Source organism: Leucoraja erinacea, chromosome 25 (genome assembly GCF_028641065.1).
Source record: "Leucoraja erinacea ecotype New England chromosome 25, Leri_hhj_1, whole genome shotgun sequence".
In the NCBI taxonomy this organism is placed as follows: Eukaryota; Metazoa; Chordata; class Chondrichthyes; order Rajiformes; family Rajidae; genus Leucoraja; species Leucoraja erinaceus.
The window spans coordinates 20,950,247-21,094,425 of record NC_073401.1 but is presented as its reverse complement, the minus strand read 5'-3'; the positions used below and the strand labels follow the sequence as shown (position 1 = coordinate 21,094,425).

Genomic DNA, 144,179 nt, shown 5'->3' with positions numbered 1-144,179 from the left:
TGAGGTGTTAGAGAAGCAGAAAAGTTATACTGAGGAGTCTTTTTTTTAAACCCTAGTTAGTCCATAGGTGGATTGTGTTGTGTCCAGATCTGATCACCATACTCGAGTTGAGGGAAAGGAGATGAGGATTCTAGAGAGAGCAGTTACCTGAATGGTCCCAGTAATGACAGACTTTAGCTGGATTGTTAGTTTGGAGAAGATTGCGAGGTTTAGATAGCATAGACAGAATAGTTTCCCCCCAGTTGGAAGTACAGGAATGAGGTTTACGGTAAGACTTATGGTGGGGGGGGGGGGGGGGGGGGGGGGGGTGCTGGTGTGAGGAATAACTTTGGGAGGTAATGATCTGGAATTAAGAGAAGGTGGCAACAGAATAATCTTAACTACCTGTGCCTCTGTTAAAGCCAGCAATAAAATTAAATACAAATCAGATCCATGGGATGTCTCTTAAGGGGACATGTTGGGAGGGTTTGCGTGGTGGAACGGGGTGAGGGAGTGACTTGTTTATCCCACCCCTCTAGTTCTAGGATCAGGTATGAGATCAATGGCCGAGTGGCGTCTCCCTGTGCTGTACAGGCACCTTGGCTTGTGAAGACGTTTCTGCAGAGGAGATCATATGTGAGGCCTGGACAAGGTGGCTGTATTGGCGACCAACATCTGAAAGACATTCCACACCACCTCAGCCAACTCTATGATTCAGTCTCAGCTGCTACCAAAGTGATGTCAATGTTCCCGGGAGGAGGCTTGTCGATGGTAAACAAACCTTCAGCAACGATCTGACATCATTGAGTAAAGCCCGCAGATTTAGTTTCAGCTCCATACACTACGCAGAACAGATTCTGGCCTTTTGCTCCTGTATTTATACTCTACGCCACCTCTCCCCTTTTACTATCTCTCCCTGTCCTTCCGATTTAGCTTCTGATTAATGACAGCCACGCTATTGGTATCGTGCATCGATTTGATAAACAGAACAAATTTCGAATTACGTTCCAGGGAAAGAATTCCTGAATTCCGCATTGGATCTTTGTGTTGGACTCCTCCATGTGAGGAGTTGTGAGCGGTGTTGTCATTATATCTGCTGAAGGTGTGGTGGGTAAAGGAAAGGATCTAAGATTTCCACTGACAACCCCATCCCCTAAACTGCAGGCTGGCCCTTCCATCAGTGCCCCTGAGGATGTCAACATTTCGAAAGATCGGGGGAGTGAGGACCCTGTGGAACTGACACAAGGGAGGAGTTGGGACCGGGTACAAATCAGCCATGATCAGTTTGTATGGCGGGGCAAGCTTGATGGGCCGAGTGGCCTCCTCCCGCTCCTGTGTTCTCACGTTCACGTGTGTTCCAACCCCATCAACTCACTGCAGCTGATCATAGAAACATAGAAAATAGGTGCAGGAGTAGGCCATTCGGCCCTTCGAGCCTGCACCGCCATTCAATATGATCATGGCTGATCATCCAACTCAGTTTCCTGTACCTGCCTTCTCTCCATACCCCCTGATCCCTTTAGCCACAAGGGCCACATCTAACTCCCTCTTAAATATAGCCAATGAACTGGCCTCAACTACCTTCTGCTCATTCTAGAGTAGATCAATTCTACTCATTTTGTCAGGCTCACTGTATCCCATCATCTCTCTCTCTCTCTCTCAACGGAAACATGTCTAATCATTTCACAGTGAGAACATGGTGTGTTCACAATCCACCAGAGGCTTGGGTAAGTTCCCCAGACAGCACCACTGCTGTGCTGAAGAGCCCATCCTCCAGGTACAAAAACAAGAGTCAGAATGACCACTTCAGGAGGACATTGAGAGTCATAGAGCCGTACAGCATGGAAACAGTTCCTTCAGCCCACTCATCTATGCCAAGCAAGATGCCATCTGCCATTCTTCGAACCTTCTATCCATGCTAGTATCTTCCTTCTAATACCATGGGCTCTCCTCTTCTTTAGCAGCCTCATGTGTGGCACCTTATCGAAGGCATTCTAAAATCCGGATAGACAACATCATTTTATTGTGATGAAATACATTAAAATAATTCCTCCCCTTCTTAGACCCCACTCCTCCAAAGAGGCAATGGTAGTCCAAGGGTTCACGATGTCCCATCTAAGATAATCTTATTTATCCATGTTTGCCCACATCCCTCTAAAACGTTTCTATCAATCTACCTGCCTAAATATATTTAAAATGTTGTTTTTTAACTCTCTGGCAGCGTATTCCATATACCCACCATCCTCTATGTGAAAATGTTGCCCCTCCAGTTTCTTTTAAATCTTTCCTCTCTCCCCGTAAACCTATGCCCTCAACTTCCTGATGCCCCTACTCTGGGGAAAAGACTGTGCGCTTTCGCCCAATCTATTCCGTTGATGAATTTATCCGGATCTCAAATGTCAAGTCAAAGTATCCTTTATTGTCATTTAGACCTTTCGGTCTGAATGACAATTTCGTTGCCTTGCAGTCATACATATAATAAAATAACAAAACACACAATAAACACAAATTTAACATCCACCACAGTGAGTTCACCAGGCACCTCCTCACTGTGATGGAAGGCAAAAGTCTTAGTCTGTGTCTCTTCCCTCCTTATTCTCCCTCTGCGCTGAGGCGATCCAGGCCTCCGATGTTGTGACCCCACCGGGTGATGGTAAGTGAGTCAGTCCCGCGGCTCAACCGTGCTCCGCGAACGGGCCAGCTCAAACTCCGCCGCCCGGGGTGGTCGAAGCTGCTGCCCTCCAGTCCAGCGGACGAAGCTGTTGCCGCGGGAGCTCCGGAAAAACAGGTCACCAACCTGTGACCTGCGAGCTCCCGACGATGTCATCCACTGGGCCCGCGGCCGAACCTCCGAAGTCGGGCCACTGCCGCCGGAACACCGCCTCAGCCCCGAAGTCGGCCAGCCTCGCGTTGGTAAGTCCTGGCTGGCTCTGCCTCTGGAGCCTCGAGGTCGGTCCCAGTTGGAGGCCGCCAGCTCCGCCATTAAGCCTCAGCGCAGACGGAGACGGGGGATACGACAAGAAAACTCGCACCCCCTGAAGGAAGAGACGAAAACAAGTTTCTCCCACCCCACACATACACAACCTAATAACTCAAATTAACAAACTAAAACAGGACAAGAAAACAACAAAAAATGAAAGAACAGACGGACTGCAGGCGAGCCGCAGCTGCCACTACGATCACCCCTCAGCTCCTTGATTGTATGGAGTGTCCAACATAGCTCGTGCCCTACAGCCCTGGCACAAAATCTTCCGTCAGCCTTTACAGTTTCATGGCATCTTTCTTACAGCTGTAAAACCTAAACTACATGCAACACTCCAAGTGTGACCTCACTAACATCTTGTACAACTCTGACATAATGTCCCAACTTCTATACTCAATTCCCTGACTAATGAAGGCCAATGTGCCAATGGACTTTATACTGCCTGGTCCCTCAGACTACCTCTTGCCTCTTTGGAGGAGTGGGGTCTAAGAAGCGGAGGAATTGTATTAATGTATTTCATTGCAGTTGCTTTGGGGAAGTTTGTTCCTGTAATATATCAGCCAGATTTGATAGTACTGAACTCAGGGTGGTGAATCTGTGGAATTCTTTGCCACAGAAGGCTGTGGAGGCAAAGTCAGTGGATATATTTAAGGCAGAGATAAATAGATTCTTGATTAGTGCAGGTGTCAGAGGTTATGGGGAGAAGACAGGGGAATGGGGTTAGGTGGTAGAGACAGATCAGCCGTAATTGAATGGCGGAGTCGACTTAATGTTTAAGAAAGAACTGCAGATGCTGAAAAAATCAAAGGTCGATAAAAAGCTGGAGAAACTCAGCGGGTGAGGCAGCATCTATGGAGCGAAGGAATGGATGACGTTTCGGGTCAAGACCCTACTTCAGACTGAAGAAGGGTCTCGACCCGAAGCATCACCCATTCCTTTGAGGATTGAGGACCTTTGTTCCATGTGTAGTAGTGTACTTCACTGGACGGTCTATAATTCACATATATAATGACATTTATAGCAGTGATTATGGTTTGAATTAGTTATAACTGGTTGAAAAGTCCCAAGGACATGGCCTTCTTTTGAATTTTTTTGTACAGGTTCCTTCTCCTTGCATCCGGCTGGATCCATGGGCTTGAGAGAGTTAAAGGCTGTAAACCAGAATACTTGTGAAATTTTGACAAGTGAAAACAAATTGCCAAATTCCACCCCTTTTAACCTCTCAACACCGTCTGGTTGCAATAAAAGATGATGGATAATTATTTCCATGTGAAGATGGTTAATTTCAAATGCAGTCACAAACAGCTTCACCAAGCGCCGTTCCCCGGGAAGGGGTTGGGCACAGTGTCTCCTCGCTTGGACCCAGGCGTTGGTCGAGGCTGTCACTAGGTTGCTGGTGGCCACATACGGAGCTCTCACTCTTTGCCCTCACTGAGTGTGTTGAGAACTGCTACATACAGGAGGACAGAGGGGTTGAGAGGTGGAGGAAAACACTGATGACTTCCACCATGAGGGGAGGCATAGTTTTCATCTATATCCTGGCTGCAGCTTTGGGTAAGTCAGAGCCCGTGTGTCTGTAATGCTCTGGGAGGGTGAGCATGATTTATAATTTACGTCGAGAGTCATAACAGTGGCGATGTTCGCAAATGCTTGAGCCCCTGGAGACATTTAGGAGGACGAGGTGCTACAGGTGCTGGAGACCATCACCACCCGCAGGTTCCCCTCCAAGTCACATCCTGACACAGACAGTGGGGAGGGGGTTAAAATGGTCAGCAAGTGTTTGGCAAAACAGTCGCCAGGTCTATGCACAGGGACACATCGGGAGCACCGAATGCAGTAGACTAGGTTGGAAGAGGTGAATGTGAACCTTGAAGTGTCTCACCTTGAAAGGCTGCTGGGGTGGCGGGATGGGGAGAAGGCAGGAACGGGGTACTTACTGATTGTGGATGATCAGCCATGATCACATTGAATGGCGGTGCTGGCTCAAAGGGCTGAATGGCCTACTCCTGCACCTATTGTCTATTATCTATCGTCTACTGTCTAATGCCGAGAACTATATTCTACACTCTGTATCTTCCCCTTTGCTCCACCTATTTTACTTGAGTTTGGCTTGATGTATTTATGTACATGTTTCAATAGCACGCAAAACAATGTTTTTCATACTATCTCAGTGCACGTGATAATGATAAACAAAACATATACCTATGAGGACATATTTTTACACATGGTGTATGGTCTCCATAAGGGAATGGTGGGGATCTGGAGGGTTTGGCCCATAGGTTCCCACATAAGCTTTCAGTGGGAGCTACCTCATACTCATTACTGGGTAATGGGGACATGATGCACAGGTTGTAATATGTTTCAAATACATAGCTAGCTCAATGTCTTGGTTAAATAAAGACATCAGAATGATGGTTGTTCAGAGGATATATGCGGAATGGAAGTCGCAGTATTATTTGGAGTCAGCAATGACTCAATGGGTGGAGTGGCCCGGTTATACCGACGAAAATGTGAAAACATGTCAATTTTTGAATCAAATCAGAAGCAAAGCTCTTCTTGTTATGATCCTCTTTCTGAAATTGCAGCAAAGAAGCTCAGATGGTGCAACGTGTCTGACATGGAGAAGAGGAAGTGTGCTGAACTCTCCAAAACTCTGCAGTCTGTGCTGTCACCCAGAGCACAGGTGCAGTTCATCAAGTTGTCCTGCATTAGAGCACACAATGTCGAGGACTGCATCAAGAAGATACGGGTAAGGAAGCGAACCCTTGGGCAACCAGAGGCATTCTTTAAGAGCTCAGTGCAGCTGCCTTCAGGAACACGTTTACATCTGACACCACATTGCACCCCATCCCTATTCAAGGGAAGCGGATCCCTCAGTCACTGTATCAGGGTGAATGCATCAGCCACTGGTGGAGTCCCAACAAAGAGACTTTAGTTTAGATTAGTTTCCACGAGTAGTACACTGCAAGGACCAGGAAGTGAACGGGTAAGATCATCTCTGACCCTGGCCACAAACTCTTTGAATCACTTCCCTCTGGAAGGCGACTCCGGACTGTCAAAGCTGCCACAGCCAGACATAAAAAGCAGCAAGAGAGTCCACAGCTTTTTTCCACGAGTAGTTGCTCTACTCAACAGCCAAAAATCTGTAGCCTCCCTTTGATCTGGTATTTGATTTAATCGACATGTTTAATCAATAATGTTTTATTATTAATGTTTAATGTTTTATGTGTCATTCCTAACTGTCACTGTATGTCATGTTATCACTTGTGGGTGGAGCACCAAGGCAAATTCCTTGTATGTGAATACTTGGCCAATAAACTTGTTCATTCGTTTAGTTTAGTTGAGTTTAGTTTAGCTAGGTTAAGTTTAGTTTATTGTTACGTGTACTGAGGTAAAGCTTTATGTTGTGGGATATCTACCTCAGCAGAAATACTGCACATAATCACAATCAAGCCGTCTAGCGTGTACAGATTACAGGATAAAGCAAATAATGCTTAGTGCAAATTAAAATCCAGTAAAGTCCAATATAGTTCAAAGATCTCCAATGAGGTAGATAGTAGCTCAAGACTGCTCTCTAGTTTGCGATAGGATGGTTCAGTTGCCTGATAACAGTTGGGAAGAAACTGTCCCTGAATCCAGGTGCACTCAGCGGGAAGTGTCATTTTTCATCACAGGATGTTGGTGTCGATGACAATGCCAGGATTTATTGTCCATCCCTAATCGTCCATTGAGGAGTCAGCCGCATTAGTGGGATGGGAGTTACGCATGGTCCTGCATTTCCTTCCCTGAACCAGATGCTCAGATTTAGCACGATTGATCTTAGCGAGCATGATCTTAGCACAATTAGGGAATTGGGAGGGGAGGTTGTAGAGAGGGAGAGAGTGGAGAGAGTTACAGAGATTGTCTGGAGTCATGTCATGGAATTATCATGTTGTACAGCATAGAAATGTGATGTTTGACCCAACTCAACCATGCTACAATGATGTCTATTTATGCAAATCCCATTTACCTGCATTAGTCCCATGTCCCTTTATGCCTTTCCCATCCAAGTAGCTGTTAGTAGGATACTACCTACTAGCCAGCAACATGATGTCCTGACTATTATACTCAATGCCTTGACCTGTGATGCAGGCATATGATATGGCTTCTTCACTACCCTGTCTACTGATGTTGCCATTTTCAAGGAGCTACAGTCTTACACCCCAAGGTCCCTCTGTATACTAATGTTCGTAAGGTCGCTGCTATTTTACTCTATGTGTCCGAATAGAATTTGATCTGCCAAAGTTCAATCCCTGATGCCTGGGGTCATTGGGCCAAGGTTAGGAAGTCAGGCTCCTGTTTTCGTGGCAACAAATGAGGTGCCCATAGTTGGATGGGGCCGGTGAATCAGGCAGTCTGGCTCTCTCCTCGATCCCACAACATCTTGTCACAACACTGAGAGTCCCATCGACTGACAAAGTTTGTTGCTAATAAATAATGCATGAACAGTGGGAGAGTCTCAAATGAGGAGGTCATTTTTACAACATGCAGGGCCAGTTATTTCAAACGAGGACTATCTCCTCTCAGAGGGTGGTCAATCATTGGAGATCTCTGGTGAGACTCCCAGTGAATTGTTGAGGCTGGATCTTTAGAGTCATAGAGTTATGCAGCACAGAAACAGGACTTTTAGCCCAACCCGTCGATGCCAACCAAGATGCCCCATCTAAGCCAGTCCCAATCGCCCACATTTGGACCATATCCCTCTAAACCTATCCTATCCATGTACCTGGATAGTGCACCTTCCTCAACTACTTATTCTGACATCTCGTTCCATACGCACTGTGTGAAAACGTTACTTCTTGTGTTCCTATTTAATCTTTCCCTTCACACCTTAAACATCTCTGGTTCTTGATTCCCCGACCCGGGGAAAAAGACGGGGTGCATTCACCCTGTCTATTCCCCTCATGGTTTTATACACCTCTATAAAATCACCCCTCAGACTCACGCACGACAAGGAATAAAGACCTGGCCTGCCAACCTCTCCTTATAGCCCATGGAATAAAGTACTGGCAACGTCTTCCTGGGTATTTAGAGGTACTTAGAGATATTTAAAATAGGGGTTGATACATTTTTAAATTATTGAGGAATTGAAGACTATGGGGAATGGCAGAACGGAGGAGTTGAAACCAGTGTAGATCAGCCACGATCATACTGATGGTGGGTTTTGTTTGAGGGACAGTTTGAGGGTGGCACAGTGGTGCAGAGGTAGAGCTGCTGCCTTACTGTGCCAGAGACATGGGTTCAATCCTGACTATGGGTGCTGCCTGGATGAAGTTTGTACAATCTCCCCGTGACCAGGTGGGTTTTCTCCGAGTGCTTCGGTTTCCTCCCACACTCCAAAGACGTACAGGATTGTAGGTTAATTGGCTTTGGTAAAATTGTAAATTGTCCCTAGTGTGTGGGGTAATGTTAGTATGTCGGATGATCGCTGGTCGATGGGCTGAAGGACCTGTTTTGCTGCTGTATCTCTAAAGTCTAAAACTCTAAAGACAGAATGGCCCACTGCTGCTGCTATTTCTTTGTGTTCTTTCGACCAAGTATACACACATGACTAAACAAATGTTCCCTCTGCAGGGGAATATGGCGGATGCAATGTCTTTGGATGCTGCCGATATCTACACAGCTGCAACATTTTATGGCCTCACCATCGTGGCAAAGGAGATATATCAGGATGGTGAGTTGTCTTTCACTGAATGCATAATGTGCCGAGCTTCCCATTCTCCACACACCAAGGCTCACTGTTACGGAAACCTCCTCCTCTTGCTCTTACCTTTGAAACAAGTTCTCTGGAACGTTTTTGGATTTTATTTTTGCTGAAAGTTTGCCCACTTGCTCAATCTGTCTTAGTCTTGAAGCCCCTTTGAATCCTCCTCACAATTTATCATCCCACCCAATGGCTAGATCCCAGCATTTTCAGTTTCAGCTCAGATCTCCAGTGACTGAATGCAGCTTTTTCAAATTGTCATTCATCTGATGAACCTTGTTGGAATCTCTCCAGCACAGGATAGGGAGAACAAACGTGGGCACAATATTCCATGTGCCCTATGAAATATTGAGTGCAATATTCAAGTGTGGGCCCTGTCCAACTGAGTAAGACATCTTTATTCTCATTCACAAATCCCATTGCAGTAAAGGCCAACAGACCACCTGTCTTGTTGATAGCTTGCTGTTGCCTCTCAGGGGTTTATGTAAAAGGACACCCTGGTTCATTTGAGAATCAGCCCCTTTCACCTCTCACCAGTTTGGACACACTGTCTTTCCACTCTTTCTGCCGACGTGGGTGACCTCAGATAGTTGACCTCAGCTCCTGTCCACCAGGTGGGTGTCTGTACTCCGTGGCTGTCACTCGAGACGAGAGCCTCGACATTCGGCGGCTGAAGGGGAAGAGGAGCTGTCACGACGGGGGTCGGCGTATGGCAGGGTGGAACGTCCCGCTGGGATTCCTGCTGTCCCATGGACACCTCGAGTGGCAGAAGAATCAAACGGTGGCTGAAGGTAACCCATTGTCCAGTCTTTGAAGACGATCTCACTGGGTCAAAGTCCCAGGGACTTGCTGGGGTAGATGTAAGGGCGACATAGGCGCCAGAAACAAGGGTAACGACCTCACAATGACGGGTTGGCCATTCAGGACTGAGGTGAGGAGAAATGTCTTCACCCAGGGACAAGCAGAGCGACTCCACACTTGGACAAGACCAGCAGTCTGAAGACGTGTCCCTATGAAACATTATCTGTCGACCTTCCCTGACCCACTGAGTTCTTCCAGCGGTTTATCTTTTGCTTGCGGTTCCAGACTTGTCAGTTTCTGTCACATGTGGATAGCAATCTTGGGCTTTATTCCTGGGCTCTTTCAAACCAACGATGAAATCTTTGTGAAATACTCCCAAATGCATTCCTGAGAGACGTTAGTCAGGGTTGTGTATCTTTGTTTAGGAAGGAACTAAAGGAACTCCCACCTAACCCCATTCCCCTTAGAGAAGACAGGGGAATGGGGTTAGGTGGCAGAGACAGATCAGCCGTAATTGAATGGCGGAGTCGACTTAATGTTTAAGAAGGAACTGCAAATGCTCGTATAAACTGAAGAGAGACACAAAAAGCTGGAGTAACTCAGCGGGACAGGCAGCATTACTGGAGAGAAGGAATGGATGACGTTTTGGGTCAAGACGGCTGTGAAGAAAGGTCGCCACCCGAAACATCACACATTCCTCTTCTCCAGAGATGCTGCCTGTCCCGCTGAGTTACTCCAGCCTTCTGTGCCTATCTGTTGTATATCTTTGTTCAAGGGCTGTGGATTGGCCTTCCATTTTTTCTCTCGATTGCCATGATTCTAAGTTTAGCGTTTTGTTGTTATCATTAGATTCTTATCCACAGAGCTGGAACTTCCGTTGCAGGATGGAGAGGCAATCAATCACTTACACTCAATGACAGAGGAATCAGAGTGCATGTTCTGTACTGGAAAGCCACCAGCAATATGGCACAAGTCACACAGCTGCTAGAGCCACTGCATTCGGAGCAATAGTGACCTGGGTTCGATCCTGACCTCGGTTGTTTTCCAGTTTGTTTTCCCTGTGACCACGTTGGTTTCTCCCACATGATCCCGTTTCCTCCCACATCCCAAAGGATCGCTAGTAAATTGGCTGCTGTAAATTGCTCCCAGTGTGTAGGTGAATGTAGAATCTGGGAGAAGTTGATGGGATTATGGTGAAAATCAAATGGGAAAAGTGTGAATGAGTGGTTGATAGTATACTCAGACTAGGTGGGCTGAAGGGCCTGTTACCGCGCTGTATTCTCTATGATTCAATGAATACAGTTGCAACATTTAACTCACCTTGATTTTATTCGTAGTAAAACACCAATAGTCTGGCACGATTGGACTTTGGACATACTGGACTGGCAGAATTTCCAGACTATTAGATATTTCTCCTGCTAACACACCAACACACTTTCAATTCATATTTTTTAGATTTTACACAGCAGTGTAATAAATATTACATAAACCAGGTTTACAAGGATGATTTCAACATGTAGATAATGCCAGCATTGATGACTATCCATCCACTATGCTGATATTTTATTAAGGTAAACACCCTTGACTGCAAATACTCCAAAACCAGCCCAAAGTGAAAGCGCCTTGTCAGGAAGCCACAAGTGCTGTACATATGCAGCCTCACCTTCTTTATGACTCCCTCCAGAAATAATCTGAGTTTCCGTGGAAAGTGTGCAAGGTGCTGTTTTGAATGAGTGGAGAGTGCTCGAAAGGGTGTGATGCCTTTGGAGGGAGTGCAGCAAAGGTTCACCAGACTGATCCCTGCGAACACAGCTTTGTTCCATTAGGCGAGATTAAGGTGACTTGGCACACGCTCGCCGCAGTTTAGAAGAACAAGAGGTGGAATGTACAAAGTTCTTATGAGACTTTAAAAGAGTAGAAACAGGTGATGTTTTCCCTGGCTCGATCCAGGGCTCACAGTCTACAATACACCATCAACCATTCACGGACAGAGACTGGGGGGGGGGGGGGGGGGAGGAGTGCTTCACTCAGGGGAACGTGGGGGCTCAGTGGCGGAGAATATTGAAGAAAGCAACTGATAGGTTTTGTTTATTATCAGAATCAAAGGATATGGGGCTAGTGCAGGAAATTAGTAGATCAGCCACCATCTTATTCAACAGTGGAGAGGCGTGGAAGTCTATTCTTTAGTTTAGTTTAGTTTATTCTCACGTGGACTGAGGCACACTTTTGTTGCATTCTAACCAGTCAGTGGAAAGACTATACGTGATTACAATCGAGGCATCCGTAATGTACAGATACATGATAAGGGAATAACGTTTAGTGCAAGATAAAGTCCAGTAAAGTCCGATTAAAGATAGTCCAACGGTCTCCAATGAGGTAGATAGTAGCTCAGGACTGCCCTCCAGTTGTTGAGAGGATGGTTCAGTTGCCTGATAACAGCCGGCAAGAAATTGTCCCTATTGCCTGCTCTTGCTCCTATTGCTCACATTCTGAAGTTGTCCCTGTGTTCTGGCCAGCCTGACAAAACGTCTCGACCTGAAACATCACCCATTCCTTCTCTCTTGAGGTGCTGCCTGACCCGCTGAGTTACTCCAGCTTTTTGTGTCTATATTCAGTGTAAAACAGCATCTGCAGTTCCTCCCTACACATTTATCTGCTCCACTGTGAAATCTCCTCAATGTATGCCAACTTTGAGGAAGTTCTCCATATAACCATATAACAATTACAGCACGGAAACAGGCCATCTTGGCCCTTCTAGTCCGTGCCAAACACTTATTCTCCCCTAGTCCCATCTACCTACACTCAAGACCATAACCCTCCATTCCTTTCCCGTTCATATACCTATCCAATTTATTTTTAAATGATAAAATCGAACCTGCCTCCACCACTTCCACTGGAAGTTCATTCCACACAGCTACCACTCTCTGAGTAAAGAAGTTCCCGCTCATTTTACCCCTAAACGTCTGTCCCTTCTCCTCCTCTCTCCATTGAGAGTTCTGCAGGGTCTGAAGAAGGGTCTCGACCCAAAATGCCACCTGTTCCTTTTCTTTTCTCCAGAGATGCGGCCTGACCCGCTGAATTACTCCAGATTTCTGTGTCTATGTTCTGACCAACATTTAAACAGCCATAATCAGTTACTATCGCAGCGTTGATTATGGGACTTTGTTAGATGAGACTTAATCAGCTGTGACCTGCTTGTATGAAAGACGCTATGCAGACTCTTTTCTGTAAAGGCCCAGAGGGGAGGGCAGCAAATGGATGTCACGTTGGAAAAGGACAGTCTCAAGCTGGGAAATCATGCCCTGTTGCAATGCCTTTTGATCTCAAATTTTACTCCATTTCCAAGCCTAATTATTTTTTTCCTATTTGTAATTCTGTCCTTTTAGTGATTTTCTTATCCAAAGTTAATGTATTAAGAAGGGTGGAATGACTATGCTGGTTCAGACTCAGCTCACCGTTGCAAGCTGTATAATAACCTGGGACAAAGCTCATAAACGCTTCACTTTTCAACATCTGTTCCATTAGTTATGGATGCCATCCAGGCCACATTTCGTGCTAAGATACTTTCAACTGCATCCAGTCAAAGTACTGTATGTAAGGAAGGGTCTCTGTTTCTCTTCCCACAGATGTTGCCTGACCTGCTCAGAGCTTCCAGCGTTCCCTGTGTTTACTATGGAAGCAGGGCTAGGCAACTTGATCCTGCTCCACCGCTCAGTGAGATCATGGCTAATCCAACCTCAGTTACAATAATGCTCAACAATCCCGCTCCCAGAGGTAGTGGATTCCAAAAATCCGTGTCTCTCTGAAAGAAAACAAAACACTCTTCATTTTTCTCAGAAATGGACAAATGCTTTTTCTGAAATGATGTCTCCTACGTTTGGATATCCCCTGCCTCCTCCCCAGGGGGAATCCTCAATGGGGAAGGCTATTGGGACGGGGTGGAGAGTAAGGAGTGCGGCCTGTGTAAGTAGGGAGGTTTTCTTGCAACCTTACAGGATGTTGGTGAGACCACACCTGCAGATATTTAGCAATGATGCTGTTGCTTTGTAGACAGTGCGGTGCAAAGATACTAGAGGAGCTATAGGATCTTTGGTGCGGAGATGGTTAATTCCTGGGGTTAAGGGTTTCTCATATGAGGAATGCTCAATCCAGTTGGGCTGCCTAACATGGAGTTGGGGCTTTTAGATTTTACACTACAGTATAATAAATCTTCCAATAATTTCTCCATCTAGATAATACCAACATTGGCCTCCATAGACTTGGCTGATATTACTCAGTTATGAGTCACTGCTGAGTTTAGAAGAAAGAAAGATATAAGCATATTGAAAGAGAGCTATTGGAGGAATAACACCTCATATTTTGCTTGGGCAGTTTATAACCCACAGTATGAATATTGATTTCTCTAATTTCAAATAACCCTTGCTTTCTCTCTCTCTCCATCCCTCACCCACCCTGGTTTTCCGACTAGTTTTACTCTGCTCCTGATTAATTTTACTTTGTATGCCTCGTTGTCAACTTCCCCTAAGCCAACAATGAACCATTCCACATTTCCTTGATACTTCCAGTCTGCTTTGATCTGTCATTTCACACCTTATAATCTCTTTGTACACTTGCATATCTCCAGCTTCCCTCTCCCCTGACTCTCTGTTTGAAACATAGAAACATAGAAAATAGGTGCAGGAGTAGGCCATTCGGCCCTTCGAGCCTGCACCGCCATTCAATATGATCATGGCTGATCATCCAACTCAGTATCCTGTACCTGCCTTCTCTCCATACCCCCTGATCCCTTTAGCCACAAGGGCCACATCTAACTCCCTCTTAAATATAGCCAATGAATTGGCCTCAACTACATTCTGTGGCAGAGAATTCCAGAGATTCACCACTGTCTGTGTAAAAAATGTTTTTCTCATCTCAGTCCTAAAAGATTTCCCCTTTATCCTTAAACTGTGATCACTTGTTCTGGACTTCCCCAACATCGGGAACAATCTTCCTGCATCTAGCCTGTCCACCCCCTTAAGAATTTATATAAGATCCCCCCTCAATCTTCTAAATTCTAGGGAGTACAAACTGAGTCTATCCAGTCTTTCTTCATATGAAAGTCCTGACATCCCAGGAATCAGTCTGGTGAACCTTCTCTGTACTCCCTCTATGGCAAGAATGTTCTTCCTCAGATTAGGAGACCAAAACTGTACGCAATACTCCAGGTGTGGTTTCACCAAGACCCTGTACAACTGCAATAGAACCTCCCTGCTCCTATAGTTAAAGGGTCTCGACCTGAAACGTCAACCATTCCTTCACTCTAGAGATGCTGTATGTGTCCAACAGTTACTCCAGCATTTTGTATCTATCTTTAGAGATACAAGACAATTTGCTTCTGCAAGCAGCTGCTAGTTCAGCAGTGGGCTGTTTTAAGTGGGTGGAGGAGGAGAGTGGTTCCCTGACATTGGTGACAGGAGCTCCTGACTCTTGCCATTCCAATGTTTCCAGTTCCCACATGGTGAGCTTGTTTCACCGGACCAGGGCCTGATGGAGTAGATGCTGGAAATCTGAAATAAACCCAACCTGAGGAAAAATACTCACTGCTTTATAGTGATCACCATTGTTTCATAATCCCTCTGTAGTTTCGCCCCTTCCCATTTCTGCCTCCCCCTCCAGTCCTAATAACATGCCAACCTTCGTTGTTGTAGCAAAATCAAAATCAAACGAGAATTGCAGATGCTGAACATCTGAAATAAAATCACAAACTGCGGGAAACACTCGCAGGTCACAAACTACCGTGAATAAAGAAACAGAATTAATGGTTCAAGTTGAAGACCCTTCTTCCGAACACACCAGTACAGCGAGCCATGCGTTGTAAATCAAAGTGATCTTTGTTGAGGTAATACAGAGAACAACACACATGCGACTGGGGAGGGTTTTCAATATATACCAGGGCACACCCCTTAACCACGTGACCGCTCATTCATGCCAAACACAGTCACGTGACCCTGGCAGCCCAAGTGCCGAGGTTTCGCCCAGTAAGTAACCACTAGATGGTGCCACACCACGTGCCATTTTTGCTGGGTCATTAGCTCTGTTTCCCTCTCCACATATGCTGCCTGACCTGCTGAGTGTTTCCAGCATTTCCTATCTTTATTTCAGATGACCAGCATCTGCTAGTTTTGATTCTCTCAACCTCTGAGGATATTGAAAGCAAAGAACGCAATTTCCAATCTCCGTACATCAGACGTTCAGCCTGTTGCTTACAATTGGAATTGAGAGTCCACTTCAACCAGCCAATGAGAATCAAGTTGTTAAAATGCACGTAACAACATTCAAGGGAGCGGCAGTGGGCGTATCAGGTTCTGCAAAAAAATAGGATGTGTTTCAGTTGGTGTAAACGGGAGGTTAATGGTTGGCACAGACTGGGTGGGCCGAAGGGTCTCTTTCCGTGCTCTATGACTTGATGATGCTACTGGAGTCTCATGGCCATTCAATAAGATCTGGGACAGTATAAAGCTGTGAAAACCATCTAATTGCAGCTTGATTCATTGTATGGGGTGGTAAAAAAAGGGAGGCTCTGAGGACATATAACAAGCACGAAATAATAATTCACAACTCCCATGCAGAAGAAAACCCTCTTCATTTCATTCTTAAATAGACACGCACCTAGTCTGAAACGAGACACAAGATGCCGGAGTAACTTTGCAGGTCAGGCCAACATCTCTGGAGAACGTGGATGGGTGATGTTTTGGGTCAGGACCTTCCTTCAGACTGATCGTGGTGGGGGGGGGGATGGAGAAAATGGAAGAGAGGAGGGGCAGGACAAAACCTGGTAAGTGACCTGCCCTCCTCCCTCCGCCTTCTTTCCCCCTCCCCTTCCCCACAATTAATCTGAAGTGGGGTCTTACCCGAAATGCCTGTTGAGTTACTCCATCACTTTGTGTCTTGTTTTTGTAAACCAACCACTGCAGTTCCTTGTTTCTACCTTTATTCTGAAATTATGTCTGTGGTTTGAGATACCTTGACCGGTGTAAATATTCTCCCAGCATCTGAGGTGGGTTTTGTAACCTGATTAAAGAGTGAAGTGGCAGCAAGGGAGGTGAGGGCTGACTCCACCGGCCCCTCACCTGAAAACCAATTCCTCTTTAACAGTTCTCGCTTGGTCCCCACCACAACAGGCGATGCAGTCACTAGGAAATTGCAAACATTCATCAGTTAAGTATGTTGGATGAACGTGGGGCCTTAATGAGAGTATGGCGTGGAGCCTGGGCCAGCACGAGTCCCAGAGCCAGAGCCCGAGCCAGCGAGAGGAAGAATTGGCTGGAGATCCTGGCTCACTGCAGCAGTGTGTCGCCTACATTCTGATTCCCCCCCGTACAGGTCAGACACAAGTCCCTCCCTGCCCCAGCCATCCTCTGCATTCCTGTCTGGGGAGGTGTGGCCAATGTCCCGTGGCAAAAGGCAACTGAACCTGGCACCAGACTTTAGACTTTAGGGATACAGCGTGGAATCAGGCTCCTCGGCACCATAACCCTGTGATTCTATGACCTATCACCCTCTCTTTGGCACTCTGACCCTGTGATTCTGTAAGCCTGGGAGTCTAAGACCTGGTGACTTTCTCACCTCTTCTCCATTACAGCTCTGGGTCTCCAGTCTCCAATTCCCGACAACACCCTCGTAAATCTTCTCTGCAATCTTTCCACCTTCCTTTTTTTTTTTAATCAAAAATATTTATTCAAATATTAAAATAGTATTTACAATACAATAAAACAAAACACCGCCATAATACAAGACGAACAAATATGCTAAGCAACTGCTAAACAATGATCGCAATCCTTGTCCAGGATACATTCAACCCCCCTCGGTGCCCAGCGGTCGCGGAACTCCCTCACATTTCCCGTAGACAGGGCGTATTCCCTTTCTATCCGCACACGGCCACGGACGTATCCCCGGAAAACGGGCAGGACGCCGGCTCGGGTAGAGCCCTCCACCGTCTGGCGCCTTGACTCGCGGATGGCCAGCTTGGCCAGGCCCAGGAGCAACCCAACCAGGACATCTTCAGCCCTACCCTTTCCACCTTCCTTTAGCAGGGTGACCAAAACTGAACATCATGCAACCTCACCAACATCTTGCACAACTGTAACATAACATCCCGACCCCTATGGTCAGTACCGTGGCTGATGATGTCCAATGTACCGCAAGCTGTGCCCATGTACTGCTCACCTCTCGTCAGAACCATTCATCGACTGGAAGTGTAGGTCCTGTTTCTTTTTCCACAGTGACTGCCTGACCCGCTGATGGTTTCCAGCATTTTATTTCAGATTTCCCACATCTGCTGTTTGTTGAATTCCAATAGCCAGTGGTGATGTGTTATTGATTTAATTTGTGGATAATATCCAGTAGCAGTGGCCCGACACAATGATTTATTCTATTAAGTTCCAAAACTATTTTCCAACTCCACATGGCATGCGCCTGTGCCAGCACTTTATAGCAAACAATCACACCACTCCCACACCGCACAAACATATTCATCTTTGTTTCCCGCAAACACACAAAGATATGTTCCTTTGAGAAAGTATTGCTGTTCTTAACAACTATCCGCATTGGAGATTTTACCAAATCTTTCTCCTCGAATCAGAAGATTTAAAAAAAAAATGTTTTTTATTGTTTTATTTATTAGAAGTAAGAACAATACAGTGGTTGGTGCCTTTTTACATGTTCCCAAAATTATGTTAACATAATACATTCTCTGTTAACTTCCTTTTTTATTTAAAGAGAGAGAAAAGAAAGAAAGAGATAGTAAAGAATAGAGGAAAGTCTTGTGTGTGTGAAAAGAAAAAAAAACAACAACAAAAAACAGAGAGAAAAAAAGCTAGTAAAGAAAAGAAATAAGTAGGAAAGTGGAGGGAGATTATCCCCTCGCCACAAGGAGATGCTTTTTTATATTCTTGATCGTCTTTCACCCATACCTGAAAGTTTGAATTTTTACGATACTGTTGCACCACATGAATCCAAAAAATCAATAAATGGAGACCAACTCGTAAATGACTATTTAGTCCCCAAGCAGAAGAAATAGTCGTTGTTCACCCCATTTAACAATGTGATTTAAAAACTCTCTTTGAAATTCCCTCTTTCGCTTCCCTACTCTACGAGAAATAATTACAGTGAATCATTTGCTCATTCTTGCAAAACTAAGTTCCACTGAGGTGATGGACTCAATCAACTGTTTCAAAGCTTCATTTCATTTCAAAGAGTCTTGTCAGGTCAGAGTATCAAGGGTTAGTAGACAAGGTTGTAGGACTGAATGGTCTCACCCTACCCTGTGGCCATTCAGACTAGGGCTGTTTACTGATTACATTGATTGATTAATCATTAATTAATCACTTTGCCCCGATTAAAATGATTAATTTTCAAAAATCAAATGTTTCTGATTATCAAATTAAAACTTACCTTCATTTCACAAACGTAAACCTGCTTTAGACTGTCATTCGGTGAGATCTCAAAAAACATAAGGTATCAACGGTCTCATCACCCAATGATGAGATGCAATGTCGTGACAAAGAGGCCAGCAGCATTAAAACATGTTTCTGATTCAACTGGGTTAGGATGGATTGTCATGAGTCCTCCTGTACACTTTTCCAAGGGCATTTCCACACGCTTTTCAGGACAGCCATTTCTCGTTTCAATATCTTCAAAATGTCTTAATCTAGCCCATCAAGTTTACTCCGCCATTCAATCATGGCTGATCTATCTCTCCCTCCAAACCCCAATCTCCTGCCTACTCCCCATAACCTCTGACACCCGTACTAATCAAGAATCTATCTATCTCTGCCTTAAAAATATCCACTGACTTGCGGGTTTGAATCTGACACGATTGGATTTGGCTGGAGAGAATGGCTTTGAGGTCTTCTGATTGAATTTGCTTCACAGAGGGCTCCGCTTGATCATTATCTTGCTCAACCCTCAAATAATTTGCCGTCCTTGTTTGGGGACGACCGCATGTAAATGTCTCTCGCAACTTTGGCAAGATCGCTTGTTGGTGGGAACACAAGTCCGGGGGTTGCAGGCAGAGTCACAATCCATTGGATCATCCAAGTACCTGAGGAGTCCTGAAATGCCCGGCGAAGAGCCTCGTACAGTTATCTGCCGATGTCACGCTGCTCAAGATTGGTCAGCATGAAATCAAATATTTTGTCAGCTTTAACCAAGTTGCAATTGTGTGGTCCAAGGATGAAGGAATTGTTCCCAGAGTTGTACAGGATAGTTGGCCAACTGACTTGTTTGAAGACATTGAGTCAAATTTGAAGGCATATTTGTGTTCCAGATGATGTTTGAATGAGGATGGGGATGGCTGATATTTCAAAATTGTTTCTCAATGCTTGCACTTCACTAAATTTCTACAGTTTTCGTTCACAAGAAAGTTGACAAATGACTGACCTCCTGCCTTGAAAATTAAACCAGTTATTCGACATTCTGCTGTTTGAAATTTTCTGAAAGCATTTAACCGATTGCTTGCGTTTACATTTTTGCTTAGCTTTACTGGATAAACTGGCCGAAATATTACCAAACATTTAATTACAAGGGATTTATCGTACCATCCTAGTCTAGAACTAGCTTTAGAGAAGAGAGAGTTCATAAATATAATAATTTTAATCGATTAATCATGATTTATCATGGATGATTAATCATTAATCGCTATTTTTGAAAAATCAGCATTAATTCAGAGGCAATTCCTTCTCTCCATAGATGCTGCCTCACCCGCTGAGTTTCTCCAGCATTTTTTGCCGACCAGCATTAATTCAGAGCCTATTTAGATTCAAGTGCAGCCCAAGCACACGTCACTGCTAATAATGTGAAGCAGGTAGTTCAGTCCTGTTCACGTGTACATACACCACTACACTATCGATCACTGTCCCTCCAGTGAATCCACTAAGGGTGTTTGCTTTGCTCCCACAGCTGCCAGTCGGTTCTTTGGTGCCTCCTGTGCCCCTGGTTCCAGTACCATGTTTCCCACCCTGTGTTCGCTCTGCCAGGGCCAGAGGTCCTACAACAAGGACAGGAACTACTTTTGCGAGACCAGCCACAACGAGCCCTTCTACGGCTCTGGAGGAGCCCTGAGGTACCGTACGTTCCCCAATCCCCGGCAGCTCCACGATCGCCCCATCCGTGTGGATTAGCAACTGTGTGCCGGCGCTCGCTACATTGTTCCCGTCACTCCCGGCGGGTGCTCTCACGTAACGTGCCAGACATCGGAGTTACAAAACGCTCTGTGCTCCTTAACACCAGGAAACACCAGAAACACTCAGCAGGTCAGGCAGCATCTGTGGAGGGAGGGACGGCGAATATCTGAAGTTGATGACCCTCCGGCAGAAGGGGGCAATGTAGTCCAGAAAGAGGAATTTTGTTGCACAGAAGGTGGCAGGGGGAATGGATAGGACAGCAGGAACATCCTTGTGTGGAAAGGAACTGCAGATGCTGCTTTATCCTGGAGATAGACACAAAGTGCTGGAGTAACTCAATGGGTGAGGCCCATGTAAATCGGGCACTTGCTCCCTCATGTTCAGGTGAAGTAGTTTCATACGCACAGTGAAGTGTTAGTGAACGCCTTATCCCAGATATGGGACCATCAGTCCATAGGAGCACAATTAGGTCGTTCAGCCCATCGAGTTATCTCCTCTATTCCAACATGGCTAATCTATTTTTCCATCTCAACCTCATTTTCCTGCCTTTGCCCCGTAACCTTTGACGGCCTTACCACCACTTCAGTTTGACTCGACTGGGATGTGATTGAGTACAGTCTCTTCCACCTGAGGAGGCAGACAGACCTGAGGGGCACTCAGCAGTAGTACGGACTCAACCCATTTTGATGGATCATCAGGGAACAGTGCCGAGTTGTCAGGATAGAGCTCTGGGCCCCTGACTGTGGCACAAACTCTCAGATAGTTCATGTTCATAATTGATAGGAGCAGATTTAGGCCATTCGGCCCATCAAGTCTACTCCATCCAATTACGGCTGATCTATCTGTCCATCTTAACCCCATTCTCCTGCCTTCTCCCCACATCTCTTGACACCCTTATTAATCAATAATCTATCTACCTCTGCCTTAGAAATATCCATTGACTTGGCCTCCACAGCCTTCTGTGGCCTTCTGATGACCCAGTAATAAGATCTGGTTCAGACTGCTCCGCTGAGCAGTCCGCAATGTGGCTGTACCTTAAACTACCTCTCAGGCCCTTCTCAGACTACAGCACTGGAAAGGTTCATCACGCCAGAAGCCCCCCAGCCGCAGACCAGGAGCGAGTGATCCCCAAGAGGTACCTTGCCAACCAAGCACCAGGATGTTGGCTCCGAATACGAGCAGAGGTTGGCATTGAGCTTCAGTCTAAAACAGGCTAACGTTTCCTTGCAGGTGTTTGGAGCAAGGAGTTGGCGATGTGGCTTTTGTGGACCACGCAGCTCTTGCCAACATGAGTGGTGAGTTTGTTTCTTCCGCTGTTCCCCATTCAGCAGCCCAGACACCAGCAGCAGAAGTCGACGACACAGGAGCATAGACCTGCCTGGTAATCACATGCCTTTTGCCTGTATTGTCACTGGATGAGTTTGCCTTGGAGAAATATGTTTTTCCTCAGAATTCTTGGAGCAGCACTATAAGGGGATGCTGCAACGCCCAAAGTCACTTGCATTTACTGAGCACCGTTCCCCAACTCTGGGCCTTTGACCCCTGGAGAAGTGCTCTCCCTCTGGTTACACGGTCAACTTGCATGCGGGGAGGCCCTGTGTGTGATAATCACCAAGTGGTTCGGTAGTTTTGGGTGCAGGATAAACACCCACTGTCACGTTCTGGAGTTCCTCAACTCTCCCTTGAATTGTCCCATGTTTTTTGTCTGGGATCAGATCAGATGACGTTCCAGCGTTATCCCGGTTCTGTTATGGATGACATGCTCAATTCTCGAGAGTAGGATGTCAACCCACAGACATCTGACTCTGAGGTGAATGCAGAGACTCAGTGTGTATTTACTATGCAGGAGATAAGGCCCAGCAGCTACAGCCTTGTCTAGGGCATGGTTCAGTTCCTTCCAGGCCCTGACTAGACGTTGTCTCATTGTTGTCCCATCAGTATCCGAAGCAGCCCAGTACAAACTGCTGTGTGCCGATGGGACCCAGGCCAGTATTGCAGACTTTGGAAGATGCCACCTGGGCCGGGGCCCTGGGAACGCCGTTGTGGCCAGATACAACTACAGGAAGTTCACCCGGAAATTCCTTGGCATGGTTCAGGTCTGATAACTTGCTGCTACCTAAAATAAAACAGGAGGTAGAGGAAACACTCAGCTGGTCAGGCTGCATATGTGGGAAGCGAAACAGACTCAGCTTGAATCTTCGACCTGAACTGGTTGCTCCGTTTCTCTTCCCACAGATGCAGCCTGACCTGTTGAGTGTTTCAGCATTTTCTGTTTCTATTTTAGATTTCCAGCATCATTTTTTTTAATTTCTGTTGGCTTGGTGTTACATGACTGTTTAGATAATGTACATGAATCTGCTGAGAAGGGTTGTATAATGGACGGCTTAATCAGCCATCTAAAGGGCCTGTCCCACTTTCACGACCTAATTCACGACCTCTGCCGAGTTTGCCCTTGACTCATACTCGCAGCATGGTCGTCACGAGGTCGTAGCAGGTTGTGATGTTAGTCGTAGGTACTCGTGGCATCAAGTAGGTCGAGGCGTTTTTCTAGCCTGATGAAAAATGTCCACGAGTAAAAAAGGTCGTGAATTAGGTCCTGAGAGTGGGACAGTCCCTTAAACCTGTTGCTAGGCAACATGGTACAGGCTGCTCACAGCCTCACTAATCCGTTCATACGTGACTGGACTTCCTTTCCTTGTCCAGCGATCTGGCAATGGCTAAAGGAGCTGGCTTCCAAAAACAATAGATACCAGGTCCATTTTTGTCAGTAAAAGTGGCATAATATTGGGATGGGATGCATCAGAGAGTGCGGGCTGGTCCCCATCAGCTGAAGTTACACCACAGTGGTCCCATTGAGGCCACAGTCAGATGACCCCCCCCCTCCCTCCAAATATACCTTACACCACATTTTCCCTGCCATTTACTGCTCTGCTGCAAGTGTGTTGCCCAATGGTGCCAAGGTGAAGGACCTTTCCTCTGGGCTGGGAAGGAATGCGGAATGGGAGAGGAGATGTTTGGGTTCATATGGCCACAGAGCCATAGAGTCACAGAGCACGGAAACAGACCCTTCGGCCCACTGCGTCCGTGCCAGCCACCAACCACCCGTTTACACAAATCCAAACACCTATCCCACTTTATTATCCCCACATACTCATCAGCTCCCCCACTTTCTCTCCCCATCTACGGACTTGGGCCAATTGACCGTGATCGATTAATCCACCAACACGCATGTCTTTGGGTTGAGGTAGGGAACCGAAACCCACTCAGCCATAGGGAGAACGTGTAAACTCCACACCGCCAGCACCAGAGGTCGGGATTGAACGGGGTTGCTGGGGCTCTGAGGAAGCAGCACCGACCACTAAGCCTTTTGCCTTGAATCTGTGATGTGCTTTCAGCTGATAATAAACATCTCCTCACATCATCCCCAGCCTTGTTGCCAATTGTCCTAAACTTGCTGCCTCTGATTACAAACCCTCTAATGTGGAAACAGTTTATCGTGCTTACTCTGGCAATGCACCCTTATCACTTCGAAAAAATCCATGAATCTACTACCGTTAACCTTCCCTGCTACAAAGCGGGCAAACACACCATCTTCAGTCAGCGAGGGGTTACTCAGGAAACCGCACTAGAAGGGTCTCGACCCGAAACAACACCCATTCCTTCTCTCCAGAGATGCTGCCTGTCCCGCAGAGTTACTCCAGCATTTTGTGTCCATCTTCGGTGTAAACCAGCATCTGCAGTTCCTTCCTACACACTAGCCCTAGCGTGGGTAGTGCAGGACGATGGCTTGCTGTTTCACCCCCCGCACTATCTGTTGCAGAACCTCTTTGGACGGAACGGATCGTATCGGCGCCGTTTCCAGTTGTTCAGCTCAGCTGCTTTCAACAGGAAGAACCTGATGTTTGGGGATGCCACTGTGAGGCTGCAGATCCTGACTGATAACAGCGACCTCAGCCATGTGCTGGGGTTGGACCACATGGCCCTCCTGAAGGGATTGGGTCACCACGGTAATTCCATCAACAATGGACATTCGATGTTTCCCATTTCATCAACAAAGATAGCAATTCCCTGTCTGATAACTCCACACATTTAAGCACCAAAGTACCAAAGACCCCAAAAAAACTGCACTGCAGGGGAGACTTAGAAACATAGAAAATAGGTGTAGGAGTAGGCCATTCGGCATTTCGAGCCAGCACCGCCATTCAATATGATCATGGCTGATCATCCAACTCAGTATCCTGTACCTGCCTTCTCTCCATACCCCCTGATCTCTTTAACCACAAAGGCCCTAACTCCCTCTTAAATATAGCCAATTAACTGGCCTCAACTACTTTCTTTGGCAGAGAATTCCACAGATTCACCACTCTCTGTGTAAAAAATGATTTTCTCATCTTGGTCCTAAAAGACTTCCCACTTATCCTTAAACTGTGACCCCTTTTTCTGGACTTCCCCAACATCGGGAATAATCTTCCTGCATCTAGCCTGTCCAACCCCTTAAGAATTTTGTAAGTTTCTATAAGATCCCCCCTCAATCTTCTAAATTCTAGCGAGTACAAGCCGAGTCTATCCAGTCTTTCTTCATATGAAAGTCCTGCCATCCCAGGAATCAATCTGGTGAACCTTCTCTGTACTCCCTCTATGGCAAGAATGTTTTTCCTCAGATTAGGAGACCAAAACTGTACGCAATACTCCAGACGACACGTCAGTTGCCAATTTGGAGAGCACCGCGGTGTAACTGGATATTTTCCAGCTCCAAGAGAGTGGGAGATTGATACACTCGCCTTCATCAAATGGTTCCCTCTCGTATTTAATAAAATCCTTCAGCCCTCTTCTTCAGCTGGGAATTGAAGCTTTGGGAAAGAGTTCTAACCTCACCAAGGTGGAATGGTTCATCTCGGAGACACGATTCCTTAAAGGGAATGTTATCCTGTGGCCTGGTACAGGGATTCTAACTCTTGATGAATAGTCCTCAGATTTAAACAGCTTAGATAGACCATCCAGCCCCAGTCATCTATATTGATCAGGGTACCTTCTGAGATGGTCCCATTTGTTTGAGTTTGGCTCATATTCCTCAAAAACTTTTTTACACAATGAACCTATTCAAAGGTTACACAGAAAAGCTGGAGAAACTCAGCGGGTGCAGCAGCATCTATGGAGCGAAGGAAATAGGCACCGTTTCGGGCCGAAACCCTTCTTCAGACTGATCGGGGGTGGGGGTGGGTGGGGACAAGAAAGGGAAAAGGAGGAGTAGCCAGAAGGCTGGAGGGTGGGAGGAGACAGCAGGGGAGCTGAGGAAGGGGAGGAGACAGCAAGGACTAACAGAACAGAAAACAAATGTGTTTACAACTTCCTCTGAAGGCTCATTCCGTATACTCACCACCTTCTAAGTGAAAAACAACTTCCAAACGCATTCAGATCCCCTTTAAATCTTTCCCCTCTCACCATAAAACTATGCCCTCTAGTTTTAGACATCACTAATCTGGGTCATCCACTTCATCGATGAACCCCGTGATTTGATTTGCCTCTGCCAGATCATCCCTCAACCTCCTACACTCCAGGGGAAACAATCCCAGTCTCTCCTTATATCTCAAGCCCACCAGTCCAGGTGACATCCTTCTGAATCTTTCCTGCACCCTCTCTAGTTTAACTAATCCTTCCTACAGTAGAGTAACCAGAACTGCACACACTATTCCAGATGCAGTCTCACCAATGTCCTCTACAGATGTAACATGACGTCACAATTCTTCTACTCAACGCTCCATCTGATGAAGGTAGATGAGCCATACATATTCTTCACCATTTTGTCTACGTCAGCCGCTGCTGTCAGGGACCTTTGTATTTGTACCCCTCGGTCACTCCTCGGGACCCTGTCATTTACTGTGTATGTCCTGCCTTAATTTAACTTCCCAAAATGATTCACATTACATGTATCAAAGTTACATTCCATTTGACAATCCTTGGTCCTATTTCCCAATAGACCTTGATCCTGTTGTAATCTTAGACCACTTTCTCTGTTGTCCACCACACCAATTTTGATGTAATTGACAAATTTACTAATCATGCCACCTACAATCTCATCCAAATGCTCTTATACTCAGTAGGGCAAGTATATTTTTTGCCTTCTCATTATTGTATGTTGCTGCCTTTGGGGGAATTTGGATCTGCACATCAATATCCCTCTGTTCCTATGGCCTTACCAGTTATTGAACATGGGAGAGACTTATTGGGAGCGGTCAAAAGATTCTCACAAGCAGAAGTAGCGAGAGTGACAATTGAGGGGAGGGTGTTTATGTGTGTGGGGATGGGGCTGCATGGCACATCATTGAAGAGAAGACTGCGCAGCGCATGTTCTGAGGGTGATTTTGTGCTGTGGTTTCCATCAGGGAGCTCTCTGGAGAACAGCATTGTGCGCTGGTGCTGCATAAGTGCAGCAGAACAAAACAAATGTGAAGAATGGGCATTGAATACAAAGTCCACGCCACTGGTCTGCATTAGAGCGACGTCGGTGAGCCACTGCATCGAAATGATGAAGGTACCGATTTCAGTCAAAATGTAATATTAAACATTTAATGATTCAGTGATCAGTGATACCTTATCGTCTCATGTAGCAGTGAAATGTTTTGTTTTACAAACACCCCAGTAAAATCATACAGCGGACCTTCCCGAGACAGTACACAAGTGTCGCCATGTTTCGACACCAACAAAGTTACAAACGTTCACCGAACAATCCTATCTACCGCGTGCCGCTGCAGGTGTAGAAGAGATTTTCCAGCGATGCTGCCTGGATTGGAGGGTATTAACTATAGAGAGAGGTTGGACGGCCTTGGATTGTTTTCCCTGGAGCCTCAGGAAATTAAAGGGAGACCTGATAGAAGTTTATAAAATGATGGGAGGCATAGGTAAGGGTAGATAATCAGGACTTTATCCCAGGATAGAAAAGGGCATAGCTTTGAAGCCATGGGAAGGAAAGTTTAAAGGTAATGCATGGGGCAAGTCTTTCACAGAGGAAGTGGTGGGTGCTGGAACTCGCTATCTGGGGTGCTGGTGGAAGCAGATGCGATAGTGGTGTTTCAGAAGCTTTTGGATAGGCACAGGGATAGGCAGGGAATGAAGGGGTGTGGAGTACATGCAGGCAGAAGGAATGTGTTTAAGGGGGCACCATGCGTGGCACAGATAATGTGGGCTGATGGGCCTATTCCTGTGCTGTACTGTTCTATGTTCGAACTATATATTCACCAAGAAGTCCTGTGCCACTCATGAATGCCCAGACTGGATGTCCAGTCCTCAGCAAGGACTCATGACAGAATTACCTTTTCTTTTCCAGAGGGATGAGGCGGATGCTGCCTCTCTGGATGCAACTCATGCCTACATTGCTGGGAAGTGTGGCCTTGTTCCCGTGGTAACAGAACACTACGGTGAGTGAGTGGTCCATTTGACAAGCTCTTGCATTGATAGAGCTGTGAACTATAGAATCATTGAAACAGGGATGACAATAGATGACAATGGCTGTCAGATTCATTATCAAACATCGGAATATTCCCAGCTGTAACTGTTTTTAAGTTCAGAATAATTTGCACCATTCAGTTCCTCTTGACACACACTACCCAGGCATTCCCAATGTTGGCTCCTCCTCGCCCAGCTTTACCGTAACTTAAAGCATACTAATCTCCTTGTTTTTACCGGGTTAATTCACTGAACACATCTGCACAGATGCTGCCTGACATGCTGAGTATTTCTAAGATTTGCCATCTATCTGTCAAAGGCTGTGTGATGGACGAACTTCGGATAATATCTACCTACTTGTTGTACTCGTGCATGGAATGATTTGTCCGGATCGTACGCTTTTTCACTGTATCCTGGTACACATGACAGTAATAAACTAAAACCAAAGCAGTGTCACAGCTACATTCTCACACAGAGCACTGTATGTATCAGAGAGTGTCGCAATGTGGTAAATAACATAGACCCTTCTGACCTTAGGTTGGATGGTTTTGATGTAGAGACAGAAATCTGCAGATGCTGGTTTATACCAAAGATAGACAAAGTGCTGGAGTAACTTGGCGGGTCAGGCAGCATCTTTGGGAAAAAAAGAATAGGTGATGTTTTGGGTCGAAACCCTTCTTCAGACTCAAGAAGTCAGAAGAAGGGTCCAGACCCAGAAATGCTGCTTGACGCGTTGACTTACTCCAGCACTCTGTGTCTATCCTTGGATGGCTTTGAGCCAGGTTTCTCTCTTCCAGTGCTGACTTTATAGAGCGTGTCCTTAGCCCAACACGTCTGCCCCACGCGTTAGCTCTGTGACCTCAATGCTAACACTAGGGCTGTTTGTGTCTTCCAGGGGGCGGCTGTGGAATGGCCAGCGACACTGACAGAGATGGTCACGGAGGGCCAGAAGGTAAAGCACTCAGAGAATAAAAACGACTGCTGGAGCTTTAACCTTTGAATAACATTGGCACAGCCTCTCTCTCCAACTGTTGATAATTTACAATGTCCTACTTGGGGTCAAAAATGGGCAGCATACACCCAGGGGGCTGAAGGGCTGTCTGTATGCTGCATGCCTCTATCCACACTGAGAATTCCCCAGCTTCATGTGGAGTTTCTCCGGCTGGCTTTTGGCCTGTGGTTGCTTGGTGACTATCGAGCTTCATCACTTTCTTCAGCACTTTTCTCCTGAGGTTTCGCAATGAAAATAGAATCAGAATCTCACCTAGGTCCTGAAATATTGAATATTAATATTCAATGACTCAGAAAACACTAAACATTAATAATAATTAAACTTTCATGATCAATGATGTTTTATCATTAATGTTTTATTATTATTAATGTTTATTGTTTTCTGAGTCATTTGTGACTGTCACCCTATGTCATGTTGTTACATGGGCGGAGCACCAAGGCAAATTCCTTGTATGTGAATACTTGGCCAATAAACTTACTTACTTACTTAATAGAAGGTGCCAGTAGTGCTGAGTGCCATAGACACTGCCCGTGCATGAAGGTGCTGTGATCAGAAGTATGATTTCCAATGCCACGCAGTGTTCCTGGCCTCCGCCATTGTAACTCCCAACGTTCCTCATCCTACACTTCCTCACTGTTGATTGATGAGAATGTGAGGAAAATAAAATGGGATCGGCATAAATGTATTTGATGGCCAGCATGGGCTCCGTGGGCCGAAGGGCCTGTTTCCTTGCAATATTATGCGATGACTGAGGTTGACGCTCATGTTGTTGAGGAGCTGGGTGCAGTGACGGCAGGAGGTCACACGACTCCTGGTATCTCCTGTTATTGTTCACACTGAGCCAGGGCAAAGAAAGACCTGTGTTGGCAGGAGGCAGTGTGGTGCGTAGGGGTATAGATAGTCAGTGTGAAGGGGGAGGGATCATTGACTGGGTTGGGACTTGGAGGTCAAGTGATGGGGAGAAGAGCGAGTAGAGGAGTGAGCTGGGGGGGGGGGGGTTGTCAGTGGGGGAAATAGAGGTTCATGGGTGAAATAGACATGGGCAGGTAGGATCGATGGGGGGTTGGGGGTGAGTGGGTCAGGCAGTAGAGGGTGGGTGTCAGTGGGAAATCAGTGAGAGGTGGGAGGGTCAGTGAGGGGGGTCAGGGGGTAGGGGTCAGTGAGGGGGGTCAGGGGGTAGGGGTCAGTCAGTGGGGGGGTCAGGGGGGGTAGGGGTCAGTGAGGGGGGTCAGGGGGTAGGGGTCAGTGAGGGGGGTCAGGGGTAGGGGTCAGTGAGGGGGGTCAGGGGGTAGGGGTCAGGGGTAGGGGTCAGTGGGGGGGGTCAGGGGGTAGGGGTCAGTGGTAGGGGTCAGTCAGGGGGTAGGGGTCAGGGAGGGGGGGGGTCAGGGGTAGGGGTCAGTGAGGGGGGTCAGGGGGTAGGGGTCTGGTGGGGGTCAGGGGGTAGGGGTCAGTGTGGGGGGTCAGGGGGTAGGGGTCAATGAGGGGGGTCAGGGGGTAGGGGTCAGTGAGGGGGGTGGGGGTAGGGTCAGTGGGGATGGGTCAGTGGGGGGGATGGGTGGTTAGTGGGCCATCTGCAGCACTGCTTGCTGCCATTCACGTGGCATCAATTGAGTCACTGGCCGGTGATGACTGGGTTAGTGAGTGACCAGAGGCTCCGTGTGTCTCTCATGTACGTCGGTGCCTCTCACCTACCCTGTGTCCCGTTGCAGCGGCGCCTCCCATCTATGCGCTCTCTGTGGTGAAGAAGACTTCCCGAAGCGAGAACATATTTAACCTTGGCGGCAGGAGAAGCTGCCACGGCCACATCTACAGCCCCGCCGGGTGGCTCCTGTTAACAGAATACACGGTCAATACCAGCAACAACGCCACTGGCAGCTGCAACATCAATAAAGGTACGTATGCTGGGAACCTGTGTGTGTGTGTGTGTGTCTGTATGTATGAATGAGTGAGCAAGGGAGAGTGTCTGTCTGTGTGTGCGTGCGTGAGAGCGTGCGTGCATGTGTGTATTTTCCAGGTGAGAGGGAGAGTAACCCAAAACCTGCAGATGCTGCAAGCTGCTTGTAGTTCTGAAGTTCGGTGACTCTTAATTTTGATTGTGTTTCTTTCCCCGTTGATTTCTGACCTGCTGAAATGCTTCAATTCTGTTGTTTCTGCATTCGTCTCACAGCTTTGCCTCAGGGTGAGTGTGTGCCTGTGTGTGAGATTAGGTGACTGTGTGCCTCTGTGTGTAAAGTGTGTCAGAATAGAGCAGCATGTGCCTCTGCATACAGGTGCGTGTGAGAGTGTGTGTCTCTGTGTGCAGATGTCTGTAAGACTCTGTGATTGTACTCCTCTGCTGCCCGCAGGTGTGTGTGTGTGTGTGTGTGTCTCCGTACAGGTATGTGCTTGCAGGTGTGTATGTCTCTGTGTAGGTGTGTGTGTCTGTGTCTCCCTCCGTGCAAGTGTGTGTGTGCGGCTCTCTGTGTGCATGTGTGGCCGGGTTTTGCCCCTTTAGCTCCACAAGTCCGTTCTGCAAGTGCTAAGGACAGTGAGAATCTGGTGGTCACCACAGACATCCACCACAAAGCAAGGCAGCCCCACTCCTACAGAGTTAACACACTCACTCCTGAACCTTGCATGTTCTGTCAGTGCCTCTCTCTCCCACTGATCTCCAGCCTACGCAGATTACTTCCGCAAGGCCTGCATGCCAGGGGCGAGCGTTAAGGGCAGGCTTTGTAAAGTCTGCATTGGACGGGAGCAAGTTGGCTCGAAGCCATCCAACCTGAGATGTGCCGCAAACCACGATGAGCTCTACTACGGGAACATGGGGGCCCTGCGGTAAGTAGCACACCTGTAAACGCCATGTCAACAGCGTCTGCTGCCCTTTATCCATCTGCTGGGGGATGCTCAGGGTATCTAAGATACGCAAGGCAATTGCAAAAACACAGATCTTCTGCATGGTTTATTTTCCATGTAGTCAGGATAAGTACTAAGATACAAAGGGCAGGAACTTAACTTCCTGGGATCCACCTTGTACTCTGAGGTCCCTCAGGCTAAGGTAGGGTGAAGATGTGAACAGAGTTGTCCATCTGAAACCCATCCCTAGTGTAAGTTGGCCATGGGCGGAGTGCTGTTCCACCCTCCGCTACCCAAGGCCTGTTGAGCCTCAGTGTAGACTCACAACTGAAAGGCCGTTGATCAAACATGCAAGGCCGGAGTTTCACTCCTAATGCGCAATGTCCTTGGGACGACTGTGAGGAGGACGAGTTGATCAATCGTTGTGGAAAATGCTGCCATGGTCCTTGTCAAGGTCCATCCTGGGCAGCTGCGAGGCACTCAGAACCACAGGCTGCTCCCAGGGATACGTACTGATTCTTCATGATCAATAGGCCCTAGTCCTGATCTCTGTACCACAGAGGGGAGAAGAGCAAGACTTTACACATGTGAAAGATCATCTCCTCTCAACTGGATTCCACTCCCAATCAGCACAGGGTGACGAGGAGAAACAGAGAAGCTGTAAGCAGTTTTGACTGAGAAAAAACTGTGGTTATGTGAGGAACTTTGGAGCTTTAAGATCACAATTGGAACAGGTTAGAATGGGATGTTCAAATGCAGTCTTAGGTGCCTGGGAGCTGACTCAAATGTCACAGGTAACTTAGTCCTACTTTATTTGTCCTATTTAATTTCCATGGGCCTTTTAACCCAACCCCCACATTCAATATCTCAGATGCCTGAAGGTCTCAGGAATACAGACCCATGAATAGTCAATGGGAATTAGAAGAATAAATATGCCAGGAGATTGCAGACAGCTGCAAGTCAAATAAGGTTGTTGTAGGAGGGGATTTTAACTTTCCCAATATTGACTGGGAAAAGCATAAATGGGTGCAATTCCTCAAAAGTGTTCAGGAAAGTTTTCTCAAGCAGTATGTAGAGGCCTCCACATGTGAGAGGGCAACACTGGATCTAGTATTGGGAAATTGGGAAGGGCACGTTAATGAAGTGTTTGTGGAGGAGCCTTTTGGGGCGATCTTCTAGAGGTGTATAAGGTCATGAGAGGACAGAATCTCTTGTCCAGAGTAGGGGAGTCGAGGACCAGAGGACATAGGTTCAAGGTGAAGGGGAAAAGATTTAATAGGAATCTGAGGGGTAACTTTTTCACACAAAGGGTGGTGGGTGTATGGAACAAGCTGCCAGAGGAGCTAGTTGAGGCTGGGACTGTCCCAACGTTCATGAAACAGTTAGACAGGTACATGGATAGGTCACGTTTGAAGGGATATAGACCAAACGCAGGCAGGTGGGACTAGTGCAGCTGGCACATGTTGGCCGGTGTGGGCAAGTTGGGCCGAAGGGCCTGTTTCCACACTGTATCACCCTATGACTACAATAAACACAGTGGGTATAATTAGGGATGTTTCTCCAGGTGTTTGGTTGGGAATTCCAACAGGAAAAACTTTGGAGATGTCGCTTTCCTGGAGCATCATAACTTGATGGAAAACATTGAGGGTAAGTCAGAGCCCATTTTTTTGTGATAACTTCAAGTAACCCTTGTTTTCCCTCCCTCTCGGTCCCTCCCCCACCCTAGTACTCCGACTAGTTTCACTGTCCTCCTGTTTAATTTTACTGTTCGTATGCCTCGTTGTTACCTTCCCCTCTCAACAATGGACCATTCTACATTCATTTTCACACCTAACCCTTCCACATCTCTAGTCTCTCTCCCCTGACTCTCAGTCTGAATAAGGGTCTCGACACGAAACGTCACCCATTCCTCTTGTCCAGAGATGCTACCTGTCCCGCTGAGTTACTCCAGCATTTTGTGTCTGCAGTTCAAAATTCTTACTTGCTGCAGCACAAGAGAATATGTAAACATAGTACACTGTACACAATATAATAAACGGGAGAGGGAAAAATGGTCAGTGTGTGTGTGTGTGTGTGTGTGTGTATACATAATCACAAACACACACACACACACATATATATATATATACACACATGCACACATATGTACACTCAAAAAAAACCAATAATAGTGCAATAATAACTGCAGTTCCATCCTGCGCAGGATTATTGAAAGTCCGCTCGGGCTTTGACAGGAATGATCCTGGCAGGCGGTTCATTAACGGAAGTCTCTCTTCCCGTGCAGGGCTGGGCAGAAGTGGCTGGGCCACCGGCTGGACGTCGGATGACTTTGAGTTGCTGTGTGTGGACGGAACCCGAGCCCCAGTCACAGAGTGGCAGAGATGCAACCTGGGACCCGTCCCGCCAAACATTGTCATGACCAGGTCCGTCATTGCCACCAAAACTAAAGACTTCCTGATGGAATCACAGGTTTGTATCCATCCACTAGTGACATATATTTCATCCTCTGGGCTGCAGGAAAAAAGAGGACAAAAAAATTATACCGATCAACTCACATTAACATTATGTTTAAGAAGGAACTGCAGATGCGGGGAAATCGAAGGTACACAAACATGCTGGAGAAACTCAGCGGGTGCAGCAGCATCTATGGAGTTTACACAAAAATGCTGCAGAAACTCCATAGATGCTGCTGCACCCGCTGAGTTTTTCCAGCATGTTTGTGTATCTTCTCATTAACATTATCATGTGCACATTAGGGACAATTTACAATGTTACCAAACCAATTAGCCTACAAACCCGTAGGTCTTTAAAGTGTGGGGGAGAACCCGGAAAAAAAACCCTCCACAAATCACGGGGAGAACGTACACAAACTCCGTACAGACAGCACCCGCGGTCAGGATCGAACCCGGGTCACTGGCGCTGCACTTTCGCTGTAAGGCAGCAACTCTACCGCTCTATCGTTGACTGCTTTCCTTCTCGTTTCAACAGGAACATTTCGGGCCCAGCTCCGACTCCGAATTCCAGCTGTTCCAGTCCCAGAGGTACGGGGAAAGTGACCTGCTTTTCAAAGACGCCGCTAGGTGTTTGAGGCGAGCGGTTCACCGGCAATACACCGACATCCTCGGCCACCGCTACAGCAGCCTGGCCCGCTCCATCTTCAGCTGCACTCATTCAGGTAGCGCTATCCGACACTTTACAACAAGTAAACGCGGCTCACATCTACTTACTCGCCTCCCTCGGAAAGATTTCAAACACTCTTCTGGTATTTTGTTGGTTCACATGCTGGACCAATGGTGTTTTATCATTAATGTTTTATTATTATTAATGTTTAGTGTTTTCTGAGTCATTCGCAATTGTCACCGTGTCATGTTGTTACTTGTGCGCGGAGCACCAAGGTAAATCCCTTGTATGTGAATACTTGGTCAATAAACATACTTACCCCTTATTCCCATCCTGTTGCTCCACAGAAATCCTGGGATTGTGCAGCCGGGACGTCTGCAGCGACCCCTGAGGTCTCCGCTCCTCGCCCAGAGCCAGCGCACCCGCCCACTCGGGCAAAGGCTTTTGACAAAGTGCCTTGAATGTAGAGAATAATTGTTTAAAGTGCTCCCGCCCGGGACTCGGATCGGCCGTCTGCGTGAATCGATGTAACCACTCGCTGTCTGCGTTTACATCCGTTTCTCTGCTCCCACACCGCCGGCGCCCCGGGTCTGGGTGAAACCCGCGTGAAATCGTCCAGGAACTCAACCCCACGCGTGTCAAAGGCCAAGCACCGACTCTCAGCTGTGGCCGAAGGGAGGCAGTCTTCGTGAAAAAGTGGACGAAGACTCCAGCTGTTCGACCGCGCAAGAAGGAACTGCAGATGCTGGTTTACACAGAGGATACACACTCAGCGCCACAGGCAGCATCTCTGGAGAGAAGGAATGGGTGACATTTCAGAAGGGGCTCGACCTGTCTGTTTCTTAAATGTTGGGATAGTCCCTGCCTCAACTACCTCCTCTGGGCAGCTTGTTCCATACACCCACCACCATTTGTGTGAAAAAGTCACCCCTTAAATCTTTTCCCCTTCACCTGAAACCTATGTCCTCTGGTCCACGATTCACCAACTCTGGGCAACAGACCCTGTGCACCAACCCCTTTATTCCTCTCATGATTTTCTGGGGATCTTTCCATGCAGCCCTGTTTTAGTTTCCCCTTTCCCAATAACATAATTGGATGGATACATGGATAGCAAAGTTTTGCACGGATGTGGATGTGGACTGGGTGCAAGAATGTGGGACTAGCTCAGTTAGGCTAGGATGAGTTGGGCCGAAGGGCGTGTTTAGGAACTGTATGACTTCCTTTGGCACCGAGTTCCAAATAAACACTCCCCACGGTGTGAGTGACTTACTCTTCAGATCACCGTTTAAAATTTCCCTTCACCTTAAACCTGTTCCCTCTAGTTCTAGACTCCTGTCCTAGGGGAAAAAATCTCACTTTTCATAATCCCTCATAATCGTATTAATCTCTATAAGGTTACCGCTTGGTCAACTACATTAGAGTGAGAACACAGCTATCCACTCCTTCTCATAGGTAGTCCTTTAATCCAGTCATCATCCTTGTGAAGCTCCTCTGTACTCTCCCTCTTCCCACATCTGCCTGTGCTGTACTGAATAGACCATTGTTCCCACCAACCAGTCTCTGCCTCACCCCTCATCTCTTTTCCAGCCATTTTCTCTCTACCCTATCGTCCTGACGCCTGTCCCTGTCCCAAACCGTCGACCATCCCTTTGTCTCCACAGATGTTGCCCAATCTACTAAGTTCCTACAGCAGTTTGTTTTTTGATCTTTTGTCACAATCATTGCTGCACATGTATAGAGTAAGGTTATGCTAAAAGTAACCAATCTATCCTCTGATGTCAAATCCCACCGCTTGCGACAACCTCAATGTGATGCTGTCTACTGCATTATTTAGTGCAGTCATCTATGAACCAATGTTGTATAACGTTAGCACCTCCACCAATGTAAAGCACTTTGGCCAACGAGAGTTGTTTTTTAAATGTGCTATAAAAATAAAAGTGACTTGACTCGAGTCATGGCTGATGTGTTAAAGGTCAAAGCACGTTATGAAATGCTTCGAAGTTTCCTTGGAGAACCAGCGTAAATATTTGTTAAATCCATTAAAAAATAACGGACCCAGTACATTGAATGCGTTACAAATTATAAAAGGAATTTGAACAAGTGTTTGGGTAGGAAAGGTTAAATGGGATAATCCCATTTGCCTTGGATCGTGGCTCCAAGGATAATTCCTGAGATTTCCCATACAGTCAGTACCATGGCAGAGACTGCATTACATGCATAAGGGAGTAGAGAAGGCTCCATTTAACATTTGAATGCAGCAGTATCTCTCCGTCTGATAGAACCATAAAGGGCCAGATCTGTCTGCAGTAAGGCTCATACCACACTCTAGGAACATTACCATGACTAATTGAAAGATCAATAACCCAATTTATTGATTTATCAAACTACCAGTTTAAAACGTCCAGCTATGTCAGTCTGGATCGAGGACGACTTGCCTGCATGCTAGTTGCGAGTTTAATTGGCCCGTACATGAATGGGTTTGACATTGCACCCACTCACAGAGCAACGTCACCCATTCCTTCTCTCCAGAGATGGTGCCTGTCCCGCTCAGTTACTCCAGCATTTTGTATCCGTCTTCGATTTAAACCAGCATCTGTAGTTCTTCCCTACACATTCATTAAGTCGTTGAGTGTGAATGCACACATCATAATTAACATTATTAATGGAATGTATTTCACAGCCTCAGGTATCTTTATTCACAATACCATCTTAGCAGTGTATCAATACACCACCATGAGACTCAGTCCCAACATTTCATCGAAACATAGAAAATAGGTGCAGGAGTAGGCCATTCGGTCCTTCGAGCCCTTCAATATGATCATCCCAAATTAGTACCCCGTTCCTGCTTTTTCCCCCCACATACCTTAATTCCATTAACACAAAGAGCTCAATCTAACTCTTAAAAACCCAGGTTTTCAGGTAAAGGCCAATAGTGCAAGAAAGCACTGGCACCCTCCCTTCCAAAGCAGAAGCAAATTATGCCTCGATGCAAGAAAAAACATTTTTTGCCCAAGTTCAAATTTTACTCTGTCAGGGTAGTTTTGTGACCACATTAAAATGCTGCTGATCCTTTTTCCTCCTTTCTCACCGTTTGCTTCCCATGGGAACCCAACTTAAGAGCCTTACTTTAAGGCTGCAGTTGGTGGAGATGCTGCTGCACAGCCAGAAACCTGGTTCAATTGCCATGATCACATTGAATGGCGGTGCTGGCTCGAAGGGCCAAATGGCCTACTCCTGCACCTATTGTCTATTGTCTAATCCTGACCTCGGGTGATGTGTGTGTGGAATTTGCACATGCTTCCTGTGACGGTGTGGGTTTCCTCCAGCAACTTTGGTTTCTTCTTGCATCCCAAAGACGTGCGGGCTAATTGGCCTCTAAATTACCCCTAGTTTGTCGGGAATAAGAAAGTTGGATAACATAGAACCTAGATCAACGGTTGGTATGGGCTTGATCTGCCCCATTTCTATCACAATATCACTAAACTAAGGGGCAGGATATGAATGAGAACAATCCCCATACAGAGGGCAGTGAACATCCAGAGCTCCCCACAAACTGGTGAAAGCACTGAGCAGATCCATGACTGGGGTGGAGGTCACATCAGCAGCGGGTTCAATGGGCCAAATAGCCTCACGTGTTCTCCCCAAAAGGTTCATCCATGCACTGTGTAGAACCGAGCGCCAACCTGACTGCCCGCAGAACAAGCCAAAATTAAAAAAAAACATTTTTATTAGTGTCATTGAAAATATACAGGACAACTCTTGAACAGAACACAATTAATAAATCTACACAGAGGGCACACAAATCACACGGGTACTCAAAAGGTACCAGTTAATTACATTTACAATAAAGCAATGTGTAATGGATTAGAAGCTGGTCAAATGCACGACATTCTGATCAACAAGACCAGTCCAACTAAGTAACCAGCACTATCCGCGAGGTATAATATCCCTGGTGTGAAACCAAAGCTTGGAACATCCAATATCAGCAATAAAAGGCAGAGGAGATGGAGTCACAAAAATCTGGCCTCTCCCATTAGCAGAGATATACATGTGTACAAGTGGGGAAAGGCCGGCATTGACTAGAATTAAGCCTTGGTCCCACCCTCTGCGGTGTTAGCTGATCTTCACCAAAGCTGCTCTGGAGATTTCACGCTCGCCCCAATGCTCCCTGGGCTGGGAGTAGAGATTGGTACTGCACAGCAGGTGATCCACATCTCCTCCAGCTGACCAAGCAGAGCAAAAGTCAGCCAGCTCACACACAACCTCACGGACAAAACAGTCGGCAATCAAACGCTTGAACAATTAATTGCATGGCGTTCCACCACTGGTGACGGCACACAAGGTCAGAAGGCAGAGATGAGCTGTTCCTGATGAACAGCACAACAAAGGTGTTACTTACATGCAGTGCTATTCCCAGAGGTGTTGTGTCTGGGGGCCCAGAGTGTTATGTCAAAACCCAGTGCCCACTGCAGACATTACACCCGATTCCCTGCACGGGCACATCAAGAGGCAGAGAAGTGTTAAGGGGTAAACAGAAGCACTTTATACATGGTTAAACGCTAAGGCTGCCTTCACTTTCATTCCATGCACATTAAATAGGAAATGTTTGCTACTGAAACACAAGTTAGGTTCACGCTGTACTTTATGTGTATTCTATGAAAATTATTACAAAGGCAAAAAGGTTCCCGTCGGTGTGCTGAAAATTAATCGGACAATTTGAAAACGTTCAGAAGAGATGTGAACTAGACCACTGCCTTAACTGGACGGCTGAGAACTCGGGGTCTGGGGCTGCATGGAAGAAATAAATAAAACAGAGTGCAGGTAACACTCAGCAAGTGAGGCAGCATCTGTGTGTGTGGGGGGGAATAACATTTCAGTTCAATGACCTCTCGAGATCCAATGGAAAAAAAGAGGAAGTCTTGCCTCTCTGGTGATCACCCCCTGCCTGCCATTAAGCATCAGATGCAACGTGGTAGAGGGAAGTTTCTAGTTAAACTCAAATGGCAATGTCTCTAAAAGGGATTCTCTGGGGATCTGTTCCGCATCTGAGCAGCTACGTACTGGTTCATCACAAAGATTCCCTCTCATCCCACATGCATTCTCACGTCTAAAAAAACCAAGAGGCCATCCAGGAGGATGGTCAGCAGGATGCAGCACCATCTTAGTCAATGCCAACTCCTACCCAATTCATAAAACCAAGTGAGCCAACCCCAAGGGAAAGATAGCAGCTGATGGAGTTTTTATAGTTTGCAGCAGGTGGGGGGGGGGGGGGGGGGGGGGGGGGGAAGAGACTTCCTGATCTGTGAACATGGCGATGGGAGAAGGGAAGATCTGCCAGTCTGAGGAATGAAGCACCCACAGCATAAGTACACCGTCAGCATGAATGGGGGCAACAAAGGCTGGAACACACACGTCAAGCAGGCATTCTGTGCAGTTTGGAAGGGAGTGCCACACTCTCAGATACTGTCCAAACAAGAATGTACTCACAGCTTCAGTTCAAGTATCATTAAAAGACAAAGGCATTTAAAAAAAAAAAAAAAGATTTCTCCTGATGTTCTGGCTAAACATTTATGATTTAACCTACTTGTAACCTTCTACAGCCACTCATCCCGTTACAGCCCATTGTACTTGATGTGGAGTTACTGTCTCAACGTTACTGATCCAGACTATCGGTCATCTCTCATTTACAGTTTGTGGAACCACGCTGTGCCTACACAATCCACATGACAGTGACCACACATCAATAAGCTATAAGGAACTGGGACAGTCCCAGAGGGTACACTAGCAGAAGAATAAATGCACGTTCTTAAGTTGGGAGAAAAATCCAGAGTTGAGACATACATTCTGGTGATACAGTGACTGCTGCTCTCCACTATAATCTCACTGCAGGAAGAGTCTCATGAAACCCTAATGGGTGGATGAGGCCGAGAAAGGAAACTTCTCCTTTTCCAGCTCATTTATTCAGGAGCCTCCAGTCTTATCACGGCATAGTTGTTAATATCCGAGCTGGAAGACTTTCAATCAATTGGATATCGTCATTCTCTAGTCAATTTCCTGGCATAATTCAAGTATCACCCAGGCCAAGCCCTCACGTGTACACCCTGGACTGTAAACGTTGTTTGAGGGACGCTGAATTTGAGTCTTGGGTCCAAATGCCTCTGTGTTGGGGCATATATTTTAAAAAATGACCCAGAGTCCAAGAGTTGGGGGTTAGAGTTTCTCCTCTCTCAAGACTATCTGATTTCATTGTGGCATTATTATGATGATCTCATGACTACCCTGTGAAGAATAACTTGGCATTGAACAGGATGTGCAGATGATGTGTATTAACTATTGAGCCTCTGTCTACGTTTCGGGTAGACGTCTATCCATGAAACAGTCTTGCATTCAGACACAAGATTTTAGACCTTTTATGTGAGAGGGCAGTAAATGGCTGATTGTACTCTATTTAAAGAGCCAAGCACCCTGTATTTAAAAAATAAAGATGTTTCTAAGAGAACCTGGATACCAGGTACCATTTTTTGCGAAATTAAATCTCCAGTGAGTGCAGCTACAGGGACGACTTGGATAGAACAGTAACTCTCACAGTTTCAGCACATACACAGCACACAAATACTCAGCAAATTCAGCAGCTGGATCTCCTGTGGCTGAAGTATTAACACTGGCTAGGGCGCACAGTTTTTCTTCAACTGTGAAATCTTACACATCCACCCAAGGGCCACTATTCGGATGACTGCAACTTCAACGGTTGTACAACTCAGCTGTGCTCGGGCCAAATGCTCCAGAATGAATGAGTTAGAATGCGACGAATCTCCTTCCTTGTCCGTGTATTAAATTGCTAATTCACTCTTTCCGACCACAAGGTAGTACCGCTGACAACGCTGACAACGCATTTAGGCATTTAGGCATTCATTAGGAGTTAAGGTGCAATATTTATACAGTACTTCCTCAATTTCCCATGCACACTAAAGCCTTATTTGTGGTCAACTCAAATCACAGCACTCAAATCACAAAGCCAACTCAAATCTACAGCATCAGGGACATCCACCTAACTGCGGTTACAGTGGAGTTAGGCCAGTCTTTCCATTCAAAACCCGAGTATGGCATACATTACCAAAGTACAGCATTAGGCTAATTAAATCTGCAGTAATTGTAAATTTGATGTGGACCGACTAACATTGTGCCAGTATAAAAAATAAACCATGTATGCAACCCACCGTCAGGGCTCCCGCTGAAGCCGAGCCCTGGGTCACTGTTACACGGGGAAGCCCATTAGTTGTCAGGTTCAAGCAACTCTGCCCTCTGCTGGTCACTTTGCACGTCAGCAGCCCCTGAACTCTCGATGCTGGGAGATGAAGCAGGCAGGCACACAGAAGCACAGTACTTAATTTGGAATATTTACTTTTAGAACTTCAGGCTCAAGTTGGTTAGATATTCAGCTACAAAAATATCAGCATCCCTCCTGATCAAACTGAACTCAACTAGAAAACGTTTAGAAGGTTTGGGCCCTCTGAGAATCAGCAGATCCAGCCTCAACTGGAGACATTCAGATCCATTGTCCTGTAAACATTATAATATGCTCTCTGGGTTATGCTTCAGCTGTTGCCTCCTCAAAAGTGATAAGAAATTAGTTTGCAGCAAATCAAACGTTGGGAGAAGGATGCAGCAGCTTCATTTGATTGCGAGCACAAGATGAACTTCATTTCATCCACCCCCTTCCACTTAGTTCTGAATAATTCTCCTTCTACATATTCTATATATTCTTCCTTCACTGCTCACTCCCAACGAGAGTGGGTCAGTGCCATTTGCACAAGAAGCTGCTTAGGATTTGCCTCCTCCACTGGGTGTCGTCTCTTTAAAAAAAAAACCAAAAAAAAAAACCATGCAGCAGCCTACGAACTCCACACTATCCTTTCCCCAGACAAACAACAGATAGCAGGGTGGACCCACAGCATAACTCCCCGTGAGGTGGGCCAGACGTGCAGAGACTGGCAACGCAGCCCTAGTCACGTATATCAGTGGCCTGTATCCTCTCCGGCCAGGAAGGCTTCCAACTCAGTCAGTTTTTGGACAAGTAGCGAGTCTATGTTCTCCTCCCGTGTACTGGCCTTCCTGCCTCGGGTCCGGCTCTGAACCTTCACGTGGGCATGCGCTCGCCTCTTGCGTGGAAGCGTGTAGTCCTGGAACTCCAACAGGCGCTTGCGTTTCTGGAGGCTGGTGCAGACGAAGGACCCCTTCTTCAGGACAGGCTCTTCGAAGATAGTCTCCAGGTACTTGCTGCAGAGAGAGAAAAGAATAATCAATCACACTGAGTACGAGGAGTCACGCTAGTTATAAAACACCTTGACATTCCTCTCAGGCAGTCGGCAACAGCGCATCGAGTGTGTTAGAAGAAGCACGTGTCTGGCACGAAGCACGAAGCAGCACGTGCCAACTCATCTATAGGTACACATAAATGCTGGAGAAACTCAGCGGCTGCAGCAGCATCTGTGGAGCGAAGGAGATGGGCATAGTTTCGGCCCGAAACATTACCTATTTCCTTCGCTCCATAGATGGTGCTGCACCCGTTGAGTTTCTCCAGCATTTTTGTGTACCTTCGATTTTCCAGCATCTGCAGTTCCTTCTTAAACAATTCGTCTATAGTTCAGTTTAAAGATAGATCGCAGAAACAGGCCCTTCGGCCCACCGAGTCCACACAGACCAGCGATCCCCGTACACTTACACTATCCTACACACACTAGGGACAATTGCACATTTAATTACAAGCCAATTAACCTACAAACCTGTATGGGAGGAAACCGAAGATCTCGGAGAAACCCCACAGTCACAAGGAGAACGTACAAACTCCGTACAGACAGCACCCACAGTCTGGATCAAACCCGGTTCTCTAGCACTGTAAGGCAATAACACTACTGCTACACCACCATGCAATAGTAATAGGAAAGCAATAGTAAATCTCAGAATGTCAGGCTCACATTCTTTTTAAGGTAGCATAGTGGTCGGTGCTGCTGCCTCATGGCTGCAGTGACCCAGGTTCAATCCTGACTTTGGGCAATGTCTGTGGGGAGTTTGCATGTTGGTTGCAGGATGGACCCGCTTAGTTACTCCAGCATTTTGTGTCTATCTTCAGTATAAACCAGCACCTACAGTCCCTTCCTACGCATACTAACCATTCATCTTTCTAAAGTGCAGCTTGCAGGCCCATGACAACCTCAAACCTTCCCAATCCAGAGCTCCTCCCTCAGAGTTTGGGAAGCCTCAGACCAGACCAAGCACGGCTTCCAGATTATCACTTCCCTAAAGATAATAACAATCAGCCCAACTAGGTCACCGATGTACTGCAGCTCCCATCTCAACTCCAGGGAGAGTGGGAGCACAAAACACCGCATACTATACCCACTCTAGGAAGAGATGATTCTCAGCCTGAGCGCAAGGAGGCAGGTCGAGCTCCCTCAGAGCCTGGCTATTCTTCAAGTGACGTAGCGTGATTTAGACACTGCTCAACCCTGGCAGTCCTGCTCACCATCCTAGAGTTGCTGCCTTACAGCGCCAGCGACCCGGGTTCCATCCAGACTACGGTGATGTCTATACGGAGTTTATACGTTGACTTGCGTGGGTTTTCCCCGGGAAGCTCAAGTTTTCTCGCACAGAGACGTAGAGGTCTGTAGGTTAATTGGCTTGGGTATAAAATGTAATATATATTCACGCACTCTCACTCTGCAGGGGTTGTCGTCACATCTTGCTCCCCTGCCCTTCCCACCCGATGACAATCCAGATGCAACAGTGCGTCAGATGGGGGGGGGGGGGGGGGGGGGGGGGGGGGCAGCAGGCTCTACCCTCCCACTCTCAGCGAAAACTCCCCACACACTCCATCTACACCACAACATGAACCATCTGGAAGCAAAGGACTGGCTTCTGGCTAAGAGCCACTAAATTCAATGAAAGCCTGGCTGTTCAAGAAACGTCAGCTGCTGGGTATAAAAGTTGGTTGAAAAAGATTGTCTCCGTCTCTGCCCAAAGAACAGTCTGAAGAAGGGTCTCAACCCGAAACGTCACACATTCCTTCTCTCCAGAGGTGCTGCTTGCCCCGCTGAGTTACTCCAGCATTTGGTTTCTATCAAAGAACGTGATTGCTCCCTAACGTACCAAACCAGGAGCAACCCGGGTTAGGAGCGATGGAAAAGTACTGAAGGCCACATTACTGGTTGGGACAGTGAGATGGCTTATTTCAGGATGGGTTAGGTTTTGGCAGCGAGCAGCTGCGAGAAGTGAATGGAGCCAAACACAAGGCAAGGACTGATGACTGGCTCCCCCCCCCCCCCCCCCCCCGTCCGTCTCCACATACAAAATATGGCCGCACAGTGCCGGGGGTTCAATCCCGTCTGCGTGGATAGGCATCAAAGGTAGACAAAATGCTGGAGTAACTCAGTGGATCAGCAGCATGTCTGGAGAAAAGGAATAGGTCGAGACCCTTCTTCAGGCCATCTGTGTGGAGTTTTAACCACCTGAGTTTCCCCACAGACGTTGAGGTTTCCCTCCACATCCCAAACTCCAGGTTGTTGGTTGGTTAATTTGCAGCTAAAATTGTCCCTAGCGCTGGGGGGGGTGGGGGGGGGGGGGGGAGTTTGTGAGATTGTCAGGAGAATTTAAAAAATAGGATTAGTGCAGGATAATGGTGGTGGGCAAGGATCTGGAGGGCCGAATGGCCCGCTTCTGTGCTGCGTGACTGTGAGGAAGTTGAACCAGTGGGGTCAAGCAATGCATGCTACAGCACACATCAATATTGCGTAGACAACTTACAATGAAGGTACACAAAAAGCTGGAGTAACTCAGCGGATCAGACAGCATCTCTGGAGAGAAGGAATAGGAGACGTTTCGGGTCGAGACCCTTCTTCAGATCCTTTCACAGCCAACGTACAATGTTAGTTCCTAGTAAAACCCAGAGGAAAGCATGTTTGGCCACGACATACCTGTGTGCAGATGGTGACTTGTAATTCTGGTTAGTGTATATCTCCTCCAAACTGAATTCTTTTTTCTTTAATCTAAAAATAAGAAAAGGCAGAGGTTAATTATCAAACCATCCAGTGAGTTTTGTGGAACAGCACGAGCGGGAGCCAGGTGCATCATACTGACCGCTTGGCTTTGGGCAGGCCCATGGGCGTGAGGTTGGTGTCCTGCTTGGGAATGGTTTTTCGGATTCGGATCTGGGACACCTTTCTCAACGATCCATTCGATTTGCCGACCAGCTTGTTAGCGGACGCAGTGTCCTGAAGAGAACAGTCAAGACGGGTCATTATCAGGAGGTTGTTCAACCTGCTCGCTCTATCCCAATAGATCACCCTTTCCCCTCAACACCTAAACTCTTAACCTCAGTCGTATGCTCCGGTGAATCACTGCCAATATCCCGAGGTGTGGCTCCCAGCACAGAATGTACCCAACTCCATTCCAGTTGGAGTCTGGCCACAGCTCGATGCTGGTCAGTCCACTCACGTACAGACTGGTTCCATGTGTGGATTAAAACCCTACAAAAACTCAACAACTACCCGCTATAAAGAAATGACACCACAGAAAATGGCATTCAATACATCAGGACATCGTTTTGCCCTTCCAACTCGAGCAATGTTATCCCATCTTGGCAACACGCCCTTTAACCATCTGTCCTCCTCTGCTTTCACCCACTCCATGGGAAAGGATGAAAGGTCTGGTAAACGGAATGGAGTACAGACCGCTTGAGACGTTACTCAATGGCAGGCCCTGCCTCGGGGATGAATGCATTCCCTTTTTACTTAAAACCCTATTGGCTTATTTCAGGTCAAGCTTCAGATGTTTCAGGTTTTTGCTGGAAGAGCTCCTGAATTTTGCTATAATTTACGTGAAAAGATCGTTCCAAATTGGGTTCTTAGCCCCCCCCTCCCCTCCCCTCCCCCCCCCACCGATGCTTCTCCTGCAGCGGGCTCGGTGAAGGTGCAAGACGAGTCTCACTTGCCTCTTTTTTCTGGGTGTGTAGTTGAGTTTTCACGTAGGTGATGCTGGGGATGGGTGATGAGGCAGAGGGGTACGAGCTCTCAGCAACAGTGCATTCTGCAGTTGAGGTAGGTGGGTCCGACAAAGTAAGAAAGGGCTCGACGATGCAGGCAAAGCTCAGGTGCTGTAGATTACTGAGGGAAAAGGACAACGATTACTTCCCGCCCTCCTTCAGAACAAGCCGTCACAACACTCAAACGCTCAAACACACAAAAACAACATGCACCAAAGGTCATGTCTTATATAAGACACAAAAAGCTGGAGTAACTCAGCGGGACAGGCAGCATCTCTGGAGAGGAGGAATGGGTGACATTTCGGGTCGAGACCCTTTTTCAGACCTGACCTCGACCCGAAACATCACCCATTCCTTCTCTCCGGATACTGCCTGCCTGCCCCGCTGAGTTACTCCAGCTTTTTGTGTCTATCTTCGGTTTAAACCAGCATCTGCAGTTCCTCCCTACACATTATATCTTATGTAACAGCCACCAGCAAAACCACTGCTCCATCCGCACTGCCTGAAGGTTGCCAGGTTTTGCCCTGGTTCTTGTCCAGTGGCCAACCTGGCACAGTTCAGCCCACCTGACAACCAGGTCCAGAGTGCAGCTCATACGATGTGGCCACAATCAGCACTCCCAGGGGCCTCTGTCACGATCACCTGGAGTTGCAGCTCCCAGCGATCGCTCTCCCCTTGTGCTGAGCTCCAATACAGTGTCACAGACACACACGGCCCTAGATACGAACAACAGTCCTCCTTATACACCACAATTCCCTGGAATGATGTGGCACTCGATGAAGCTATCCCAGCGTTAAACAATCTACGTATATTTCAGGAACCAGGGGATTTGGGGGAATTCTAGATCAGCTACTCTCCAACAGCTATTCAGGGTAAGAATCCTGTCTGTTACTTGGGAAGGAAGCCCATTTTCACAGAGTCAATGAGCCAGAGTTAAAAATTGGCACAATTTTTAAGTGGAAAGAATTATCTGACCAGTGCAGAGCTGCTGCAGCACGCAGTGCCTGGCTGGTAAATAGTTAACCAGTGGGAAGAGAAGTGGAGGAATCTACAACAGCTCCCAGCCTGAAACAGCAACACCCACGTTTATAGTTAGCTTTCTCTAGTCAAGGCCATCATTCTTTAATTGTCCACGTGGGTGGCTCTGACACTTGCCTTCTCGTCTTGGTCTGTTGAAGTAGCAGTGACTTGGCTTCATTCAAACTAGCTCCATTCCCAGTGAGAAAACAGGGCGGAAGGTAACTGAATAAATAAACACAGGTTATTGAACATAAATGCATCCTGAAGGGAGGGCAAATAGATTGATCCCAAAGAGGCAAGGCTTTTTCCAAATGGATCACCAGAATCACAAAGGATTTAACTTTTAGACCACCACAAAACAGAAGAAATGTCATTCAGCCCATCGAGCCTATTCCACTATTCAATCACGGTTGATCTATTTCCCCTCTCAACCCCATTCTCCTGCCCTCCCCGCCACCTATGATGCCCTTACTAATGTCTGTGGAATTCTCTGCCTCAGAGAATTCCACCGGTGGTGGAGGCAGGTTCTCTGGATCCTTTCAAGAGAGCTAGATAGGGCTCTTAAAAATAGCAGAGTCAGGGGATATGGGGCGAAGGCAGGAACGGGGTACTAATTGGGGATGATCAGCCATGATCACATTGAATGGTGGTGCTGGCTCGAAGGGCCAAATGGCCTACTCCTGCACCTATTTTCCATAATCAAGAACCTATCAATCACTGCTTTAAAAATACCCAGTGTGTTGGCCTCCACAATTATATTTGGCAGTGAATTCCACAGATTCACCACCCTCTGGTTAAAGAAATTCCTCCTCGGCTCCATTTTAAAGGTATGTCCTTTTATTCCGTGGAGTTTCTTCATGGGGCATTGGGAACCTCTGACACAAGGATGAAAAGGTCTAATCAAGCATGTTCTACCATTCAGCTACGTCACAGTTGATTTACAATCCAACTCAAAACTTCCATTCTGAAATGTTTTAATGGAAGCCTCGCCTCAAACTATCCCAGGTCTAACCTGAAGAGAATGACCCTGTGATCAAGGGTGTACAGGCAGAAATAGTTTTTCTCTTATCTTCCCAACCAAATCCTTCCATCATTAATTAATACTTAAAGGAATTCTATTCCGACTACTGAACCTGCTCTTATAACATGCTTGGTGTTTAGCGATACAGCGTGCAAACAGGCCCTTCGGCCCGCGTCCACACCAATCACACATTCATACTAGTTCTACATTAACCCACTTTCACATCCACTCCCTACACATTCGGGACAATTTACAGCAGCCAATTAACCTACAAACCTGCACGTCTTTGGGATGTGGGAGGAAACTGGAGCGCCCAGACGAAACCTATGCTATCACAGTGAGAACGTGCAAACTCCACACAAGCAGCACCCGAGATCAGGATTGAACCTGGGTCTTGGCACTGTGAAGCAGCAGCTCCACAATCTGCGCTATTGTGCCACCCCTTTTCTTGCAGGTCTGCACTCCAACCATCCACAATGGTCAAATCATGAGAGGAATAGATCGGGTAGATGCACAGAGTCTCTTGCCCAGAGTAGGGGAATCGAGGGCCAGTGGACATAGGTTCAAGGTGAAAGGGAAAAGCTTTAATAGGAATCTGAGAGGTAACTTTTTCGCACAAAGGGTGGTGGTTGTATGGAACAATCTGCCAGAGGAGGTAGTTGAGGCTGGGACCATCCCGTCGTTTAAAAAAAGCTAGACAGATACATGGATAGGACAGGTTTAGAGGGATATGGACAAAGCACAGGCAAGTGGGACTAGTGTAGCTGGGACATTGTTGGCCAGTGTGGGCAAGTTGGGCCGAAGGGCTTGTTTCCACACTGTATCACTCTATGATTCTATGAATACATAATTCCTGAGGCACTGCTTCCAACCCTGGACCCATATTCCGGTATGTAGTTTATCCAGAAATTGAAACCAGCAAACTTCCACCCTATTGTATTTCACACCTCAAGAAAGACAAACTTTAAAGTCATATTTTGTACTGATTCAAGAGATTTCTTTATATGGACAAAAGAATGAAAAATAAAAATCACTGATTGTGTAGGCAGGACATATCAGATGAATGTCTGATGACACTACCAAAGCAGCTACTTTAGGGAAAGCCGAGAGGACAAACGCTCACAGTGTACAGAAAAAGAGATTCAAAGAGCCGTGAATAGTGCTAACACCGGCACACCACTGGCAACATGCATTGGATCGTGCTGTTTGCTGTAATAAAAGCAGCACTCATTCTCCTGAGGAAGCAAAATGTCAGTCTAGAATACAGCATAGAAACATGTCTATCAGTCCACCTTGCCCATGCTGCCCGTTGGTCAAGGTGGGCTAGTCCCATTTGCCAGCATTTGGCCTTTAGCTCTCTAAACCCTTCCGACCCATCTATCTGTCCAAATGTATTTTAACAGTCATAATTGTACGAGTTTCTATAGCTTCCTATGCATGGTCTCATAATAAATAGTGCGAAAGTTGCCCCCAAACCAAAATCTCTCCCCTTTCACCTTAAGCCCATGGCCCCCACCGTGGGAAAAGGACTGAGCATTCACTTTCTCCATGCGTTTCATGATCTTGCACACCTTAATAGGTTCACTCCTCAGCCTCCTACATTCCAGAAATAAATGCTCCCGGCCTATCGAACCTCTCCAGAAAACTCATGTCCAATGTCCAGGATAGAGCCTGATGAATCTCCTCTGTACCCTTTCCAACTTGATGACATCCCTACGGTAGCTGGGCGACCAGAACTGCACACAATACTCCATGTGTGGTCTCACCAGTGACTTGTACAGCTGCATCATGATGCCCCCTACCTTTGTACTCAATACCGATCCCAACGAAGGCAAGAGTGCTTAACATTTACCATTCTGTTCCCCTGATTTGTCACCTTTAGGGAACCATGTCTCTATTCTCCCATATCTGTGTTCTGCAACAATCTTCAGGGTTTTATCATTTACTTTGCAAGTATTGCCCTGGTTTGACACACCAAAGTGCAACACCTCACACTTGCCAGAGTTCAATCTTATTTGCCATTCCTTGACCCACGTTCCCAACTAATCTAGATCCTGTTGGAAACAGATATTCTTCCTCACTGTCCACTAGGTCACTGTCCTTTTGTATCATCTGCAAATTTACTCAATGTTAATTACATTGTCATCCAAATTATTGACATTGAGAGATATATATATATATATATATCCCCCTATAGCACATCACTGGTCACAAGCGTCCAATCGGGGAAAAATATAACCACAACTATCATTTGACTCCTTCCTCCGAGCCAAGAGGGAAAGAAAATCTTACAAGATCATGAACTACTGATGCTACAACGTCGCTACAATTCTGCCAAATGTGTCAATGGAACTTTCGAGCCTAGATTGGCCGAAAGAGTAGTCTCCATACACATTGTGACACTAGATTAGATATCATGGCTTTACGTGAGAATGCGTGATGAACAGCAATACATGGACTATTTAATCTACCTCCTCTTTCATCATCAGATCATCTTTGGGAAAATACACCAATCTATTGCTGGGATCCAATAGGAAATATTCCTCAGATTCATTTGGTCCTGTCCAGGGTGTAAACTTGGTCTTTCGTTTGGTGACATGTACTTGGGTCACAAATATAATGGAAATAAAATACCCCAAAATACCCACTTGGGAAAGTCACTTTTAATTATACTCTAAAGATGTATCATTCCCATTCATTCCCATCATCCTACTTCCACATCCTAACCAAATCCCTTTCCACATCACTGGAATTCTTCAAACTACCTGGCTGCGGATATTTCTCTTCACTCAGGAAACCTCGTAGCACTTTTGAAATCTGTAAAAATAGTCAGCATGGACACAGCGGGCCAAAGGGCTTGATAACAGCTGAATGGAAATTACGTCATCTGCTCTGCAGGACTGAGGCTTGCAGCAAGTAAGAATGATATTGTTGTCTACAACATATGAAGAGCTGGCAAGACAACGATGCTCTGAAAGGCCTCCAACTCTGCACCACACTTCCTCTCTGGAACCTATTGGAATACAAAACATGTCACACTAACCTGGGAGTATCTGCCAATAGATTGCACCGCCAGTTGTTCGAAAGGCTAATGGATGTTGATGTGCAGGAAGATGGGATGTGCTGGCTGCACCGTGACACCACTCTGGCCAATTTACAGGACGGTGGCCAAATAGGTCTGTCCGATGGGACAGGGGGAATAAGTCTCTTCAAATCCTCTCCAAATAGAGTCAAGAGTGGCCACTGGGCCTTTGACACCCTCCCACCATTGTGCTGCCGTGTCCACAGCCTGTAGCAGGCTGGAGATGAAAGTGCAAGAACAGTGTGCAGCGAAGCAGGCGACCAAAGGGCCTGGCCACGGTTGGCCTGGCATCGGGAGAGCCACCGCGAGCGGCGAGGAATAATCGAGACGTTTGTCCTTTCAGACCCACAGTGCTGATCAACTCTCCCACCGTCACTGATGAAAGAAAGCAGCAAAATCAGGTCGAGATTGGGCAAAACAGGAGAGCCAAAATGGTCCGTCTGCTTCCTGCTTCTGGAGGGAAGTAAAGGCTGCAGTTTGCTACAAGCATGAGCACCGATGGTCTGATCTTTCCTCTGGGGCAGTAAGTGACAAATCACACCACAGGAGCTTGCTAGTTCACTACTGAGGCAAATCCGTAGACCCTTAATTATTTTTGTTTGATGAAACCTTCTACACAGGCCCACTGACACATGTTTGGGTGTCGCACGGAGTTCTTGTTGCATTCCTGCGCCGTTGGAGAGCACACGCAGGCCATTGGCAATGGCCGATAACTGTTCCAATAGCAGGGACTTTTTGCAGTGTTTGTGATGTGCTAAATCATTAAGTGGTAGGAGAGACAGATTCTTTGGTTTTATTTCTTCCACATGTTGCACTGTGTGGCCCAACTCTGAACTGATGCTGTTACTCCCTCTGTTGCAGAACTCCACACGTGCTGAAGTCCTGTTCAGACAGGACTGCTCCAGTCTGGGCACATTCGGAGTACAATTTGAGAAGAGCACTGGGCGGTTTAATTTCCTCCTTTTTAACCTGGCAATACCCTTCCTCTTGTTTTTACAGCTGGATACCTTCCTCTTGGCAGAGCAGGCAGCTTCAGCTTCACTGGCCATCACGGATCCAAGCTCAGCCCTGCCATCCGGTCTCTGCTCATCCCGTGCATCTGCCACACAGCTTGCCTCCTGCTCCCAACTGTACTCGGTAACTGTCAACACACCAGGCTCAGACTCACAGTGACAGGGCTCGACAGCTCGATGGCCATTAACTTCACAACACATTGCATCACTTTCATTGCGGGCACACACATTTGGTCTGTTGACGGTTAATGTTCCACATTCCTTAATTTGGATGATCTTAATACTACAGGTTTCCTTCTTGCATTCCACCACGTTTTTAGCCCTTTTTCCGGGTAGATTTGTTGCTGCTGTAAGCTCACTTTCAGTATCATCGGTCAGCCCTGCTGTGACCAGTCCCTTTGTCTCATGTGGTGGCCTCACCAACCTCTTCTCCTCAGTGAAGCTATTATCACACATCACACCCTCCGCAGGAACCATGCAGACCTTATTGTCCGCCGGACGTGTCAGAGATCCTGGTGAAAACACAACACAACTGGTTGACATTGCAGAGGAATGCACTGCTTTTGTTGATCCACAGATTCTGTTGATGGTATCTGGATATAGTGCTAGCAATCCATTCTCTGTCATCTCCCCGTTGGCTGTTGCACCTTCTGAAGGCTCCATGTTGTAGGCCACTCCCTCCTCGCCAGGCAAATAATTGCTTACCACATCTGTAGGTATATCGACTAACTCGCCATCCAACAGCATGTCGGGCAGTACACTTTCACACGCACGTTCATTCCCAGGCAGCGAACTGCCCGCAGGTGCTTCATCCTCTCCCCCACATCTTTCCACAGCTGGATCGCCTCCAGTATAAAAGTCCATGGCAACAGTAGTGACATCTGTAGGTATATCAACCAACTCATCCTCCATTAGTGCCCCCTCGGTTGCCAAATCATACAACACTCCCGTGGTTAGCTTAACTCCTGCAGAAAGTTCTCTACTGGCACCTTCAGTGATATCAACCAACACAGTCTTTTCAAACAGCATCTTAGTCAATGCCTTTTCACTGGGTAGCTCACTCTCCCCAGTCATATCCACAGATACATAAGGGGAGACCTCTGGCATTGCACTCTCTAGGACAGCACATGTGCTTGTTACAAGTCCCAAGTGGATGGGTTTGATAATATCTTTAGTAGTCAAGCAAGTGGACACAGTACGTATGGTTACATTAATCAGCTTATCTTGTGTTGGGAGTTCAAAGGATGGAAATTCTGTAGTAGTTTCTTCTCTTGCGTGCACCACAGAGGCCAAGTGATTCCCATCAAGTCTCTCCCTGTATCTCACGTCTTCAGCAGGAAAGGCTGTGATTACTTCATTCGCCCTGGTTTCTGTATTATCTGAAGATGCCTCAATCAACGCACCATTGGCAGTAGCATTGGTCATTGTGACTCTCAACAGTTCTACTTTGGGCACCACATCGTCTGCAGCCACCGCACTGGTTGAGGCACTTATTGATTGATCAGCCAGCTGGTCTTTTCCCTGTACAGCACAAGTCCCACACGGATTAATCACTTTGCCTTCCACTGCCTCCTCGCTGGGCAACCAACCAGCATGAACATCGCTGGTCACCTTGCCCTCCATAGGTATTTCAGTAGTCGACTTACTTGGAATCAAACCATTCTGCTCCAGAGTCCGAATGACAGTTCCACTACCAGCAAGCACTTCATCAGGCACGTCATTCCCTATAATCGACTGGTTGGTTGCTATGGCAGCTGAAGGAATCCAGTCGGGCACATCACTGGTCACTATACCTTTTAAAGGCACTTGGTGAACGGAATCAATCTCAGAGGCTGCTTTGTGGAGAGGTACCACAATCAGTTCACTCCAGCCAAGTGCCTCCACTGTACTCTTGCCTTCTGTAGCTACCCTGTGGGCCTTCTCTGCCCTGACATGCATTGCTGGAGCATCACACTGCAGAACCTTGGGTCGGGTGTTTTCTTCCGACGTAGCGCTATTGGCTCCATTTTCTGTGCACATTTCAGTGGCCAACGCTGTAAACAAATACTGACTGCTGGCCGACTGTGGCCCACGGCTGCACAGCAGAGAGTTGTATCTTGTTTCACAACAAACGTTAGCAGCAGGGAATCCTCCCCCACAGTCATCCATCACACTGTGATCTTCTGCTCTCTCACTGATCCATGGGGTAGTTCTGCAGTTCGAGTCATCTTCACCTGCCACATATAAGACATATAATTAAAACCAGTTCACCAAACACAAAGAAACATAACAATTGGGGACATTTTTTTCCACAATCCAGTTCTATCTACTTTTATTCTAGAGTATTTTATGGTTCAAGGGTGGTGAACCTGTGGAATGCATTGCCACAGACCGCTGTGGAGGTCAAGTTAGTGGATATTTTTAAGGCAGAGATTGACAGACTCTTGATTAGTAAGGGTATCAAGGGTGATGGGGAGAAAGCAGGAGATTGGGTTTAAGAGGGAAAGCCATGAATGAATGGCAGAATAGACTTGATGGGCCAAATGGCCTAAAACTGCTCCTAGAATATAGGAACATATGCAGGGTGGCATAGTTAGTGCTGCTGCCGCACAGCTTCTGCAGCATGGGTGTGATCCTGAGCTCCAGTGCTGTGTGTGGAAGGTAGACAAAAGTGCTGGAGAAACTCAGCGGGTGCAGCAGCATCTATGGAGCGAAGGAAATAGGCAACGTTTCGGGCCGAAACTCTTCTTCAGACTGATCTCACAGACTGATCTCACAGACTGATGTCTGTGTGGAGTTTGCACATTTGTCCTGTGGCTGCATGGATTGCCCCAAGTGCTTTAGTTTCCATCCCCACCTCAGAGACATTCTTGCTGGTAGGTTAGTTGGCTGCGAATTGCCCCTAGTGTGGGTGACTGGAGGGGAAAAAAGGTTAGGCGCAAGATAACAGGAGAACTGGGATTTATTTGTGGAAGGGAATTGTTGAGAGAACTAGCATCGACCCCATGGGCCAAATGGCCTTCTATCCCTCTGGAAGTACAAAATAAACCAAAGTAAGAATTGGAAGGGACAGTTCCAATTGTTCCCTGAAGACCTAAAGTAGATCGGTTCAACGCAGCAGCATCTTGGAATCCTGACTCAAGTTTGAAATGGGAGCCACCATTTAGATTCCAGTGACGAGTTTCAAAGGCTAGAATAACTCTTGTTTCCCCAAAAACACAACTGCAGACAGAATTAAAAAATGATAAAGAAAACATGACTGCAGCTGGAATATCTTTAAAAAAACAAGGCTGCAGTAAAAACTGGCCTTGCATCAACAAAAAAAAAAAGAAAATGGGGAAGACAGAATGATTCTTGATGGAGTGTTCTTGAAAAAAAACGCAAACCTCAATGGGCCCCACACGCATGCCGAGAAAATCTATGAAAAATATTCTGGTATTGGTTTGACAATACAATGCCTTGGCTTATCAGAACATTTAAAGGGGGTTGTTAACAACTTCTTGATCGATGACGGGCAAGCACACTTGCTGTACCTTATAGTTTTTGTATTTATCTTTGACAAAGACAAAACATATTTAGTCTACTTGGCTCTCATTTTCAGGCAAACTGACAGATTGCAATATATATTTCCAACTGCAATCTTTTACCACCGTCAATAAAGGCAGATGCAACCAACCCTTGAAAAACTGTACATGGTTCTGGTCACAATCGCGGAGAAAACCTGCATGTGTGCAGCAGCTCCAGACTATTCCTCACAGCACCATCTGCCATTTTGTGACTGTGTGTCACAGACGTTTGCACAGAGAGTAGTGTCATAGTGTATCTGTGCAAGGTTCCACGATAAAGTGAAGGAGGCAACAATCATTTTAAAGATGCCGACAACAAATTCTTGGCTAGCACTCCATTTTAACTGGTGCCACAGGATCTTATTTACACAGACAGGCCTTGGTTCCTTAAGCAAATTCACACAACGTAATGAAGAATATGGATTTGAACAGCCAATTCATCTTCCTGAGGCTAGGCACCGAGGAACTACTATTCAAATGATGCGCTAGGATCTTTAGCCTTAATCTAAACAACCAAGTTTTGACTCAGCCATCTAACGCCGACACCTTTTTGGGTACCGTAGCTGTGGAATATAAAGGAGTGAGGTAACTCGATACCTTGTCGGAGTTCTAGGGGTGAGTGGGATATCACACATGGCAATTAATAACAGAGCTGCTTCAATGAAAACCTATTTGTTCGATTATACCCGCAAAATCTCCTTCATAAAATGTCCACACAAAAAAGGGCAGAATTTATCTTTGATATTGATAAATCTGAGATGATAGATGTCCACACCATATGCATGCTGGGCATGATATTCATGTCCTTTATAGTTTCTGTTGTATACCTGATGATGGCAACATCCCAGTTATCTGCCCAAAAATTGTAGAAGTTTAATGCACGATGTCTACTTGGGGACAAGCTAGAGTCCACCAATGGACTATTATAACAATGTCATGACAAGATAATCATACTCACCACTTAAGCCAGCAGGATGCACATGGGGCTGAATGTGGTCTTCCGGAAACTCCACCTTCAGCGTGACACTTCAGGGGAGGAAATGTTAAATAAAAATAAATATTTGGTAAAGAAATAAGGATTCTTTGACCACCTCAAACCCTCTCCACAACACATTCCCACGTGCACCAAATTGTTCAGAGTTTATTTCAATTTAATTTTTAATTGCGGGTGATGGTTTGATCACAGCTACAATTATTTATTTTTGTGATAAACTAATTCTCAATTGTAATGCAATAGTCACCAAGTTAATATCCACTTAGAAACAGGTAGCTTTTTCATTCAGCTTTTTAAACCATGGCAGACTACTTGCTTCAAGTCGGGGGATCTGCAAGATGCACAATTCTGAAATTAGATCTAAACCGACCTAATTTGTATCTGTATTGCCGAGGGGCCCAGAAGCAGAAATGCTACCTTATTGAGCAGAGGTGGCACAGAGAGAAGATAGAATGGGTGTCTAACTTTCTGATGAAGTAACAGAAGGTTGATGAAGGGAATGGTGCCAAAGTTCTCAAATGGGTTTTCTGAAGATATTTGTTTAAGCCCCACAAAAAAAGGCAAGACAAGAAAATTAAGATTCATGGAATAAAAAGGGTCATCAGTCGACAGACGTGGCTTTGGCCAATGGACAAAGGTAGAATCGTGACGAGTGGCAGCATTTTACACATGAAGGAGATTGATGGTGTTGTTCCCAGAGCCAGTGAAAGGACCAATGCTTTGTTGTTAAAAAAAAACATAATTGACCGACATGGTAGGAGTCGGTATGGATAATTAAAATACTCAATGTTTTCAGGTGACGCAAACAGTGATAAACATAGAAATGGACTTCAAGAGGTCTGGGCTGACAGAATGGCGTGCAACTCATCAACAAGGGCAAGGTGACCTATTGGAAAAAGGACAGAAACAATATGGTCTAAACACCAGGTGTGCTGGAAGGGTGACATATCACCCCTTCATTGGCTCCCGGTGAGATCCAGGATAGACTATAAAGTCCACCTTCTTGTCCATAAAGCCCTAAATGGCTTTGGAGCAGCATATTTTACAGTCCCTCCTTCCCTATGCCCCTACTCGAGCGTTCAGGTCTTCTGATGTTGGCCTGTTAGCCTCTCAATGCCGCAGCAATTAAAAAAAATTGGTGAAGCAGCCTTTTCAATTACGCCCCCAAGCGGTGGAATACCCTAGCCAGGGCTATGACAGACACTCACTCAGTTGACATTTTTAAACGGCAACTTATCTTTTCAATCAAGCTTTTAACTGACTTTACTTCTTCTGATGACATTGTAAAAATTACCTTTATTCTCTTGTATTTATCTCAGCACACCCATCAGTGGCTAGTGTGCTCATATAGTATATGGGACTGTGTATTTGACCAGTGTTTTTTTTTTTTTGTCCTTTTACACGCATTTGTTTATTTTATTTTATATATTTTCTATATAAATCTGTGCTTTTTATGTTATTAACTGTCCATGTCATTACTGTTTTAAATTGTATTTTTGTTTAGACCTGTGTTTTTGTGAAAAGCACTTTGGGTTGCATTCAATTGTATGAAAGTGCTACACAAATAAAGTTATTATTCATTTTAAACAAACTCGAGGGCTTAAACAGCCTTATCCAGCTTAGGTGGACTATACTCAAAACTATAGTCAAAACCAGTAAAGTTACAATAGTTAAATACGTCAATCTGGCAATTAGGGTCACATACAGTTAAACAGGAAGGCTCAATCCTTGGCAATTTGAGCGATTAGTTTGAAACGTGTACACAACAAGTTGTTACTCACTCACTGATGGCCGACAACCAGGTCTCAGGTCCCACTTCACCTTCAGCCTGTGGACATAGAATAAAGGTCAGAGAACCGTAACACTGCTCCAGCTTCATACAACTGCATCCACCCCACGTGTAGAGAGCTCCCCATCAAAGATAATACATCTTTCCCAGGAATTATGATACCTGGAATGCTGAAGAATTGAGCCACTGGCTCTACTACTGGCTCACATTTTAATAATAATAATAATAACATATTTCTATTGTCATTGCACATAAGCGCAACGAGATTTGGTATGGAGCTTCCAACCGATGTCATAACATAAATAACTAATAAAATTTGGATTTAGATATTGATATCCCGAGAACATGTATTGTAATAGAAGAGTGAAACAGTCAAAACAGTTCAACAGACTAAAGTGCATATGTGTCTGTGCGACGTGACCATCCGAGGGAGACAGTCCAGTGGGGGTGGGGGGGCACTCAGCAGGGCCGGTTCAGAGCCGCTATAGCTCTGGGAATGAAGCTGTTCCCGAGTCTGGAGGTTCGGGCGTAGAAGGCCTTGTAAAGTCTGCCGGAGGGAAGTAGTTCGAACAGTCCATTGCAAGGGTGTGAGGAGTCTTTATATGCAGTATTATTGCACCCAATCCAGTCAAAATCCTGGTTTGTGATTAGCTCCACAAAACAGAGGCTTTGAGCGAGATGAGGTGGCTTGATATTTGTTGAAGATGGTTATTGGCGGGCATTGTGGTGCAAATGTCATGCTTCATTTAACCACCAATGCCTGAATGTTTGTCCAGGTCTTTCTACAGACAGGCAAGGGCTGGTTCATGTTAGAAAGTACTCATGAAAGGAGTGGAAATGGCGCAATTGGCTCGCATTCACTCTTGGATGTCATCTTAATGCTACTTCTGGCATCAACCTACATGCAGTTTGGATTGCCAAAGCTTCCCACATCGGAACAGTAGATAAAATTTCAGAAGTACTCTCTTCCAATGTTTATCGACTTGCGACAGGACATTCTGAAGGACATTTTCCCTGCAACTAGCTCACAGTTCAGTGGGCATATGGATGATGTGGAAAATAAATGCGGATGTGCAGATTGTTCCAATTGGATTGCAATCCAGGCAGGACGACAAGGGGTTAAATAAACACTGTCCCACCACCCAACACCAGTTATAAGGGATCAAAAAAAATACTGCTGGACGAACCTAGTAGGTTGAGCAGCATCAGAAGGAGAAAGGAATGGTCGACATTTCGGGTCAAGATCCTGCACTGGAGAGGGAGAGTGAAGATAGCCAGTATCAGAGGGGCTGGGCAAGACCAAGGACAGCAGGTAATTGTGTAAGAAAGAACTGCAGATGCTGGTTTAAATCGGAGGTAGACACAAAATGCTGGAGTAACTCAGCGGGTGAGGCTGCATCTCTGGAGAGAAGGAGTGGGCGACGTTTCGGGTCGAGGCGGTTGGATTACACGCAGCAGTAAGTGATCTCTTTAAAACACGAGGCCCTGATGGGGCTTGATAGGGTAATACCATGAGCACATTATTACTCCTCATTTTGGGAGGTGTTCCAGAAATGGGACAGAGACTGAGGATGAAATGTAAACCAATCAGACAGAGTGCTGAGGACTTTTTCTCAGGGGTGTAGCTCTGAAGGACACACCCCTCTGAGGTAGCAAATTCCAGAGGTATTAGGCACGGGGCAAAAATAAGAAACTGAAACCAAGACAAATAGAAACACCAGATACGATCTTGAAGAATGGCAGAGCTAGCTTGAGGGCACGGGACCTACTCCTCTATTTTTGATTATGATCTGGGCAGAAAGTTGGCTCTATATCAATTCATTCCAACATCTCAATCTGGTATCCTCTGCAACCTTCCCAGGGCCATCTAATCCTTTCTATTGTTGGGATCTAAAATGAACAATGTCAGCCCAACCCAATCACACCCATACCGACCATTTAGTCCTAGGCCTCCTCCAAAGAAACAAATTGTCACCCAGTAGTTGCTGCATTTGGAGCTAGTCTACAAGTTGCACTTTCATTCATCTCAAAGTCCACTGAACGAATGAAGGTAACTTAAAAACTAACAGTGATTATAAGAAGAAAGTTACTAAATGTTTCCCAGACCAAGAGATTTTTGATTTGTTTGTCCATTAACATTCCACCTCAAAGCAGTAGCTGGTCAATCGCTTACCTGCTTTGTCCTTTAATAAAACCATGGCATATCAGATTATAAATACGACTCTACACTCCCATCTACTGGTAAACATGTACCCCAACCCACTCGCTCATCAAGAATCTGCCACAAATGCTTAGAGACTCTACACCCCTGCATTTGAAGAATAACATTTAAATGGTTCAGCAAAGAAAAATGCCCTTTGTCTGTTTTAAATGGGCACCCGCTTATTTTTTTAAGCATTGACCTTGGAATGCATGTCTACAAATCCCTGGACGTAAAGGACAGGCACATAAACTGGTCAAGCCAAATGCTGGGCATTTCCCTTCACTAGCTAAGACACAGGATCCAAGAGAAGGAAGGTTATACCAGGCATAGTCACAGAGTCAAAGTGATACAGTGTGGAAACAGGCCATTCGGCCCAACTTGCCCACATGTCCCAGCTACACAAGCTGCCCACGTTTGGTCCATATCCCCCCAAACCTGTTCTATCCATGTATCTGTCTAACTGTTTCTTAAACATTTCGTCAGTCCCTGCCTCAACTATCTCTTCTGGCAGCTTGTTCCATGCACTCACCATCCTGTGTGTGAAAAAGTTACCCCTCAGATTTCTATTAAATCTTTTCCCCTTCTCCTTAAACCTATGTCCTCTGGGCCTCGATTTCCCTACTCTGGGCAAATGACTCTGTGCATCTAGAAGTAGACGCAACACATGTTGGACAAGGGCTTGAGCACCGCATGTAGTTCTGGTCACCATATTATACGAAAGGTATGACTGGGCTGAAGAGGGTGTGGAGGAGATTTGCACGGGTAGAGCCAGGACTGGAGGATTTTAGCTATGAGATAAGATCGGTTAGGCCGGAATCTCTTTCTTTAGATTAGCAGAGGCAGAGTAGACATAAATTATATGAAGGTGCCAGGAGAGAGTAAATAGGAAGCATCTACTTCCCTTAGCAAGACTAGATCGTCCACAACTGAAGCAAAGCTACAGAAACTCCCCACTCATCAAAATGTCCAGAGACACTCAGTCTTCCCCTCTAGTGGAAGGGAGGGGGCGAGATGGTGGTGGGGAGAAGGGAGGTGGTTTGAAGGTGGGTAAAAAAAAATGGCAATTAAAGCAACTTGCTGTGGAGAAAGATAATCAAGAGGGGGAAGAAAGAGACACTAGAGTTCTCAGTTGACTCAGCTATCTTATCTAAATCTTAGGGGCGAGGAAAATGCAAACAGATCAGTTAAAAACAACAGGCAAGAGATAGGTGCCTGTAGACTTCAAGTTTTCACTCTGGGTACATAAGTAGGATCAAATTATATTACATTCTTGCTTTGATTCCAGTACACCAGATTTTAAATGGATTAGTGTGGCTGCAGGGGCAAGTTACGAAATCCAAGTTAAATAAATTAGCCGTTGGGAAACAAAACTCTGGAGATTTATGACATAAACTCAGGGACAGTCAATACATCCCAGTACGTGAAACAAGTAAGCAAAGATCTTTGCTAAACAGAGGGCTGGCAAGGATCAGCTTAACAATGAAAAGACATTCCTTCTAAACCATTAAACATAAATCCCAAAAGATCCATGCGTGAAAATGAAAGGTCACACTCAGATATGCATGAGTCCAGGAGCCAAACAGATCAGAAGGTATGTGCAAAGGAGAGTAAGAAGTATAAGCAAGCAGATAAAACCATAGGATCTTTGGACAAAACTGTACCAGAAGTAGTTTACTGAAGGGGTTGGGGTAGAACGCCGTCACCTACTTAGGATCAAAGAAACATTTAGTTATTTTTTTCTTAGTAGTTAACTAATTAATAATGAGATTATTAACTGGGAGGTAAGGGGGCACAGCTGTAGAGTTGCTGCCATACAGTGCCAGAGGCCCAGGTCTGATCCTGACTACAGGTGCTGATTGTACGCAGTTTGTACGTTCTGCTTGTGACCGCGTGGATTTTCCATGGGAGCTCAGATTTCCTCCCACACTCCAAAGATGTAGAGGTTTGTTGGCAAATTGGCTTGATAAAAAATTGTAAATTGTCCCTAGTGTGTATAGGACACTGTTCCTGCGCAGGGATCACTAGTCGACGTGGACTCAATGGGCCAAAGGGACTGTTTCTGCGCTGTATCTCTAAACAAAACTATCGGATGTGTGCCCATGTGCATAAAAACTGCCGAAAATCCTTGTTCTGATGGAAGTTCCCTGCTCTGAAATGTAAAATGTTTTTAATCTCAAAAATGCTAATTGATCGGTCATGTTTTTGCAGCTTTTTAAAACATTTCCTTCACTCTTCCACCATTCGTCATATTTTGTTTTTGTTTTGCAAAGCTGAGGCTGAGCACGAGTGTTCAGAAAGGACAGAGGAATGGTGGCTTTATCTCAGATGGAGTGCAATGGAGGAAGTTGTGCAGTCAGATTCTCTGCAGTACACCCAGTTCTAGGCATCGCACCTCAGCAAAGCTACAATGGCCAGAAATGGTCTGCGCTACAGATTCCTAGAATGATACAAAAGCACGAGATTAGACAGATTACAACCCATTCCCTCGGGTTTAGATGGCAAATTAATAGAAAAACTGAGGTGGAAGAAATCTGCAGCAAAGTGGAATAATTCTCAAACTAGAGCCAAGAACAAAACTAGGATGAACGTTTCAGATAGAGACTGTACAAATTTGATCCTCTGTTCTTCCAAAAGGTTGCAGACGCAGGCCAAACCATGAATTAACATTATAGGAGGAGAATTAGGCCATTTGGCCCATCAAGTCTACTCCGCCATTCAATCATTCCCTCTCAACCCCAATTCTCCTGCCTTCTCCGAATAACCCGACACCCGTACTAATCAAGTGATTGGTGATTGAATTATTTTACTCTACGTTAAAGTTAAGAATAATAAATGCTCCTCCGACAATAAGCTTATAACTGCTCGATATACTTTGCACAGAGCATTCTCAAGATGAATTTATGTTAGCAGATGTTATTTATGTTATCATGGAGCATTTTCCAAATGTTATTTTGAATGTTAGAGCACTTCTGAAGTTTATTGGACTGGATTATCTGTATGGGCCCTATCTTTATTTTGTTCAATAGCGAGGACACATTATTTGACTTTATTTGGCACAACCAAGAATGAAAAGATTTGTACTTTATAAACCACAGTTGAGGGATTGCCTTTTGGGTAGGTTTTTTTGACCACGGCTTTGCACCTACCCCCAATAATGTTGATCTCCATCACCAACCTGGTGCGTTTTGTGAGTTAATTTTGAATTGTCTTGTCTATTTTCTGAATGTCCTGTCCATCCCATGTTGCGTCATGCCCCTTATCAAGTTTCTATTTTCCTTATTCATTGAAACGGCGAAAATGAAGATTAGCTTATGATAGTTCCACATCAGCTAACAATATCCTTTTACAAATATGTATGCAGCCAAACCCTTGCTTTTCAGATTTATCATGTTCCTCCTTGTGACTTGCAACACATGCTGGTCAGGTCGTCCCAGAATTGATAGGGTGTGGGCATGCAGATACAGAGCAGGTTAAGTGCCCAACCACACAGCTTCCATCTGTTCACATTCAACTTCATCCCCACCCATACAAATTTATATCGGCACGGATGGATATAAGGAGGGGGATAAGAATGGGTAGATGGGGTAAATTGGCTGCAACAAGCTACAAGCAACTTAACACCACACTGCCCTGTGAAGCGGTTGGAAACAAGACGACTGTAAGTGTAAACATAGAAACATAGAAAATAGGCGCAGGAGGCCATTCGGCCCTTCGAGCCAGCACCGCCATTCATTGTGATCATGGCTGATGGTCCCCTATCAATAACCCGTGCCTGCCTTCTCCCCACATCCCTCGACTCCACTAGCCCCTAGAGCTCTATCTAACTCTCTCTTAAATCCATCCAGTGATTTGGCCTCCACTGCCCTCTGTGGCAGGGAATTCCATAAATTCACAGCTCTCTGGGTGAAAAAGTTTTTTCTCACCTCAGTCTTAAATGACCTCCCCTTTCTTCTAAGACTGTGGCCCCTGGTTCTGGACTCGCCCAACATTGGGAACATTTTCCTGCATCTAGCTTGTCCAGTCCTTTTATAATTTTATATGTTTCTCTAAGATCCTTTCTCATCCTTCTAAACTCCAGTGAATACTTTCCTCATATGACAGTCCCACCATCCCAGGACTCAATCTCGTGAACCTACGCTGCACTGCCTCAATCACAAGGATGTCCTTCCTCAAATTAGGAGACCAAAACTGTACACAATACTCCAGATGTGGTCTCACCAGAGCCCTATACAACTGCAGAAGAACCTCTTTACTCCTATACTGAAATCCTCTTGTTATGAAGGCCAACATTCCATTAGCTTTCTTCACTGCCTGCTGTACCTGCAAGCCAACTTTCAGTGACCGGTGTACAAGAACGCCCAGGTCTCGTCCTACATTCAACCTGATCAGATCCTGCTTTTTGCAGGTGCCAAAGCCTCCAGTTACAACAGGATAATCTTTGCTGCAAAGGAATTTTCGAGAATCATGTGTACATGCTGGTTCGCCCAATAGTCACTGATCAGTTAGACCTCCCAGAAGACAAAAGACAAGACCAACACAGACAAGCTCCAACTACTCCTGCTCACTGCAGTCGGATTGGGTTCTCACCTGGTTACTGCCTGGATTCCCAACTGATTGTGGCCTGCTCTGCCGAACTAGAGAGTGGTTCTTCCCCACTGCCCCTGCTCTCTTCCTCTGCTCCAATCCAAATTCCCTGGATAACTTTGCACTCGCTTGCTTCCTGCGGTTAACACGAGACTCCGGTCTTCCTTCGCCCTCGGCCAGCAGCTCGCTCTTCCTGGGTTTGAGATTGTGTCTGCTGTTCCCGTTGACTGGTGATCCGACTAGCCCGACATTCGCTACCCTGCGGTAGTTCAGTTTGCGGACTGTCCGCCCGCTGGACTTGAGGCTGTGGGTTCGGGCTGCGGGTGCTGGGTCAAGGGGCTTGCACTGGACCGAGGTCCGGGTCACCCTCTTACACTGAAGGTCCTGGGGAAGGAGACGGAAAGCAGCCTCCGACAGGGATGCCTGCCGATCCCGCTCAACATGCCCATGGAGCGGTGAGATACCTTGTGGCTGCAATGGCCTGTTATGGACAGGCATTCTGGTCACTCTCCTGCTCCGAAGTCTTATGTACAGCTCTTGTGCCAGGAGAAACGAGGCAGCGTCGGACGTGGGCAGCTGCTGCCCTCTGCTCACACCTCCGCCTACAATAGCTGAAAGCATGACTCCAGTAGCTGGGCGCAGACTTTGAGGATGTGGGGAGGCAGAACAGAGGGGGCTGAGGTTTACAACTCGTAGATGTTTTAGGCACTCATTTAAAACAGCAACACCTATAAAAAATAAAAATAAACTGTAGAATAACTTAAAATGATTCCTCATTCTCTGCTAAGCATTCTTTTACAAAAAAAAACACGTATACCCACCCAGACATGGCTAGAATTTCCAAAAGAACTAAAAGGACTTGAGGCACAAAATGTTGGAGCAACTCAGCATGTCAGTCAGCATCCCTGTAGAACATGGATAGAGGACATTTCGGGTCGAGACTCTTTTTTCAGATAGAATGCAAGGATGGGGCTGGGTGTAGGGGTCATCCGTTGGGATGAGGGGCAGGACAAAGCATGGCAAGTCATAGGTCAGCACAGGCGAGGGGGATTTATGATAGGCAGGTGGCCGAACAATGGCTAGAGCTGAAAAAAAAAACAGGTGTGAGACAAAAGGATGGAAAACGTCACCTATCCATGTTCTCCAGGGATGCTGCCCGACCCGCTGAGCTCCTGCATCACTGTTTTGTTTTGTAAACCAGCAGCTGCAGTTCCTAGTTTCTACCAAGAACAAACTGCTGGAGGAAGTCAGCAGGTCGAGCAGCATTTGTGGCGGGTGTGTGGGAGAAAGTGGGGAAATGTTGACATTCAGGTCAATACCCTGCATCAGGACAGGGTGGGGAGTAGGGGAAGGCACAGTGGTTCTGCAGGTGGTGGGGCTGCCTCACAGCTACGAGGACTGGGTTTGATCCCGACTCCTGGTGCATCTGCATGGAGTTTGCATGTTCTCCCCGCGATTGCGTAGGTTTTCCCACATGCCATAGACACGTGGGTTGCTAGGATAACTGGCTGCTATAAATTTCGCCAATGGCTCCTTTTGTCATTAGGAAATAACAATAATCAGCAATACTTTGAATGTAACTAGCAATGAGAAACATTGGATCAAAGTAGTCAATGACGACCACTGTTGGCCAGTTTCAGCCAATCTTGAGAAGTAAATTTACACAATTAACAGAACAGCAACAATTAATTTACCAGATCTCTAGATAATTACCGCACTGCTTGAGATACTGCGACCTGAACCCACAGATTTCCAAGGCCGAGTTCCAAATACCTGCTACCCACTGAGCCAAGCCTGGTGCTTCAGTGCCATCTTGCAGTAGAATGGACGGTTCTTCAAATACAATCCTCCAATAGATATCAGGCAAGGACCAGAACTGGGGAATGGAGGTGGGAAGAAGATGATCAGTTTGGAGAAAGCCACTCAGATCTGTATTGAGCTCGTCCCCAAGGTTTGCTTTTGCAACATGCAACAGCAACACCAGGGACGACCCCTCTACCCCAATTCAGTAATGTGCAAGGTGTAGGCATACAACCTGTTCAGCATCAATTGCAAGCAGACAAATTGAATCCTTATAAGAAAATACTCAACAGGTCAGCCAACAATTGCTGAGAGTTCAGGTCTAAACCAAAAATAGAAAATACTGTAAACACTCAGGTCAGGCAGCATTTGCGGGAGAGAACCAGGGTTAAAACTTTGTGTCAACCATTTCCCTTTCTACAGATGCTGCTGCACATTCCCAACACTCAGTTTTTAAAAATCAGATTTTCAGCATCTGCACCTTTTTTGAATTTCATTCACATTTCAGATCAACAATCTTTTCACCAGACGCAGGCAGGCACTGATTAAATGATAACCCTTAAAGATAAATTTCGATTCTCTCAGAATTAAAGGACGTTCTTTTAGGAAGGAGATGAGAAAGAATTTCTTTAGTGGTGAATCTGGAATTCATTGCATAGAGGCTGTGGAGGCAATTTCAGTGGATATATTTAAGAGATAGATTCTTGATTAGTACGTGTGTCAGAAGTTATGGGGAGAAGGCAGGAGAATTGGGGTTAGGAGGGAGAGATAGATCAGCCATGCTTGAATGGCAGAGTAGACCTGATGGGCCGAATGGCCTAATTCAACTCCTCTTATGATCTTATGAAACGTGGAAAACAAGCTACACCTAAAAACTAATTTCATGTACACTTTTTTAAACACCATCGCTTTCTAATTCCAAATAATACAAAAGCCTCCAGAGAGCCAAATTAACATGTTCAAATCCAAATTAATTAGTGTTCTATTAACTTGATCAAGTTTCTTTTAAAAGGAGGTAATGAAGGTGATTGATGAGGATGCAGCACTGGATGTTGTCTCCGAGGATTTTAACAACACAGTTGATAAAGTCTCCAATGGTTGGATGATCTAGAATAAGATGCACGGAATTAACAGTGACATGGCTGCATGGATTCAGAACTGGTTTACTGATAGAAGAAATAGATGAAGGGATAATGTTCAGGCCGCAGTTCTGTGACCAGGGGTCTGTATATGTCATGTAATTAAATTACTTGAATGTAAAAGTAGATGGGTTGGTTGGCAAGTTTGGAGTAACCCCCAGATTGCTGGGGTCACAGACTGTGAGGAATGCTGTCACAGTATATGTGGGATATAGATCAGCTACAGAAATGGCAGATGAAGTATAGTCCGAGCAAGTGCGAGGTCAAATGAAAGTGGAAAATATGTAATTAGTGGCAAGATCCTTATCAGCATTGATGTACAGAGAGATCTTGGGGTCCAAGTTCACAACTTCCCAAAGGTGGCAACACAAGTAGATAGAAAGTGAAGAAGGCATTGCGATATGCTTGCCTTCTTTGGTTGGGGCACCGAGTACGAGTTGATAATTCAGCCCACTGGGTGCCACCAGACAGGCAGTTTTTCCTGGGGATTATTGAGGAAAAGGGATTAACATTCAACATATTTTTAATTCAATCTAAAAAAAAGGCATGCAGCTTTACAATAAAATTTGCCTCTGAACCCAGCTAGTTAAAAGAGCCTGAAAAAAACATCACCTGGATCAGGTTTCCAAATAGTCCAATAAAAAGTTTTACTGTGGTGTTACATTTTCAACACAGATGAAGTGGTCGGGGAATTTTCACATCCCCTCTGCTTCCATACATGAAGCAGCACAGATTTGGGGGCTGCTGTTGCTGTATTATATTCTGCAGGCTGTACAGAGTGGAGGAAGCAGGAGTTTAAGATGGTAGACAAGGAGATATGGCTGCCTGGCCTGGATGGGTTGCAGTCAGAGTCATCGAGATACGTGACAATGTTTCCTTGATGTTTCGCTCCAGTGGTGGAACCTTTCCATGCATCTTGATGAATCCGTCTGCAATCCATCCAGGCCTTTTGCTGCTGCTGCAAAAAAAAAAGGGGCTCTGGGGATATCAGGGAGGTCTCTGACCTGTTGAAGAATTCAGTAAAACGCCAAAAATCCAGAATTTAAAATGGCTCAGAAAATCTACTGGTTGGACTAAGGTCTGATCATGCCGGATGTATGTGTTATCGTATGTGGTTGATTCAGGCAAATCCCGATCAAAAGCAGCCACCAGAATGTCAGACTCTTCTATCTTTAAAGGCAAAAATCAATATAATTCCATGGCGAACAGAAATAAAAACAGAAAACACTGGAGAAAACACAGCAATAGACAATAGGTGCAGGAGTAGGCCATTTGGCCCTTCGAGCCAGCACCACCATTCAATGTGATCATGGCTGATCATCCCCAATAAGTACCCCGTTCCTGCCTTCTCCCCATATCCCCTGACTCCGCTATTTTTAAGAGCCCTATCTAGCTCTCTCTTGAAAGCATCCAGAGAACCTGTCTCCACCGCCCTCTGAGGCAGAGAATCAAGCAGCAGATCCGGCCGCATGTGTTGGAAGAGAAATAGAACCCACATTTCACGTCAAAGACCCCTGGTCAGATGTGGGAATGGGACAACAGAACCTCAGAGCTGTGAGGAGGGTGGGGCTCTTGGACAGGGGATGGAGAGGGGAGAAGAATGTGCAGCAAACAAGGTCAACTGGTCAATGGGTGGATGGTCACGGCTAGAGAGCGGGAACACATACAAACAAACATAGTAGTTGCCATAAGCAGAGCAGGAAGACATATGCAGCAGGTCAGCCTGATTTCACCCCTCCTCACCCACAAAAGAAAAATGGGAATATCCAGGATCTAGCAGCAAGGTTAGTTGAGACTATCCATTACACATTCTCCTCCCCGAATCAACGCTTTGTGCCTGTGGTGTTCATCTATAAAGTGCACTACCGGAATAAAAGGCTTCTTCAACGGAACCTCCCAGGTCACCGAGTCATACAATCACACAAGGAAACACGCCCTTCAGCCCATCTAATCCATGCCACCAAGGTGCCATCCAAGCAGGTCCCATTTGCCCATTATTAACCCATAACCCTCCAACCATTTACCTTCCCAGATATATTTTCAATGTTATTGTACCTGCATCAACCACTTCCCCTAGAAGCTCGTTCCATGTACGTACCATCCTGTGAGTGGGAAAAAAAGGCCCCTTAGGTTCCTATCTTTGCCCTCTAGACTCATGCCCTCGAGTTCACAACATGCTCTTACAGACTCCCCTGCAACATCTCCCAAGCCACGATTTGTACCACCACGGAGAACTGGACAGCAGCCAGACAGACATCTCACCACCTCCAAATCGCCCAAAATCCCATCCCAGAAACGCAAAGATCAGGATCCAAGTACAAAAACTCAAGTCAAGGCCTGGTGTGTGTCCTTTTACTGAGGACTATGGCTCATGGTCGCTTGCTGCCAGGGCAATTGAAGATTGGCAAGAAACATCAACTTGGTCAGAGGTGATCACATCTCGCAGGTGAATAATAAATACCGAGCTTTGCCACCCAGGATCAGAATGTTCATAAAGCGAATTCCACCTGTTCATTCCATTGTGGTCCACAAAAGGTATGAACAGCTCAGTTGATTGTGGCCACTGAACATCTGCTGACTTTTATATCTGTAATCGGGGTTCAGGTTCCCCACCAGCGGCACAGATTAGGATCGGTGGCAGAGCGATGGATATGACAGTTTACATTTGACAGTTGACAGTTTAGCGGGTTTACAACTCTTAGTGAAATATTGCTTATGACACTTCATGGACCCCCAAGACCTGGAAACTAGTATTAATTCTGAATCTTTGGTGTGTGGAGGAGCACAACGAAAATGGTAATTGTTCCCAATAAGCGTGCCATGATTAGCGAGGAGATTTTAATTACGATTTTTCTGTGTTGGCTCACAGACTGCAATCGATATCCTAAAGGTTTTGGCTAGGACTAATGCTACCAAGTTGCTCAATGGTGGGAACTGGAGTCCCTCAAACAGAGGACATTGTTCCCTTGCTACTCTTACAGCTTTCTCCTGGTATTGCTCAACATGCAAAAACCCTTACTCACCAGATGAGGCAGGGCTCCAGAATTCATATCCCATGCCTGAGATATTATAGGGTCTGGATCAATGTCCTCAGCCCACTGCCCGTGAACATAGCCCAAAGTACCAACACCTCTGGGCCCAATGGAGTCTGGGAGGTTCTGGGAGTCTGGCACAACCTCCGCTGTTATTGAGGATGACTTCAGTGTTGACTGGCCTGGCCAAGATTAACATAGGGAAGATCGCTCTGCCACAGCTTGTAAATTCTGATTGGAGACAACACCCATCCACCCAGTGCACTGCAGCCTTAACCTTTCGTTTCTTCACGACTACAAAAATGGCTGCTCCACCTGGGAATGTTCCACTGACGCTGAGCAAACTATTGCACTGAAAATTTTAATAGGCTGCCCAAAAATGTGTAGGAAGGAACTGCAGATGCCGGGTTAAACCGAAGATAGTCACAAAACGCTGGAGTAGTCTGAAGAAGAGTCACAACCCGAAACATCACCCATTCCTTCCCTCCAGAGATGTTGCCTGTCCTGCTGAGTTATTCCAGCATTTTGTGTCTATCTTAGGCTGCTCAAAAACCTCGCTGACACCACCTAGCATTGATAATCCCAAAATTAGAAAACAGGAATGAAATGACGATCACATTTTGCAGTATGCCTCTCTAATGCAAAGCTTCTTTCTCCTCCAGAACATTATTATCAGATGACCCAACACACCTTAGGCTCAAGGAAGGCATAACTGCATAGTGCCGGGGCAGAGTCCAAAGACTCAGTTTCTCTGGATTACTCTATCCTCGATGTGGATGAAGTCATTACTCTACAACAAAGTCCTCACTGAGTGCGACAGAAATAGACTCTTAGTCACACTCAAAGCACACTGTGAACATGCTGGCCAATGTTACATCTCTGGTCCAGGGAGATCCAAGCAAAGCAGTCAGGCCCAGCCGCGCAATGACTGAAACCGCAAAGCTCGCCACAGTCAACATCAGCCGAGTCATTGCCCTAGGAGCAAGGAAATTAGAAAATCCAACAATAAAAGGCAGCTGGGTATCCTTAATGCCATTATGGCTAGCATAAACCTTGAGTTAGAAGACAGAATAGTTAAGTTAGTAGAGAAAATATTAGAACGACAAAAAAAAAAGTTACTACCAGATTAAAATCCAAAATAAGTTGCCGAGATAGCCAATTTAATCATTTACTTTCAATTTTCTTGCAGAACAAGAAAATTAAACAAAATGAGGTTAGTTTAAGAAGAGACAGCGAGGTAAAGTTGAGGAAGAGATAGTGAGGTAACATGTGTCCATCACCAACGGGTTGGGCACATGTTATGGGCCAAATGGATTAATCCCATTTATTTTATTATGCATTAATTTCATGCAATTATTTCTTAAACATTTAATTAAGGCATAAAAGTGCTGGCAGTATTTTGAGATGCAAAAAAAAGGTGAACAAGAAGAATACCACAGATTGTCACGTGTGCAAGCGGTATTTGTGCCTTAACCTGGTCTTTGCTGGAAATACTCTGACACAAGGAGGGAGGAATTCTTGGGTCCATTATCAATGCAAAGCTTAGACACAGAAAGGAGTATGTGGGGTGGTAACCATGGCAGGGTAATCGGGAGTTAGTGGGAAGCCTGGCAGTGAAAACTGGGTCATCATGCTCAATACTTGAATACAAGCAGAAAAACAGAGTGAAGGAAAATCGGACGGCATAGTGAAGTAGGGACCTTCCCAAAGGAGGAAGTACAGCCAGGAAGATGGGTGTTGGATGACCTCTATAATTAGGTGCACAGATAATTTTCTCTGCTATCAGGTGTTGATATGGAAATTTTTTTAAGTCAGGAAAAGGAGCAACTAGCTCCAGCTGTAATGCTCCATGTCAGTAATCTTTTCTAGGAGATGTTGGAAGCAGAATTAAAGAACAGGTTCTTGGGACCATTACCCAAACCGTGGGCAAGCTGGCACTGGAACAAGAACTTTGGTAGAGTCAATGGGCTGATGTTGCGGAAGGAGCTCTGATTTATGGGATCTTTCACATGTAGAAGGCAGGCAGCACCAAACCAAAATTATGAACAAGGCTAGCGTTTAAAGACAAAGACTGAATGAAGTTAGTTCTCATTTATTTTTCAGGTCCTGCACACGGCAAAAAGGCTCACACTTAACCGCCCAAGAGAAGGTAGCAATGATGCACTTTGAACTGCTGCAGTCCCTCTGGGGAAGGGGCTCCCATTGCCGGCAGGGAGGGAGTACCAGGATTTACACCCAGTAACAGCGAAGGACAGGCAAATATATATTTCCAGGTCAGGTTTATGTGCAGCTTGGGAGGGGAACTTGTGTGTTCCCATGAGCCTGTTGCCCTTATCCTTGTTGATGGTAAACATCTCAAATGAAGTTATATGAATAATTCATGTAGGCAAATAACAAGGCAAGCAGCAAACAGTTCATGGGAGATTTAATTTCCCACAAAAATAAACTGTCCAGAGCAGGTGAAAGCGAAAGAGTGCAGGACACACGGTGGTGCAGTGGTAGAGTTGCTGCCTTACAGTGCGCAATACCCACGTTTGATCCTGACCACAGGTGCTGTCTGTACAAAATTTGTACATGACTGCGTGCTCCAATTTCCTCCCACCCCCAAAACACACAGGGTTGTAGGTTAATTGGCTTTGGTAAAATTGTAAATTGTCCCTGGTGCTAGTGTACACAGTTATCGGCGGCCTCGGTGGCCGAAGGGCCTGTTTCCACGCTGTATCTCTAAAGAGTTGTCAAAATGACACCACCAATTTTGATCCTTCTACAAGATTGCAAAGGGAAATAAATGCAGTTGGGTCTTGTGCTGGCCAGCAGACTAGAACAGGGGTAATGGCCACACACACTAGCACTTCACTTGGTGATAACCCTAGGGTGCCGATTCCATACAGCACACTTGATGCCCCCAATCTGAATACACACAGGAACATAACCCACACTCCTTTTCTGAAGAAGGGTCTCGACCCAAAACCTCGTCTATTTCCTTTGCTCCAAAGATGCTGCCTCACCTGCTGAGTTTTTCCAGCAGTTTTGTCTACCTCCTTTTTAAAAAGGCGTTTTTCAGATCTGTGCACTTGGAAGTACTGGGAACTTGACATGAACCCCGATCCATTCTCCTCACTGCTCTACAGGAACCAGATGTGAAACTGTACCTTCTCACATCATTAAGTGTTGACAGATCTCTCATACCCTTCGGTCATAGAATCATTCATAGCAGGGAAACAGCCCTTCAGCCTAACTCGTCCAAGCCCATCAAAGCTAGTCCCACTTGCATGCATTTGGCCCATATTATTCTAAAAAATTCATATCCATGCACTAACTGAATGTCTTCTTAATATGTTGTTGTTTTGCCTCCCACGCACACTTTCTCTGACAGCTCGCTTCATATACTCATCACCCTCGGGAAAAGTTGTCCTCAAGTTGCTAATGAATCTTTCCCCCTCTCACCTCTCATCTGTTTCTTGACCCATAAATCTGGGTTAGAGACTACGTGCACACACCCTATCTATTCCACTCATCATTTTATACACTTATAAGATCACTCTTCCATTGCATATACTCCAAGGAATAAAGTACCAGCCTGCCCAACCTCTCCCTGTAACTCAGTCCCTGGAGTCCAGGCAACATCTATGTTTTTTCTGCACTCTTTCCGGTTCAACGGCATCTTTCCCACAGCAGGATGACCAAAATCGAACACATTATTAAAGTGTGGCTCACCAATGTCTTGTACAACTGCAACATAACATCTCAACTCAATACTCATTGCCCTTACTGATGGAAGCCAGTGTGGTCACTCTCATCGCCTCCTGCTGGACTTGAGAGAAGCTGCTGATGGCCTGAGCACATTTCTACAGAGAAATCTGTGGGCTGGGGAGAGTTGGGCAGCCAAAGAGAGGCGGACAGTGGCTTCTGTCACATCCAGCAGGCGGTGATGAGGGGGAATGTAGGATTCTGGTGGTCAAGCCTCACCTGGAGCAGGTGCTGCCAAACCCCAGCAATGACAGCACTCACTCAGCCGGTCGGTGTACAGCCCTGAACCCGGCAGCTCAGTGATGCAGTGCTCGCCCCAGGTCCCACTCCACACACAAGCATGCTGAGCCGACAGCTGATACTTCACCAGGTGGGAGCAAGCATTTTGTACCAGGTTCACAGCAAACCAATGCCACCAGTAACTTTGCCCTATACTGTCCAGAACCCTTTTGAGGAAGTGTCCATCACAATAGATAGTGCAGCCTCAATTGTAAAATATATTTAAAGAGGACTCATGATCTCTCAACATAAAAGGCATCAGGTGTACAAGGAGAGGGCAAGAACATGGCATTGAGAGAAAGGATCAGTGATAAAGCAGCAGCCTTGAAGAGAGGACTCTCCTCCAACTCAGACTGATGTTGTAATGATATGTTGAAACGTTATACATTGACAACATTTTTCATTGTTTAAGTTAAGATGTGACAGGTCTTAGAACAACAGTGGATCAAGAGTGCTGGAAATCATCAGTGTAGTTGAGACCAAGAGGTTTTCTTTCAGTAAGAGGAAAGAAAGGCCAGCATTCCTAACAGCCCATGAGAAGGGGAGCAGCGTTCATGAATGCTCCCTTGCTGGTTAACGTGGTCCAGTGCTTTAGACTTTAGAGATACAGTGTGGAAACGGGCTCTTCGGCCCATTGAGTCCGCGCCAACCAACAATCAACCCGTACACTTCACAATAGGGCCAATTTACAATTTTACCAAAGCCAATTAATCTGCAAACGTGTACATCTTACGAGTGTGGGTGGAAACCGGAGCACCCTGAGAAAACCCACATAACGCACAAACCCACAACAGCTAATATTACACATCAACGATCCTTCAGCAGAATGGGGGCAGGTCATTGCGCACTGCACAAAGATGGGGTACAAGAGAGATTGAATGACTTGGCACAAGAGCTGGCAGCTGAGGGAGCATGAAGACTTGTAATTATCATTGAAGATGGAAAACAGGAGAGAGGGAAAAAAAGAAGAAAGAGTTAAAAATGACATTGGAACTGTAGGATGCCCATTGTAGAAGCAAAAACGATGCAGATGCTGGAAATCTGAAAGGAAATCAGAACGTTGGACACACTCAGCAGGTCAGACAATATCTGTGGAGAAACAAACAGAGTTAGAATTTCATGCTAACGACTTCTCTGAGCTGGTCAGCTGTTACAAACAGCCAGGCAGGGTTGATTAACATTAGAATGAACAAATTCTGACAATCACAAGAGCCGGAATGTGCAAAGCCTGACGATAAGATTCTGCTTCAAGCTTGCTTTGGGTTTATTCCTCTCCCTCCCGCTCTTCACCCACCCTGAGGGAACCCAATAGGGGAGTTAATGTGGGATGGAAAGTGACAGGAATAAGTCCTGGAATCTCAGGATCACCCATGCAGACTTGATGGAGATTCTTCAAAGCTGTTTTGGCTTCCTCCACTGCAAAGACCACGAGTTCCCAAATGCAGCAGTTGGGAAGCAGTGCCAATAAATCATTGCATTACATTGGGATCATTTGGACAACGGTGTTCAATGTGGCTTCCATAGACACCCACCACTGGGCCATTACTGAAACATGGACACAAGGAATTTAAACGGCACAAAGTACTGGAGAAACTGAGCATGTCAAGCTGCATCTGAAGGGAATGAACAGGAGGGAATGAATAGTTGATATTTTAGATTGGGGGCCTTCTTCAAATTGATGGGGGAGGTGAAGGGTTGGATGAGAGGTTGGGGCAAGACAATGCCCCGCAAATGATAGGTGGTTACAGGGAGATGGGGGGGGGGAGGTGATTGGCAGATGGGTGGAGTTGCAAAGTTTTGAGGTGATAAAGAGACCAAAGGGTGTCAGATAGGGAGAGAAAGGAGTGAAATGTAAAGCCAGGATGACAGATGTGGGTGAAAAGAGAGAGCTGGGGAGCTTGGAATTGATGCTGGGTGAAATGAGCTGGGTGCTATTGGAGCGGGCGACTGGTGAGATACCAGAAGACTGAAGCTCATGTTGTCATAAAACACCTGGGAATATACAAGGAATAAGCCTGGACACTATAGACGAGCAAACTTTACATTAATCAAGGGCCGATTAGGAGGTGTCAGCATGGATTTGTGCAGGGGAGATCAAATCTGATTCATTATTGGGAACACTGGTGACAGCAGAGCAGATGTGGTGCACATGTACTTCAGGAAGTCTCTCAACAAGGTCCCACATAATAAACTGGTCCAGAAGGTGAAGGCACACTGAATCCGAGGGGGGAGAGGGGAGAAACATCTGTGGCGAGAAATGGATAGTTGACTTTTCAGGTCAAGATCCTTCCTTAAGAAGGGTCTCCATTCAAAACATCGACAATTCGTTTCCCTGAACAGATGCCACCTGACCTGCTGGGTTTCTCCAGCACCTCACCTTTTTTCTTTTAAACTACAGATTGCAGCACATCTGCAGTCTCTTGTGCCTGGACCCAAACTTGGTTGTGTAATAGGAGGTCAAGGGTTTGTGGTAGATGGTTGTCCATCTGACTGGAAGTCTGCAACAAGTGATGTACCACAGGGATCAGTGCTAGGACCTTTGTACAAATATGACTTCCATGAGAAAGAAGGTGATCTTAGCAAGTTTGCTGGTGACACAAAAAAATGATGGAGGTATTGATAACAAAGGCGGCTATCTAACAATACAGATGGTCATAGAATAGTTGCAGCGGCAGAGAGAATTTAATCCAGACGGGTGCAATGCAAGCTCTTGGGGGACGTCAAATTCTGGTAGGACATCAAGAGTAAATGGCAGGGTTCTTAAGAAAATTGATGGACAGAATTTGGGCTGCAGTCTATGGTGTCCTGAATGTGGTGATACATGTAGGTGAGATGGTAAAAAAAAGGTATTGGTATGCATGTCGTCATAGATCAAGGCACTGGTTATAAGAGTTGGGAGGTCATGTTGCACTTGTACAAAACATTGATTAGTTTGGACTTAAGAGTATCGTGTACATTTCTGGTTGCTACACTACACGATGTTGTAGCAGTATTGTGCAGAAGAGATTCACCCGCTTAGTACTTGGAATGGGGGACGGTTGTTACAAGTAGAGATAGGATAGGCTGTAAATGTGCACTGGAGTGCAAGAGGCTCAGAGGTGAATTTATAATGGTTTATAATATTATGAGGGGCATACGATAGTCATATAGAGCTGGCTTGTCCAGAATTAGATGAATAGGTTTAAGCTGAGCGGGGGGGGGGGGGGGGGGGGGGGGGGGGGGGGGGGGGGGGGGACTAATCGAGATCTGAGGGGAGTTTTTCCAAACTGACAGTAGTGAATATATAGAATGAACTGCCAGAAGGTGGCAGATAGAATTACAAAATTTAAAATGCATTTGGAAAGGTACTTGGATAAGAAAGACAGAGGTACACTGGTTGGCAGGGTTCTGACTCTACGACTCCATTTGTATTATATTGGAACATGTTCCTGCCGGAATAGCAGATGATCTAAATTGACTATGGCTTTTACAACAAAGGGGATCTGTGAAAGGGGATGGGAAATCAATTGGCCACTTTTACTGTTTGTTTATCATGACTACTTTCAATTTGTTGATTTATCAGTTTACAACTGCCCAAGGAGTCAAAACATCTGCAAAATGTTAGCACGTTCCAGTTTCCAACTGGAATAGCGGTGATCTTGTGAATCTTTGAATGGTCAGGTTTCACCATCAATAACCAACACTGGGAGATAAAGGGAAGTGGGAAACAGGAGTCAAGGTCACTGCAATATATTACTTTAGTGAACAACAGTTGCTCCGGGATGGTTATCCACATGATCTCATGTCACAATGACCAAGATTACTCATTACACAAAATACAAATAGGTGGGGATCCCAAACATATACAACATGCAAAAAAGTGTCACTACTTGCCAACTTTCTTTCTCCACAGTACTTTAGTAATGGGGATAAAACATAACTGAAGGACTTAAAAACAAATCTGAGCTGGAACAACGTTCCAAAGCACTTCATTTGTGCATGTTCATCGTCAGAAGCCTTGCTCCAAGCCCACCATTTTGACTTTGTATCCAAGCACAGGATTTCCAAATGACATGAAGCAAAATTCAAGTAAAGTACATAATCCATGCCTAACAATAGCAATCAGAGACCCCAATAGTAAACACTGGAAATACACCACATGCCTCTACATTTCCAAAAAGGAGCAATCTACAACTGACATTGAGAGTCATAAACTCAGGTTAAAACCAATTTCTGAAGATTGACCTTTCAATAATATCTTGGGCTTTGGAACTCCGTATCTGAAATGTGGGATTTAATGCACAAAACGTTATGATGAACCAAGAAGCGTTTTGTGTTGGTTTTTTTTAGCTGGATTGTAGCCAACTGGGTTTCCTTCTGTATGCGTAAATGTGTGTGTTTTAAAAGATCTAAATTTTCACTCAAAGTTGACAGCAACAATCCGTATGGTGAACAACTCCCCCTAGGGACCCCACACCTCTTTGCTTCCAGACTGGGTCTCAGGACCAACCGTGGGCTCCCCGAACCTTGTGACCTTGCAAACTACATTTAAATACAAATAACGCCTCAATTTGTAATTATGATTTTTCCGAAGAAAAAACTTAAAATTCAGCACCCAATCATCTACCCGCTTTGTGAAACAGTTTCATTTATATAAAATGAAATGCAAATTTGGATCAAAATTAAAGTAAGTTGTTTTTTTTCGCAGTCATTCTCCGCCCGTGTTAATTTGTATGGAAACTGTTTCCTAACACTAAACAGTTTGCATTAGTCACTTGGCCATTGGAGGGATGGGAGGAGGGGGGGGGGTTGGAGGGAAGAGGTAACCCGCTTGCCCTGCGAGGCGAGGCTGTGTGGGCTGCGTACCTGGAGTGAAGGCTGGAGCGTTGTCCCGGAGATGCCCTGCCGTCCGCTCGCTCCTCTGCTGCCGCCGCCGCCGCGAGACTCCACCCGGCTCCCCGTCACGCGGCCGCGCGCACATTCGTGACTTTTTTTTCCGCTTCCTGCCAGCGCCACCACGACGCCGGATGAGAACGCCTCTGCCATTGGTCCACCGCACGCACGCACCCACCCGACTTCTGGCGACCGGCGGGGCGCCGCCGGCCAATCGGCGCGCTCCTTCCATGCTGCTGCCGTGGAGACGCTCCAATCAGCGGCGCCGAGGGATGCGGCGTGGGGCGCGGGGGTCGCCATGGAAACCCCCCCCTCTCTCTCCCCCGACCCCCCTTCCCCGCCTAGAAAGTTCCCTGGAGGCGGCGAAGACTTCCCAAGTTCGGCGGCTGTTCGCTCGGCGTTAGTCGCGCCGCCCCACGCTACGGACACAACTCTCCTTCCTCCAGCGGCGACGGCCGAGACATATATATATGTATAGGGGTGAGGACGCCTTTACTTCACTGTATCTCCGCTCTGGTTGTGTAATCTGGCGATGGAACAGCGAGATTCGGCTTCACTGATACTATACTTGCTTTTGATCTTCCCCCATAAGAAAAAATGCCCGGGTATTCCCCATATTGCTCACGTTTCCCCAATACACTATCCTTCACCTCACATTTTCACTGCGCTTTTCAGCGTCTTTTTTTCAAAAAGGGCGTTAATTACTTTGTGCCCGCATGCATCTTTTCCACGGATATGACTCATTCTCCTCTAACTGCCTTGATTCCCTTCTAGGTTTGGTCAAGGTCGGATTCCAGCCAATGTTTCATATCCGAAAGTACCAGTCAACGCAAAGCCGACCCCAGGGATATTGAGCTTGACGCGCTCGCCTTTATTTCCACTATGAGTAGCTACATCGGTGGGGACCGTGAAGGCCAAACTGAGCGCAGCGGGTGCATTTCTCGTCGGGAAAAGGTCCACCTCTGGTTGTCCACTAAATTCAGAGGGCAGTGGTGCACCCATCCCTTTGACAGGCGCGGAGTTTGGCCATCGTGCTTCTCAATCCTGTTTTGCAATTCCTCAAATTCGTCTTAACTTGTCCGCATTTCCCTGCCCTTTCACCACCCCCCAGTAGTGTATGGAGGAGTCAAATTGTGATGTCACACCATGTACAATGTGACTTGACCACAATGCTGGTTAATAGGTCCTTGGTGGTCTTGCCAAAACTAAAGTATACACGGTGAACCCAGCTGTTAGCAATAGAAAGAGCCATGTCCCAGGTTCTGTACCTTTTCATACCTCTAGGTCCCCTCTCCCCTGATTCTCAGTCTGAAGAAGGATCTCAACTCCAGAGATGCTGCCTGGCCTGCTGAGTTACTCCAGCATTTTGTGTCAATCTCAAGATTCAAGAGAGTTTATTGTCATGTTTCCCAGACAGGACAATGAAATTCTTGCTTTGCTTCAGCACAACACAATATAGTAAGCATGAATACAGAACAGATCAGTGTGTCCATATACCATTATATAAATATATACACACATGAATAAATAAACAGATAATGGGCTATTAATGTTCAGAGTTTAATAGCCTGATGGCTGTGGGGAAGCAGCTATTCCTGAACATATATTGACCCACTTCCACTCGTGGGACTCCTACAGTTAATGACACAAGTTTGGGACATTCTCTTACTTACAGTTTATGACACACTCTTGGGACCCCCTTTTTATACATGGAAAAAAGTATGCAGTGAAACATGCAGTGAAAAAGTAGAAGGGCAGAATATGTTTTAATGTTGAGTGGTTGTCAGTGTTGGTATTCAGAGGGACTTGGGAATCCTTGTACATCACCGAAAGAATATCCAACAGGTTCAGCCAATACCAATAAACAACTGGAGTATTGTGTGCAGATCTGGCCTTCCTGTCAAAGAAGGATACACGTGGAAATGCTGCAAATGTTCATCAGATTGATTCCTATATTGACAGATATCAAGTGTTTATTTGTCATCGCGCCAGCTAAGAACCGGAACGATGACATTTTTACGGTGCAACTTTACAGACACATTAGACCCAACAACAACAAATAAAATAAATACATGATAAACTATCAGTTATTTTAAGCGAACTAAACAAAAACCTATAACATGGTGCCCAGAACTGAACACAATGCTCTAAATGCGACCTCGCTAACGTCTTATAAGAGACTTTGAGCTCCCAAAGAACACAGTGGCCCTTGAACTTTTTTATCACTTTCTCCAGATGTGAAATACTGTAAAACTATATACTGCACTATGGCTATTCTCTTTGCACTGCCTGTTGTACTTCTGCATGGCTTACAGTTCTTATGTATAGTACGATTTGAATGGATAGCATGCAAAACAAAGTTTTTCACTATATCTTAGTACATATGACAATAATAAAACAATACCATCTAGAAAGGACGCAGAGTGGTCCTGAGGAATATCACAAGAATGCACACAAGATAGAGGTCAGTGGCATACTGTACGAGGGAAGAAGTCACTCTGTTGTGCAATGCTTCAGAGTTTGAGAGCTGGTGCAGCTACATGGAAGAAAGGGTGATCAATTTCTTGGTATAGGAGAACATGAAAACATCCACCCCAGTTATGACTATTGAAACAAATTCAATATCTAAGGAAAATATAAACTTTACTAGAAATACCCAGCAAGTCCAGCAGCATCTCTGTGGAGAAAAACAGTGTTAGTTTCTATCTCCTAAGATGCCACTTGACCTGCTGAACATCTCCAGCACTTTCTACTTCTATTTTAGATTTCCACCCTCTGCAGTAATTTGCTCTTGGATAACTGTCCAAGGGAGTTTAATATTTAAGATATACCAACAAGCGCCTGCTTCACATGTAAGAAATGGAACAGTTTAATTTTCAGATACATCGATGTACCAGTAGATGATTGCATTGCAGTTTGACATCAATTTTGGTCCAGGATAGTGACATTGGTCAAATGATCCATTGAGAAGTTTGGGATGTGTTTGGGTCTTTGCTGGAGCAATATTCCAGCATAATATCTCAGTTTGGCTGCTCTTCGTGAAACGTGGCTCTGCTCTGTTGGCTGTGTCAGATTACTGCAGCAACTTTATCAAAGCAGCCAGCTGTTTATCTATCACCAACATACTGTGGTGAGAAAATTCAAGGGAGTTGCATCACCAGACCTTCCAGTAACAGGTAACAGTCCACAGCTGTCAATGTTTGTCAAGATATAGGGATTAAAAATAGGGATTATAAACATGATGTTATCACTTTCCTACACGCAGTCGAATTTGGTTGCTAGACCTCTTATTTAGTTTAGTTTGGAGATACAGTGCAGAAACAAGCCCTTCAGCCCACCGAGTCTGGGCCAACCATGATCCCCATACACTAATACTATCCTACACGCTGGGGCCAATTTACAATTTTTACTGAAGCCAATTAAACTACAAACCTGTCTTTGGAATGTGGGAGGAAACAGGAGCACCCGGGGAAGACCCATGCAGTCACGGGGGAATATACAAACTCTGGACAGACAGCACCCATAGTCAGGATTGAACCCGGATCTCTGACGCTTTAAGGCAGCAACTCTGCTGCCATGCCGACTGCGAAACAATCTTTGTTTCAATCCTACTCCTTCAATGACTGCATTGGTGCTACCTAACTGCACTCATAAAGAATTTTACAATTTAATTAATTGTGCTGATACTTTCCTTCTTGCTCTCCTCTTCACATGGTCCATTTCTGATGTTCTTCTTTCCTTTCTGGATTGCTTTGTCTCCATCTCAGGAGATGGACTGATGCAAACATCCATTGAAAGACTGCCTACCCCCAGAGCTATCTCGATTGCTCTTCATTGCACCGTGCCTCCTGTAAGGATTCTTCTATTCCCATTCACTCATTGGGCAGAGTTGGGTTTACAATGTGAGTTTACAATCTGACTTCATTTATTTATAAGGGAGAAATTGACCCACTTCCACTTTGAAAGGTGACTGCCCTACACCATTAATCCACCATGGCCACCATGGCCTAAAAATATTCAACAGCTCTACTTCCACCGCATTTTGAGGAACGGGATCCCAAAATGCTCGCAACCCTCAGAGAAAATATTTGCCTCGTCTCTGTATTAAAAGGCTGTATTTCAAGACCCGTATGTGCTTAATTAACTCTGGGGTGGGCAGGGAATGCTCTAAAAGTGTACTAGCTTTGTCATAGTCACAGACAACTGCCGTATGCCCATATAGACTAATCCTACATTAATTTCTTCTTTATTCTCCCTGCACTCCCATCAACTCCCCAGAGATGTTCTCACTTATCTACACCCTTGGGGCAATTCACAGCAGCCAAACGACCTGTGCATTTTTAGGATGTGGAAGGAAGTCGGAGAATCCGGGGCAAACCCCACTGTCACAAGGAGAACATGCAAATTTTCCACAGAGAGCCTAAGGTCAGGATTGAACTTGGGTCACTGGAGCGGCGAGGCAGAGGGTTCACTGTGACTGCAGCATCCGTGGTATTTCCCACAGATGCACAGAACTTAACAATGATGAGGCTTTTGAACATTTGGCTTTGACACATCTGTAACAAAATCTTGAGATAATACTAACTTGAGAGGTGTTATCTGTGTTTCCCACGAGATAATGTCATCTTATATCGATAAGAGAGGAATTAGAAGAATGAGTCTGGGTCAATAATAGTGAGGCAAAGCATTCTGAAATTTAAAAAATGCAGTAATTCTAATTTCAATAGAACTAAGCTTGGTTCAGAGGAGATCCACGCGAGTGGGAAGAGAAGTGGATGAGAGAACGGGGAAGAGGGGAGCGGAAGGAAGGGATGAGAGGGGAAGGGAAGAAGATTGATGGAAAGCAGGGAGCAGGGGCAAGTCTGAAAAGGGAGTGAAGGGAATGAGAAAGGGGAAGGATGGGGAGAAGGAGTGGTCCTGAGGAATTTGGGGGGGGGGGGGGGGGGGGGGGGGGGGCTGGTGATGGAGAGTGGAGGGTAAAGAGAGGGGAAGGGGAATTGAAGGAGGCTAGAGAGAAGGCAGGTGAAAGATGAGGAAGAGAGAGCTTCAGAGAATTAAAAGCAACAACAACATGCTGAAAATGAAGAAGCAGCATCAAAGATTCAGGTTGAGGATTTTCCATCAGAAATGGGAATGGTTAGAAATTTAACATAACTTAAGCAAAGACAGAGACAGGGAAGGTGGCAGAGGAAGAAAGAACAAAAGGGAAGGTCTGGGACAAGGTGGCAGTTGGGGGGATTACATGACAGAAGGGTTGATGGTGCAGAATGAAAGGATGGTAATGGGATAAGTAATGAAACAAAAGCTGAGACAAGGAGAGATGTAAATGAGAGGACAACAGCCCCCAGCAGCTGCTGCTGGGTGAGTACAACCAAAGATCTTATAGCGAAGCGCTATAAGATCTTTGAGTACAACGCTGAGCGTGATCTGCAACTATTTCCTGAAAATTAGTTTACGATGAGCTTCATTTGAATAGTGTGGGAAAGCAGGGGTGGAGAGATTAGAATGGAGAACTACAGAGATTACTGCCAGGTACACCACAGTGAAATTCCTGTTCACATGAAGCTGACAGAGTAAACAGTACACATCCAGTAATGATAAATATGACAATAAATACAATGATGACTACAGAAACAGCAGAAATGTGCAAGAAAGGTCTGCAGCTGAGAGTTTTAGTGATAAGTTTATGAACTAAATACCTTAGCAAAGTCTATGAAACCACTACCAAGTCCTTTCAATATCTTTTGGCCTCCACTTACGGATTATTCAGAATTCTTTTTACTGGATGTTTAGTATTGGCGTCAACCAATAGTTTAGCCAGGATTTTAATATTACAGAGCCAATAATGATAGGTCAACTATCAAAGTTTATCAACTTAATGACTTTGGCTATCTGACTGAATTAAGGACCATGCTGCAGTGGCTGCACCAATGTCTATTTTAACAATCTCATTTAAGCCAGGTATTCTGGGCTGGGTGTGACATCCTTTTTATGATGGCTTCAGGTCAATGAAGCCACCACAGGCTTCCTCAGCCGCACCTGATGAAACTATCCCCGCCCATGCGCAGTTCTCAACCACGCCTGCCAACGCCACCACCACCGCCTATATTGCAGTATTGAGATATTGGAGCTTTGTAGTTTAGGGCAGATAAGGCTTTGGTATAATGTTTCAACTGAAAAAGAACACATCTGTCAGTGCAGTTCTTGCTCGGCCTAAATTTCATTGTTGGGTCTCGACACATGACCTCTACACTATAAATCGGCTATGGCGGACAATCGTCAATAACGGTCATCGCCACCCCCATGGTCCATTATAATGAGGGTTTACTGTGCATACACAGTGAATGCTAAGACTAGGAAGTACTGAGGAACAGAGGAAACTTTGTGGTCATATCCAAGGATCCCTGGTGGATAAGCTTATGAAGAAGACATATGGGAGGCTTGCCTTTATTAGCTGGGGAATAGAATATACAAGCAAGGAGATTATGGTACATTCAAGAGCAGATTATACAGATTGACCCATTATTTAAAGACTAAATGAGAACCTTAAGATTAATTAGCCCAACATCAGCAGTTGTGAATGCTTGAAACTATTATCCACAGAATGATAACAAGGCACTGGGACAATAACTGATTGGGCTGATTCAACATGGAAACTAAATAATATTCGACAAACATGTTATAATTTTTTGAAATTGTAACTGAGAATAAATAAAGAACCAGTAAATGTGGTATTTTGGATTTCAAGATTCAAGATTCAATTTAATTGTCACATGTACTAATTAAGGTACAGTGAAATTTGAATTACCATAGAGCCATACTAAGTAGCAATGTTACAAAATTTTGAGATTTTAAAAATCAAGTCTAATTTATCCCATCAGATAAAGCATAAAAAGAAGTTTAATTTGTCACCTAATTCACTTTCATATCTTCAGTATTAAAAAGGTTATGGCTATTTACATACTCGGAAATTAGCATCTTGTTCCCTATTGCTTTTCCATTGACTTAACACAAAAGCTGTGATCGAGGACAGTCAAATGGCCATAACTTTCTTAAAAATTAAGAGAACTAAAATAAATTTTCAGTTATTATAGATTGAAGCATTCTGAAACAAATATGAAACAATCTTACTTAGACGACTTGAAATTAAAGCATTCAATTAGTTAGTTACCTAATTGTAGCTAATTGCAATATTCAATTACTAGATCTAAACATCTATCAATTTCTTAAGAATAGATTAAAAAATTTAAATAGCCTAAGTGTCCAAATAACATTCACACAAGAATTCACTATAAAACATAATTTTTAAATCTCATTGTCATGGATTTATAGGCCAAATGGAAGGAATTTAATGTTTAATACCTGTAAATTGTGGTGGATGTTTGTGTTACATTTTTATTGTGGTTGTGTGTTCTTTATTATTGTACCACTGCTGACAACCCAAAATTCCACCGACCCTGGTTGTGTGGCAATAAATTCTATCAATCAATCAATTAATGGCCATTTAAATTATCTTGCGAGTGGGTTTTTCTGGAACGCGATCATTTGGAACATTGCGGTTTGCGGTGATTTAGACCCCCATATCGGCATGCCGGTTCGTATGGGGACTAAATCACCATTTCGCAACTTAAAATGTGAACTAAAGGCATCTTAAGGACCACTTTTATACATAAAAATAAAAGGCTTTATTTTACCTGTCATCTACATGAAATCCGTCCCCGTTGACGGCTTTAGAAGCTGATTTTAAAATGACTCCAGCGCTGAACTAGTCGGGCGAAATAAACAGATTATTTTGATTGCAACATGCGCCTTAATTTAGTTCAACAAAGAAACTGACAAGTTACTAAAGAACTTAGTGGGACGTTGTGACCGGCAGGTGCTGCATGGATTGGTGCTGGGGTTCCAGCCATTCACAATCTTTGTAGTGATCAGATTGGGAAGAGAATATCCAAGTTTGCTGATGATAGACTCGATGGGTGTTGGCCCGGGCAGAAGATTTAGAGGAATTCAGGGGGACAGAATGGCCGTTGAATTAGGACATAATAGATGGAGTATAATGGCTCAGGACTGAAATATAAATATGGGAGTGGGAAGGGGAGTTAAGAAAATTAGCAATTAGGAGCTCCAGTAAACTTTGGCAGATCAAGAACATCTTTGGGCAAAACTGTTGCCCAGCCCACGTCCATCTCGCTGATATAAAGGAGGCCATATTGGGTAGGAGGTATTAGGACAGGTGTAACATCTGAGGTGCCACAACTCGCGAAGGCGCAGTTCCTGCTGAAGGTGGAAAAGGGTGTGGATGTGACATGGTGGGATCACGTTGGAGGTAACAGAAATGTCAGAGGATGATGTGTTAATGCAGAGGCTGGTGGAATGAAAGATAAGTACCAGAGGAACTTTACCCTTCTTCCATCAAAGTGGAGGGGGAGCGGCAGCAGAACTACGGGATACAGAGGAGATGCGGGTTACGGGACCAATCCATGACATCAGGGGGGGGGGACCACATTTACAGAGGAAAGACAACATCTCAGATGTCCTAGAACGTAAAGCCTCGTATTGGTAGCAGATGTAGTGGGGATGGAGAAATTAAGAGTAGGGGATGCTGTCGTAGCAAGAGGCAGGGTGGAAGGAGATGTAGTGCAGATAATTGTCAGGCTCTGTGGGTTTATAGTAACATCACGAGAGAGGTGTCAGAGATAGTCCAAATGAATGCGGGCGGAGTGGAAGTTAGTGGTAACGTTAATAAAATCAACGAGTTCTGCAATGAGTTTCAAGAGGACACTTCATCTGCTGTCCTTGAGTGGGACTAGTCACAGGAGTGAGCTGAGACACCCAGGTGCAAACATTCAGAAGCTGATTTCAGTAACCATTCAGTAGCAATTTCTCCAGTATTGGGAGGAGAGTTGCTAGTGTATTGAATGCCCCTTTTAGTGTTGTCTGCAAAGGACACACCTGCTGGGTTAAGTGGTAACAGCTGTGAGAACACGCCACACTTGTGTGCGGTGTGTCACGCTGAAACTGTCAACACTCCTGACATCCTCACCACTGATGTCCTCTGGTCTTGATGCACCGATCTCAAACAAGGGTGAGTGGCTTCAACACAACCAAAACAGCTCAGCCAACGTCTGGTTAACACACTGGGGACCTGTTCCATTCCCATCACAGCAGCTGGGAAATTTAATTTCAGCTAATTTACGATCATCAACTATTGTCCTCCCTAAAATGACAAAGGTGTGCTCCACGTTCCCTCCATGTCCCAAAGACATGGCAGTTGTTAGATCAACTGTGGCTGCAAATTGCCCCACGTACGCATGTATGGTAAATTGATCAAAGGATGAGGAGAATGGGCTGCAGGGAAATTGGATTGGTCCATGAGGCTAGCATAGATCCAGTGCACCAAATGGCTTTCTGTATTTTCTCAAATTAAAATGGGGTTAATGTGGATGGGTGTTTGATTGTTGCATCGACATGATGGTCTGAAAGGCCTGTTTATGTGCTGTGTGACTAAGACTTTATTTGCATGGATTGTGCAAGAGCTTGGTTTCAAACTGCAGTCAGTATTGACCTCTAGTGGTTGTTTAGGGAAGGTGCAGTGAAGTCGACCTCTGAAGAGCAGGAGTTGAAATGTTTATATAGGCTGATGTCAGGATCACTCTGGAATTCAAGGACCATTGGCAGTTTTCCTTCTTTCCTCTTTTGTCTCTTCTACTTACTATTGCAACTCAGTGGAAGCTTATTCCCACTCTTTTGTTCGAAAGTACCATTCCCAGGGCACTCGCTCCTGCAGATCCAGACATGATGGCCAATACTTGGTGCAGGTCTCAAGTCAAGTCAAGTCAAGTCAAGTCAAGTTTATTTGTCACATACACATACGAGATGTGCTGGGTGCTACCTGTTCTGCTGATGCCAGTATGCCTGCCTTCTCCTAGGTGGGGCATCGTTCTGGCTCACGGCAAACTCTCTGATCAAATAGGCAGAATTTATTTACAACAAGGGCATCCAGTATGTCCTGAAAGCTTGTTAACAAGAGTTTTACATCCTTATTGATCCTTAAATTGTAAAAATATTCTTGATGAATATAAACAATCTTGCCTTCGGTGTGAGCCTTCTTTATAAATCACTGCTGAGGAATTTAATGAGGGCATATGCTGTTGTATTAGGCAGTCAGACACAAGCACACAAGTTGTTACTGCCCCTGATAAATAATGCCAAGGACTTCAGACCAGATAACCAAAGCTAGTTGTGCATTTTAATTCTATTTTTTCTTTCAATTTGGGAGGACATATGGCCCACTCTCAGGGCATCTCATCAGTCCCATTTATTTCCCTGTAACGATTTGCTCTCTTCGACATAATAACTCCCCCGATCTCCAACCACTTCCCTACACACAGCAATTACCTTTCAACACACATGCTTGGGAAGTGAGAGGACACTGGAAGAAAACCTCATGGTTAGAGGGGTAAAGTGCAAACTCCACACTGTCAGCACCAGAGGTCAGTATTGAATCTAGGTTCATGGAGCCAGGAGTCAGTGGTTCTATTGGCTGCACCATTGTATACTCACACATTCAAAGGAATCGGGAAAGGAAAAGCAATGTGGGCAAGAGGGATGATGAATTCCTCAACACGTGTGGGATTGTGAGCGTACAAGGTTGCAGGGCAAGAGCTGGAAAATGGTAAGGTCCTTTATATCACCTGTAAGCATTCTTCATTCAGACTGGAACCTCACCCCTCTTATAGACACAAAAAGCTGGAGTAACCCAGTGGGACAGGCAGTATCTCTGGAGAGAAGGAATGGGTGATGTTTCGGGAAGAAGGATCTCGACCTAAAACGTGGGGTGGAAGATTGCAACCTTCACGTGGTCCGCCCTGTTTCGACCAATGCAGTCAACCCGGCATGCACAATCAAATAAGATCAAATAGAAAAAGTTGTCCTACAACTTTAGGCTGTGCACGCCATGCGCAAGAAGAAGAAGAAGAGGAAGACCTAAAACGTCACCCATTCCTTCTCTCCAGAGATGCTGCCTGTCCCGCTGAGTTACTCCAGCTTTTTGCGACTATCTTCGGTTTAAACCAGCATCTGCAGTTCCTTCTTACACACCTCTTTCCTCTTGTTCCCCTTCCTGTATCTGGTGCCACAGACCCGTGGTCCTGACAGCAGTGAATCAGATTGGCTCCATGATTTCTTAGCACATATACCAAGGTATAGAGAAATACTTTAACACACAGCTCAGCAAGACTATCACCATACATAAGCACAATCCCCCAGTTAGTACACAATGTACAGAACAGGCCACTGAGTCTGCATGCATGTGGCACAATTTTCAGAGGGGGGGTTAATGCAACAGCAGCAGCAGCTGCTTATTGTATCTGGGCAATGGTGAAGAAGAGATGACCTCTTCAAAGAAGCCCAATTCAGCCACTGAAATCAGCGGATGAATGATCAAAGGTATAAGGAACTGTGCAAACACTCACACTTCAATCAGTCTGAAGAAGGGTCCCGACCCAAAATGTCACTTATCCACGTTCTCCAGAGATCCTGCCTGACCCAAGCTATCTGAGGAAGGATGTGCAGGCCCTGGAGAGGGTCCAGTGCAAGTTTACAAGAATGATCCCAGAATGAGTGGGTTAACTTATGATAAGTGTTTAGTGGTACTGGGCCTGTACACGCTGGAATTTAGAAGATTGAGGGGGGACCTCATTGAAATAATGAATGGCTTAAATAGAGTGGATGTGGAGAGGATGGTTCCACCAGTGGGAGAGTCCAGGACCAGAGGTCAGAGCCTCAGAATTAAAGGACGTTTCTTTAGGAAGAAGATGAGAAGGAATTTGTTTAGTCAAAGTGTGATGAATCTGTGGAATTCCTTGCAACAGAAGGCTGTGGAGGCCACCCTATCCAGGCCTTTCACTGTTCGGTACATTTCAATGAGATCGCCTCACAGGTTATCAGGGGAGTTTACCCTTCAACTGCCAGGTAGGTCTTGTCATGACCTTTATTGAGCTCAAGAGTCTGTTGTGTGCAGTGCGGCTGTCACAGTCCAACACAAACATTCTTCGTCAACACTTAATTCCCCACGGAAAGCTAATTGAAATCATGGGTGATCTGGTGACAACAAATGTTCAGCCAAACACATATAACAGAACATCTCATGATACTTGCAATTACTGTTTTATTTCCACAATTTTTTTTTAAATCACAAATTCTAAAAAAATAATAAATTATTCTAATTGAAAAAATATCTCTTGAGGGTCTCAGTTGCAGGGACTGGACGCTGGGACCCCAATGATTGCACTGACTTTGTGTGATGACCTCCGAACTGCAGTTGAGTGTAGTGGGTGTACGTTGGTTCTCAGAGGAGGAGGCTTCATCTATGATTAGTTTTTGGAATGCCAGCAGTTTGATTTCAATTTTTGAGGAAGAAAAAGGAAATTACAGGGACCTTGAAACAAAGGGATGGTATTTTAAGCAGCAAAGTAGAGCGTTGTGTTTGAATCGGTCTGCGGTGCATCCATCAGAGGGGAGGGCACAAGCAACGTCTTGTCTCCAGGAGTTAAAACCTCTGCTGTTTATGCATAAAATGCCCAGAAAAAGACACAGACAGACAGTAAGATGATGGCATTAATGTTGACCACATTCCTCCAGAGGGGCACCTCTGAGATGTCGGTCAGCTTCTTCTGTAGAATTTCCTCCTCTTCTTTGCTCAGCTTCTGGGCCTTCTGGCCGAACCCACAGAACCAGTTGTAGCCTTTCTTCCAGCACGGTAAGTCCTGGCGCTCATCTGTGGTGACAAGAAAAGCACAAGGAATGGAATGGGTGTTTGAAGTAAGAGGATCTGGCCATTACGTCCCTCAGTCCTGCTGTTAGACCATGTACCTCACCCTCCATTACTCATCAGATCCATCACTACACCCACTGACTTCGCTTATGAAAATCCTCTGGTGAATTCAGCTTGGAGCGCTGCCCGAGTCAATTTGGGGGAGACTCCCACCCTCCGTGGAATGATAAAAGTATTTTCAGATTTCTCTTCTAAATGGGCCCGGCTCTTCTTAGAAGACCCCCAGAGAAAGTTGTGCTTCCCTTCGTGCCCGAGGACAAAAGGTGCAGATGAAACTCCATGCTGTCCTCAAGGGAGTCAAAGGACACTTGACTTATAAAGTATGTTCTCACATGTAAATCCTTCAGTGAATTACTCTGCTGTTACTCTGAATTAGCGAATTACTCTGCTATACACTTATAATGGCAAACAGGGTAGGATGAAGCACCATCTTCACCCTGGGATACATCTCATTGATGTTTATGCCCTTAATATAATGTCCAAAAAAAAAAAGAATTTTGTGTGAACATTGTCCCGTATTTCCTTTGAATAAATACAAATGAACAGAGGTGCAGATACCTACAGGAACACATTCTTTATTTGGCTTCATGTACATAAGTTATGGGAGCAGAATTAGGCTAATTGGCCCATCAGGTCTACTCGATTCAATCATGGCTTTCCCTCTGAACCATTCTCTTGCCTACTTCCCATAACCACTGACACCCTTACTAAACAAGAATCTATCACTCTCCACCTTAAAAATAATAATTGACTTGGCCACAGCCTTCTGTGGCAAAGAATTCCACAGATTCACCATCCTCTAACCAAAGAAATTCCGCCTCATCTCTTTTTTTATAGAGGCTGTGGGTTCTTTTATTCTGAGGCTATGGCCTCTGGTCCTAGACTCTTCCACGTGTGGGAATGTGCGACATTACCTTCATCAACATCCGTTTTGCTGTCAGTATCTTCGTTCTTCCAGTCGTCAAAGCCCAAGTCTTCACGTTCTTCTGTGCTGTTGCGCAGTGTCCAACACAGTCGGTGGAGCTGGAAGGCAGCAAGAGGTGAGGCTGTGAGGAGTCTGTCACTGACACAACAGCCACGGCCTCCACAAAAATGGAGGGAATGTCAAATGACAGAACACGCCTATCATCACCAGAAACACACGTCAGGCTCAGACCACTGAACATTCATCAACATTCCCAACGCACAGGCTGTTCACGTATCTTCAATAGCACTGACCAAACCAAACATTCTGGATGTATTGACCGTCACAACACACGACCCACAAAAACACTGACCATTCCGAACATCCTCCATGCAGTGAGCATCACAATAACCAACCTAAACACTGATCACTAAAGACACATCGAACCTGCTGATCAGCCCAAGCTCACTGATGGTCTCAAACACACTGATGTTGTGAAATCCCCAGCGCAATCATCTCTTGGAACTCAGCCACAATGCCAAACGAAGGCCCTGTGAATAGGGAGTGGTGGCCGTACTGGAAGGGTTGAGACTCACGTGCTTATCCTCGATTGGCTTGGTCAGCAAGGAAATGATGAGCACCAACAGGCAGGTGGCAACAAAGAGGATGATGGCGAAGTAGAGGTAGTGGATGCCACAGATGATGAGCGGGCAGTTGCTGGGTCTCACACAGCTGCCTGTGCCGAAGACAAACTCAGGGATCATCCGAGATAAACCCATAGCCAGGCCAAAGATCAGCCCCCAAAATGCTCCCTGAAACAAAAAGACACAAGTGACTACACATGTGGAATCTGGAGCAACACCAGCATGCAGGTGGAACTCAGAAGGTCGAACGAATTGGAGGGCAACTCGGAAGTGGCGTGCAGGTGGAGGGGTAACAAAAACTTGGGAAAGTACAAGGGACAGACAGATGCTCAGAAGATTATAAAGAAGGGGCAGCATCGTGGCACGGGGTAGCGCTGCAGTAGAATTGCTGCCCTACAGCGCCAGAGACCCTGGTTCGAACCTGACTACGGGTGCTGTCTTAATGGAGTTTGTACGTTCTCCCTGTGACCGCGCGGGTTTTCTCTGGGTGCTTCGGTTTCTTCCAACATTCAAAAATGTGCAGATTTAAGTTAATTGGCTTTGGTAAAATTGTAAATGGTCCCTAGTGTGTAGGATAGTGTTAGTATACGGGGTGATCGCTGGTCGGCGAGGGCTCAGTGGGCAGAAAGGCCTGCTTCCGTGCTGTCCCTCTAAAGTCTAAAATGGATGAGGAACAATGTTGTGGTGAGATTTCAAGAACACGCAGATATAGCAACACCAGGGCTTTATCAGACTGGGAACAAATGAAAGCGGAGAGCACAGGACACAGGGGAGAGCAAAGATCCTATAGCGAGCAAGATAGCCCACTCGACAAAAAATACATAGTATGGTCACGGGCAGATTCATGGGTAATTTTCGGCCCCATTTCCGTAACCAGCTTCCGTCTCCACACCAAAGATCCCGTAGCGAAGCAAAGATATTAGTGCGGAGACGGAAGCCGGTTACGGAAACATCCTCGAAAAAAAAAAGGTTCTTTGGTAAAAATCTTCCCCTCATTTTCAGAATTATAATTTATTAACACAAACTGTTCCCCCGCAACTTTGATTACATTGCGAGTCGGGTCGGGTTACTGAAATGGATTTGAAAAAGGCCCATGTTCCGCACTACCCGTACGCCCATTGCATTTAGCAGGAGTGGTCTATCTTGAGAGAGTGAGATGGAACGCCCGCTGTGTAAATCTAGCACCAAGCTTCAGTTCACCAGGAAGTTCAGCTGGTGAAGTAATTTACATGGGGGAAATCCTGAAGTCTACCCAACTTCCTCAAAGTGCAGTGATGAAATTGGTAAAGGATAAACAAAAAAAGGACGTGTCTGGAAACGTTAAACCGCTTACTTTTTCATTGGTGCGCTTGACAAAGATGCCCAACAAGAAAACCGAGGCTATAGGGGGCCCCAGGTAGCTGGTGACGGACTGGATATAGTCAAAGAGCTTCCCACTCTGCGCCGTCTGGACGATGGGGATCCAGGCTATGCTGATGGCAATCAGGACCAAGGTGAAGACCCTGAGAACACAACAGTTACAGACCAGGGAGAGAAAAGCCTTTCCGCCCTCCTCCATTCCCACCTCTCAGCAACACAACCGGAGCGCCCACCAAGGACAACGTGGTCGGACCTAATACAAAGCAGTTGCTTATGGTCCCGTCAAACCCCACGCCTCCAAGCAATGTCAGCCAGCCCATGGCCCATGACCCATGCACACCGTGTCCAGTGGGCGCTGACCTCCTCCTGCAGACCTCGTGCGCCTGTGGTCTCCACGGACCTGGGAACCTACCCACTGTGGGGGTCAGTTACACTTCGGTTGGGGTCCAAAGTGAGGATCCAGCAAACAGGCAGGGCTATTTTCCTTTGTATCAAGTAGAAAGGAAGGGAAAGTTGGCCTGCTAATTAATATTTAATTTAATAGTGCTCAGTGATCATACACCAGTGTACTCCGGGTGACTGTGTCCATCTACAGGGCCAGGGCCAGGGGAGGCAGTGAAACTGGAGGAGAATGGAAACATTGTTTTGCACCTTCTTCATGCAACCGTTTCTCTGAACATTTCCCTTTAATATTGCAAGTACATTTTCCTTCCTCAGTTTGGGGATCTGGTTGTCATGGCGAAGTTCTCAGCGGTGGAGAGTCCCCTTACCTCCCTGCTAACATCAGTTCTTTCTCCGTGGCCTTGGGCCTGATCTTGGTCCAGATGTCCATGGTGAAGAGAGTGCTGGCGCTGTTAAAGATGGACGTCAGCGAGCTCATCAGGGACGCCAGCATCACGGACAGCATCAAACCACGCAGGCCTGGCAAAGACACGGCAGCTTAGGTGGAAGCACATCACCCAATCTACCTTAGAGCACGAGGACATACAGAGTCGAGCTGTACTGACAGTTGTCAACACCGTTCCACGTTCATTGGGGTAGCCGCAGTGATCCGATATAGGTAGAACATGGCCTTCACATGCTGTGGATCATGTACACTTGGATCTGCTCATCTCTATTGTAATGTAGGATAACTGGAATTTGGAGCTGCATTGCACTTTGTTCATAGATTACACAAGATCATTTGATCTCGTGGAGACACAATAGACTGTGTGGGTCAGGAGGCATCTGTGAGAGGAAATGCGCAGATGTGTTTCGGGTGGGGACCCATCTCCAGATTGAGGTCTCCAGGGCTTTGTTTATTTGCAAGTGATCTCCTGGACTGAAGGAGGAGGGGCCAGGAAGAATATTCCAGAGTCAATATGTTCTTCCTTTTGCCACTAGCTGAAGTGTACGCAGTGGGTCACTGGGAGGGCAGTGGGTGATGATGAAGGGTGAGCGTTGTGATAGTCCAGCCCGTGTACACTGCTGGGTTGGTTGAACCAAACACCGGTTTCTTCTGTACATTCCTCCGATCCCTACACTGCTACTACTGCCACAGAACTGGTACAAAAAGAGGCAGCACTTTCCCATGGCATCAATACCAAGGTTCCCATTAGACCTTTAACCGGAGGGAGTGGCGGAACAGCGGTGGACCGGGTCCAGAAACTCAGCACTGGCCTTTATAGCTCGCCAACTCTGCGCCCGATTATTGTTTGGTGTTTACTTTATTTCTGTTTTTAAGCAGCATTGGCAAGGTTCACAAAAAATAAGGAGCGCACGGAAGCTTTGTTACGTTGACATTAATTGGATTTTGCTGCTTCACAAGCCTGGCCCTCCAGCTGTGAAGTGGTCTAGGTCTTGGCTTGGTGTGAGAGAGGGGCCATCGCCATCACTTATTAACCATGTCTCTGCAAACACACATGTCGAACCTCGAGGGACCCAGGTGAACCTGGTCTCCAGGTGAACCCCAGATCCCCAGGTAAACCCACATGTCCAACCTGGAGTCCCCGTGGTGGGATGCTTCAGAGAACATCAGGCAGGGGATAAGGACAATGGTCTCTCTGTAAGTGAGGACTCTAGGCAGGTGGATAGACCAACGATGACTAAGTGCGACAACAAGGTGGAAAATGTTTCTCCAACAAACATCCCCAGATCATTCCTATTCTACATCATTGAAGGTGGGTACTCACCGGCTGGCATCAGCCTCACCACCAGCGTGGGGTAGGCAATGTTGCTGCATCCAACCTCCGTGTCACAGTACTGCTTGCAAAGGCTGGGGACCACACACGCTATGGTATCTGTCAGGTAGACATCAAAGACAGCCATCAGCTTCAAACCATCCACACAGCTTCAAGAAGAAATGACGATTTGTCTTTGGAACTTAGAGAAACAGGGCAGAAACAGGCCCTTTGGCCCACCAAGTCCGCGCCGACCATCGATCACCACGTATACTAGCACCACCCTGCACACGACAATGTACACTTTACAGAAGCCAATTAACCGACAACTCTATATGTCGGAGCGTGGGAAGAACCCAGAGCACCCGGAGAAAACCCACGTGGTCGCAAGGAGAATGTACAAACTCCATAAAGACAGCACCCATCATCGTGTCGAACCCGGGTCTGTGGCACTGCAAGGCAGCAACTCTACCACTGCACTACACTGACTTTTCACACTGACAGGATATAAAAATATCATGGTTAAATATTTGGATTGAAGTGTGATCATCACTACATATAGGGAAACCAATCAACTATGCTGGGTCTCCACCCGAAACGTCACCCACTCCTTCTATCCAGAGATGCTGCCTGTCCAGCTAAGTTACTCCAGCATTTTGTGTCTATCTTCAACTAAGCACAATATGGTCCACAATGAAAGTTTGGACAGTGACCAGATCATGTTGATTGAGGTGATGGTGTCCAAAGGTTGAAAGGTTCAAAGGTCTGTTTATAGTCATGTATACCAATTAAGGTACGGTGAAACTCAAATTACCATACAGCCATACTAAAAAAAAAGTACCAAGACACACAACTACATAAAAGTTAACATGAACATCCACCACAGTGGATTCCCCACATTCCTCACTGAGATGGAAGGCAATAAAGTCTAATCTTCTTCCTCTTTACTGACCGGTGTTGGCCTGAATGGTGGGAGATCTTCCCTGGTGTGGCATACATCACATTCACCATGTAGGCTTAGGCAAGGGGGAAAGACTCCACCCTTGCTGAGGGAGGGGGGTTGGTTTATGTGATGGTCTGGGCTGCAGCCACAATTTCTTGCGTTCTTGGATGGAGCCATTCCCAATCCATGCTGTGATGCATCCCGATAAAATACTTTCTACGGCACATCTGTAGAAGTTGGTGAGAGTTGTTGGTGACATGCCGAACTCCCTCTGCCTTCCAAGGAAGTAGAGGCATTGATGTACTTTACTAATGAACTAAACGTTGGGAATATATTCAACCAGTGTTTAACAACCCCACAGCATCTGACTAATGCCAAAAGTGCCTCCACTGAAGGAGGATTTGCCAACTGAAGGAGAAAGCAAGGATAGAGGAAGCAGCAGGAAGTTGGACAGGTTGCTCCTGTGAGCAGACACTAACTGTACACAGGAGATCCCCCGACCTGTGTATAGGATCCGACTGATCATTCCAGGGAAGACCATGAGGTACATGGGCAGGAGTTTGAGGTAGCCACAGAGGACACAGCCAGCCTTGACATGGCTCATGTTTTTTGCAGAGAGACAGCGTTGAACGATTACCTGTGAGGGGACAAAAAAACACAAACTCTGAATGAAGTCTTCAAAGTGATCATTGTAAAGATATCCTCAGCCACCGGCTCATTTGGTAGCTGCTGTGATGGGTGGTGTGATGTGCTTTTGGTTGATGTACTTATGTAGTTGGATGGTCATGAATTCAAATTGCCTTGGATCGGCCTGAACTCCCATACTCTGCCTTCCGAAAGGGATTCATTTTGGGAAAGCGTTTATTCAGCAAATTTTCATCCAAGTCTGCCTAATTGCATCAGGTCTACGTTGGTGCAGTGAATTCCTATGAGAAAGGAGTCAAATGCTCTTTGCTATAGTGAAGAATACCTCCATAAACCAATGACATGTTTAGTTTAGTTTAGAGATACGGAGCGGAATGGGCCCATCAAGTCCGCGCCGATCAGTTATGCCCACATACATGGACTGTTCTCCACACTAGGGACAATTTACAATTTGTACTACAGTCAATTAACCTACAAACCTGTACGTTTCTGAAATGTGGGATGAAGCCAGAGATCCCGGAGAAAACCCACACGGTCACGGGGAGAACATACAAACTCCATACAGACAGCACACGTAGTCAGGATCAAACCCGTGTCTCTGGCGCTGTAACCTGCCATTCAGCCCCCGTGCCAAAAATGTCAACAGTGCCATTCTGTGGAATAGCTGGTGATTTATCTGCCAGTATCAGTCGATTGGGCTGCACTCCCGAAGAGAAATAGGTTTAGATGCAGAAGGATGGGAGCCTGATTGTTGGCTGATCAACGGTTGCCAACTCACTGGGGGATAAAACTGTTTGCGGTGCAACACTGCAAAACTGCTTCATCAAGTCTGAGGCTTTGAGAAAAAGATCACATATTTGTGCAGGTTGCCATGGATACCGTAAGACGTAGGTCCCCAATAAAATGCTCGCCTACTCCAAAGCTGTCAGTCTTTAGTAAGGTTTCAATTCAATGTATTGCAAAAATGCTTCTCAACAAAACATGTACAGTAAGCGCACATTATAAAAGACCCCATAGAGGGGGGAATGGTGTCTGTTATTGCCAATTGTCCACTATAATCGTGTAAGGTATTCTCATTGTATAAGTTTTAGAAACAAACTGCAGTTACTGGCTAGTACACAAAAGGACATAAAGTGCTGGAGTAACTCAGCGGGTCAGGCAGCAGCTCTGGAGAACATGGTGACGTTCTGGGTAGGTGATGTTTTGGGAGCAGCCGGGGGAGGCGGTGCGAACTGTGGGCAGCCGTTGGTAGGTCAGTCCGCTATAACCAAAATCTGTTATAAAGAGGTCCGTTAAAACAAGGGTTCTCTGTACTTAACGGTATAAAAACATGCTCTCATTTGATAGGAAATGTCTCTGGTTTGAGGTGACCTCACCATGAAAGGCAAGGGTGGGGAGCTAGTATGCCACTAAACTATTTAAATAAAACAATAGAGGACTGCAGGTCCCAGTCAGACACAAACTCACACGGCAGGATCACCATCGGACAGAGATGATGCTGGGACAGGAGGTATCCAAGGTTAGATTGGGAAGATTTGACCCACCACAAGAGGCAGCAGTGAGCAGGTGTTGTGAGCTCAGGTTATATACAAACAAAGAATGTGAAGGAGGAAACCCCTGAAGCCTACTACACCATATTATTAGATCACAGGTGATCTTAATGTAACCTCAACTTCCTACTGTCTATTCATGTTCATGTGATAGGAGCAGAATCAGGCCATTCGGCCCATCAAGTCTATTCTGCCATTCAATCATGGCTGATCTATTTTTCCCTCTTAACCCCATTCTCCTGCTGCTCCCAATGTGCTGTTAGCCAGTAGGTTCCAAGGGTGGCGCAGCGGTAGAGCTGCTGCCTTACAGCGCCAGAGTCTCGGGTTCAAACCTGACTACGGGTGCTGTTTGCACGGAGTTTGTACGTTCTCCCCGTGACCTGTGCGGGTTTTCCCCGGGATCTCCGGTTTCCTCCCACACTCCAAAGACGTACAGGTATGTAGGTTAATTGGCTTCAGTAAAGTTGTAAATTGTCCCTAGTGTGTGTGCGTGGGGATCACTAGTCGGCACAGGCACAGTGGGCCGAAAGGCCTGTTTCCACACGGTATCTCTAAAACTAAACTAATTTAGACCTGCCTGGTGGCAATAATATATTTCCAAGCCAAGATTGTGTGAAACTTGGAAAGGAACTTGCGAGCAGTGGCATTTGTTCAGGTGAATCACAAAATAAATACCAGTTAAACTACTATGTTAAAATCATTGTGTGGTTCAAAAAGATAAATGTCTCCTATTATGTTTTAGTCAAATATTTACCCGCAGATACCGGTTTAGTGTTAAGCTTCTATAAACGACAGATGCGGTCGGTACAAAGGAAGCAGCCTGGGCTTTCCTGCTGCTCAGCAGGTGAGTGTGCAACCTACCTGGTCCGTGCACCAGTACCAGATTGCCAAGATGCTTAGTCCAAAGATCAGGCCAGGCCAGGGTAAATCCGCTGTGAGGGGATTCCGGAACAAGTGGAAGGAGTCGGACCGGGGGGTGTAACAGTTGGCGCTGATGTTCAGGACGGGGTCGAAGGTCTGGGTGGTGATGGCGTTCATGTACTTCTCCCTCATGGCCTCGTAGCCCCCAACTGCATTGAAGGCTGCAAAACAAAATGTCTGGCCTTGGCCCTTACCTGTTGACTGAAGCGGTAATTGATAGATACAACATTAAGTTCCTCGTACGAGCTACGACTCACCCCTCCATAGCTGAAAAAACTGGCACATCTACTCCCCTGTCCCTTCCTTGGGACACTCCATAGTCACCATTTTTTAAGGGCTCACAGTTGTAAAGCATGAAATCAGGCCCTTCAGCCCATCAGGTGCCCGGCAACCATTTCTACTAATCCTGCACTAGTCCCATTGTGTTCTGCACACATTACCCGACTGTGGTTCAGAGGCTGAAGCCATGAGAATCTGATTAGATTTGAATATAGGCCAGAGGAGGGAGGGAGTGGCAATCCAGTCTCAGAAACATTCTGGAGGCTCATTCATGCACTCAGTCCGTCTTGAATCACTTTCTACATCACGCTGACCCAGGACTCTAATCTTCACTGTTCCTTTCTCAAGAGCTTTCCGACACTCCCTCTCTCTGATGGTGATTCAGCTTCCTGTAATGTTGGCTTCCATTTCTTCCACACTTTGCTTTCATTCCCAATAGACATTCTAGACCCAGGTCTTTAATACAGCCCCCGCTTGAAACCTGCGCCTGATCACTCCGACGTTTAGGGAAATGAGATGTGACTTTTAGGAAACAAAGTCCTTGTTCCTGACACGATTGGCAGCAGGAGTGATGTTCCCAAAGGTTGAACAGTAATCGTCTAGAACAGGAAGCCACGGTCTCAAAATGGGGGGAGGGCAGCAATTCAGGACAGAGAGGAGGAGAAGTCTTTGGAATCATCTCCTCAAGAGTAGTTCTATCACTAGATAGCAAGGGACCAAAAGATACATGGTTACATGAGGAAAATGATCAGCCTGAATCTTATTGTATAGTCAGTAGGCACAATGGGCCAAATGGCCTGACCCTCCCTGCTTGTATAATAATTTGTATAATAATAATAATACATTTTATTTATGGGCGCCTTTCAAGAGTCTCAAGGACACCTTACAAAAATTTAGCAGGTAGAGGAAAAACATGAAAGGGGAATTAAATAAATAGTAGAGACATGACTAGTACACAAAGTAAAGGCAGAACTCAATTCAAAACACAATATGAGGCAATTAATGCACAGATGAAAAGGGAGGGGGACGTGGGGCTAAGGATAGGCAGAGGTGAAGAGATGGGGCTTGAGGCGGGACTGGAAGATGGTGAGGGACACGGAATTGCGGATCAGTTAGGGGAGGGAGTTCCAGAGCCTGGGAGCTGCCCAGGAGAAGGCTCTGTCCCCAAAACTGCGAAGGTTGGACTTGTGGATGGAGAGGAGACCGGCTGATGAGGATCTGAGGGACCGTGAGAGTTGGTAGGGGGAGAGGAGGTCAGTGAGATATGGGGGGGGCCAGATGGTGGAGGGTTTTGAAGGTGAGGATAAGGATTTTGTAGGTGATCCAGTGGGAGATGGGAAGCCAGTGAAGTTGTTTGAGGACTGGAGTGATGTGATGCCAGGATTTGGTGTGGGTGATGAGTCGGGCGGCTGCGTTCTGGACCAGTTGGAGTCGGTTGATGTAGGTGGAGCTGATGCCAAGGAGAAGTGAGTTGCAATAGTCCAGTCGAGAGGAGATGAAGGCATGGATGAGTCTTTCAGCAGCGGGAGGTGTGAGAGAGGGTCTGAGTTTGGCGATGTTGCGGAGATGAAAGAAGGAGGTTTTAATGACATGGCGGATGTGAGGCTCAAGGGAGAGGGTGGAATCAAAGATCACGCCAAGGTTGCGGGCCTGGGGCGATGGGGAGACAGTGGTGCCGTCGATGGTGAGAGTGGGGTTATTGATTTTGCTGAGTGTGGCTTTGGAGCCTATGAGGAGGAATTCTGTCTTATCGCTGTTAAGTTTGAGGAAGTTATGTTGCATCCAGGTTTTTATAGCTGACAAACAGGAGTTGATATGGGAGAGGGGGGGGTTGTGGGGGGATTTGGTGCCGAGGTAGATCTGGGTGTCATCGGCGTAACAGTGAAAGTCCAGGTTGAAGTGGCGGAGTATCTGACCAAGGGGGAGGATGTAGATGATGAAGAGGAGGGGGCCGAGTACGGAGCCTTGGGGAACGCCTTGAGTGACTGTGGCTGTAGCAGAGGTGTGGTTGTGGAGCGAGATGAAGTGGGATCTGTTGGAAAGGTAGGAACGGAGCCAGCTGAGTGCAGAGCCTTCAATGCCGAGGTCTTTGAGTCTGGTGAACAGGATGTTATGGTTGATAAAGGTAGGATTCCGTATTCTTGTACACAAGATCGTATTCACTGGAATTTACAAGGATGAGAGGAGATCTTATAGAAACATATCAAATTATAAAAGGATAAACTAGATGCAGGAAAAATGGTCCCAATGTTGGGGGAGTCCAGAGCCAGGGGCCACAGTCTAAGAATAAAGGGGAGGCCATTTTAAACTGAGATGAGAAAAAAACTTTTTCACCCAGAGAGTTGTGAATTTGTGGAATTCCCTGCCACAGAGGGCAGTGGAGGCCAAATCACTGGATGGATTTAAAAGAGAGTTAGATAGAGCTCTAGGGGCTGGTGGAATCAAGGGATATGGGGAGAAGGCAGGCACGGGTTATTGATTGGGGATGATCAGCCATGATCGCAATGAATGGCGGTGCTGGCTCAAAGGACCGAATGGCCTCCTCCTGCACCTATTTTCTATGTTTCATATTCCGTCCGCTTGGGCAACTTGCAACCCAACGGTGTCAACATTGAATTCTCCAATTTTAGATAACTACGAACCTCCCCTCCACATTCTTCCTCCACCACTCTTTCATTTTCTCTCCCTTGTGCCCCACCTGGGCTTGTACCTTCCTCCCCTCCCCCTGTACCTACATTCCTTCCTTTGACTTCACAATTTGCAACTCTTCAATCCTTTTGTCTTGTTACTTCTTTTGTCTTTTCATCTCCTCCCTTTATTCAACCATCGGCCTATCAAAGCCACCCTCACCTGTCTCCACCTATTACCTACCAGGTCTTGTCCTGCCCCTCTTCCCTTCCAGCTTTCTTCCCCGCTCCCACTGCAATCCAAAGATCCTATAGCTGCTATAAGATCTTTGCTGCAATCAGTCTGAAGTCGGGTCCCAACCCGTTACGCCACCTATCCTTGTCCTCCAGTGATGCTGAGTTACTCCAGCACTTTGTGTCTTTTTTAAGTAACTTGATAGTTGGCATGGATATGATAGACTTATCTCCATTTAGGGTAATAGATTCTCAGTCCCTACACCCCCTCATCCAACTAGCCCGTCCATCTCTGGCAGCAAACTCCCTAGACTTGAGTGCCTAGACCTTTTTTGAGCTGATTGGCAATTCTGCCCCCAAGTTACTGATCCAATTTTCCAACACTATTTGAATCCAAGGCAGAGGTGCAGTGAGGGGTGTGGAGCTGTTGTACAGCATTGCGGACAATGAGGGCAGTAGAGCAAGCAGCAATGACTGGAGAGCTTACCATATCCCATGAGGATGAAGGAGCCCACGACCATGATGATGGTCTGCAACGTATCAGTGTAGATCACGGCCGCCAAGCCACCTGCCAACAACACACAGCAACCGTCCATTAATCACACTGAGATATGGTAGCAGAGGTAAGAACACTAGCATGTTCACAAAGGCTGTCCCGAGGAACAGCCCTGATTTGGGCTGGACGTCAGGAAGGTCAGCCATTGCCGACTTAACCAGAGGGCCCCTGGAGATCAGGAGTGAGAAATTGTAGGGGCCGGGTGTGAAGCTCCAGAAGGATCAATGGAGGTAGACCACTGTAAGTACCTGGGTGGCTATAACATTGGACAGCCTTTAATGCACACTTCACCTTTTAGTGAAGGAAAAGTCGACAAGGTCTCCCTTCCTTCAGTATGATCCCCTGCTCCATCCGCACAGAGGCCCCGGCAGCAGATGGAGCAAGGGCTGACTGAGTCTGTGTCCGTGGGCTGGGTTGGTGCTGCGGATGCTTCAGGAGGGGACCCGGCGGCGGTCGTGGAGGAGGTCGGTGCAGCGGTCTATGGGGGCACGGGTCAAGGTCAGCAGTCGTTGCGTGCACCGGCGGTCGAGGACAGGCCACGTGGGAGTTGAATGTCGCGCCACCAGGAAGAAAGGAGGACCTGGCGTGGGATACTTTGTGACTTTGTCGGAACCTTTAAAGTGGCAACTCATTGCATACCCTGGATATGCAAAACAAAGAACATCACTGCGACTCATCACATGTGCCAATAAATATTCAATCATTCTTTCATTCAATCAATCATTCATTCATTCACAATCCAAAGTCCCGAGATCAAAGCCAGGAAATCAAATTTGCAATTTAAATGCAGCCGATGATCCGGAATTTGGGAAAACCATAAAAATGCCAAATGTTGTGAGCCTCTGGAATGGTCTTGACGCAAAACCCATCTATGTTTTCCATGGTTGCTGCCTGTCCCGTTGAGTTACTCCAGCATTGTGTGTCTTTTCTTGATAAACAGTGTCGGCAGTTCCTTGTTTCTGCACCTCTGTATATTGCAAAAAACAATCTGGTTCACTGGTGACCCATAGGGAAATGCATGCACCATCCTTATTCTGCTGGGTAGATGTGTGATCAGATACATCCATGGGGTTAATTCTTGCACCCTGAACTACCCCCTGAAGCACAGGGCAATTACCACCAGCCTTGTAATTGATGCCAGATTCCACAAAAATATTAAGATAAGGAAGTGTTGGTGCCCTCGTTAACACAGTAGTTAGCAGATAGAACAGTAACAGGCCCATCAGCCAACTATGTTCTGTGCAGACCATAATTGTGAAATTGAACTCATCCTACACTGCCTGCACGTGATCTGCGTTCCACCATCCCTGCCTAGTCCAATCTATGAGCTTGTCTAAATGCTTCTCAAACCATCACTCTCGTGTCTGTTCCCACCAGTGCTCCTGGCAGCAGGATGATGCGGAGATCAGCAGCGGTGACCTGGAAAGGTCCCGAGGTCAAAATGGCGTGAGGACCCTGACCCTGACCTCCATGCATAGAGCAGTCAAGCTACACGCAAGAGTGAATCTCCAGGAGATCAGAGAGCCCGATAAGAGCAAAGAATGCAGTGGGTTTTGCCTTTTTAAACAGCAGGATTTCAGCGGAGATAGGATTAGAAAGAACTGGTCACTGGAAGAGTAAGAGCTGCCTTTCTTCTAACGGGGGGGGGATGAAAATTACACAGCATTATTTCTGGTCGAACCACTGATGATGTTACAAGTGGGATTTCCACAATAGAAAAAACATTCTGGGAAGAATGAATCCCTCAGGGAAAACTGAAGAGTAATGATCCCAACCCGTACCAGGGCCCTGGAGGTATTAGTGAATTTGCTCTGGGGTGAATGGATTTTCAATAGCACAGCGGATTTTTGTTGGAGCGGTGTTGATAATTTAAAAACATGTTTTAATTTGATTTTTAAATGTTTTGATATGTGTTTGAACCACTTTTCAGTTGGAAATTGGTTAACAGCAGCTTTCTGTTGGAGCTGTGTGAAAAACCGCTTAAGCTGAAAACTAGTTTAAAGACATTTCAAAACAATTACAAATGTTTGAAATATTAAAAAATCTTATTAAAACAGCTGTAATGAACAAATTTCTAGCTGAAAACTCAATTTAAGACATTTCAAAAAAATGTAACAATTGAAACATTTTTAATTCTTATTAAATAATTCTTTCTTTATAATAATGTTGTGTTCCAGACATCTACCACTATCTGTAAAATACTTGCCCTGAACATCGCATTTAAATGTTCCCCCTTTAACCTTAAAGCTGTGCTCTCTAGTATTGGATATTTCCAACCAGTGTCATGGATTCTCACAGACTACCTTATCTATGTTTAAGAAGGAACTGCAGTTGCTGGGAAATCAAAGGTAGACAAAAGTGCTGGAGAAACTCAGCAGGTGAGGCAGCATCTATGGAGCGAAGGAAGTAGGCAATGTTTTGGGTCGAGACCAAAGGAGAAGGGTCTCGACCCGAAACGTTGCCTTTTTCCTTCGCTCCATAGATGCTGCCTCACCTGCTGAGTTTCCCCTGCATTTCTGTCTACCTTATCTATGCCTCTTATGTTCTAGAGTCAATAATCCAAATTCCTCCGATCTTCAATCCAGGCAACATTGTGGTAAACCTCTTCTTCAGCCTTTCCAAAGCCTCCACAGCCTTTCTGTAATGGTGCCACTAGTTCTGCACACAATACTCCAAATGTGGTCTAACCAAAGTTTCATAAAGCTGCAATATGACTTCCTAACCCTTATACTGAATGGCCCAGCGTCTTCTTTTCTGACGTGGGTTGGCACAGTGGCGCAGCTCATTGCCAGAGACCCAGGTTCTATTCTGAATGCTGTCTGCTTGGAATTTGTATGTTCTCCCCGTGACATTCTCTCCAAGTGCTCTGGTTGCCACCCACACTCCAAAGACGTACAGGTGTGCAGCTTAATGGCTTTGGTAAAAGAAAAATTGTAAATTGTCCCTTGTGTGTAGGATGACTGGTGTACAGGGTGATCGCTGGTCAGTGTGGGTTGAAGTGCCCGTTTCCATGCTGTATCTCTAAAGTCTGAAGTCTAAAGTAATTGACTGGGTGGGAAATAAATGCGAAGGATCCAGGGTGGGTGGGAGGATGTAGCTCAGATGGTTGGTCATGGCCGTGGGGAAGGAATTCCCAACCTGGTGTCCTTGTTCCTGGTGAAATATCAGATACAAACTGAACTGGGAACTCAGGCAGGAGGGTCGCATTTGGAAGTTCTCCACCTTGACCTGGGAGATGTGGGTGGGGAGGTGAATGTAATCCTCTGGAACTTGACACATTCTCCCCAACCCTACCCTGGTTATCGCTGACATCAGTGAACCCAGCCTCTGCACTGATTACGAGTTCCTCGGCAATCCATTGGTAACTGAATAACCCACACATCTCTTAAACCAGTATCTAAGGTCAGTCAGCACATTCCTCAATTGACAATGGCACTGAATCTGTGCAGCCACCTTGGAGAGTTCATTGCCAAGAGTTGTAAAGAAAGTCTCACATTGCGTGCGCTCACTCACACCCGCAGAGACTCAGTCATGAGATAGGGACATAAATGCTGGCAGAAGGACAGATGCACTCACACACAGGCTCAAAGGTGTGCGATAAACATGCCTACATGCACATATTAAAGCACTCAAACACGCATGGGCATGTGGAGCGGGTTTAGAGCTGCTGGCTGTGAGGCAGTGAGTTCCTAGCTCAGGACGGCTGCAGTCTCAGTCACTCATTATATCAACAGAATTGAATGTCGCTCACTGCTCTGTATTGCCTGTAGTGCAGACGAATGAGAACAGAACTCGCTAAAACATAAACTTCTCACAGCGCTCAATGTACAGTAAATGGGGTGAATGCACACAGACCTTTCCCAGGGCAGGGAGATCAAGAACTAAAGGGTCTATGTTTAAGGTGAGGGGAGTGATTTGATAGGAACCTGAGGGCCAACGTTTCCATGCAGAGGGTGGTGGGTATATGGAACGAGCTGCCAGAAGAAGTGGTTGAGGCAAGTACAATACCAACATTGCAAAGACATCTGGACAGGTGCATGGATAGGAAAGGTTTAGAGGGACAGGAGCTAAATGTTGACAAATGGGGCTAGTTTAGATGGCATTTTGCTCAGTTTCTGCATTGTATAGCTATGATCCATAACAGCTGGATGGAGGGATGATGTTTTCCCTGGTTGAGGTGTCTAGAACTGGTGGACACAATCTCAGATTAGAGTTTCCTTTGAGATACAGCATGGAAACAGACCCTTTTGGCCCATTGAGACCCTGCTGACCACAGATCACCCACCCAGAGCTTGTCCATTTACTGATGAGATGAAGGGAAACTCTCTTCATTACTACTCCAATCTCATTTCTCCATTTGAGGTCCCAATCCGTTTAAAGAAAGTCACTATTATCCCAATGCTGAAGAAAAGCCAGGTGATGTGCCTTAATGACAACCGCCTAGTGGCTCTGACATCCGCCGTCATGAACAGCTTTGAGTGACTAGTGATGGATCACATAATCACATTAAATCCAGCCTCACAAGTCAGCCTTGATGTACTGTGGTTGACTTACCATCGCAACATATCCACAGAGAACTCCCTGGCACATCTCTGGGACATCTGGATAACAAGGACTCCTATGTTACAATCCTATTTATTGACTGTAGCTCTACCTTCAACACCATAATCCTATCCAAACTCATTTCAAAACACCCAGACTCAGGAGTCAGCATAAGTCACTGGATCCTCGACTTTCCGACCCATGAATCAGAATCAGTGAGAATATATCCTCCACAATAATCCTCAATCCCACTGCCGTACAAAATTACATTCTCAGTTCCAACCTGTACTACCCACCCACTCACGACAGTGAGGCCAATTCTGCTCTAACTCCATCTGCAGGTTTGCCGATGACGTCACTGTGGTGGGCAAATGTCAAACAATGAAGAGACGGTGGACAGGAAGGAGATGGAGAACTTGGTACCATGGTGTCAAGACAACAATCCCTCCCTCGATGATAGCAAGACGGAGGAGCTAGTTATTGACTTCAGGAAGCATGGTGGTACATGCCCCAATCAGATCAATGGTGCCAAAGTGGAAATGGTTGAGTGCTTCAAGTTCCTAAGAGTTGACATCACCAACTATTTGTCCTGAATGAACGCCTCTGCTGCCACAGGAGACTAAGGAATGTCAGCATATCCCAAAGACTCTTACCAACTTCGACAGATGTACCACCTGAAGCATACTAGAGCAAGTCACGTCACGGCCTGTTTGGGAACAGTTCTGCCCAAGACCACAATACGTTGCTGAGAGTTTTGAATGTAGCCCAGTCCATCATGAAGACCAGACTCCCCATCATTGACCATCACTTAACACTGCCTCAGGAAAGGAGCCAACATAATCAAGGACCTTTTTTCACCCCAGTCATTCTCTCTTCTCCCCCTCACAGTCGGGCAGAAGTCACAAAAGCTTGAAAGCATGCACCACCAGACACTGGAACAGCTTCTTCCCCTCTGTAACCAGACTACTGAATAGTCCTCCCATAAGATAGGGTGTATTCCCCCAATCTTCCAACCTACCTCATTGCAGACATTGGACTTGTTCTGTGTAACTGTTACAGCTTACAAGGCTATAAACTATTTTCTGCAACCCTGGCATTTTTCTCTCTGCACCACCTGTTGTACCAGAAGCTGGAAGATGGAATAAGGTGGCAGAGCTCTTCTATAACCAGTATGGGCATGAAGTTTCACGGACCTTCCTGTATATTTCCACAAACATCGGGGAAATAGTTGCTGAGGAAGTTGTCTCTTTGCTCCCAGCTCTGGGTGACTGCAGGGTGGCTCTTACCTGTCACAGTGTAGAGGGCAGTGATGGACAGCAGTATCACCACAGCGACATATATATTCAACCCCAGTGCCTCGCGGATAAATATGGCTCCTGAAAACATGTCAGCCTGAAAGAGGGAACACAATTACAGTAGGAATGCTATCCTTCGTTTCTTTGCTCTTGCAAATTTTTCCTGCACCAGCTTGCATCCCAGAACAGGGAACCAATTCCTGCATTAGCATAGAGTCGTGTGGAGGTATTATCGGCACTCCAGCTCACCATATCCATGTTGACTATCACCTCCCCATCTACACTAATCCTACACTGATCCCATTTTCTTCTTTCCCGATTCTAACCTTCACAAAATGCATTAGGAGCAAGTCATAGCATCCATTGACTCACCATTTCTACATATCTTTGAGATGAGGGAGGAGACCAAAGCAACCTGTGGAAGCCCACACAGTCATGGAGAGACTGTGCAAACCCCACACAAGCATCACCTGAGGTCAGACACAAGAAGCTGGAGTAACTCAGCGGGACAGGCAGCACCCCTGGAGAGAAGGAATGGCCGAGGTTTCGGATCGAGAGCTTTCTTCAGACCCCTCTGTGAATCCCCTGTCACTGCTCCCCCCTCTGTGAAAACGAGAGCTCAGCAACATCCTCTCTCACTTGAGATCAGGATTGAACCTGGGGCTATGGCGTTGTGAGGCGGTGGCTCCACCAGCTGCACCTTCTAACAGAATCTGCTCATACAACTGCTTAACCCCCTGAGCATTTGTCATAGGATTATGTACATCATTCCACGGGAGTAACAGCAACACTATTTATGTAGCCGCTTTGACACTGCACTCCGTCACGGGAGGAGTTAGTGACCCAAAAAGACATCCATGTTTTGGAGAGACTCGATGGATGCATGAAGGGAAGGGGGAGAAGAGGGTCAGGTTGAGATTGTGGAGTGCATGACTTGGAGGGGGGGGGAATCTGTGGATGGTGACACCCACATGCGCCTGCTGCACTTGTTGCTCTGGGCGGTCGAGGTTGCGGGAGGTGCCTTAAGGATAAAAGGGGAAATCCTTTAAAACCGAGATGAGAAGAACTTTTTTCACACAGAGAGTGGTGAATCTCTGGAATTCTCTGCCACAGAGGGTAGTTGAGGCCAGTTCATTGGCTATATTTAAGAGGGAGTTAGATGTGGCCCTTGTGGCTAAGGGGATCAGAGGGTATGGAGAGAAGGCAGGTACGGGATACTGAGTTGGATGATCAGCCATGATCATATTGAATGGCGGTGCAGGCTCGAAGGGCCGAATGGCCTACTCCTGCACCTAATTTCTATGTTTCTATGTTTCTATGTGCAGTCAGAGCCACTGTGGACCATTCTATAGAAGGTATACTGTGCAGACACTGTGCCACGTTGGGGGGAGGATTGAATGCTGGTCCCAGAAGCTGTCGAGCATCTTGAGCGTTGCTGGTCCAGGTGTGGGAGACTTTTCCCAAATATTTAACCTTAAAAAAACAAGAGTAATCAATCCTCCTCAGAATCGTGTTTATTCCAGTGAGATCACCTCTCGTTCTTCTCCAACATGTACGGGCCCAATCAACCTGACCCCTTCATCTCCAGAAACAACACTGGTGAACCTCCTCCACACCGCTCCTGGTCAAAGAGACCAGGTGGCGTCTCGCCAGTCTCCTGAGCTGCTAGAATTCCACAGATGGAGGAACAGATACTTAGTGAGCATATAAATTCCTGGAAATCTCATCAAGATCCCGTTTCCCAACTAGTTGCCCTGTTCAATCCATTCCCGTCACTCAGACAACAACACTGCAAGCTGCAGGGGCTCACCATGACCACGGTGGGTGACCCACAGGAGGATTGGCCTTTGTAACAAGAGTGCACCAGCCACAGTATAGGGAGATTCTGGTTGCCCAGCCTCCAGAGTCCATGGGTTCTGCCACGGGGCAAGGGCTTGGATGAGAGGGCAGCAAAATGCCTGACATAGTGGGAGATCGAATGGGCTGCATAATGGCGCAACTGGTAGAGCTGCTGCCTGGGTTTTCGATCCCGACCATGGGTGCTGCCTGTGTGGAGTTTGCATGTTCTGGGTGAGCTTTCACCCGCTGCTCTGCTTCCCTCCAACATCCCACCTGCAGTGTTTGGCATCTGCTCCTGGCCAAGGTCAAGGCTTCCACTGTTGCATGGGCAGAAGCAGCCCATCACCTGGGTGTTGAAGTGGGGGCTCAGACCCAAAGAGTCATAGAGCTACACAGCATGGAAACAGACCCTTCAGCCCACCTTGTCCATGCCATGCCTTGTCCATGCCAGACCCTTCAGCCCACCTTGTCCATGCCAACCAAGTTGGTATTCTGGACCAGGCACATTTGCCCGCTAAACCCTTCCCATCCACTAATCTGTCCAAATGTCTTTTGAAATTTGTAATTGGATCTGCTTCTTTACCTACTTCTGAATGAACTGATAGAACTACCCTCTGAGTGAAAAGGTTGCCTCTGAGGTCCCTCTTGAATCTCTCTCCTCTCACTTTATGTCAATGCCCTCTAGTTTTAGAACCTTCTACCTTTGGAAAAAGATTGTACCAGCATTCATTTAATCTAAGATCCTCGTTGAGGTCTCCACTCAGTCTCCTATACTCCAAAGAAAAAGTCCCAGCCTATCCAACCTCTCCCTAGAACTCAAGCCGGCAAGTCCATGTAACCAGGAGCCAAAAATTACCCAATGGGCCGAATGGACTCCCACTGCAGGGTGATAACTAATTAGTAATCAAAGAACTTCAGTTGCAAGAATTCCAAAATAAAAAGCTCAAAATACTCAATGGGTTAAGCAGCATCCGTGGAGGGAGGAACAGAGTCAATTTCCAAGATCCTTCTTCAGAACTGGAGATGGATCTTTATAGAAAAGGTATTTAACCTTCTATCTCCACAGATATTGCCGTACCTGGTCAGTGATGCAGCAGTGGGCGGCACAGCGGCAGAGTTGCTGCCTTACAGCGCCGGAGACACGGGTTAGATCCCGACTATGGGTGCTGTCTGTATGGAGTTTGTACGTACTCTCTGTGACCACGTGGGTTTTCTCTGGGTGCTCCGGTTTTCCCCAAACTCCAATGAAGTACAGGTTTGCAGGTTAATTGGACCGGTAAAAAAAAAAATGTAATTGTCCCTAGTGTGTGTAGGATAGTGCTGGTGTAGTTGCTGGTCGATGCGGACTCGTTGGGCCGAAGGGCTTGTTTCTACACTGTATCTCTACAAATCTAAAGGTATTGTGTGGGGAATTAAAGGTGTGGGACTGCTCTGGAACAAGGAAACTGTTACTGCAGTTGGCAAGCAAGAACAGAGAGAGGTTGATGGACCACAACAATGTTCCTCCTGTAGTTTCATTTACACAAAGACAGTTGATGGTGTGCAGAGATTGTGAAAATGGAGTCCAATCCCCTTGGTTTTTATACCGGCAGATGGAATGCACCAGAGCTACAATCATTAACTCATTAACCTACAATCAGTAACTGTCAGACACACCCATGGCTCACTGCCATTTGGAAATTGTAGAGCAACACCTGGCCCTGACCTCTGAGCTCTAGTTCACAAGTACCTGTGGTTCAAGGGACTGCCCTGAGTGACTGAAGCTATTACATCCTGTTATTTTAGGTGTTTAAGAAGGAACTGCAGAAGCTGGAAAATCGAAGGTACACAAAAATGCTGGAGAAACTCAGCGGGTGCAGCAGCATCTATGGAGCGAAGGAAATAGGCTGCTGCACCTGCTGAGTTTCTCCAGCATTTTTGTGTACCTGCTATTTTAGATGTCAGCTAGAAAGAAGGCAATGAAAACTTGTGAAAGCAGTTGGATCAATTACCCTGCAGTTCCATCCCGTCTGTAACTCAGGGTGTTGTACGCAGTCGATATTTATATCAGATTCAATTTTAATTGTCATTGTCAGTGTACAGTACAGAGACAACGAAATGCATTATATGTCACGTATCGAGAGACAAATTGAGACACTGTGTGTAAAGCGGTCTTCAAACCATAATCATAGATAATGAAACAATGAACAGTACAGCACAGGAATGTCTGTGATGAACATAATGCCAAGATAAACTAATCTCAACGCCACATGATCCAGATCACTCTATTCCCCGCACATTCATTTAAAGCCCTCTTGAATGCCACTATTGTATCTGCCACAACCACCATCCGTGGCAGTATGTTGCATACATCCCCTACTCTCTATGTAAAAAGTCAGATGGAACCATAAAGTCATACAGCATGGAAGCAGGTCCTTTGCCCCACCATGTCCATGCTGACCCTTCTATACTAATCTCATTTACCAGCACTTGCTCCATAGCCTTCTTGCCCAGGCATTTCTGGATACTTCTTAAATGTTCGATTGCAGCCACCCTCTGAGTGAATAAGCTCTTCCTTGGATCTCCCGCAAACCTATACCTTCTAATTCTTTGCCGTGTGGAAACATTTACTTCTCTCCACCCTATCTTGTTGTGTCAGGTCATCCCCTCAGACACCTCGTCTACAAGTAAAACAGACCAGTGTCTCCAGTCTCTCTTCATAACTGAAAGGTTCCATCTCAGGCAACGTACTGGCGATTCTGCACCCTAACCAGTGCAATCACATCCTTCCTATAGGACGACCAGAAACTGTACACAAACACGGTGCCTCACAAGAAAGTAGGAAGTCACTATAAGCTAATGGAACTGACTTTTAGCCTGACTAATATTGTAAACAGTGAATGGGGCAGAAGTGGGAAACAGTTCCACTCCAGCTGGGCAAAGCCCTGACTGGACCCACATGGAGCAGTGTGAGCAGCGGTAGGCACCAACCTCACCAAACATACATTGTCCTTGCAGTATCAGATTACCAGAACGATGCCTGGACTCCAAGGGTTCAACCATAATGGGAGGTTATACATATTGGAGTTGTACTCCACATTGGAATTATATTAGAGGGTTAGTGCATTTTAGAGATATTTCCTACTTTAGAACACAGATAAGGTAATTTGACCCAGCAGGCTGTGAATCAAATGTTCATAAAGTGTAGGAGCAGAATTAGGCCATTCGGCCCATCCACTATTCATTCAAGGCTGATCCATTCTTCCCTCTCAACCTGTCAATATCATCCCCATCTGCCCCATTCCCCTCTCCTTATTTCCCTGTGGCCCTACAACGTATATTCCTCACACCTGCCCACCATTCCTTTGTCATGGCCCTACACTCCAGGACCAGTTACAGGAGCTAATTAACGTCCTTGGGATGTGGGGAGGAAACCAGAGAAGTGGGGGGGGGAAAGCCATGTGGTCACAGAGAGAATGTGCAAACTCCACAAGAACAGCACCGGAGGTTAGGATTGAACCTGGGGCTGTGAGGTAGCGGCACTAACTTCTGCGACATCGTGGATCCCTTATTTGGAGGTGGGGCCTTGCTCGTGAACACCGGGACTGGTCAGAGTAGCTGAGTTGGTGCTCAGGGTCGGTGCTAACTTACCGATATCTTGGTAAATATGTAGAGGAAGAGGGAGAGGACGGACAGGTAAATCCTGATCCGGTTGCCTCCGAATCGTTTCTTCAGGTATTCCGGCATTGTCACAACCTGAAGGGAAAGAAGGCGGTCAGAGTCGGGTCCCAAACCCGGAAAGGGACGGGTGGACTGTGATCCTCGGCCAGCGAGCACGGGGACCGTGAATCAAAGTGCTACTTACACCAGCTCTGATGTAGATGGGCACAAATAGCCATCCCAGGACAATGACAATGACCAATGCCTGTTGGGTTTATAGCAGCAAAAAGTTAGTATTTCATCACAAAGTAATCCCAGCAAATTATATTAATGATGAGGACTGAGAGAAATCTCACGGCTTTGACAAAAAGCACTTCAATAACTTTTGTTGTACGAAGGAACTGCAGATGCTAGTTTAAATCGATGATAGACACAAAATGCTGGAGGAACTGAGCAGGGCAGGCAGCATCTATGGACAGAAGGAATGGGTGACGTTTCGTGTTGATGCAGAGAGTCCGCCGGCTATGGGAGTCAAGATCGTCCCGTCAACAGAGGGCTCGAGGCCCCCGACTTAGGGAGAGCAAAGGGAAGAGATTGAACTTTCTTTTGCCTTCCATCACAGTGAGGAATGTGGAGGAGTCACTGTGAATGTTCAGTTCAGTTTTATTTGTCATGTGTAGGTTAACACAGGGTCAACGGTACAATGAAATGTGTTTGACAAAACAACGGGTCACCTCAGCAATGACATTACAAGGATTAAAATAAGATAAAATAAGATAAGATAAAAGTGACATTGGTAGGTAAAAGACAATAATTAATAAAATAATCAACATGTATAATATGTTTATGAGTTCAGAAGCTTGATGACCAGATGGTAAAAACTGTTCTTAAGTCTGGTGGTACGTGCGGCCTTGCTCCTGTATCGTCTCCCTGACGGTAACAAGGAGAACAGTCTGTGTGCTGGGTGGCTGTGGTCCTTGATGATGCTGTGTGCCTTCTGCAGGCACCGCCTGTTTATGTTAAAATGTGTTTTGTGTGTTCTGTTGATTTTTATTTGTTTGACTGACTTGGCAAATGGAATTCTTCGTATGTTGCAAAACATACTTGGCTAATAAAGTATTATTGGGATTATGATTGTGATTGTGTGTCCACCTTTGATTTAAACCAGCATCTGCAGTTCTTACTTGCACGTGATCATTTAGTGCCCAGCAATTAGACATTGAAGCATCAGTCAGCTTTGCCGGTGGACCAGTGTAATCTGACTAAACATAAAAACATGGAAAATAGGAGCAGGAGTAGGCAATTCTGCCCTTTGAGCCAGCACCGCCATTCAATATGATCATGGCTGATCATCCAAAATCAGTACCCTGCTTTCTCCCCATATCTCTTGATTCCGTTATTCCCAAGAGCTAAATCTCATGGCCCTGTCCCACGGTACGAGTTCATTCCAAGAGCTCTCCTGAGTTTGCCCTGATTCGAACTCAGAGATTTACGGCAATGGCCGCTTGTTGGTACTCGGGGCTCTCGTAGACATTTTTCAACAAGTTGTGAATGTCATCCTCTGCCCAGCCCTCTCCACTACCCACTGAGACCCCACCTTGCACCCAGGCCCAGTTGAAAAATCTTCATGAATCTTCCCGAGCTTACATGCCGTTAGCGAGTCTTCCCGAGTACCTGCCGTTAGCATTATGAGCCGCTAAAAGACGTCCCCGAGCTCCGACGTACCCGCTACATTCATTCTCCATGCTTACCACGAGTTTGTTTTTTTTTAAACTCGGGAGAGCTCTTGGAATGAACTCGTACCGTGGGACAGGGCCATAACTCTCTCATGAAAACATCCAGTGAATTGGCCTCCACTGCCTTCTGTGGCAGAGAATTCCACAGATTCACAACTCTCTGAGTTAAAAAGTTTTTCCTCATCTCAGTCCTAAATGGCCTACCCCTTATTCTTAAACTGTGACCCCCCCCTGGTTCTGGATCCCCCAACATAGGGAACATTGTTCCTGCAACTACCCACGGCTGTCCTCAGCAGGAGACACGTGGCGCGTACGTACGTTCCATTCAAAGCCGCCGGTGGCTAGTCCTCCCGCGGCACCGTTCCCAGCCAGGCCCACGAAGTGCCCACTGCCAATGTTGCTGGCAAACAGAGAGGCCCCAATCTGAAGGAGAAATAAAACAGTGTTAGGACAGTGCAGCACAAGGCATGGGCGCAAGGAGAGGAGACCTGCCCAGCCCTCTCCACTACCCACTGAGACCCCACCTTGCACCCAGGCCCACTTACATAGAGTCATCGAGTTGTTGGGCTCAGAAGTTGGTTCTTCAGCCCATCTCGTCCATGCTGACCTTGATGCTATTCTACACTAATCTCATTTGCCCACATTATGCTCCTAAACTTGTACACCTTCCCGATCCATGGACCTGTCCAAACACCTTTGACATTTTGTCATTGGATCTGCTTCTACTGCCTCCCCTGGCTGCTAGTTCCAGATATTCACCATCCTCTGTGTGAAAACCTTTCTCTGCAGATCCGCTTTGAACTCCCTGGCATCTTGAACCCGAGCACTCCAGTTTGAGCTTCCCCTGCGGTGGGGAGAATACGTTTTCTATCCTAACTGAGCCTCTTTTCAGACTTGTGCGAATGGTGCAAACACAGCCGATGGTGCGAAGACAGGCCCTTCAGCCCATTGAGTCCATTCTGCCCATTCGCCAACCATCAATCAACCGTGTACACCAGTTCTAAGTTGTCCCACATTGTCATCCATTCCCGACACACTAGGGGAAGGTTAGAGAGGCCAATAATCAGGTTGAAACACCTGGAAGAAACCCACGCAGTCACAGGGAGAAGGTGTAAACTGCACCCAGACAGCACCCGAGATTAGGATCAAACCCAGGTCTCTGACGCTGTGAGGCAGCAGCTATGCCAGCCAGTGGGGGAGGTCATTTAGTTCAGCGATACAACACGCAATACAGGCCCACCAGTGATCCCTGAACACTAACACTATCCTAGGCACACTAGCGACAACGGACAATTTTACCGAAGCCAATTAACCCACAAACCTGTACGTCTTTGGAATATGGGTGGAAACTGGACCACACGGAAAAGAACCCACACAGGTCACGGGGAGATTATACAAACTCCCTACAGACAGCACCCGTGGTCAGGATCGAACCTGGGTCTCTGGCGCTGTGAGGCGGCAACTCTACTGCTGCGCCACCGTGATGCCCTTCCTCTCCACGGTCCCCTCAGGCTTCAGCTCCTTGACCATGGATTTAGTCACCACCTCTGATGTTGGTATTTCTGGTTTGCATCTGATAACGTTGCTGTGAAACATAGTGCGATGTTCCCACTTTGCAGTGTTGCGTAAACTCAAACTTTTGCTGTTGTTGAAATCTCAGAGTTTACATTGGACCTATGCCCAGTTAATTGAAAGTCCTTCTCCACAAATGATGCAAGGCCTTATCACAGGCCTATCACGTTTATGTATTTATTGATTGTGTTGTTTACAAAACATATGCGCAAGTATTAATTAATGGTGAAGCTTCGTGTAAAACGACATCTTCACAATCTGATGACATTGGCTGAATTAATGAGAAGATTGCTGATCCATCAAAACTGTTGTCATCGCGAGATCCACAGCCGACCCTCCTCTGTCCTCTAACACCACTCCTTCTGCTTCTTGTAACGCCATCATTCCAAGGTATCATTCCTCTCACTCCCCCTGGTAATATTACGGCCTCTCCCTCTCGATGATAACACTCTCTCACTCTGACAGTGGGTTCAAAGCCTCCCTTCCTCCCTCCCACGGTGATCACACACCCCTCTGCCGTCACAAGCCTGTAAGGCTTTCAGTCGAGGTCTACTTACCGGCCACCAACTCATGCTCCTGCCCGCAAGGAAGAAGCCTCCAACTGTGCCTCGATTACTCTGCACCATCGCCTGTTGAAGCAGGAACACGTGTGACTTAGTGTCGAGCGCTCTTGTCCACAAGTTACATCACTTCATGGTTTTTTTTTTACACAACATTTGAGCATTGATTTAACATTGAGGAAACTTCAGTGGTTTGACATCCTGGACTACACTGTCCAGGGTTAGTTGTATAAAAGTATATTTAGTATTGAAGAAAATCTGTTTGACTTGTAGTGTGGTGGTGGGTTTAGTTTTGATTTATTTCATACTGTACCTATTATTGTAAAGAATTTAATAAATTGTTTTTGATTAAAAACGTTCCAGGGTATTCCTGTGGTTGGCCGTGTCTCCGGACTAGCCCCTGCAGTTCAACGTGGGAGGGAGCTGTGTGGGCAAATGTGAAACCAGCCTTCACCAACCCTGCACCCCCACAAGTCACTCCCATTCCTCAAACTCCCCTGGTCCTCTGATCTCCTGCCCAGCAACCCCCAACCCCACTCTTGTCCTCTTTGCTGCCACTAACAATACAGACCCTATGTCTTGTTGCCAGGGTCCATCCGCTCACCCGCTCCATCCATCTATCATGGCGACCTCCCCAATCTCCCCCAACATTTCTGCTGACCTGCAACTCGTTGCAACTGCTTGGCGATGCATGGGGAGGGTGACCAAATTCTGTCGCATTCACACTGTTGGAGTGCAGAGTTAGAGACGGACATGCAGGGAATGGAGGCAGAGTGGTGCAGGGATTGGAGGTAGAGTGGTGCAGAGTGGTGCAGAGTGGTGCAGAGTGGTGGCAAATGTGTGCAGCGCAAGAGCCGCTACCTCACAGCGCCAGAGACCTGGTTCAATCCTGACTACGGGTGATGTCTTTACGGAGTTTGTGCGCTCTGCCTGTGAACACCTAGGTTTTCTCCAGGTGCTCCGGTTTCCTCCCCACTCCAAAGACAGGTTTATAGGTCAATTGGCTTCTGTAAATTGCCCCTATGGTGCAGTATGCAAACGTCACTTAGAACTAGTGTACGGGTGATAGACTCAGTCGGCGTAGACACAGTGGGCTGAAGGGCCCGTTTCCATTCTGTATCTCTAAATGGACTGGGATTCCGAGACACAAGCACCCTTCTTGTACAACAGTCACTAACCCCTGAACACCCTGGGGATGCAGCCCCTTGTGATGCTAAGGCAGGACGTTGTTGTGGAAAATCAACTTGGTTATTTAAAAAGTTTGAGAAAAATAATTTCCATGCTGGGTTTGATTGGGACGGGGAAATAGGACCTCTTAAACTGCCAATCATGAATGGCCAAAGAGCCTGCTTTCCAATCAGCCCCAATGGAGGAAGGAGATAGACGAGGGGTGGGAGCAGCAACTTTGAACATCGTTAAACCAGAGGTAGATACTTGGAACATGGAGCAGTACAACACAGGAACAGGCCCCTGTGGCCCACAATATCTGTGCCTAACGTGATGCCAAGTTAAACTAATCTTCTTTAACTGCATGTGATCCATGTCCCTCTACTCCCTGTATATCCACGTGCCTGTATGAAAACCTCTTACGCTGCCGCTGATGTATCTACTTCCTCCACCAACCCAGGCCGCACGTTGCGGGTACCCACCACTCCCCGTGTAACAATCTTGTCCTGCGCCTCTCCTTTAAACTCTCACCCTCTGGCCTTAAAATTATGCCCTCTAGTAACCATGGAGTCACACAGCAGAGATACAGGCCCTTCAGCCGGTCTCATCAAGTTCTATCCCCCAAGGTTGAGACTCTGTGAGGGCAGAACTGCTGGCTTCAGGGTCTGCGGGGGGGAGGGGGAGGTTGAAGGTGATGGCCGTCCAGTGCCACTGCCTGATGTATGCAGCAAGGGTCCTGGTGGGTCAGCTTGGGCCAGGTCACTACATGGACAATCGGCCACCGATGATTCTTGACAAGTGTGCACCATGACATCAAGGAGAGAACTAAGAAAAAAATTGCAAAGAACCCTTGAATTCATCCAAACCTGAGGAAGTGTTGTGATAATTATAAGGGGTTAGATTTAATATTGCATCATTACTATGGACCATTGCAAAGTGACGAAACTTTTAATGAACAGCCAAATTGGGCTGGGGAATGCTAATGGCTAACTTCTTAATGCAAGGTTCATCATGTTTATTTCTCTCTTGTAAAATCATTAACTGACTTCCTAACGCACTGGAACAAGTTCCTATTCCTCCATCTTACTCCATGGAATCTCAAAGCTAAATAAAGTCCAAAAGGATGGTCGAGAAGGCCGTCGGAAAATCTGTGGGGCAAGGAGAGTAGTCACCACCCTCAGCTCCTCCTCACATGTCACACACTGTCCAGACCTTGGAAATACATTGCACACTTTATCAATGCTGGGTTGAAATGCCGGAATTCCCTTCCCAACAGCTGATGACAAGCACATGGATGGGTGAAGATAGACACAAAATGCTGGAGTAACTCAGAGGGACAGGCAGCATCTCTGGAGAGAATGGGTGATGATTCGGGTCGAGACCCTTCTTCAGACTCTCAGTCCGGAACTAGTTAATTTTAACTAAACTAAAAAAATCCCAAGCCCAGCCCGGCCTGGCCATCTACCCTCAGCCTCTCTGCTCTCAGACCAGCCATCGTTGGTGTGGAAAGTACTTGTTGTCCTTTTCTTCATGGCCGCTGCTCTCACCTTCAATCCTCCGTGGGATGGAAACCTCTCTGCACATTCCCAACTTCAAGCAGCTCCCAATGGCAGCTCCGGAGGGCCCCCTGCAATCCTACCTGGCCCAATCCCACTCAACCATTCTCCTGCTGCCCACCTGCGATAGGGGCAAAGTGCAGCAGCTAATATAAATACAAAATATCCTTAGTGATATTAGTAACCTCGCCTTCTACATGGGCCTCCCATATCAAAACATCTCGGAGGAATTTAATGAGGCCATGGGCTGTTGGATCAAGGGACAAACACCAGCCCACAACACTGTTGTTGCTGCCCCTACACAATAATGCCAAGAACTTCAGTTCAGACACCCCAGAACAGTTTGTGCATTTGAATTCACGTTTTCTTTTGACACAGGAGGACATTCGGCCCATTAAATCTGTACCAGCTCCTGGGGCAATCTCATCAGTCCCACTTATTTTCCTGCAACTATTCCCTCTCACAGACACATTAAATCCTCTCAGATTCTTCCCACTCACCTACACACTGGGGACAACTTGCAGTTGGCAATTAACCTTCCAACTTCACGGCTTTGAGATGTGGGAGGAAACCGGAGTACCCGAAGGAAACTCACATGCTCAGAGGGAGAACGGGCAAACTCTACACAGAAAGCACTGGAGGTCAGGATTGCACCCCGGTCCATAAGGTAGGAGGCTGAAGCTCTGTATATGTGCTGCACCACCCAGGCACATATACATAGCCAGCTGCTTTCTCTCTCTTTGATTGCACCTTAAAATCTACAACTTTAGTCAGCTGTTCTATTATCTCCTTGTGTGCCTTGGTGTTAAATCTTTCTGTGATGGTGTTTCTTCGAGGTGCCCTGTTGTTTATATTTCAATAAGTGATTCAAAAGCTAATGAGTTGCCCGAGTTTACACTGCTGATGCAAGCATATGATAATGTATGTGGCTTGTTAAACCTGTTCCTTCCAACACTATGATCCACGTGGCATGGTGATCTAGTGGTTATATGAGCAGACAAGCCATTAGAGGGCATGGCTCATGTAAAACCAAAATATGCTAGAAACACTCAACAGGTCAGGCAGCATCTGTGGAGAGAGAAACTATTTATATTTCAGGTCATAAAAAATACTTCAATTTTGTCAAAAGCACATCGACCTGAAAAGTCAGTTTCTTGCTCCACAGATGCTGCCTGACTGCTGGGCATCTCCTGCGCCTGTAATTTGCAGCCTGGTCCTAATGCTTTGGAGAGATGTTCTCAAACCCCAATGGTTAGTAATGCCCCTGTCCCACTTAGGAAACCTGAACGGAAACCTCTGGAGACTTTGCGCCCCACCCAAGGTTTCCGTGCAGTTCCCGGAGGTTGCAGGTGGTTGCCGGAGGTTGCAGGTGGTTGCCGGAGGTTGCAGGTAGTGGAAGCAGGTAGGGAGACGACAAAAAACCTCCGGGAACCGCACGGAAACCTTGGGTGGGGCGCAAAGTCTCCAGAGGTTTCCGTTCAGGTTTCCTAAGTGGGACAGGGGCATTAGGGTTATGGGGAGAAGGCAGGAGAATGCGGTTGAGAGGGAAAGATAGATCAGCCACGATTGAATGGTGAAGTAGACTTGATGGGCCAAATGGCCTAATTCGGCCCAGAGTTGCAAGAACAGACTGGTTATGCTGTGGTTTGTTCTCCTGGAACATAAGAGGCTGAGGCCGACCTTACAGAAGTTTATAAAATCATGATGGGATTAGACAAGATGGGAGGCGGTCACAGTCTTTTCCCCGGGGGTAGGGGAGTGTAAAACAAAGGCAGAGGTTCAAGCTTAGGGAGGGATAGATTTAAAGGGAATCCAAGGGCCAACTTTCTTGCGCAGAGGGTGGGTGGATATGTGGAACAACATTTCCAAGAGGGGATGGCAGAGACAGGCACAATTACAATGTTTAGGACATTTAGAAGATACATGGATAGGAAATGTTGGGGAGGGGACACAAGTCGAATGCATGCAAATTGGACCAGCTCAGGTAGACAGCTTTGCCAGCACATTGTTTTTAAGAAGGAACTGCAGATGCTGGAAAATCGAAGGTACACAAAAATGCTGGAGAAACTCAGCGGGTGCAGCAGCATCTATGGAGCGAAGGAAATAGGCAACGTTTCGGGACGAAACGTTGCCTATTTCCTTCGCTCCATAGATGCTGCTGCACCCGCTGAGTTTCTCCAGCATTTTTGTATACCTTTGCCAGCACATTTCTGTGCTGTATAACTATGATTTCATTTCGGACAAACCACTTTGAATTTATTCTTGCTTGTTGGTAATAACATATTGTCAGTTTTTTTTTTTGGTCAGAGCTCTTGTGCCAGAGGATAGAAAAGATCCAGGTAAATTATTGTTTTAAACGTTTAAAACTAACGAGGCACAGACCAATACGTCAGCGTCTGTGGAATTATAGTAGGGTGTGATTGGTTTCGACATAGGGTGGAGTTTCACATCAAGGCAGTCGTGGGAAGGCTGTGGGGAAAGACAAGGCTCGTTCAGCCCAGACAGGGCAACATCAGACTGAGGAACACCCAGCACATTGTGTCCTGTCCGCTGGAACTGTAGGCAGACCTGCTCTATCTACACTGTGTCTGGGTCATTGAATGACAAGTTCTGGTAAAAGGAAACAGGCCATTGTTTGTAACAATGTGTGTAACAATGGCCTGTTTCCTTTATTATCGTTCACCTAGTCCACAGATAACAATGAAGAAGGGTCTCGACCTGTAACATCACCCATTCCTTCTCTTCAGAGATGCTGCCTGTCCCGCTGTGTTACTCCAGCATTTTGTGTCCATCTTCAGTAACAATGCCCTGTTTCCTTTATCATCTTTACTCTTTTGCATATCTTTCATTCATTTGTTCTATATCTATCGATACCACTGTCTATTTCTCTCGTTTCCCTTTCCCCTGACTCTCAGACCGAAGAAGGGTCTCGACCCAAAACGTCACCTAATCCTTTCCCAGGATGCTGTCTGACCTGCTGAGTTACTCCAGCTCTTTGTGTCTATCTTTGGTATAAACCAGCACCTGCAGATCCTTCCTACACTGTTGGCCGGGGCCGGGCTGAGGTGCACAAGCAGCAGAACGCACACCGACCTCGGGTGATGGACAGCTGTTGGCCCTGGGATCCAGATCCGGACGATAATTGGGCTGTATTGCAGGAGAGGAGAAAGTACCACAGGCCATGGCTCTTAACGTTAGCAAGACCAAGAAGCTGATTGTTGAAACAAGGAACTGCAGATGCTGGTTTATACCAAAGATAGACACAAAGTGCTGGAGTCACTCAGCAGGTCATGGAGGATGGGTGATATTTTGGTTGGGACCCTTCTTCTGACTGGTTAGTGCTGGAGATAATGGCCTGGTGCTTATCTGTGGGGTTATAGAAACATAGACAATAGGTGCAGGAGTAGAGGCCATTCAGCCCTTCGAGCCTGCATCGCCATTCAATATGATCATGGCTGATCATCCAACTCAGTATCCTGTACCTGCCTTCTCTCCATACCCCCTGATCCCTTTAGCCACAAGGGCCACATCTAACTCTTAAATATAGCCAATGAACTGGCCTCAACCACCCTCTGTGGTAGAGAATTCCACAGATTCACCACTCTCTGTGTGAACATTTTTTTTTCGCATGTTCGAGGGGTAGGTAGGGGGAGGCCCACACCACCCTGACCATGTTCTCATCTCGCTGTGTAGGAAGGAACTGCAGATGCTGGTTTAAACCGAAGGTAGACACAAAAAGCTGGAGTAACAGTCAGCATCTCTGGAGAGAAGGAATGGGTGATGTTTCGGGTGAAGACCTTTCTTCAGACTGGTTAGGGATTTAGGTATAAGGGAAACCAGATTATATAGACATTAATGTAGAGAGATAAAGAACAATGAATGAAGGATATGCAAAAAAAGTAATGATGATAAAGGCCATTGTTAGCTGTTTGTAAGGTGAAGACAAGAAGCTAATCCGACTTGGGTGGGGGAAGGATAGAGAGAGAGGGAATGCTGGGGTTACCTGATTAGAGAAATCAATATTCATACTACTGGGCTGTAAACTGCTCATTGCTAGCCTCAGGAAGAAGGTACAGAACCGTGACCTCCAGGTTCAAGAACTGCTTCTTCCCATCAACCAGCAGAGTCTTGAACCAACCAGTACAACCGTAACCACAGCCCTGTCTTAGCAACACCTACCATGGCCCTTGTTTAGGTTGCACTAGGTACTGCAGTTTACACTATTATGGTCTAGTTACCTGGTACTACTGATAATTTATTGTATTATTGTATACATTTAATTGTGTGATTGTATTAATATGTCGGTAAAGCTGCAACTAGTAAGAATGTCATTGTTCCTTTCTCAGTACAGGTGACGATTGAATACTCATGACTTAACTTTCACTGTGATCTTAGTTAAGAAAATGCAGGATTCTCACTTAGCCGGAGGGGAGCCCAGCGGCCCATTTTGCCTCTCACCGTGCCCTGCCTCAACCACTTCCACTGGGAGCTCATTTCACACCACTACTACTCTGAGTAAAGAAGTTCCCCGTCGTGTTACCCCTAAACTTTTGCCCTTAATTCTCAAGTCATGTCCTCTTGCTGGAATCTTCCCAACTCACAATGGAAAAAGCTTATCCACGTCAACTCTGTCCATCCCTCTCATAATTTTAAAGACCTCTGTCAGGTCCCCCCTTAACCTTCTGCGCTCCAAAGAATAAAGGCCTATCTAGTTCAAACTTTCTCTGTACCTTAGGTGCTGAAACCCAGGCAACACAAACATCTGGAGCAACTCAGTGGGTCAGGCAGCATCTTTGGAGAAAAGGAATAGGTGACGTTTTGGGTCGAGACTCGAAAGGTCACCTATTCTTTTCCTCCAGAAATGCTGCCTGACCCGCAGAGTTCCTCCAGAATTTTGTGTCTATCTTCGGTGTAAACCAACATCTGCAGTTCCTTCTTACAGATGGTGACAAGAGGCTTGTTTAAAGAGAAGGGATCTGGAGGAGAGGGAATGAAGAAGGGTGATGTTCCAATGGATCAGGTTTGAATTTCAACAGGAACTTTGATAAATCTCAAATGTTATACATTATATTGCCATCCCCTTCCCACCACCTTATTCCATCCCTCTTTCCTTCTCATTCTGCACCTGATGTGTAATTGAACACAAATCCTTTCATCTTGCCTCCTGTTATTTACTGCCGTCAATTTTCCACCCTGCCGTTTCAAAAGGTGCCCTGGGAGGTGAGGAGAGAAGAGGAGACTCCTAAAGGATGGATCTACTCCAGCAGGCTATGCACCCGCCTCTGCCCTTCAAGAAGTCGCCTGCAAAAGTTTTCAGCTTTTAAAACAATGAGACAAAACTTGTGATTACACTGTTGCCATCCAGCGTGACTACATGTATTGATTTTGTTCTTGTTTGTCTTCCTGATGCTTGGTCTCCCAGATATACCCGCCAACAAGTTGTCCTGGGCTCACGTATATCTGGGAGACCAAGCATCAGGAAGACAAACAAGAACAAAATCAATACATTTAGTCGCGCTGGATGACAACAGTGTAATCACAAGTTTGATCGTGCAATGGGTGACTGGGGTAAAGTTTCCCATCCACATGACATAGTTTTAGACCGTGCTCGAAAACTCGACAAACTTTATAGAGGAAAGTTTAACAACCGTTGCTAAAGTGCGTCGTGTTGTGCTCCAGACTCACCCAGATGCCCACAGCCAGGACCAACAAGAAGTAGATGACAATGACCGAGATGTCGGCTGGATTGTTGACGACCACCGAGCCATCGGGTGTTGGGACGGGGCCGGTGCTGAGCGATGCAGAGACGGTGCTGCTGTCCATGGCCGCTTCGCTGTGCTCGCTGCCACCAGAGCCTGGTAGAGGAGGGAGGCTCCAGGGCTGCGCTTTATACCTCGGCAGGTGTGGTCTTCCCGATTTACTGTTAATGATAAAACCCGGAAGCGGGCGGACCTGTACCACGCATTCCCATAGAGAGCGAGCTGGAGCTGGAGCTGGAGCTGAGCGGCCACGTTCACCAGCTCGCTGCCCCCGGGCCCGGGCACTGGGCACTGAGACTAAAGCGCTTCATCCAGGCTGTGTGTGGTGGGGCGAGGAGGGAGGACAGCACAGCTGGATGTGAGGGAGGCGCAGCTGGAGGGGTTATGGGTTGAACAGCTGGAGAGAGTACAGCACAGCTGGCCAGGGAGCGCAGATGGAGAGGAGAGGGGCAGAACAACTGGGGTGAGGGAGAGGAGGTGGAGGGGTGAGGGGGTCTAACAGCTGTAGTGTGGGTGGCACTTGGCCAGGGGCAAGGCAGCGCAGCCCTTTAGGGCCATTCCAATCCATGCCACTTCCCAGAGCAAATGTCCTGTTGGTCACAGAGTTTAACAACTCGGGCAAAATTATTTATCAGCATCATTTATTCTCCAATCTCCGATTTGCTTTTCTCACCTGATAACATTGCTGTGAAACATGGTGTGATGTTCCCGCTTGGCAGAGTTGCGTAAACTCAAACTTCTGCTGCTGCCGAAATCTCAGACTTTACATTTACCCTTTGCCCAGTTAATGGAGACTTCTTCCCAACAAAAAGATACGAGGTGTTATCACACCTTGAACCCTGGTTTATTCATGTCTTGATTGATTTAGTGCTGTTAGTATAAGTAGATATTGATTAACGGTGATGCTTCATCAAAAAAATAAAAGTCAAAGATGGGATGATGTGGGTTGAACCAATGGATATTGTTGAATCCATCAATACTGTTCACATCAGCCGATCGACAGCCAATCCCCTTAGTGACTCCTCCACCAACTACAGCTTCACATCATGACAAATAATTGACTCAATCCACTATCAATCATGCCTGATCATCAAATAAAACACCCACTTCATATGTCACTGTCCTCTACTTAATGTATGTCTAATGAAAATAATCTTAGAATCAAGGGGATACAGTTTATTACATAGAGTCAGCTACATTTGCTGTTTACATCAACTGTTGTCTTTAGTACATTCGGTGTGTTGTGCAGACAATGGGTCAGCCTTCCTCCAACTTTAGCCCGTTTCCAAGCCGACTGTGGAGTATCCGCTCAGCTTAACATTCACAGGGAGCGGGGTGATGGCAGGACAACACTTCAAGATGTCCTTCACTGGTTATGAAGCAGTGGAAGCTCTGTTCTCGGAGCAGAATCAGGCCATTCGGCCCATCAAGTCAACTCCGCCATTTAATCATGGCTGGGCTATCTTTCCCTCTCAGCCGCTATTTCCTGCCTTCTCCCCATAACCCTCGACACCCCTAAGGGCCTGTCCCACTTGGCCGTCATTTGCGTATAATTTACGCTACATCATTTAGGCTTCATGACACACGACATGCGCATCGTGGCACGCACGTGATGCACGCATGGTGCGCGATGTCATAGGCAGGGACGCGCGGTGTCGCAGGATTTTGTGATGTACAAAATCTTCGCACGCCATCTGCCAAATGGGACAGGCCCTTTACTAATCAAAAATCTGCCAATCTCCGCCTTAAAAATATCCATTGATTTGGCCTCCACAGCCGTCTGTGGCAATGAATTCCACAGATTCGCCACCCTCTGACTAAAGAAATTCCTTCTCATTTCCTTTCTGAAGGTACGTCCTTTTATTCTGATCCTAGACTCTCCCACTAGTTTATTATGGCCATCTGATGAGGCAGGATACAGGGCACTCACTGGGCTGAGCTGTGGAAAATTACAGAGCTCTGGGTTTGGGTTTAGATTTTGTTATTGTCACGTGTACCAAGGTACAGTGAAAAGCTTTTGTTTGTATGCTAGGCAACCATATCAGATAATACTACACATAAATACAATCATCATACTCATGTACAAAGGAAAGAGCAAAGAGAAAGCCAGAGGGCGGAATATAGTTTCTCAACATTGTATTGTACCAGTTCCAGAGAAAACATCAAATGTCCACAATGATGTAGGGCGGAGAATATGGACTGTCTCCCAGCTTATAGAAAGACCATACAGGAACCTGAGAACAAGTGTCAAGAGTTAAGTCAAAAGTGTTTTATTGTCATATGTCCTGAACCGAAATAATGCAATTCTTACTTGCAGCAGCACAACAGATGTGCAAACTTAATGGAAGAGGCTGTTCCTGAGGCTGGTGGTACCTGTACCTTCGGACCAAAGTGAGCAGGGAGAAGGAGGAACGACTGGGGTGGGGAAGATCCTTGGTTATGTTGGCTGCTTTGGCTTCAAGGCAACGTGAAGTGTTGATGGTGTCAATGGTGGAGAGTTTGGTTCAAGCTCCAGCTGCCTCTCCTCAGCAGTGGTCCTTCAACAGCTGGCCTGTCTTGACCCTAGGTACAGATAATCTGCAGAGCAACAGTGAGAGTGTCCATCAGTTGCCACTCCACCCCAGAGAGAAAGCCATCCTATCATCAGTCATCCAACTGCAGACATCCCCTGTGTCAGTGCATGGTCAGTGGGTGAGTACAAAACTCCGGGGGCAGTAGGGAAAGTACAACACCTTCACTGACACCACTATGCCTGGCCCATGGACTCAACACAGAGAAGGCTGGGAGATTCTCGAATCTATTCTCTGTGAACACAGATAAACACTGGAGAGAACAGATCCTCCCTAAACCGCCCACAGGAGGTATTTGAGTGGGTGGGCGGTTTAGGGGAGGGTCTGTCCCACCTTGTATTTATCAGCCACCAAGGTCATCTTCCATTCTGAGGGACTGTTGAACAAGAAGCAACAGGGAACCTCTCAGCTGGATCTAGATAAGAATGTTATGCCCTGCACAATGACAACTCCAGATTCCCCCGCACCATTAACTCCCAGATCTCGACCAGCTTTTCTACTCCACTTGTCTGTAATCAAGAGTCAAAAGTCAATAATATTTATTTGTTATTGGCACCGGCTATGACACGGAGTAATTACAATCTCACGTTTTACAGCTTTATAGACACATTCGATGCAACGTCAACAATAAATATATAATAATTTATCAAATAATCTAAAGCATTAACAAGACCATGAGAGTGCAAAAACCAAAGTTCTTAGAGCAATGAAAACCAAAGTACAAAGTTCCTAGTGGTTCGATGCTGAGGTAGGATTGCGGTTACGAATGTGCAGGCTGGTTCAAGAACTGTATGACTGAAGGGAAGAAGCTGCCCTGAAGCTGAAGATGAATATTTCTCAGGCTCCTGTACCTATCTCCCAATGGTAGGAGTGAGATGAGAGTGTGGCCAGGGTGGTGCGGGTCTTTAATGATATCTGGCTGCCTTCTCAAGGAAGCGCTGTTTGTAGATCACTTCAGTGGTGGGGATGTCAGTACCCATGATAGACCGGCCAATGCCCACCACTTTCTGCAGCTTCCTTCATTCTTTTAGCATCTCATTTCATCCTGTACCCATCCCATCTGTTCCCCCATTCCCGTGTCCCAATGATTTACCAGCCCTACCCTGCTTCTAGCATTCCGAGTGATAACACTTCTGCAAACTCAGTACTCTCTGATAAAGAGATTTCTCCGCTGTTATGTGTTTCATTCGCATCTGATTGTCTTCCACTGGAAGTCTCCATGGCTCCACTTCTGCATTCCATTCACGGTGAATGAGCCCCACTGTCGGCACTCTGTAAGATGTAAACACTGTTCTGTCTTACCGCTTTCAGTGGTTTATGTGTCTCTACTCCTGATCTCTGTACTCTCTTGCTCCTTCACAATGCCAGAGACCCAGGTTCAATCCTGACCTCGGGTGATGTCTTGAGGTATTTTTTCCTTCTTCCTGTGTGGGCTTCCCGCAGGTGCTTTGGTTTCCTCTCACATCCCAAAGGCTTGTAGGTTAGTTGGCCACTGCTGCCTCACAGCACCAGGGAAGTGGGTTCAAACCTGACCTCGGGTGCAACCTGGGTGGAGTTTGTATGTTCTCCCTGTGACTGCTTGGGTTTCCTCCCACTTCCCAAAGACATGTGCGTTTTAGGTTAATTAGCCTCGGTAATTTGCCTCCAGTGTACAGGTAGCCTTAGTTTTCGAGATACAGTTTGGAAACAGGCCTTTTGTCCCACCGAGACTGTGCCTACCGGGATCCCCGTCCACTAACACTATTCTACACACTACCGTCAATTTATAATCTGTGCTGAAGCCAATTAACCTGCAAACCTCTACGTCACTTGGAGTGTGGGAGGAAACCGGAGCACCCAGGGAAAACTACACAGTCTCTGGAGAATGTACAAACTCCGTACAGAGAGCACACATGGTCGGGATCGAACCTGTGTCTCTGGAGCTGTAAGGCAGCAACTATACCGCTACGCCACCATGCCGCCCCTGCATAGGTGATGAGAAAGTGGGCTAATATAGGACTAATGTGAATGGGTGATCAGTGATTGATTGGACTTGATGGGCTGAAGGGCCTGTTTCCATGCTGTATCTCAAATCTAATCTAAAACAATGGGACTACTGCAAATGGGTGGTAGGTGGCCACTCGATGGGCTGAAGAGCTCACTTCATGCTGTGTCTCTCTAAGAGTCTTTGAGTCTAAATGTGGTGCCTGGGGAAATCCCATGCAGTCAGAGGGCGAACATGCAAACTCCACACAAACAGCGCCTGAGGTCAGGATTGAATGTGTGTCACATGGGTTGTCAGGCAGCAACCACTGAGCAATATTCCATTGCCGATTAACAAAGGAAGCCGCCATCGTCGAGGATGACGGGGCGAGATGAGCACAGGAGGTGAGAACAGCTGAGGGGTGAGTGGAGGGAACAATGAGAATGAGCACCAGACCGGGGGTGCACGGTGCACGGAAACAGAGGGATGGCGGGATTAGGCCGCGGCCCCAGAGAACGCAGCGTCCTGAGCCTGAATCAGTCCATTATCTGTGACCCAACTCAAAACATTGCATTCTCCGTGACTTGGCAATCGCAGAACAAAGGGACTATTCACACACCCCTTTAGCAGGTAGCTCAGTAATGTGAACAGTGTGAGAGAGTAGCTTCATAGCTATGTGGTGATAGGGAAACAGCTGACATACTGACTGGGAGGGTGCCAACAAGCTCGGCACCCAGTGTCCATTGGGCCCCGGCAACTGGGGCAATGTTAGAGGGACAATTCCAACCTTTAACAAGCGACTATTTTCTTCCGTTCATGTGTCAACGATTGTAAACTTTAACCAACTCTTGAATTCAAATAATCGTCCAGATCCTCCTCCCCCTACACGGCCACCTGTCCCTCGAGTGCTACTCCGAGCTGCATTTTACTGTCCCTGCTGATCAACGCCAGTCTCAGTCAACCATTTCAACTCCCCTTCCCATTCCCACACTGACCTTTCCATCCTGGGCCTCCTCCATTGCCAGAGTGAGGCCCCCCGCAAATTGGAGGAACAGCACCTCATATTCCGTTTGGGTAGCTTACAACCCAGCGGTATGAATGTTGAATTGTCTAATTTTAAGTAACTTCTACATATACTCTCCTCTCCTCTCTTCCCCTCTTCCTCCACGCTAGTTGTTGTACCATTTCCACAGTTCTCCACATTGTATTTAAGAAGGAACTGCAGATGCTGGAAAATCGAAGGTACACAAAAATGCTGGAGAAACTCAGCGGGTGCAGCAGCATCTATGGAGCAAAGGAAATAGGCAACGTTTTTGTGTACCTTCTTAACATTGTAACCCTCTTGAGATCACACCTTCCTGAGCCAACAATGGGACTATCGGAGATAATTTGTAGCCAGCCCCGATTGGCCCTGGTCTTTCCCCGCATCCAGATCTCACCGCCCCCACCCTCCCCCTAAATATTTCAGTCTGAAGAAGGGTCCCCACCTGAAACGTCACCCATCCTTTACATTCCAAAGATGCTGCTTGACCCGCAGAGTTACTCCAGCACTTTGTGTCTGTCTCAGTAGAAGCCCTCAGCCTTGCCCCCTACATTGCACTGATCTTGTCTTCCACCAGCGTCTCCTCCATGCTCTTTGGTAAGATTCTTCACCCCTAAACGGTGATCCTTCATGGAAAGGTGACATTCCAGGTCGGGACCCTTCTTCAGACGGTCACACTGTACTTCACCTGTAGACTCTCCAGAGCTTTATATAACTGGAACAATGTGTTATTGTCATTGCAAGTCTGAAACTCTCTAGCCCATAACCCCCTTTCCCCCCATTGACACAGTTATGCTACAACAGTGTTTCCACAACATGAATCAGATTTAACGTGATCAATGTATGAGGGACACTATCTGTTTTATGTTTAATTGGTTGTGACGTGATTTGGATTGGGAACTAGAGAACAACTTAAAAGCCACTTTGGAATTTGAAACGCAAGAAAAAAACTGTCTTGGAAAAAAAATGTTTCCATGTAGCCTCCCCACAGTAATCAGAAGCACACTGTCAGATTCAGATTCAGATTCAATTTTAATTGTCATTGTCAGTGTACAGTACAGAGACAACGAAATGCATTAACTGTTTCTTAACCACACAGTTTTTCAATTCACTGCCGGAGCCCATTAAACTTGAAAAACTGACAAGCAGTTGCTTCTATTGTCACTTGTACAATGATACTCAATTAAACAATGTAACATACATGCCATTCACATGTTTATCTTGCAGTGATAAAAATAAACATGACTTTAGAACATGGCATAGTATAGCTCAATGCTGAACATGATGCCTAGCTGATCTGATCTCACCTGCCTGTATATGATTCACGTCCCTCTATTCCCTGCACCTCCATGTGCCTATCCAAAAGCTTCTTAAACAGCACCTTCCCATCTGCCTCCCCCCCCCCCCCTTGTAATGCATTCCAAGCCCCCACCACCCTCTGTGTATAAAACTTGCCCCACACCTCTCAATTAAACTTTTTCCCAATCATCTTATTGCTATGCCCTCTAGTGTTGGACATTTCCACCCTGGGAATAAGGTTCTGACTGTCTACCGTATCCATGCCTCTCATAATTTTATATGTTTCTAACGTTTCGCCTTAACCCCCCCAAGTTCCAGAGAAAACAATCCAGGTCTATCCAAACTCTCCCTGTAGCTGAAACCATCTGATCCAGGCAGTCTGGTAAATCTCCTCTGCACCCTCTCCAAAGCTTCCACATCTTTCCTGTAATAAGTCGACCAAAACTGCATGCAATATTCCAAATACCACCTATTCAAAGTCCTGTGAAACTGCATCATGACTTCCTGACTCTTGGACGCAATGCCCCAAACAATGAAGGCAAGCACACCATACGCCTTCTTTGCCACCCTCTCTACTTGTTGCCACCTTTAGTGAGCTATGAACCTGGACTCCAAGGTCCCGCTGCACACCAATGCTGTGTAGGGACTTGCCATTAACTGTATACTCTCTCCTTACATACAAACAGCCTATGGAATTCCTACATGTGGAAAAACATACCTGTGGAATTCCACTGGTCATAGACCTCTAGCCAGAGATCTACCTTCCACTACAACCCTCTATCTTCTTTGACTAAGCAAGTTCTTAATCCATAGGACTGTTATTGTGAGTCCCGTACATCTTAATATTCTGGATCAGTCTACCATGCAGGACCTTATCAAAAGCCTGACTAAAATCCATGTATACAACTTCCACCGCCATACCTTTATCAATATGGGGGACAATGAGGACCTTGGGGAACCGGTGGGGGGGGGGGCAAGTTACTTTTGTAACATTGTCAGCATCAGATACATGGTGACTCCCTGTACTCCCTACATGAGGCCTGTTGATTGATTTTACCAGATTATATGCAAAAATAAAGAATTTATCTGTACCTAGGTATATGCAACAATTAAGTTTCATTGAATCATAGATATTTGGGAAGTTAAAGTCACCCACTACAACAACCCTGTGGTTCTGACATCCTTCCGTAATCTGTCTAGAAATCTGATTCTCTGGCTATTGAGTGGCCTATAGTATAATCCCATCAAAGTAATTTCTCCTTTCTTATTTTTGAGCTCAACGCATAATGCCTCGTGGACATGCCTCCTGTATGCCCTCTCAGTACTGCCGTGACATTCTCCCCGATTAGCAAAGCAACTCCACCTCTTTACCCTCCTCTCTATCTTGATTTTTGTTTATAAAAATCCTGCAGGGATATTGCGAGTCTGAAACTCCCTAACCCTGAAGACCCTTGTCCCCATAGACCCTGCTAACATTATATTGTGATTTTCTATAACATGAGGTTTCTGAGGAACACAACTGTGGTGTTATGGCAGCTACCTGTATTTCTTCTTAACCTGCTGATAGGTGTTGTTAGGTGACCTGACCCCTACATTTCAGACACTGAAGGCCAGCTCCCTGACATGACCTCATACCCCCGCTACTGGGAACAGTGAACCCACCATTGAACACCAGATCATTGTCTGTCAGGCCTCAATATCTTCCCTGCACAACCTCCAGCCCTATATCTAAAATCTAAATGTGGCTCAACTATACTTCCGCCCACCTTCCTCCTGGAAAGACTCCATTGCATTTTCCCAATTGCTCCAGCTCCATTATTTGCTTTGATGACAACACTTTCCACACCAGTACTGCTTAGGTTTGCATCCAGTGAAGAAATTCCAATCTAGTGCTCCGAATACTCGGCTCTTTCTGTGACCACCTCTGCACTAGCTCACCACTTTGCAAAATACTCTTGTCTGGTCTGTGAGCGCAACCCTGAGCTTGCAGATTCTCCATTCTGCTCGCACTCCAACTGCTTCCGTTCCAAGCCTCACACTGTTGCAAAAAGTCCAACGTAAGCTTTGATAAAACAGTATCTCACCTTCTAACTGGGCAACCTTCCCTTGGATGGCAACAGCACACTTCGAGGCAACTATCAGACCAGCCATGATTTTATTAAATTCTGAAGCAGTATTGACGGGGCCGAGAGGCTTCCTCGGGCTCCCAGTTCACAGGTTTGTACATGTGTTCATTACAGCCCTCAAGACTTAACAATGAATTCAACAATTTCAGATAACCAGCCTGTCCAGTTTGGATCGGAACTGACCAATGCCGATAAAACGTAACGTACCTGGAATATTAATTACGTTCCTCTCTCCACAGATACTGTTCGGGTTACTAAAGCTATGAGAAGGATGTCATTAAACTGGATAGGGTGCAGAAAATATTCACAGTGATGTTCTGGGGTCTGGATGGCTTAGGTTATAAAGAGAGAATGGATAGGGTAGTGCTTTTTTAGTATAAGGCAGAGATGACCTCATGGATGTTTATAACATCATGAGGAGCATAATGTTAAACAACCATAGTGTTTTTCCCCAGAGTAGAGGAGTCAAAAATTAGAGGGCATGTGTTTAACATGAGAGGGGATGGATTTAAAAGGGACTGAATTTTAAATGGAACCTATTGCCAGACGACGTGATAAAACGCAGGTACAATTACAAAGCTTAACAGAGATTTGGAAAGGTACATGGATACAAAAAGGTTTAGAGGGACATGAGCCGATTGCAGGCAAATGAGATTAGCTCAGGTAGGCACCTTGATCGGCTAGAATGGGTTGTGCTGTATGACTGTGTGGTTCTTTTGACAGTAATTAAGCACTGAGATTTATGATGGTATCCTTGGATTTACTTCTAATTATTTAAACAAATATAATTTAACCAGAATCGTGTCCCATATTGACAGTGTTGGTCATCTTATAGAACATGAATAATTGCCTCAACAAACTGACATGTGGCTGGTAATAATCCTCACGGCTAGCGGGACGTCATGGGTCCACGGCCCAAACCCAATCTAATTGAGTGTGGTCAACGTGTACCTCTGTCTGTGTCTGTCTCTGACTCTCTTTCTCTCACTCTCTTTCTCTCTCTCTCTCGCCCTCTCCCTTTCTCTCTCTCTCTCTCTATCTCTCTCTCTCTCTCTCTCTCTATCTCTCTCTCTCTGCTTCAGTCTCCTGGGAGAGCTGAAGTTCATGGGTGACTCTTCAGCTGAATCCCCCAGTTGGCAACTCAGTCCCAACCTACTCAAAGTTTTATATTGTTGAATTTTGTTGAATTGAGATAAAGGACAATGTTAGTCAGTTTCAAATAACTGTGGGAGGCAGAGCCCTGGATAGTAACACAAGCCCAGGAGGTAGAATCCCAATGAGTTTAAAAGGAGTGTAGAAATCAACTCAAGTCAAGGCTATTGTCATGTGAGGCAGAGATAGATTGAAAGTCTTGCTTGCAGTAGGAACAGCTCCCTGTCCGCTCAACACTGGTGTCAGTGCCCATGAGCTGAAGCCCATTTCTCCCACGCCAGTCCCAGAGCCACACGATTAGCTCTCTGATGGTTATGACCATGTGTCAGCGCGCACACATCCCAGGCAGAGCTTGGCTTCTCTCACTCCTTCACCAGAAACTCCCCCTCCACACACCTTTTGTGCAATCTGTCTCCATGTAAACACAAACAACACACAAAAACATCAATTATGCATAAATCATACACTTCAGTGCCAAAACGCAATTAGAAACCAAGTCCGTGGTAGTGGGAGAGGCCTGTCAGCTTCTGTTGCTGAGGTGGGATTATGGTTGTGCAGAGTCTGTGTAAGTTTGAAAGGAGAGTGGGTGACAGCACAGATGACCAGAGGAAAACTCCAGTTAGGGCAGAGCAGTGAAGACATGGAACAAAGTAAAACTGAAGCTCTTTATCTGAACCTAACAAGGAGGGTGAATTAATGGCACACGCAGATCAATATAAGTGGTACGATCTAAAAAAGCTTTACACAAGAGCACAGACAATTAGAGCAGGCCACAGAATAGGCCACAGGCCCTCAAGCCTGCCCCACCAGGCCATACGTTCATGGCTGATTTACCCTAGGTCTCATCTGCTCTTCTGTGCCAGTTCCCCATTGCCCCCACTACCCAAGCTTTCAAATATGTACTTGCCTTAAAGGCCTCCAAAGATCCAGCCTCCACAACCCTCTGGGAGAGAGAATTCCAGAGATCTCCAATCATCTGCCAGAATAAATTGCTACGCACCTCCATTTTAAATTCGCAGAGCAAGGACTGCAAAGTGACTGGTGTAGGGAATTCAATATTCATAGTTGCTAGTTGCTGAGGCCAATGTTGTATGGTGTTTAAATGCCTAAATGCAGCTGGAAAGAAGCTATTCTGGAACCTGAAGGCCACATTTTTTAGACTTCTGTACCTTCGTCCCAATGGTAGGAGTGTCAACAAGAGCGAGTGGGTGTGGATCTTGGGTGATATTGGCTGCCATTTTGGTGGGGGGGAAATAACCAAAGAGGAAATGTGGTCGTCATAGCTTTCAAAGGGTTAAAGATAATACTAGATGAAAGGAAATGTTAACGAATAACATAACGAGCCTGAGTGTTAGATAGAGTTAATAATCCAGCAAATGAGAACCAAGGCATTGATAAAGAAAGGGAATAGATACAAGGGTATGGAATGGAATACTTTATTGTCACATGTGACAAGACACAGTGAAATTCTTTGCTTGCATATCTGAGGTATGCAAATAGTGGCCACGTAAAGGGCACTGATTATAGAGTATCCCCGTCGGCTCCTCCTTTGTTCCCCCCCATCCCCCTCCCCCACGGCAGCCCTCCCACTCCGCGTCCTCCGTTGTTCTTGCCCCACCCCCACTCACGGTGATTTCCCCTGACCCCTCATCGACCGCCAACCACTATTCACTGCAAGAGGTTCTATAGACATGCAAAACATTACAAACCTTACAGACTGAGACAGCAAAATTCAGTCTGAAGAAGGGTCTCGACCTAAAACATCGCCCGTTCCTTCTCTCGAGATGCTGCCTGTCTCGCTGAGTTACTCCGGCCTTTTGCGTCTATCTTCAGCAAAATTTACCTCGAGGATAAAGGAAATGACAGAGAAATTAGACAAATATTTCTCCTGCTTCTTCTTTGAAAGAAAGCAGGAACAAACATCCGATGAGTAAAGTGAGTTAAAAAGTGCAAAGAAGGGATCACCAGAGAGTCTAAAAGAAAGAGAGGGAGCTGAGGCTTTTGGGATTGAAAGAGGACTGTGAAGGCCACTACCAGGCAGTGGCTTAATGAAAAAAGTCCAAAACAGGAACAGTGGCTAGAAATTGTGCGAGACATCTTTAATATGGAGAAATTGACATATTCCCTGAGAGCCAAGGAGAATTCATTTGAGAAGATCTGGGAAAAATGGACCGTTCATTTGAGCCATGACACCAATTAGATAAATGCCGAGCTAGATATGGGAAGATTGTGTTAAATAGAACAATGTTTGTATGAATATTGAATTATCTCCAGATAACTAATCAATGTAACGTGTGTTTTTTTTAATTTGGTAAGTGAACCACACGGTCTTATTCCATTTTTAAAAATGTATTTACTATATTTTTACCCCCTATCTACTTTTTTTTTATTTTGATTGTTGTTTTTCTTATTTTGTTTCATCTATGGTGATGGTGTTGCACTGTTTTGTATATATCTCTGAAAAATCAATAAAAATTTAAGTGTAAAAAAAGAGGACTGGGAAGCAGAGTCCTGCTGAAAATTGCAGAGGTTGGCTTCATAATCTTCAAACAGAAATAGGTTTCGCAGTAATGTGCGAGCACCGGGAAAGATCAATAGTGACACCTTTAATAACAGCAGACAAGTCAAGTTAACCTTGTGGTGGGAAAAGAACAATCGGCGGGGACAGACTCTGCATAACTTACCCACGTGTGAATTAATTAGAGATAGTCAGTGTGGATTTGTTGAAGCCACATTATTCTCAATAACATGGGGTTTTTGAGAAAGTAGCAGAGACGGCCATTGAGGTTAATGTGGGTGATATGGTACAGTTTGATTTCTTAAAGGCTGTTGATATATTACAATATAATAGGCTTAGAGTCATACAGCATAGAAACAGCCTTTTGGCCCAACTCATCCACGTTGACCAAGATGCCCCATAAAGCTATTCTCAATTGTCCGCATTTGGCACCTATTCCTCTAAATCTTTCCTATCCGTATACCTGTCCAGATGTCTTTTAAATGGTGTTGTACCTTCCTCAACTACTTCCTCTGGCACATCGTTCCGTATACCACTACCGTCTATTTGAAAAAATTGTCCGTCAAGTTCCTATCAAATCTTTCCCATCTCACCTTAAACTTGTGCCCTTTTGTTCTTGATTCCCCTATCCTGAAAAGAAAAAGGCTGTGCATTTGGTCTATCTATTCCCCTAATGATTTTGTATACCTCAATAAAATCACCACCTAGCATCCTGCGCTCCAAGGAATAAAGTCCTTGGCCTGCCCAAAATCTCCCTATAACTCAGGCCCTCAAGTCCTGACAACATCTTTGTAAACCGTCTCTGCATTCTTCTCAGCTTAATGGCAGGGTGATCAAAACTGAACGCAATACTTATCTTGTACAACTGTAACATAATATCTCAATCTCTATACTCAACACTCTGACTGACGAAGGCCATCAGGCCCAAAGGCTTCTACCAATTTCATGGA

At 46.1% G+C, this 144,179-nt stretch overlaps 3 protein-coding genes and 1 long non-coding RNA gene across 7 annotated transcripts; 2 read left to right on the top strand and 2 right to left on the bottom strand.

Annotated features, from left to right (window-relative positions):
- Positions 1-3,677: 3,677 nt before the first annotated feature.
- On the top strand, positions 3,678-35,844 carry sxph (saxiphilin). The gene is made up of 17 exons (XM_055655998.1): positions 3,678-4,516; positions 5,548-5,711; positions 8,576-8,675; positions 9,320-9,496; positions 20,445-20,607; positions 21,899-21,963; positions 22,607-22,764; positions 24,489-24,675; positions 27,052-27,200; positions 27,993-28,083; positions 29,007-29,063; positions 30,833-31,015; positions 31,778-31,940; positions 33,523-33,605; positions 34,243-34,427; positions 34,947-35,133; positions 35,426-35,844. The coding sequence occupies exons 1-17, from the start codon at positions 4,252-4,254 to the stop codon at positions 35,467-35,469; spliced, it is 2,421 nt and encodes an 806-aa protein (XP_055511973.1). The 5' UTR covers positions 3,678-4,251; the 3' UTR covers positions 35,470-35,844.
- A 6,137-nt stretch (positions 35,845-41,981) lies between these two features.
- Positions 41,982-81,583, bottom strand: wu:fi75a02 (uncharacterized). 4 transcript variants are annotated; one of them, XM_055655994.1, is made up of 11 exons: positions 81,212-81,583; positions 68,080-68,242; positions 66,370-67,094; positions 59,572-59,618; positions 57,755-57,822; positions 52,200-55,464; positions 48,271-48,357; positions 47,065-47,236; positions 46,212-46,345; positions 46,049-46,120; positions 41,982-43,355 (listed from the first exon to the last, which is right to left on the bottom strand). In XM_055655994.1, exons 1-11 carry the CDS (start codon positions 81,536-81,538, stop codon positions 43,094-43,096), a joined length of 5,322 nt encoding a protein of 1,773 aa, XP_055511969.1. In that variant the 5' UTR covers positions 81,539-81,583; the 3' UTR covers positions 41,982-43,093. The 4 variants fall into 4 exon arrangements, with proteins under 4 accessions (XP_055511969.1, XP_055511970.1, XP_055511971.1 ...); XM_055655995.1 differs by having other exon boundaries at positions 68,140-68,242; XM_055655996.1 differs by lacking the exon at positions 81,212-81,583 and having other exon boundaries at positions 68,061-71,925.
- Positions 81,584-81,586: 3 nt separating this feature from the next.
- LOC129709533 (uncharacterized) lies at positions 81,587-83,655 on the top strand. Its single transcript, XR_008725521.1, has 2 exons — positions 81,587-81,718; positions 82,013-83,655. It is a non-coding gene; the product is annotated as an uncharacterized LOC129709533 (long non-coding RNA).
- Positions 83,656-93,442: 9,787 nt separating this feature from the next.
- On the bottom strand, positions 93,443-130,702 carry slc5a1 (solute carrier family 5 member 1). Its single transcript, XM_055655993.1, has 15 exons — positions 130,486-130,702; positions 122,075-122,146; positions 120,264-120,368; positions 118,415-118,474; positions 118,201-118,305; positions 112,723-112,828; positions 106,826-106,906; positions 103,139-103,359; positions 100,584-100,719; positions 99,152-99,259; positions 97,751-97,901; positions 96,955-97,123; positions 95,574-95,789; positions 94,988-95,096; positions 93,443-94,016 (listed from the first exon to the last, which is right to left on the bottom strand). The coding sequence occupies exons 1-15, from the start codon at positions 130,621-130,623 to the stop codon at positions 93,805-93,807; spliced, it is 1,989 nt and encodes a 662-aa protein (XP_055511968.1). The 5' UTR covers positions 130,624-130,702; the 3' UTR covers positions 93,443-93,804.
- Positions 130,703-144,179: the final 13,477 nt, after the last annotated feature.

Excerpts from the sequence above, each read along its gene's own strand:
- sxph (XM_055655998.1), top strand. The coding sequence starts at position 4,252 with ATGCAGTCACAAACAGCTTCACCAAGCGCCGTTCCCCGGGAAGGGGTT. Across the intron at positions 8,676-9,319 it reads AAAGGAGATATATCAGGATG|GTGGGTGTCTGTACTCCGTG; the intron begins GTGAGTTGTCTT and ends CCTGTCCACCAG. Across the intron at positions 28,084-29,006 it reads CGTGGTAACAGAACACTACG|GGGGCGGCTGTGGAATGGCC; the intron begins GTGAGTGAGTGG and ends TGTGTCTTCCAG.
- wu:fi75a02 (XM_055655994.1), bottom strand. The coding sequence starts at position 81,538 with ATGGCGACCCCCGCGCCCCACGCCGCATCCCTCGGCGCCGCTGATTGG. Across the intron at positions 48,358-52,199 it reads CTATTGGCAGATACTCCCAG|TTACCTTCCGCCCTGTTTTC; the intron begins GTTAGTGTGACA and ends TTATTTATTCAG. Across the intron at positions 47,237-48,270 it reads CAACAGACCAAGACGAGAAG|TAATCTACAGCACCTGAGCT; the intron begins GCAAGTGTCAGA and ends CTTTTCCCTCAG.
- slc5a1 (XM_055655993.1), bottom strand. The coding sequence starts at position 130,623 with ATGGACAGCAGCACCGTCTCTGCATCGCTCAGCACCGGCCCCGTCCCA. Across the intron at positions 106,907-112,722 it reads TGCCCTCTACACTGTGACAG|GTGGCTTGGCGGCCGTGATC; the intron begins GTAAGAGCCACC and ends TGTTGTTGGCAG. Across the intron at positions 97,902-99,151 it reads GGTGAGGCTGATGCCAGCCG|GCCTGCGTGGTTTGATGCTG; the intron begins GTGAGTACCCAC and ends TGTCTTTGCCAG.